We start from the raw sequence: 134,304 nt of genomic DNA, 5'->3' as shown, positions 1-134,304 counted from the left end.
GGCAACCATTCAGAGATTGCAGGAAGCATCTGTCAGATGTTTGTAAGCATAAAGACTGGCAGAATTATTGATGATGAATGACTGCCGTGCACACTAGCAGCAGCTTTGCCCTCTACCAGCATGTGTCAGTATAATCTGTAGGAATTATTGTTGGAGTCCTTGGAGCCATAAAAACCTCTGGTTAAGCAAAAGATGGCTTAATAAAAAAAAGAAATTAAAAATCCTATGTGCAGATTCCATCCAAAATGACACGATTAAACCCATTCCTAAAGCATAATAAATTCAGTCTGGAGCTCTCAAGGAAAGATTTTATTTTGCTCCCCTCCCCAGAAAATCCATCCAGTAAATTCTAAAATAACAGCTGCACACATTTCTTTTGAAATGCATCTTGAATGAAAATCTACATGAATTCACCGAAGAATTTGCCACACTTCTTACAAGAGACAGTAGAGTACTTATCAGTGAGAGATCACGGCTACACTTGAACTTAATTAGAACTGCTATTGTATGAAAAGGCACTTTGAATCTCAGGGCTTGTTGGGAAGTTTTTTTTGTGTTGGTTTGTGTTTATTTTTTTCCAAGATCAGTTCAATCTTAGCTGCATGGATAAGGAGGTAGAAGAAGTTTATTTTTATTTAACTCCCAGAGGTGTGAAGCAAATATCAGTCTCAGAGTATGACAAGCACTGAGTGTGCAGATAACACTGCGCCACTTCTGTGGCAGAACAAGCCATAAATCCCAGGAATGCCTCAAGGAAAGCACTCTGTAATCCTTAAGACTGAATGTAAAAAGACAAGTACAACTGGATGAGCAGTCCCACTAGAAGCATCTGCCTAAGGAGCCTCTTTAATCTTCAGTTTTCCTTCTGTCCTACAAATTTCACCCATTGGTATTACTTTTCCTTTGCTTCCATGCTTTCTTTTTAGTTCTGCCCTCCACCTCCCCCCATTTCCTATTTTGTTCTTTTCCATGGCATTCTAGATTACCTTCTTATTAATCTACTTGGGTTTGGTAATATGCTAGCAAAAGTACAGAGGAAAACTACACCTACACCTTCTTCCAGCTAACACCATTATCCTCTGTCTGAAGTGACAAAGGACTATGCTCTTAACATTGCTCCCAATGATAACCCAGCTGGGGTCAGGCTATTTCAGAACAATTTGTCTTGAGGGAGATTGGCTCCTTTCTCTTTTTGTTTGCAACAAACAAAACAAGTTGCAGAAAATGCTTTCCCATTCTCACTGGAACAACAGCACAAGAGAAACCCCACATTCTCTGCAGGGCAAGCTCAGCCGAGTATGAAGAGCCCCAAGCACACACCATGGGTGTACATGCTCCAGTTTGCACATCTGACAGGCAAGCCCCTATGTCCATCACACTGCCCGGGGCCTTGTGAGGAACATAGCTGAGGCCATCATTCTCTTACAGTGCTGCACCAGCTCGCTGTGTGACTCTCCCCATTTGCAGCAAGAATCTTTGCCATTGTGCCTTGCTTTACCCTAGTAAAGTGCATTAGAGAAATCCAGCTGGACTATTTTTGTCTTCTGAACCATGGGTTTGCTTTCTCCATCAATTACACACAAGACCCACTTGAAATGGGATGCCCAAATTGTGCATGCAAAATGAAATGCATGTAGGGGACAAATATTCATGGTTGATGTAACTTGGCTGTGGGTGCAAGGAGGGTCAAGGTCATATGCTTAGAAAATAATACACATAATGCAAATTTTGCTCCTGCCCCAGTAAACACACCACCTTATACACCTTGTGTGTGTGGCTAGACACACAGACACACATTCAAGTGTGTACATCTAATGACATAACTTCAGAATATGCCTCTTCCAGAGAGTAGTTACTTGGCAGCTGTTCCTTGTCTATGAATATCAAAACACTGCAAATGGTGCAAACTTACACCAGCTCAAAGAAGCCTTTAAAACAGTAGTCCTGAGCCTCTTCTATCTCTGGGCACATTATCTTCTGTGCATTTTACCACTTCCTGTTGACCTCGCATCAAACTGTAATGCCTATAGGCAACGTAAGAGGTTTTTGCTGGTAACTTGTGACTCAGATTTATCGGACTGGCCTAACAAGCCATTAAAAATAATTAACTAACTAACTAACTAACTAACTAACTAACTATGTTCTGCTCCTATCACTCTTGTCTACAGCTGTTCTGAAAAACCATGAGAAACAATCTGCATAACAGGATCTTGGAAAAGCCAAAAATCAGAACAATGGAATAACGCAGACAATATATTTTTAAATCTATCAGCACAAAGATAACTTTCCACTTGTACAGAATGAAACAAAATAAATAAGATTATAATAAATAGATACCTCTGGGACTTAACAGTTTCCTTCTCAGCTGAAAACAATGCTGCTATATTTTGGGAAATCCTTGGGGTTCCAAGAAAAATATTTTTTTCTGATGGCCTACCAGCTCATTCTGATAACTCTTTCATCATCTGGTTTTCAAACACAATAGAAATGGACCCCCAAAATAGTTTGAGATTGTATCCTCCTGCATATTTTGTGCCCAAATATTCAGTGGAATTTGGACCTACAACTCTTACAGGCTTCATGAAAATTTCAGCTGTAATATTTTTCTTTAGACAAATAAAGTAATCAATTGAAAAAAAATCCCTTTTTTTTCATTAGTGGTGGAAAAACAGCATTTAAATTCCCATTTATCAGACTGCTGCTCACTGACGGGTAGCAATAGAGTACAATGCACTCTTCAGTACACATTTTGTCTTCCCCTCTGCACCTGATCTACAGGGAACAGAAGTCTCCCAAAGCTACCATCTGTGGGAATGCATGACCAGATTTATAAAAGTAATAGTGTGCCAAAACACTCACAACAGGTTCTCAGCAGTGCCTGGGCTCTTACTCCCCCATGAAGTGGGGACACTTACCTCATATTTTTCAGAAATAGCACCAGACCGGTCTAAGTAGCTTTAAAGTAAGCAGTCAAGTCCTGCATCCCTGGGCTTACATTTTAACATCTCAAATTTCAGAACTGGAAACCTCCAGTTGAGGTCCAAGCAATAACTAAGACAGCAGCAAAGGATTACTGCCACATCCTCATATTTGGTGGCTTCTTTTCCAGTCCATATCTGAGAGGAGTTTTAGTAGCTGACATCTCTTTAAAGGTCTCCTCCAACCTGAACCAGTCTTCTGTGACTTGAAGACAGTGGCTATTTCTGTCTAGATGTTAAACAATTCCCTGAGGTTTTCATGTTTCCAAAATGCTCTTTGGTAGCACTGCATTTTTCACTAGTAGAATAACTGAGCTTGCAGACTTCTAATCTGGGTGACAGTTTGGCACTTGCCATACATACATACACAGGGTTTGATGACATTTTCTTCAGCACTACACAGATTATTTCTGTCAAGTCTTAAGTGACAGAGGACAACGTGTCACTAGAACTGGATCAAATATTTCAGTTATTTCCTAATACTCTAATTGTTCCCTGCTATCCACGCCTCTTTTTTCCAGTCACTGAAAAGTTATTTTAATAAAGAAGTCATTAAAACACATTATTTTACTTTATCTCTCTCCTACCTGCAAAGGACATCACAGAAGATTTAATTTATTTTTTTTCTAATGGCATCTCCACCTTAAGCCTGTGCTCATCCCTAACAATTATTCTGGCATAGTAAAGGTCTGCATTAAGATTTGAAGTTTTTAGTGAATAAAATCTTCACTAACAAATATGAAACTACGCATTATGGAGGAAATTTTCATTATTGGCTATCTAGGAGAATTGTTTGACATCCCATATGTACTGTTTGCATGGCTGTGAAATAGATGGATGGCCTCCACTTGCCAGTAAACTTTCTCTTCAGGCATCCACTTCTAAAGTCCTGAAGATAAATACACTGCCCTTTTGGCAGGCTGTGTGCTCCAGGAGGTCTAAGGGCGTATGGGGTTTTTGAAAACACATCTGCTTGTACAGAATCAAAACCAGGCAGCTTCAGCAGCCACTACCTGTGCTTCCTTGGCATCTTGTAATAGTTAATGCATCTCAAACATCAACACAACATAAATAATCTGACAGTAAATGCCCTTCTCCTAGGACTTTCTCAGAGGCCCAAGTGTCCATGGGAGGTAGAAACGTATTCCTGATTGATGAGAAAGTGCATCCAGCTACCACGAGGTCAAAAGAGAATTAGGCATCTATGCACCTTTGCACATGTCAAAAAAGAGCAGTTCTTCAATGTATTACAGCTCCTTTTAGACAGGAGGCATTTTTTGCAAGCAACAGTTTAGATACAGGCAATAGATGGGTACAAAGCAACACATCATGCTAAGCACAGATTAGGCTAAAAGTAGGAACACAAAATGTTGACCAAGAGACTAGAACAGGCTGCCCAGAGAGGTTGTGGAGTCTCCTTCTCTGGAGACTTTCAAAACCTGTATGGATGCCTTCCTGTGCAGCTTGCCCTAGGTGATCCTGCTTTGGCAAGGGGGTTGGACTCAATGATCTCTGGAAGTCCCTTCCAACCCATAACTTTCCCTGATTCTGTGAGACAAAAATGTATTTATGCATTAAAAAACCACAAGGAAGTCCACTGTCATAAGTGTTATTACTGACATGCAGTTAAAAAGAAAAATGAGAAACTTGATGCTTGTATCTTTGTTTCCAAATTTAACAGCACTATGCTTGGTCAACATTATTTACTCCTTTGCCCTCTCAAAATCCCAGCATCATCAATAACAAAACAAAAATGTCTGCACAGCACATCAAGATCTTCACAGAGCCCTGCAAGTTCACAATATGACCCTATTAACCACAGGGTTGCATCTGTCCCTAAAGCTGTACTGACCCTATTGAGTCCAAAGTCATGATATTCTAGTCCAGATCATGATTAATACTGTGAGACAAATCCACTCTCTGAATTTCTAAATCTCTTCCCTTCTCAGCATTAAAAAAAAACCAGAAAGTCCTGCAGGACAGGGGGAGGGAAGAAAAGGGGTCAAAGCTAAGTAGATTTCAATCAGTCTCAAAGTCTAGAGGTGTTTTTAAGGAAAAAAAAAAAGTAAATTCATAATTCATGTAGTACATAAAATTCTGAAAATCAAGAAAACCCCTGGTTTACAGAAAAGAAATGGGACCTTTGATATTTCTCTTTTGGAAACTGCCCTGCTATTGTCAAATCAATGCATCATTGTTGAGAGTACTATTTTGGTTTGTATACTGTCATGCTTTAAAATTACACAGCTGTGTCAAAACCAAGCATCTCTATCAAACCAAACTCTAATTAAATGTTGCAACTGCAGCAAGAAGGTTGCTTCAGTTCACAACACCTGTGAGTTCAGTGAAGATTTATTTACCAAAACTGACATCAACCAGTTGGTTGGCAGAACAGCTTTCACAGCATAAAGGAACAAAAATCTTAGCAGATAGCAGCCACTTTTCTCCAACTTTCATTCTCAAGCTGATCTACAGAGCTGCAAGAAACACTTGCTTCCTTCACAGCAGCCTGAGGAAGTTACAAAACCTTGCCAAGTTGGATTCTACCATGCAGTATCAGCAAGCATACATTTCATAACCAAATCATCATCACGTGCCAGCTCTGGAAAGCACTCTGCCTCCAGTAGTGTATTTGATTCTGTGAGGCTTATTAGAAAGGAAACAGCTTTGACAGGCTGGAGATTTCCAGAGCTAGTAGGCAGCTTCAGCTCCTCTGCGCTGGAGTGGAGCACAAAGTATCTAAGCAAACATCACACAGCTCTGCACAGCTGACAGCCGCTGCTCAACAGCTAATATCTCAGGGAACTGAGATATATCATCAACCTGTCACATCAACAGTGAGAACCAAGCCACATCTGACCAAGTAGACTTAAATACTCCCAGTATTTCAGTGATACTCCCCTTTCTCAGAAGTCCCTAGCACAAAGAATAAATACTTCAGACAGCATGTTGGCACAAGCACTAGCTCCTCTCTCTTCTGTCCGTTTCAAGAGATTGACTGATCACCTGTTACAGAGCAGAGGAATCCACTTCCCATTCTCTTGACTGAACCCTCTGATCAGGAAGTTTCTGGGGATAACAAGGCAGTAAAATATTAGGGAGGGACTACCAGGATTTCTTGAACGGTCTCATTTTCATAATCACCTCTGTTCTACTAAAGAGGAACTCATGGAGAAGTCATTTTATCGCCACTGAACAAATAGCTTATACCTGAAACTGCAATTAAAAGAAAGGGGCTTTTATTTTCCTTGCCCATAGGAAAGGTCTCATCCCATCTGAGCTCACTCTAAGGGTGATATTTCAATTTCACTTATACTTTAACTTTCTGCTTTCTGCAAGAGCAGACAGGGACCACAAGTAATGCACGTGCTCCTCCTAAAGCCATGCTATCAGACACTTGGCTCTGCTCGAGGAGAGGTGACATTTGTTCCACTCTGAAGCGGATTTGGCTATGTGAACAAACTTGTTTTCTTTGGGGCCCAGTGCCAGCATTTAAACTCTTGCCAAGATAGTGATTAACAGGCTAATTCAGAACACTGGTGATCCAACTCTCCACCAGAAAAAGGTGCTGGGATTCAAGTTAGGTAGCCCCAACATCAGGAGTTTTCCCAAATCAAGACTGCTGATCCAAGGACCCTGGCTCTAGATCCCAATTCTGACTCTAGAATCAGAACTTCAGAACACAGCAAAGCGAAATTCCAAGCTGCGCTGTTACGTCCTTCCAAGAAGAGAAGCAGTTCAGGGATACAAATCAATATCCACCCCTATGACAGACACTAAGGCAACTTCTTCTGCAAGCTTTAAGTCAACCAAAACTTCATGCCTTCTAGTGGTTCTTCCCTAGCTTTGCAAGTGTCATCAGTTGAGTTGAATCTGCTGCTGACATTCAATACCAAGCTGCTGTCATGCCAACTTCAAAATGAAAGTGCTGGGTAGAGCAAAGTGTCATGGGGCTGGAAGCTCAGTTTGTAACATGAGAGGCTTCTTGTTCCACTTGCTCTCTCCAGTTTCCAGTTTTGGGGTGCTGGTCTTTTCCACTGGGTGGGTTGCAGGTCAGGGGGCTAGGGGAGGCCACCAGCTTCTTCTGCTGCTTCTGTCGCACTTTTCTGCAAACAGGCTAAGATAACTGTACATTGTATCATTTCCAGTAAAACTCTTTATCTCAGCCCAGAGGGGTTTTGTGTCATTTTCCCTCTCATCCCTGTGGGGAGAGATGGGCTTGTGAGAGCAGGCTGTGGCAACCCAGGACAGCAGGTCATTAATGCAAATCATGAAAACTAAAGCAAGTGCCACTTTGAAGGTTTTTCATACTCAACAAATCCTTGTGGCCTTTGTTTACATCACCATCTCAGCCAACAATGTCCCACAATTTTGAGAGACGTTTTCTACTCCCACAAAATAATGAAACTCCCTTGGGAACCGGAAGAGTACTTCCAGTGCTTACCTGCTTGAAAATTCATCCAAGTAGCTTGGCTGGATTCAAGCTTGTTTGTTAATCTGGTCCTAAGAAATATTTTAGGGAAATAACATTTCCACATTGGTTGGACTGGATAATCTTTGAGGTCTCACCCAAACAGACATATTCTGTGACTCTATGATTACCCAGTTCCCATCACTACATTTCTGTTAGCTACACAGGGAACATACAGAACTCCCTCTCTCTCCCAAGCACATCTCATTTTGCCAGTGGAATTTGAATAAATCCAAAAGCAAGTCTTTGCTTTGTTTTTTTTAATTTACCTGTGTTTTACATTGTTTCAGAATAAAATTAAAACCCTAATTACTGCACTCCACAAGTGCATTAAGTCATGTAACAGAATACATGATTACTAAAAGCTGTGGTTAGAAGCATGATTTATATTATTTTAGTATAATATCCTAATTAAGCATCCCAAGATCAACCCAAAAACTCAGCTCAGACTTGCTGCAAATATTTGCAGTGTTTTTGCAATTCTGTTCTGTATTTCTTGTAGTCAGAAGATGGCAAATTTCACATGCTAGTAGTTTCCATGGTTTATTCCACCAAATGGTAACGAACAGCTCTTCAGAACAAATCTTAACCACCTCCTGCTTTTGATTGCATATAAAAAAATCACACTATTGAATTAGATTTTTAATCAATACCAAATAATTTTAAGGAATATTAAAATACCTCCAGAATTGAGCCCACAGCACCCATGGGATTCAGGGTTCTGCACAAGGATCCAGGATGACTCTGGTGCTGCTAGGCCACTCATGCTAAAATTACCATTGGCCCTCACTCCAAAATGTGAGCCAAAAAACTCTATCCAAGCTGCTGGTGGCTCCATGGAAACAGTCAAAGGGGGACAGAAGCATTATTGTTATCCACTGCAAAGCTGAGGAGATTTGTTAAACCAATATTCTAGTATTCTGTGGCCGAAATACCATCTGTCTCTTTTTCATATGGTTATTTCCCTAGATGTTGCCATAACACAATGCACACTGAGAACATCACCAGAGAAAACACGAAATCCTGCCCTATCCTGAAAGGAAATGGAAATTTTCTAGAATTGGCATTTTTCAGCACGAGATGTTCATGGACACAGACACAATATTTAAGAATAGCAGGACTGTAAGGAAAAGGATAACCTCTTACCAACCCACCCAGATCACTGCAAGATGTGGGCCTAAGAAAACATGTCAGTGGTTCCCAGCTTTAAGCATCATTCAAGGTCCATTCTTAATTCACTAAAAAGATGGCTTTGTATGCAAGTTATTATTTATATATATATATAAATATATAATTTGCATGTATATAAACATATATATTGCAAGTTTCTTCGTTATTTTATACAAGCAGAGTCACACTCAACCACTAGCAGAGACAACATGTACAGCCTGAAACATTGTCATTCCCAAAGTTTATAATATCATGCTCTCTTTACATTGATTTTGATTTTAATAAGCCAGCAAGCCCATCTTTTATTTAATTGAAATGCATATCAATAAGAAAACAACCGACTGAGATTAAAAGATCATGTCTCATATCAGCTTGCAGTTCCATGTAACTTCAAAATGTGTGTTTTCTTCTCCCATCATATCACTATGGATGACTTGCAGAACCTCATGTATGCATTGCTCCTATGTCCAGCTTCCCATGTCCTGTGTCATTGCCCTTTCTTTCCTTTTTCTGGGAAAAGAATCTGAACATTCCCATTACCAGGAAAGCTGAGCACCAATTAAGCCAGCATGGATTACAGTTTATCTCTTCACATCAGCTTTTCAGTAGAAATGTAGACACATATGTGGATATCCCATTAGAAATTTCTATCCATCTTTTAGAGTCAAAATACCTTCAAAAATAAAAACATCACATGCAGCATTCACTAGAAATGATCAGAATTAATCACTTATGAACACACTGTGACCAGAGTTGTTGTTTTTTTTTTTCATTTGAGTTACTGTCATTCTTACCCTTCTATCATATGTTCAAAGATAGGTTCCTGTCACTCTGCTCATAGTGCAAAGAACAGGACTCAACAAACAAACCAGGAGAAAGCAAAACTCATGTTAAATGTCATATTTATCATTATAGTTTACCATTTAAAAGTAACCCCTGACATTTACAGGATGATTTTTAGCTGAACTGTGATGCTTTATAAATGGAAGCATCTGCTAATACTTACCAGGGGAGCAGCATTCTCCTCCTATGTACAGGTGATGAGGTGCATTCTCAGCTGGCAAAGGTTTAAGCACAAAACTACCCAGCAGACCCAGCTGAGATGCAGGTTCATACATGACATGGCAAAGTACTAAAGTAAGAGGTTTCACCTATAAGACATTCAGGATACTGTCTTGAACACACACACACACACACACACACACACACACACACACACACAGAGAGACATCTCCATTAAGGTCGCATGTGAAACCAGAAAAAATACCTCACAATAATTTCAGAGATTTTAATAGGCATGAAGCCATTGTGTACAGTTTCAAATCAGTTTCCAAGGACACTGCTTATACCTCCACTGAGTTCCCCTAACACAGACTGCCACACAGCTCACTGGCACTGACTGCACACTCCAGGAAAACGGCAACATGTAGGTCATGCTGTGACCTACAAAAATATGTGACGCAACTCAACGGGGAGCTGCTAGCACAGAGCCTTGTGAAGATGGGCTGAACACCACTGGGTCAGCAATACCTATCCCTGCAAACACATGGGTGAAGCAGCTCTGCCTCTAAAACACCTGCTGGACACACTCTAAACCGACAGGTTTGTTCTTAAAAGCATTTCCAAATCAATTAATGCAACCTCTTGCTTAGTTATAAGCTACCAAATAGTAACCAACAAAATTGCTCTTTCAGCCATAAATTACTCAATGTTCTTCAAGTGCAACAGTCCCCACCTACCCTTTGTTTGTTAAAGACTGGTTATAACCCATTACAGTTTCCCACAAGAAAGGGAAGACAAGCAGGGGATATTACTAAGGCCCATAGTAAATGAAAGCATTCTCCTAGCTGATTCTCCAAAAATGACTGTATTTCATTTTGCTCCTCACCAATGCACAGAGACAGAATATAGCAGCTTGCAGAACCCTAAATGGTTAAGTACAAAGAAGCAAAGTGTAATAAACCCCCAAGAACTTATCTATGAATAACAGAACTTCAAGAACACAAATAACATTCATGTTCATGAAAATACAACTGTATATTATGTATTAGTACACTTTGAAGTCTTTTAAAAACCCATCACCGAAATATTTGTGCACCAAACTACCCCAAACACAAGCCAGTATTGACTCTAAACAATTTCTGTCACCTGTAACATAAACAGTTCTTAGGATTTTGCAGACAGCATAGAAATGAATACCAAAAGATATTTCTGTCTCCATTTTAAAAGAAAATCAACATTCCCACATCCCTAAATGCAGAAGCCCTGACTCCCTCACTCATTGATTGCCTTAAACCACCAGGCACCTCAATACAATTGTTTCTTTTCAGTTTTAGTTTCCACATAACTTAGACCTTTTGCTTACAGTCCATCCAATGTAAAGTTCAACAAGGCTTTTTCCTAAACCCTTAGAAGAGTATACAATAAACAATTTCAACAAAATTCAACAAATAGCTTGTTAGGTGTTAAACAGCAACTGTGAAATGTTACCTCCCAGATGGAGATGGAAAGAATGCATAAAGTGAAAATGGGAGACAAAAAAAAATGCCTACTTCAGCATCAGCCATTCTCAATTGAAGTATTTCATTTGAAGATTTCTGATAAAATAATCTGAGATAATGTTATGCTTTGCATTATCTCCCATACCACAGCAACTTTTCTAGCTAAGCCATTTTCTCAGGTGTATCAGCTTGCTTTGTTATTCCCCACAGAGTTACATTCCACCCGAAGTTAGAAATGCAGTCGTGGTCTATCCAGTCATTATTTGTGTTCCTTATTTGTTGGTGTTTGTTAACTAACAGGATTTCACACTGTTTGCTGCATTCATTTGCCTCTTTGTTGTTTAACTATGCTATACAGATGGTCATATCTATCAGTTCCCTTTGCTTCTCCTCTGACAATAACTGATTCAGACTGCTTTACATGGGGAACTGGCTGTGATACCCAAATGTGATCTTCCAGATGAAACACAGGTCCTAAAGTTTCCAGGATGTGAGTTTCTCAGCTACCCATCAGTGACCCAAATGCCTGGCAAGCAAATCATACAGCACTGTAAATAGCAGTGAGCTGAGCAGAAAGCCTGCTGAAAGTGCTTGCATGTCATTATTTTCCCTTTAAAGTTCATTGGATGTTTTAGTCTCTAAGCTGCAGACTGTGATCCACACTGCTTTTCTGTCATGTACAAAGAAGCTGTATTTACACTTATTTAACTTGACAGCGTTCAGTGTGGTGAGACCATGGAGCTTTTTCACTGCTCTGCCAATATGCTGTTGAATTTTCTATTTAGAGCCCCACCTCCTGGAGCAAAAATTTCTTAGTCCTCACATTTTAAAGGTGAAATTCAAATAGACCTTAAAGATACAGAAACTAGAAGTACTATAAAAATTATGGGGTTTTTACCCTCATGGTTTCCAGATATTGAGAGCTGATGACAACAGCTCAGAGAATTGTACAGATGCTTTGCACAGATGTATTTGATTACTAAAGAGAAGGCAGCACAGAATCCATCTCTGAGGATGGGAAGATAAATTTGTTATCATCTAATAAAGACCAAATCTTCAAGTGACAGAGATCTAGAGAGGATCTTTGAAGAGGTTACCTGCTGGAACTTTGAGCAAAGTATTGATTTAGAAACACATAAAGCAAACATGTCATTGTAAATTCAAGTAAAATAATTCGGGTTAAAACCAAAAACGTTTCTTTTGCAGTCTCATAACCCAAATATTGCATTGCCATGCACAAAGACTGAAGTGAAATCTGATGGAACTTAGAAGATCCAAAGAATGAATAACTAGAAAGTGATGCTTTCTGGTGAGATCTATTTTGCTGCCTCACAACTTCACAAATCAAATAGAAAGCAGAAATAATAGCCACAATGAAAAAGGACCATGACTCAGTAGTGAAAGTCAAATTTCAAGCATCTTCAGGCTCCTATAGTTTGGTTAAAAATAGAAGAAAATAAAATAAAATTAAAAAAAAGTCGTCATGAACAAACTGATTGGATCTCAACTGCTCAAGTTATGCCTGAGTTGCACCAGCCTTATGATAGCAGAATCCATCACCACACCTTTTTTGCAGCTGGAGGACTATTTTTATACAGCTCTTAAACCAAAACATCAACTGTCTCATCAAACGGATGACTAAAAGTCAAAACTGAAAATTATTCTGGGCATCATTTTGCCACTTAATGTTTCACAGCATTCTCCTGTCTTGAACACCCTGAGGTCACTTACCCTTTGTAATAGCACAGAAATAAGGTCCTGATAATAAAAGGTCTACCAGATCCCAGCATATATTTATGAAATACAATAGCCAATCACCTCCTTAACACACAACCATAGTTTAGCTGTTACCTTATGTTCAGTTCCTAGTAAGTAGGATACAGAGGTTCTTATTCAGAAGATTATTTAGCTGGGAATGGCCTCTGGAAGCATAGGGATTATCAGAAACCACTGAAAGGGGGCAGGGAGAAGCTGAGGCATGCAGTATCATTTGAAATATCACAGAACCTGAAGTTAGGCTTGGGATGGACACTGTGGAAATATCTGGCTCAAATTCACCCCCAATGAGGGTCAGGTTCCTCAGGTACTAACAGTCAGTCCAAAATCAGCAAGTGAGAAAGGTTGCAGCATCTCTTGCTGGCAGCCTGGTCCTTTCAGCTAAGAGTTGGGCTGACAACCAGAGATCCCCAGCAGTCTACCAAATTGCCACAGCTCTGGGAAAGGGATAAGGCCAAAGGGACAATCACATCAACAGCTGCTTCCAGCTACCTCCACCAGGCAACCCCACAGAAACTTTACAACCTTACCACCCCAAGTCTCATCCTTGGGATTTTGCTCACTGTGGAAGCAAGAGTGGAACTGTCTGTGGCCCCATTAACTTGATTAGAATCATAGAAGATCTCGAGTTGGAACGGATCCATAAGGATCACATGCTTGCAGGACCACCTCACACTAAACCATTTGACTAAGAGCTTTGTTCAGATATTCCTTACACTCGGACAGGCTTGGTAATATGACCACTTCAGTGATGAATCTACTCCTAATGTCCAATCTGAATGGCTCCCAACACAGCTTCATTCCAGTTCCTTGTGTCCTGTCACTGGAGAGGCGAGAGCAGCACCATCCTCTCTGCTGTCCCCCTTGAGATCATTGTAGGCTGAGATGAGGTCCCTCCTCAGCTTTCTCCAAGATGAACAAGCCAAGCAAATTTGGCCACTCTTCGTAAGTCTTATTCTTGGGAACTTTCCCCCATTTTGGTTGCCCCTGTCTGGACACACTCTAATAATTTCATGTCCTTCTTGTATTAAGACATTCACAGTGTCTTTTGATTGCTACAGAACTACTTATAGAGCACCCATGTCATACCCCCTTCAACAATAACCAATCTCAGACATGACCATTCCCAACGAACCTCTTAGGATCACCAGATATTTACTTCACTCAGTCACCAATCTGACGACACTGGTCCAGTGCCAGCCAAGCTAGCATCCGCTGCACAGCAGGATTTGAAATTTTTCTGTAGAGCAGCAGGCCAGATCAATAGAAACAAAACCTGAGTCAGAGCAGAAGCAATAAACCTCACATTACTGCCTGAAAAGAGACAAAACATTTTTGTGATGGGCAACCCAGGTCTGATAAATTGGGCATGATATGTGCACCAGTGCAGAATTTGACCCAAGAAATAAGATTCATAGAGAATTTGGACTCCAATGTGTCACCTTACAGTGATGCAGAGATCAGTATCAGAACATAAATGTTTTAAAATATAGATATCCCATTATTTTTTCCTTATAAGAGCTCAAATTCAACTATGAAAATGCATAATCTCTCCAGTTCCTACCTATAATGTAAACTCAGCACCTTCTACGTCGTTGTATCCACAGCAAAAATCGGAAACAGCCTAGAAATGAGTGCGAAGTGCCATGAGAGAGCCGGAACACAGCACCCAGACCTGTCCTGATCAGCCATACTGAGGCTCAGGTGCTGCAATTGGCAGTGTCAGAACAAGCAGCCCGCCGGCCCCAGCGCCTATTCCATCGGGAGATGGCTATAGAAACAGGCCTGTACTGCACGTACAAAGAGATGGAGCTCGCAGGGGCTGCAGAGTGATGTTTCCCCACGCATCCTCAGACAGCAGCCCTGGCAACTCGATACACACACAGGGGCCTTCCGAAGAGCCGCTCTCGCAAGGAGCTGTGTGCGGTGCGTGTGCCATGGGACAGGCAGCAGCCCTGGAGCAAAAATAACCCGGGGAGCGCCCGCACAGCTGCTCCAGGCTCTGCTCTCCGCGCCAGATGCCATCTCACTGAGGCCCGGCCCAGGCTGTGCTGGCCGCAGCCTCCGCACATCCCGTTCGGCTCTGGGAAAATCCCTCCCTTTGTACCGAGCGGTGGCATCCAGCGCACCGCGATCGGCACGGGAAGGAGAGACAATAAGCACCGGGCACACAATGGTGCGGGGCCGGGAGAGGCTGCAGCGGTTCTGGCACCGCGCTGCGGGCTGCGCCCGGCCACACCTCTCCTCCATCACCAGCTCCGGCTGCCTCCTCTCCATCGCCAGCTCGCCTCCGTCGCTCCCTCTCCCCCGCCCCGGCTCCTCGCCTAGCCCCACACCTTCACCCCGGCCCGCCGCAGTCATTGTTCCGCCGCCGCGGGGACCGGGCGAGCCCCCGAACCGCCGCCGCTCACCGTGCCGCGGCCAAGGAAAGATGCCGAGCGGCTAGGGACGAGCCTGGCACATCCATCTTCCCGCCGCCGCGGCGGCTCCAGCGCCCAGCCCCGGCCCCGCCGCCCTCCTGCGCGCCGACGCTGAGCGCGGGCGCCCGCCCCGCCGCCTCCCCGCGGCGGAGGCCTGCGCTGCCGGGCCGGGGTCTGCGGCAGGCCCCGCCCGCCGCCGCAGCGCAGAGCAGCGCGCCCGGCCGCCATGGCAACGCCGCGGCGGGGCGAGGGAGCAATTGGGGCGGGCCCGGCCTGGCCCGAACGCAGACGCAGAGGTCGCGGAGGGGCCCCCGTCGCGCCCCGACTCCCACCGGCCGCCCGCGGCCGCAGTCCGGGCGACAAAGAGCCCGAGGAACCGTGGCGCCTGGGAAGCTCCCCCCTGGGAAACGCCTGTAGGCCGGGGGTAACAGAGGCCCGAGCGGCGCCCTGACACCTCCCCTCAGAGCAAAAATCGTTTTGCCCGAGGAGAGACTTCGCCAGGGTGGGTGCTGGGCTGGCGGTCACGAACCGCAGGGGAAACGGGTACGTAGCATTCCGGCAACAAGCTCCATCCCAGTCTGGCTTAGAACCGTCTCTATTTGAATAAACCGTGGGTCATACACAAAGGCCATTGGGCTTCTACACAGCACCAATATGAGAGAGTAGCTACTTCATCCCCATCCTTCCACAGACTGACTGCAACATCCCTAGAAGAAGGCAGCAGGTTGACAATAAACAGAGTTCAACCCCTTCTCCTTGTGGCAGGTTACAGAGAAGTAGTGGTAAGAGAGCTGATCAGAAAAGGTGTTCATTTTTTCTGCAAAAATAGACCCTTGTTGCTGTGACAAAGTAAAGACAAATAGTACAGTCTGGGTGTTTTTTTTTTTTTCTGAACCACAGGAAAAGAAAAAACATTGACAGAAACTAAAAGATAGTTGAGGGGGGTACTGAATTTGCAGACTCCTTGTCACTGACCAAAGAACCACTTTACAGAATGGAGTCAATCAGAACAAAGCTAGTGACAAAGGCTGAACTTTGAGTCCTCCATCCTAAACACCAAATTCCATCAGACTCCCTTAGTCCCTTACCAACTGCTAGCGTTCCAAACTTCTACCATGAAACTGTCAGAAAAGGGGATGGTACTGCACTGCACACCTGACCAGTGTGTCCCAGCTTCAGCTTCCTCACCTGTGAAGTGGAGCTATTTCGTCTGCCATAATCAACCACCAATTGTCAGTACCAGCTAATGATTTTTATAAGGCCACTAAGGTTTGTGACAGTATGGGACACATGATTTATGGATCATAGACACTAGAAAGCTAATAGACTGACTTGTCATTTTAAATGTAGTAATAGAACCTCTACCTACACGTAGTCTTCTCCTCATTCTTAACAAATTACTCCCACCTTGTGCAACAGATGTTACCAGAGCTAGCATAACATAGCAGACCTGTCAGAGGCACTCTCTCATCAAACAGGTTTCTGAACTTGACACGAAGTGCCTGAGCTAGAGTTGGGGGAAACAAACTGATGAACTCAGTTCTCATAACCCAACTCAGGCAGAACTGCTCAACCCTACTGCATCTTATACAGATGAGTATTTGAAGTAGGTGTATCAGGAAGAAGTATCCTCCATAGCACAGGAAACCAAGTTTCACAGGAAAGTTGCACTGTAAAGACATCCAAGAACAGTATCTTAACCATTAGTTTTTTTAATTGTGCTATCACACTGGCTGCTTTTTTCCTGAAAGCCAAAATAACTGTCAGATCCACAGACAGAATGGCAAACAGCTGTCAGCTGTGGCTACTTGAATTCCTCTGACACTTCTCAGTCCTTCCACAGAGATACAGCACCTCTAAGTGCCTGTATCTACTGCTTTAGTGGAACATCTATGTAGTTCAAGATGGTCCAAAGTCCTTAAGTAGCCAGTTTCTGATGCAGACAGAAATGATATCACTAAGAGGTCATCCAAAGGAGTTCAGTGAAGATCAGAGGTAACAGGGCAGACTCAAACTTCAAATATATTTGAACTCAAGCAGATAACCTCTTCCCAAATCCCTCAGTGAGAAGCAGTCCTGTATATGGGAACACGTTAGCCCTCTGACTGGGATGACCTGGTGAGAAGCACCGCAGGTTCTCACTTCTCAGTGTAGTCACTTTCACATTGGTGGTACCTTTGCTTGCTGGGGCACATCTGTCTTCAGCTGTGGGCTCTAATAACTCCTTCCCTTCATAGGAAGGCAGAAAGCAGTGTAGAAATTTCACTGGGAAGAAATAAGTGGTTACAAGCCCTATCTGCAATGTCACATTCAATGCACAGGTCAGAAGTACCAGCACTGTTCATGGTGTTACAGAAGACAAATTTAGAGGGGAGACACGACGTGTGGGAGTGTTGTTGGCTGACAAAGACACTGGGAGGAAGAAGGGAGCAGCAACATCTGTGGATGATGTTTCTCCTTGGTTGCGAAGCTGTAAGATCTGCCGCAGCAAGGCCTTTCCTTCTTCTCTAGTCTGAAATCAAGGTGTGAAAAACATGACACCCATCGATGGGTGGTTTCTGGGTCAAAATCAGTATGTAAGCAGGGTAAATTTGTTATTCTGTAGGCTACATAAAAACCATCCTTGTTTAAGTAGCAAAAGAAAATTGTTAAATCATGTCACTAAGCCTCTCCTCCTTTTACTCACCTGATTTGTGTGGTACTTGGATATTTGAGACAGTAAAATCCAAAGATGTCTACTTACAGAACACCTCAGAATAGTCACATACAAAACCCAAATACTATTGCATCCTCTGCACTGTCTATATACAGAGAATGAGAAACAAAAGAAGTTACGTGAATACAATGACTCCACAGTATGTGGGAGTCTGTGACCAATTAACTGCCTCCTCACTACCAAGATTTTCAGCAGTCTGCCATGGGGAGCCTTGAATTCTTTTATTTAGGGAACACCAATGGTTTAGATTTACTCCCTACACCATAACCTGCAATTTCAGACATAGGCAGCATTTGTGATCAGGTATACACCACCACCACCACTAAGGATGTGACTGGCATGGCAGACAGCCCTCATTCCTTCCATAAAGGATTCCTTCTGCTCTGAGGAGAGGCAAGATCAAGGTCATAGATCCCCCAAGAAAGAGCAAAGGCTGCACAACTACTCACATCATTGAAAGCACAGCATTTCTGAGCACACGCTGAGGCTTCGTCCCAGAGCTTGCACTTGAAGTAGTATTGGGCCAGGTAACGGAAGGCAGTGCTGACCTCCAGGTGCTCCACTATCTCCTGCAGTGAGGGGAGGAAAGCCACAATCCGTGAGTGCCTTCCAAGTTAGATCTACACCATGTTTACTTCTCCTTTTATTGCCATGGTATCATCTTACCCCACAGGAATAAATATCCTGGATGTATTTGATATAGCACTGAGCTGCCTGTTCAGATTCATTCAGCTGTTCGTGAAGCCTAGGAAAGGAGAAAAAGGGGCCACTCAACAAGACTGCACTGTTGAAGGCCTTCTTGGTCCATGAGAAAGCACCTACTCAACTTGACCTGGATTAAAGCCAGGTCTTTTCCTTCAGCATTTACAAGACATGTACCATGTGCTGCCCCTTACAGCTTCAGAGCAGTCATATTACCAGGAAGGGAGCCTGTCAGATACTGACAGGTAACCAAAGAAGGGACTTCTGCTTGTTCCATTACATTTTCATGACTTTACCAGACCTGGCTATTTCCTCCAAGTACTGCCCCTTCCCTGCTACATCCCAGAAGTCTTTGTACAGCAGCTTCACCTGCCACTTGCCCTTTTCCTTCCCCCTTGCTCTTTCCACTTTGTATCACTTAATCCCCACCAAAAATTAGTGCTGATGTCAGTGCTTATGTTTCTTTCATATTAGACCTTTTCCTAGTTTCACAACCATAGACTGGGGAAACAAAAAAGTACATTAAAAATAAAATCTACAATTTTGTCTATCACCTACCACCATGGATTGCTTTTTAAGTTTCAATACAACAAATACAATTGCTAGCACGACCTGCACAAATCACCTCAAAATTCAGAGCTCCCTTGCAACCACCCTTATGCTGATTCCTTCTGATTTTCCTTAGGGAAACTGACAACCAAAGCTGCACACCAGGATTTGCATGCACTACACACCTAAAGGCAGTAGTTATTACAGAGATCCCCAAGCAGTACTCCCCTATCTAGTATTTTATCAAAGTGCCAACTGCATTTACCACAGCACCAAGAGCTTACGGTAACACAGATACTCACTTTGCTAGCTTCACCAGTGCCATTTTCTCCACATCTCCCACAGCATAAGCTCTCCAATAGCACTGTAGGGAAGGAAATTCAGTCAAGCACATCACAAAAAGACATACTATGTGGCTTTCCAGCAAAGGGGCAGGTATCACCTGCAGAGGATTCTCTCCATTTATCAGCTACTCTAGTTATACTGCAGAACCTCTCCAATGGAAACCACACATAAATGGTTTCCACAAGCTTCTAATATAACACAATAACATGCTGTATGTGTTTCCAGACAATTTTGCTGCAATACCAGTGTCCTGGAAGACATCTTAATGTCTTACTCCATAAAACAGTTCTCACTCACCTTTTTAGCTTCCACCAACTGATTGAGTTTCTCATAGCATTCTCCTAGAGCAACCAGCATACGAGAATCATTTGGTCTGTAAGAGGACAATTCCTAAATGTAGTTTGATGGACCATCTGATCTCAGAGTGGGGTGAGGGGGAACAAAAAACAAGCAACAACAAAAAAAATCTACACTGAGCAGTGTCTTCATCCTCCCTTACATAAGATATCACTTATGCTCCTGACCAGTGCTTCTTGGCATTTAATTGACACAGCCTTTAATACAACCAAAAATTATTTGGAATAGCAAGACTGCACAAATCACCTATCACTGATATTCTTCTCCCTTGCTCAATTTAGTTCCTGTGTAAATTCCTTAGCAAGTAGCAACCACTTCAGAACAAAGACCAATAAACACAGCTCAGTTCTCAACACTACCTGAGCTGGTGAGCCCGTCTGTAGTAATAGAGACAATAAAATGGCATCTTGAGGATTTCATAGGTTTGCCCCAAGCCATACCAGGCTCTGTAGTCCCTTTTGTTCACCTCTATTGCATGCCTGCCAAAGAAAAGGAGATCAACTAGTCAGAAAACAGTTAGGATCAAAACCTCAAGAGAGAGTTCAGAAAAAGATTAACAAAACCCCAAAGATACTACTTCAGTTCCCATGTAACCATTTTGTGCAGTACATGAGTGATACCTATAAGCCTGGATAGCTGCAGACGTGTTCTTCATTTCCATATACTCATGTCCCATAAGTGTCCAGGCTCCCAGATAACGAGGATTCAGTTTCAAGGCCCTCTGGAAATAGAGTGCTGCTTTTTCATGCTGGGAACGCAAGCTATAATAATTCCCTAAAGCAAGAGTCACAACGTTTATTTAAATTAAATAATAGTAATAAATGAATGAACAAACCAACCCCAACTAAATTAGGAAAGAAAAAAAGTCCCCTTAGAGGCAGATCTGACTCAAACCTCAAGAGACCCAATAGCAGTCTGTTCTCTAGTGTTCTCAATCCTTTTCCAGTTGTATCAATCAGAGATCAAATCTCCTTGGCCTTCATACTTATGTCATGATCTAACATAAATTTACCGGTCCTGACACACAACTCTTTCCATTAGGGTTTTCAAGACTATAAAGAGATTACCAGCTATGTGAGTCTTCAGAATGTTTTTTTTCACTTCCTTTCTGCACTGATAGTATTACAGCAGCTCTTTCAGAAAGAAACAATGGAAATTTGGTCTGCTTTTTAAGCTGTCTGAATTCACAATCAAGTCCTTACAGCTTTACTGGCTGATCATTTTCACAAGTGTTTCTAAGATCTCTTCACACAGCCTGCAGACAGCATAGTGGAAAAGAGCTGGCTCTCACCAATTACACAGCAGGTCTCAACACGATACTTGTCTATCTCACAGAGGTTGTGAGCCAGGTAGCTCAACTCAGGCTTCATGCTCTAGTGAAACAAAGAAATGAAAGTGATGAGAAAAGGAGCATATTACTGTTTCAAAGAAAACCCAGGCAGTTGCCATGTGTACACTGCATCTGTTTCATGGCACTGCAAAGTAGAAAGCAGAAGCTGAAAGCCTGCATTCACAGACATGCCAGGCCAGGCCAGGCCAGACCAGACAGCTCCAGCTCCTTTGCTCATACCTCTGACAAACACCATCACTATGAATGTGCAGCAGAAAGAATGCTTACCCTGACATACAGCAAGTTGGAGAAAGTGTCCATGTTTTCTATCCTGTATGGATCTTGTTTCCTTAGCTCGTTAAAGATGGATAAAGCTTTGTCAATATCTGACGAAAGAAGAGATGAGGGGAGAACAAGAACTATAAATGCCAGATTTGCATGAAGAGACTTATTCCTACATCAGTTAAGTGTCACTGACCTCGGATATTGTGGTAGGCGACCGCAATCTGAGAAATGATGTAAGTGCTTTTGGAAAATCCTGCATCAATGAGACTCTGATACTTCTGCAGAGCCTCCTCTATCAGCTGCAGCTCTGTATAAATGTGTGCAAGAAAGAATTCTTTCATCCACGTGTCTGGCAAGGACAGGAACTTCAACTAGCAAGAACCAAAGAAGAGGAGGAAGAGATGACAATCAGTAGTATTCCAAGAGCCACCCATGGCAAGAATCCGTTCTCTTCCCTCCCATGATTTAGCAGATGCTCTTGAGGCAGGAGGCTTTCCTGCAATCACTTTCTTAAAGCAGCAGCTACAAAAGAGCAGTATTAGGACCAAGAATTAATACCAGGTTCTTCCACAGGGGGGACTGAAAAATGCCTATAATCTGGTAATACTAAAGAGAAAAGAAGCAATAACAGATCCAGTCTAAAATGCAGCACAACATCAACCATGTAATTCCATTTAGTCACTCCCAATCCATCCCTATGATTGCTGAAATTACAGAATTGAAGACATTTCATTTGGTCAATCAGTGAAGAAATTGTACTTGAATCTGACAGTGCTTGGGTTCTACTTCAGACCCTAGCCTTACTTCCCCACTAAATTCCAAAGTATTTCGAAAGACTGTCCCCACTTCCTGTGTTTGATCATCAGTATCACATCACTATTCTGGATGACTTAAGTCAGTAAGGCAATAACGTTGCTGACAACTACTTCAGAAGATGCGAATTAGCCATTTCTTAAATCACTCTGTGGGTGAATGGGAAGAAACTAGCCCCGTTTCTATAAAGGATATCAAGTACAGCATGACAAGCAACTGAAGAGAAACAGGCTTTAACAGCACCATTTACAATTTCAGATTGCTTTGCCCAATAGAGTCTTACAGAATAAAGCAACAGCAGACTTACGGCAACAATTACTGAACTAGGGTAAACTCTGAAATGCGTTACCACATCTGGGTATTTCCAAAATTTTACCATCTCTTTATCTGTAATCAAGTTGCAAAGTTCTAGCCAGGCTCCCCAGTGCAAAGGTAAGACATGGGCAGCTTCAACAAACACATCAATTGCCTCTTTCACCAGGTCCAGCTTTCGCAGCACAACACCATACCTGTAAAGAGAATTACCAAGTTCATCAGAATCACAAAACTCTGCACATCCATACAAATACACATGAACATGCTACAAATACACTCACAGATAAAGGCCAAATCCATCCAGTTCCCGTGCCTTGTGTTTCTTGCTGAGCTCAACTCTCAGTTCTCGTAGAGCTTCATTTTTCACCTGTCCTTTTTCCAGAGGTCCTGCAGGACAATAAAGCCAAACAGTGAGCTTTGGTCAAGGGTATTACACCACAGCAATTAAAGCCCAAGTTATATTCGGAATGATCACCGATGTGACCTGAAAACTTCCCAGCCTGTGATTATTTTCCTCTTTAAGAGACAACACTTAGTCTGATCACCTGCTTTAACAGAAGAACTAATTAGATAAAACTCTGTAATCTATACTAAGACTCTACTACGAATAGTGAGAGAATTAAAGAAATCGTATTATAGCACACTATCATCAAAAAATTGGTAAGAAAATCATAAACCCAAGATGATTTATATGAAGAGGCATCACTGGAACCCTCACTATACTGTTTCTTGACACCAGACTTACCCAAACTATCCACTGTCTCATCATCCTTCTTCTTTTCCCCTGACTGTGGAAAACAGAGGAAAACCAAGATGACATTATGACAGCATATTCCTTACATTTGCTCCAATGCTAGCAGCAGCACACAGAGTTCTAACAAACATCATAGTTCTCAGAAGAATACCCTCATCTCCCTTCCCACCCTGAATAAACAATGTGGACTTCTAAGTGGTCATCTGGAACAGAACAGACAAAAAAGATACACCAGACAGAAGTAGGTAGTAGAGGAGTTCAGTGCTAAAAGGAGACTTTCCTTTCTATCTTACCAGGTATCTGGAGTACATATACAAGAAGTAAGCCTTCTGACTCTTGCAGCCCCGCAGAAAATAGGCAGCCCTGTCATATTCCTTCAGATCAAAGTAAGACTTGGCTAGTGTATAGGCATCCAGATCACGAGCGTCCTCCTGCAGGGACACAGATGAGTTTCAAGACCTCAGTTCTGACACACTTTAGGAAAATCATCTAGATACAAACACAAATGAAATTGCTCCAAAAGCTAAAAAATGAAGTTTATTTGTCCTCAAAGATGGTTTGAGTACAATCAGAAGTCTCCTCATTCCCTTACACAAATTCCTCATTCTTGAATATTGAGTATAGACTAGGTAGAAATATTTAAAGAAAACAGTGAGTTTCCAGGAAACAAATTGTTTCAAGCTGCCAGAAGGCATCAATTCACTGTTCAATAGGTGGAAATGAAGTCTGCTCAGGAATTCCACATCAAACAATATTGATCTTGTAACTTAAATGCAAACACTTCCTTGGTAACTACACCTTGAAATGCGCTAGGGTGTTACACTGCTGTAATTTATCAATAAAAAGGCATATACCTAAAAGTCTGTACACCAACACAGGCAGGGATGCATATGCAACTAGTTTGCGCCCTAGCAAGCACAAGTTTAATAGCACATTGTAATTTGTATTGACATTAAATGTTGACCTTACTAAAGACAAATTATTTCAAATTTTGCTTACAGAGTGTCTACCTTTGGACACAGCAAAATGCAATGCTTTCACCTGGGAGAGCACATTGAGCTCAGGCCACCCCGTTATATACCGAAGGAAGGGGATCCGAGAGCCTTCTGCAGTGCCCAGCCCAGGTCCAGAACAAGAGCACTACCTCAATTCTTCCTCAGTAGGTGCAGACGGGATCCCACAGCAGCTCTACTAGCAAGAGGTGCAGCGCTTTCCCTTCGCGTTATCGAACCCCTCTAATCTTCAAGCACAAACAGGGCTAGGGCCAGGGCTAGAGCCAGGGCCAGGGCCAGGGCCAGGGCCAGGGCCAGGGCCAGGGCCAGGGCCAGGGCACCCCACCCCACCCCACCCGCGAGGGCCCATTCGCGGTGCGGTCGCGTTCCAAGGAAACCACCGCTCCGCAGGTCGCTGAAGCCATCCTTGGCCAGGCCTCCTCCCAGTCCCGGCCGTACCTCCGTGAGCGCTGGGGGCGGCGGCAGCTCACTCAGCGGCAGCGGGTCCAAGGCAAAGGCCAACTCAGAGGCCCTGCGAGGAGAAAGGAGAGAGCCGTTAACGTGAGGCCCTCCGGCCGCGGGGCTGGGCCCACCTGCAGCACTCACCACTTCCCACTGTGCTGCAGACCGCGCTCGCGGCTCCGCTCCGCCACGCTCAGCAGCTGCTTCTTGATTTCCCGCAGGTCCGAGAAGTCGCTGCCCGCCAGTCCCGACGCCGCCATCCCGCCGCCGTGCCTGCTAGCCAATCACAGGGCCGCACACTGAGCGCACTTCCGCTCTGTAGACGTATCTTTCTCCTTGGCTGAACGCGGCGCACCTCGCTCCCAATCAGCGGAGGCGCGCTGAAGTCTTGATACCTGATTGGCCAGTTGTCGCGGACTCGAGGATTTACCGCGGAGCGTTCCGCACCGTCGGGGTCTGACGGTGCTGAGTTCGCTCTCGTCCCGTTCCTCGTCCCTACCTTACTCAGTCCCGTCCCCCTCCCCAAAACACAGATGAAAAGAGACTCGGAATTCTGAAGATAAGTTTTTGCTGTCTTTACAGTCTCCTTTGTGTTCTCCATAGCTGGGGATCAGCTGTTAGAGTGGACTGCTCTGTACTAAATTCTATATTTGATATTTTGTTGATAATAACATTGGTTTAATTTAAGCATGTTCAGAATCACGTAGGTGGTTTTGGTTTTGTGAGGTCTGTGAAGTAATTTTATTCAAGTCTATTCATCTTCAGTTGGGGACCCCACTGGGCGTTGTGTGCTGTTTTCCTGGCTAGAAACTGACAATATGCCTGAGGTGCTCAATGACATGTCAGTAATAAATACGGAACCTTCTGAAAAAAAAATGCACAAAGTGCTACTTTTTTGGATGCTTTCTGAAATCTGGGCAAAATATCCCTTACGTGGTCAGGTTCCTGATGTGTGCCACTTGGGCAGCCATGCCCTATCTTCGTGTGATTGCTCTTCTCGAAAAGCAGCAGTTCTGATCGCTGTGACATACTGAGCTGTTTAGTGAGAAAATATGTTTACTTTTTGGTACTCACCAGATGGATCTGCGTGTCTGAGTAGCCGTCACTGTAGTAGATCACCTGCTGCTGAGATTATTTGTGGTTCCAACTGTTCAGCAGGAGGTGGCGCTTGGGGCTCTTTCTTGAAGCAGCAAGAAAAGGATGACAGATTGCTTAATGATGGCTAAGAGTTCAGTAATTCAATTGCTGAAGACTTGCTCATAATGAGAACTCATAATTCTTCCTGTCGTTCCATTGTGTAATAGCTGCGTCTTCTAAGTGACACCCAGGGCAGGGTTTTAGAGCAGGGGGCTAATTAAATCCTCTGCATCAAAACTGATAATATCTTTTGGAGGTGCAGATTAATTTAACTGCCCTAACTGGGTGCTGCTGGAAGAGCAGGAGTTTGCTCACGATGGCATTGTACACTAGCAGGGTGAGGCTGTCTCTGGTCCCTCACAGAAATGTGGTGAGAAGGGTCAGAGATTAATCTCCTTGGGTTCTGTCCAGTCCTCAGAGGTCAGAGGATCTTGGGGTAGCTGGACTGATCTCTTAGCAATGGCTGCTGTGACTGTGGGTCCAACAGCCACCACAGGAGCAGGCTGGCTGTTGCAGGCCCAGTCATGCTCACCAGAGCAGTTGGTGCACCAACAGTTCAGGTTATTCACATGCATCATGTGCAGGTTCTTTAAGACTATCTGTGATGAATGTACTGAACTACAGACCAGCTCTGTAGCTCTAAATGCAATGGCAATCATGAAGTCCATCTCCCAGGGAAGCAGTCAGCATAGCTGAGGTCAAAGATTCACCAAAAGGCATCCCTCTGTTGGGGGAGTGAGGAACACAAATCAATCCATCTGCCCCTGCCATTTTGCATCAAACTTTCAATCTCCTCCAACTGAGAAATGAGATTGGGACAAAATTTATACCTCATTACCTACTATTGTGCAGTGCCTATGTGTGACTGTAGTCAAACGATTCTTCCTTTTATCATTGCGTAAGACATTTCTTGGGTTTGGTGTTACTTCTCTGGTCAGCAGTATTACAAGTGATAAGTGGAAGAATAGAATAATGGGCCTCTGGTTTGCCCCCTTCGTTCTGCACAGAGCCATGGCAGCACAGGCCACCAGGTCTCCACCCAGCTTCTGTGCTTGCTGTGCTCACCATGTGTCTATGAGCAACCTTGAGCTCTAGTTTTTTCCACAATTTTGTGCTTCAAGCAGTGACAAAACCATTGTGAAGAGGGGGAATGATATCCATCATATAATTTTTTTTAATTTATGAGGACTTTTTTCACAAAGTTAGTATCTTCAGATGTGCAGCAGATGCTCAATGAAATCCAGTGTAAGTGGCCTCTACCAAGTGTCTTGCCAATACAGGCAAACCTGTTGACAGTCAGAGAAAATCCAGACTTTTGCGTTATCTGAATTCAGCTTCTTCATTATGATGTTATCAAAATACTTTTAAACTTGTTTAATAATCAACTATGGTTATATGTTCTTGTAGAATTTTACACTGAGAAATTTGATGTAGTAAGAATTCCCATTGGTTGTATTCCCTATTTAGCACAGTTAATGCAACTCCTACTTTTGCTTAGAATCATAGAATCAGTCAGGGTTGGAAGGGACCACAAGGATCATCTAGTTCCAACCCCCCTGCCATGGGCAGGGACACCTCACACTAGGTCAGGCTGGCCAGAACCTCCTCCAGCCTGGCCTTAAACACCTCCAGGGATGAGGCCCCAACCACCTCCCTGGACAACCCATTCCAGGCTCTCACCACTCTCATGGTGAAGAACTACTTCCTCACTTCCAGCGTGAATCTCCCCACTTCCAGCTTTATTCCATTCCCCTAGTCCTATCACTACCTGATGTCCTAAAAAGTCCCTCCCCAGCTTTCTTGTAGCCCTCTTCAGATACTGGAAGGCCACAATAAGGTCACCTTGGAGCCTTCTCTTCTCCAGGCTGAACAGCCCTAACTCTTTCAGTCTGTCCTCATAGGAGAGGTGCTCCAGCCCTCTGATCCTCCTGGTGGCCCTTCTCTGGACACATTCCAGCATGTCCATATCCCTCTTGTAATAGGGGCTCCAGAACTGGACACAGTACTCCAGGTGGGGTCTCACCAGAGCTGAGTAGAGGGGGAGAATCACGTCCCTTGACCTGCTGGCCACACTTCTCCTGATGCAGCCCAGGCTCTGGTTGGCTTTCTGGGCTGCAAGTGCACATTGACAGCTCCTGTTGAGCTTTTCATCCACCAGCACCCCCAAGTCCCTCTCCTCAGGGCTGCTTTCCAGCCGCTCACTGCCCAGCCTGGATTTGTGCTTGGGATTTCCTCGACCCAGATGCAGGACCTTGCACTTTGTCTTGTTGAACCTCATGAGGTTGGCTTGTGCCCACCTCTCCATCCTGTTAAGGTCCCTCTGGATGGCATCCCTTCCCTCCAGCGTGTCTGCTGCACCACACAGCTTGGTGTCATCAGCAAACTTGCTGAGGGTGCACTCAATGCCTCTGTCCATGTCACCAACAAAGATGTTGAACAAGACTGGTCCCAGGACTGAGCCCTGAGGGGCTCCACTTGTCACTGGCCTCCCCTGGGACATGGAGCCATTGACAGCCACTCTTTGGGTGCGGCCATTGAGCCAGTTCTTTATCCATCTCGTGGTCCACCCATCAAACCCATGTGTCACCAGTTTGGAGACCAGGCTGTGGTGTGGGACAGTGTCAAAGGCTTTGCTCAGGTCCAGGTAAATGACATCAGTTGCTCTCCCCTCATGCTTGTTGTACAATCTGCTAAGACATCATTAAGGGCAGAGCTTGGAAACCATGTGACCCTACGATGTGATGGAAGCCATTTATATTTAATTTACATCAAGAGTGAAGAATAAATTCTCACATACTGTGGATAGTTTCAAAAAGCAGGAAATTGCCTGTCAGAAGTGAAAAAAGTTACCCAGACATTTGTATCAGCTCTGTGACACAGTTACTGAGCTCTTGAGTGTGGAATTGCTTTTATTTAAGGGAACTGTTGTTAAATTTCTGATCCCAATGAGACAAGCTTTTCTTTCCAATATTCTTTATATTTCTTCTTTCTAAGTGTTCTTCTAGAAAGTCTCCAGGGACTTTACCTGACTGCAGGACTTTTTCAAATATCATGGAGAATGGCCTGGTAATTCCATCAGCCAGTTCCTTCATGACTCTGGGGTGCATCCCATTGGGTCCCATAAATATCTGTGTGTTCAGGTTCTTCAGGTGGTCCCAAACCTGATCTTCCCTTACAGCAGGAGGGATTTACCCACCTGGTCCTCATCTAGTGGTCCATCAACTCAGGAGGGGTGAGAAGCAAGGTTGCCAGTGAAGACTGAGGCAAAAAGAGTTATTGAGTACCTCAGCATTCTCCTCTTCTGTTGACACTGGTTCTTCGTTCTTGCTCCTCAGAGGGGGTACACTTTCTTTAACCATCCTTTGCTGACTGATGGACCTACAGAAGCCCTGTGTAAGAACTGCAGAAATGTGTGTGCTCTTGTATGCTGATCACATCAGGCTTCTTCTACTTTCACCAGTAGTAATAACCAGCATCTGATATAATTTCTCCTCTGATTCACAGCTAGTAGCTGTCCTTCCTATGCTCTTTATCCCCTGCTTCCCTGCTTCAAAACTGGATTCCAGGAACTCTGCCTATGACTCAAGTAATACAGTACTGTGACATCAGAGCAGGGGTTTGTGTGTTGTCAGTAATGTCTCTTTTCTCCTCTCTCTTGCTCAGATCTCAATTGCTTTCTTGGGAGGGTAATTGAGATGAAGTGTCATAAAATGCTTCTCAGGACCCTGGAGTCATGCAGCTAAAGTGTTTACAGTGCCTGAATCACTTCTTCATATCAGAAATCCATTGACTCATGCAATATATTTTCTGTTTTGAAGAGATTTTATTTAATTGCAGTGTCTGATGAGCTTGGATGTGGTATCAACTGTGCATGCATAACTGGCCCAAGTGCTCAGGAAACAAGTTTGCTCCTTTTCCTTAGCATATTGCCCACTAAGAACCCCAGAGATCACAGTAAAGCTGTAAAGAACGATGCAGTGTTTTTAGCCAGAATTATAGTTAGGCTGAATTGTAAGAACTAGATGACTGGATTGCATTTAATGTGCTGCTGTGCATCCTAGAAATCCCTGAAAAGAAGGTGGTGGTCTTCATTTTGCTGGTGAGCAATAGGAATCAGTGACTGGTGAGCAGCCCTATCGGTACTGAGGTACTGCAGCCTGTGGTTCCCCTGCTACTGCTCTCTGACAGAAGTCTATGCTGTCAAGGTTAGTCCTGTGCTGTCCGTCCTTGTTTGGATGCTAATGGTTGTATGCCTGGATGGTAATGAAAGAACTAATTGGGCTGAAAGTCCATTGCTGTTTTTTCACGGGGCCACTGGGGTCAACATAAGAGTGAGAGAAGTGAACGTGGGAAGGCAGAACTGCCCCTTTCATTATTGATGAAAGTTTATGCTGGAAGAAGTAGCAGCTATTGATATACAAGGATGTTTTTTTCTTCCCTCTCTTGAAGAATTGAGTGTGGAAGTAAAACAGAAGACAAAGCTGCTGGTATTTTTCTTATGTGTCAGAGCTTTGCCACTGAGCACAATAGTGGAGATTTCTAATGTCAGGAAACTCTTTAAAGTTCTTTCTGAAAATCCTTAATTACATTTGGTCTGTCCAGGCATTTTTTTTTCCTCATTCACTATACTTACTTTCCATTTGAGAAAAGAGGAGGATGTTTTATGATGATCAGCAATCCATTACTGTGTTTTAAGGCAGCAGAATTATATCACAATGGGAGCAGTAATTTTGACCTTACAAAATAAATGACCAGTACCCAGAACTCCTCCTGAGAGGGACTTGTGGTAGCTCAGCACATCACAAGATCAGAATGCTCTGTAGGGTTTCCCTTTTGCCTCTGTGTTACAGAGAAGATTTATTTAATTGGAATGAAGGCATAATCGAGTCGATCTTTTAAGATCAGAGTATTTGTCTAACAAAATAGCTGCCATGAAACTATCTTCTCTCTGGCAAAAGAACATTGTGACTGTTTTCTGCGTAGCTGTTACTGTGGGGTTAATGGAGGAATAGTGCAAAATAGAGCTGTATGCATTAGAGAGCAAAACCAGAGGTGGTTAGGTGTCTGTGAGAGCCCAATGACTCTATTGTCTCAAAACAATGCGTGACATACCTGGTCTGCTGTGGTGGTTTGAAACTGTCTTTTTAATTTTTCTTTGCAAAGTTCAAGCAGAGAAAGTGAAAGAGTGTAAATAAGTCACTATTGGGTGTAAGAAAGCAAAATACTGATTGTTCTAAACACTTCCATTGGATAGATAGAAATGTTTAAGAACTATTACTCAAAACAAAGTGGGCACTCTGCACATTCTGCATTCTGCAGTCGGGGCAGTTGCTGGGCTGTCTGGCTGCTGTTTCTTCTCTTCTGGCTGAAGATAACACGTACTGACCTTGGCAGCTAAGTTAACAACTTTTCTGCTTTAGCTAACTCTGCTTTCTGCCAAAGGGGTCTGGGAGGAGGAAGCCCCTGGGAGAGAAGCCCCTTGGGAAAGGTCCCCTTTGGGGGGAAGCAAAGGGAGCTTGGTTGTGTCTTTCTATTGATCGTATATATTTGTAAATGTTGTAAATTTTGTATACTTGTACATATTCATTGCATTTCATCGTAGATTGTAGATTCTGCTTTGTAAATACATCTGTCGTTCGCTTCCAGACTGAGTTAGCCTGGTTATTGTCGGTGGGGGGGAATTTCAGCTCACACTGACACATCTGCATAGACAGGGTGATGGCTCTGATGGCCTAATGGCTTTGAATATCTCAAAGGTGGGAGACTCCACCTCATATCTCCACCACGTATCTATGCAGCCTGTGCCAGCCAGTACTTAGTCACCCTCACAGTAAAAAAATATTCCCTGATGTCCAGGAAGAACCTCCTGTGTTTCAGCTTGTGCCTGTCACCTCTTGTTCTGTCAGTGGGCACCACTGAGAAGAATCTGGCCCCATCCGCTTTTGATCCTCCCTTTGGGTATTTGTACACATTGGTAAGATTGCTGTTTGAGCCTTCTCCAGGGTATACAGTCCCAGCTGTCCCAGCCTTCCTTCAAAGAGGTGCTCTGGTCCATCATCTCCATGCTTGTTTGTGGGACTCTCTTCAATATGTCCATGTGTGTCTTGTACTGCGAAGTCCAGAACTTTACAGGCTGCTGCAGGTGTGGCTTCACCAATGCCAACTAGAAGGGAAAGATCACCTCCCTTGACCTACTGACAACACTTTTCCTGATGCATCCCAGGAGATCATTCGTTTTCTGGGCAACAAGGACTTGCTGCTGGCTTATATCCAGCTCAGTGTCCACCAGGACACCCAGATCCTTTTCTGCAAAGCAGCTTTCCAGCTGGGTGGCCCCCAGTGTATGTTGGTGCATGTGTTAAGAAAGTAGTTTTCTTTCTGCCTCATAGCCTTGATGTTAGAGTGAAACATAAAGTGGTTTTTAGCAGGTTAGTGGTGGTGATAAGAATTTTAATTAATTTTTTTGTGTAGTTACAATGACCCCTCAAATTTCACCAGTTTTTCTGGGCTGTGATGATTTGTAAGCCTTGCTCAAGTGAAAAACTTCTGAGGGCTTTTTTGAATATCCAGGTAAAGAGCAATGCTAGATTGCAGGGCTTTTATTACCTATGCTAATTAGATTAAAATTCCTAGCTTATTATCTGAGCTATACTGATCCAGATAGAAGACAAAATAGTGCACATGTAGACTTCTACCAGCTGATGAATTGCTGCAAATGTGGTTTCTGCTGTCACTGGATCTGATAGAAATGCAAAATTTATTTCCTTGATGTAACAGTGAATTGTATTAGACATCCTGAGGAAAATGAAGTTAAGTATTGCTAAAGTATTTTCTGCACATAATTGACTTTATTTTCTTTAATAGAGAGTGATGCCATTCTGAAACAGAACTGAGTACATCTGAATTGTCTGGTGCTGGCCACATTGTGGTGGATTAGAAAGTCCAAGGAACTCAGCTGTGACTTCTGTGGCACAGCTTGTTCCCAGTTAGTTTTCCACAGGTCAACAGAAATTGGGCTGCTAATGACCTTCAGTTTAGCTCCAGCACTTGACGTGTTGAGTGTTAACTCCAGCCATTGAAGTAATTAATTTAGTAATTTCTGTAATATGTGCCTTTAAACTGTTTCTGAGAAAGTGTGGATTTAATCTAGATGACCAGGTTGTTATTTTGTCTCATGCCCCTTTTAAGAGCAGGAAATATCAAAACAAAACACAAACCCCACTAGATCAGTACCATGGAGATGCAATAGAAGGAGATCCATAGAGGTAGCTTTAAGGAAAATAGATTACTTTGCTTTTCTTTTCATCACGAAGAGTTACCATGACTCCTTGATTATCATGAAGTGCATATTAAATAGAACATTATAAAAAATCCTGGTAAAAGTCTTTGTTCAGGGAAGGAAAATACCACTTTATATAGGTTTACTGCCAATGGTATATGATTTACTGCTTATCCTCATTCTGTTTTATTAGGTGCTAACATAATCTGGAAGAATTTCTGGCACTTGATACCTTCTCTTCCCAGGTTACATAGTTGCATTTTGTCAGATGACTGTTAATATTTGAGCTAATGGTGATTTAAACTATTACTGCATCTCTTCTAAAAGATATCCCTTCATTTGCTGAAGAATGACAGTTGAACATAAATTCTTCTTTCGTCTGTTCTAGTGAAACCAGGTTGTCTTAAATCACTATGGTGTTTCAGTGGACTAGGAATGTGGAGCCATCTGAAGGATTCTTATGGTTTAAAACTGCTCTGTTTACCCATGCTGCTGCTACACTGACATGGTAGATAAGTAAGAAGATTCTATATTCAAAGGCAAAGAGGAGGCTTTTCATGCTCTTTCAGCCAACACTTTCTGCCTAATTGAAAACTGAAACTAAATCAAGTGCATGTATTCCTGCTTAGCAAACTGGGTTTTTTTCTAGTGGTTTTAGTTCAAGGAATGTTGGTGTCCTGTCCTTCAGCCTCTGGCCACTCTAAATAAGTGAGCTAAGAGGTCTGTTGGTACCTAGCTCAGATAATTAATTCAGTTCTACAGACATATCAAATTAATAACTAGTAAAGGAGGACCCAAAGAGGACTGCTTTTAAGAGTCTGGAGTTTTCTGTGAGTGACAGGTACAATAAGCAGGAATGATTGGACTGTGTCCAGTCAGTTCATAAATGGAGAAGGCAGCACTGGTAGCATGTCACAAGAGTGTAAGCACAAGATATATTCAAGGAACATTTAATTAAACTGGAAAGTAATGGAAGATACAGTGTGTAGCTCTTCCATTATAGAAAGTACTACATTGCTCAGATGATTTATTGCTGGGGAGAAATGATGGCTTCATGTTTTTCCAGGACAGAGTATGAAAGTGCTATTTAACAGTTGAAAGCCACACAGATTACATTGATACAACCTTCAGAATTTTTATTATGCTGAATTGGTTTTTGGACTATACATCCAAAAGCAATAAATTCTGGTGGCCCATGTGAAGAGTTTGGAGTACTGCCATTTAAAAAACGTGTTTGACGAATACAACTAAAGTCTGCAGTGGAGCCATAGGCTGTAATCTGATTCCATGGGTCAGTGTGTTTTGTGAATTGTTAGCCAGTCCTTGATAGGCATGACACTTCCTTAATATACTTTCTTGTGTGGTCCCATGTTGTCTGTTAAAATATTTTAATGGATCCCTAGAAAGACTTGCAATTTTTTTCTTTTTTTTTTTTTTCTTTCCCCCCTCTGAGATCCAGGGCTTTTTTTGATAGAGAGGTCTTGGGTGAGCGTGCTGCTCATCTGCTGGAGATTGACAGTGCTGCAGAGCTCTGTTGTCAGGCAATTCTGCGCTTTGTATTCTGCAGAAGTTGCATAAGGGGAAACGGATCTTTGCAGTGTGTTTTGCAGGGGCATATTTTTTAAAACTGGTAGTAGTTAATTGAGCAATACCTTGAAGTTTACACAGCAATTATTTACCATGCAGTGAGTAAATGTCAGTTTTCTTGCTAGCCTAGGCTGTAATTTTCTTCCAGCTGACATCTCCTGACAGTTGTGTCGTGTGGTGGGTGCTGTTTGTCCTTTACAGACGGGTTGTCAGCTGAGTCTTTTACACTTGCTGATTTCAATATCAATTTGTATTCTCAGCAGAGGTTATAAATTCAAGGTAAAAGCTGTGGGTCTAGTGTGCCTGACAGGTTCTTGATTAAGGTTGCCTGGGGCTGAAAGTAGAAAAAGGGAAGGATCTGCTAGTGCCAATGTGGAGATGGCTGAGTTTCACAGGATGCAGCACCTGTATGCAAAGACACTTTTCAGTCTCTCTTTCTTAAGATAACTGTGAAAATAGTAGTATTAATACAAGTTGGAAAGCCACTGAGGTTTTAATAGAAGTAAATGTGGCCTCTCCAGACTGTGGGCTGCCAGTCCCATTTGGGAAGGCTTCTACGTTAATCTGACATCTTGTTTAGCAATGATAACACTAGAGAGTCCAATTAAAGTATTTCAAGAAGACATCCCCATACAAGACTGCATTGATTGTCTGCTAATGTGTATTGAATTTTAGCTAAATACAGCCCCGGGTGCTGGCTGGAAAGCAGGGGAGCTTGCTGTCCGAGCTCCTAATTCCTTTTATATCGATTTGGCTGCTAATGATATAACCTTCTACTCTAATTAACTGACATCTGCATTAGGCTGAACAAGAGCCCCCTGCTTGAGGCTGTCCACTTGTTTGTGTTATGAAATGTGTCCTCCTTTTAGGTTAGTTTTTGTCCAGATTAGCTCAGACTGAGTAAAATATATCATCTAAAGGATTGACTTTTCGTTTAAATCCTGTGCAAAGCAGGTTTGTCTTTCTGTTGTCTCTATTCCTGCCAACCTGCCCACGATTTGTGTTCATACTGAGCCTGGACAGAGCTGGCTCACTGACTAGATGCTTTTGCAATCCTTGTCAATGGATTATTTACTCCTTTTATTTGAGACTAGGAAGAAAGGTCTAGGTTTACATAAAGATGAGGTGTGCAGACATGCAGATAAATGAGTAATTTTGTTATGTTTTAGGTCATGAAGCAGCCATTCAGATGTAAATGACTAAATCAACCTAAAAACTTGGGAGGGGTGATCTGCTTATGAAACCATACTGCCAAATCTACAAACTGACAGTTTTTATGTTGGAAAATTTTAATTTCAGTATCTGAAAACCAAAATGCACATTTTTAGTGCAAACTTGTTTTTGCAGCTCTTGATAAGTTAAAGCCACTGGTGTGCAAAAGTTCCTCACAAGTAGCTATTTTGTTTTGTTAGATGTGCCCTTGTCATGTGTTCACACATTTGCTTTGAGAGAATGTCATGAGTCTGATGAGTCAAGATGATGGTGAAGTCAGGATTCTGTTATGTTTTTACCTCTGTAGAAGCTCCACATTCAGTGACAAGCACTACAGGAAACTGGGTTCTCTTGCTCTCTGTAAAAGATTGTTGATTTTTTTTTCTTTGAATACTACTGGAGATTCTTGTTTGTGAGATTAGACCATCTCCTAAGGTATGTGTGGTTGCATTTCCAGTGTTCTCTTGGTGGCTGTTCAGTCAAACCTGACAGCTAATAGCTGTTTGCTGGTTAGCTCTGAGGAGAGATGAAAATTAGTGCTCAGAGGGAGAACTCTGACAGAACTCAGTTATCAGCTGCTAGCTTCTTCAGTCACCATGTGCTTCTGTCACTTAGTGGTCCTGAAAGGGTTACAGCATTTTACATCCTTTACCTGGTGTGGATATTGTTAGGACTACAGGCTTATTGTGGGGTTTGTATAAACATATCTTCAAAGATGACAGTAGATCTGTGAAAGCAGATGTAAACGGAGAAAGTGAATTCCTTTGCTTAGGGAGCAAGTTGTTTCCCATGTTATTCTACTCATATAATGACTGAAAAAAACCCCACAAACTTCTTGCTCTTAACCTGTGTGTAATAAAATAATTTACATTCTGGTTTAGTTATACGAAAAATATGTTCTCGTTCCGTTTTCTGTTAAGAAAATGTACAGCTTTCAGTAATCTAAGTATTCACAGCAATAGAATTTCTTTTTTCCTTATTGTGCCATATTTGGTAAGAACTAATAAAAAATTTTAAAACTTATTTTCCTAGTGTGTATCTCAGGACATACTTAGAAAGGTGTCTAGATGATGACAGTAATTATTTTTCTCTCTTTCAGTACTCAAAGTGTTTCAAGCCTTTCCCTTCTCTTCTCTTCACTAATTAACTACTTAGTGTACAGTATATGCTGCCTTTCATGAAAGTTACTAGATCAAAAATCAGTACCTGAAGTTCATTATACTGGTAATGTGAAAACAAGAATATTCAGATGAAGTTGGATGTCATGTATCAATCTTCCTATTGGACTTTTACTTTACACAGACTGAGAATTAGTGGATTAACAACATCACAGTCCAACTTCAGTGCTAAAAGCTTTTTTGTCCTCCAGAAAAATTTCAGCAAAAGCCAAGTGGATTGTACTTCATGAGGTTCTGAGGACCTGAAGGTCACGGTCCTGTCTGATAACTGGAACTCTTTGACTGGAGAGAAGGTGTGTTCCTTTCCTTTTTTGCCTTGAGACATTCATGGAGCAGTGCTTCAGTGCTGACAAATACCCAACAAAATTTCCAGTTGAAACTCAGTGTGTAGGGGTTAACTAGGACAGCTTTTGAATTAGACTCATAGCAAAATATGTGCCCAGGTATTGGTGAAAGAGGGCAGGAGTGAAATTCCTACACTGCTGGTTCTATTTCACTGGCAAGTAGAGCTCAGGAAATTGTGCTTAACACCTGGCCTATACCTCTTTATTTCTTAAGTCCTATTGATTCCCTGTTATGCTTTTAGGCATATGTTGAGTAATTCATTTTACTTGAAGCAATACAACCAGTCCTGATTTAATTCTTGATCCATCACACTTGATTTGCCAGAGACTTGCATGTCTAATTAGTGCTGTCAGCTTCCTTTAATAAAAACCCTTTACATGTCAAGTAGCAGTGATGATCTATTCTGCTAGGTCATGGCATTGCTTTTGCATGATCTGGTTTCTTTCCAAACAGTAGCTGTGAGCAGCAAACTGAGGAATGAGGAAATAGCATGATCCAGAAAATAGAGCAATAGTAAACTTTTTTTTTTTTTTTAAGTGTGGAAAAAGGTTAACTTAAGTCCAAAATGGGTGTGTGTCAGTGATTGTAAAATGAAAGGTCATTGGTAAGGACATGAGCAGCACCCAAAGTTAGGCTGAGTTGAAACCGAGAATAAAGATGGGAAATCTCTTAAACTATTTCTGCTAGAACTACCATAAAAGATGCACATGCTCTGATTTGGAATGATGGGAGTGAAATCCAAAGAGTTTGAGACTGGAAGAATTAGCTGCTAATCTCACATTTCTGCAAAAAGACAGCAATTCCTGGTTTATAGCCCTGAAAACATAATGGAGCCCTGGGGATCACTGACACAACAAGCTTCTGAGAGCCACTAGCACTTAGCAAAATTGACTTCAGTTAATCAAAAGATTCTTTAGGGAGAGGGGAAAAAAGCTGCTGGTTTGGAAAGCTACAGAACAAGTAACTGTGTCTAGATGGTTAAAGACATTTCAGTTCCTTCCAGTGAGGCTCAGTGATCTATAATGACAGCATCTAATGGACATGCTTAAATAGAAGAAAAAAGTAATTTAAGTGCTAGACTGGTGGGCAAAGAAGTGGAAGGGAAGAGAGTACAGTGGTATTTGCTCACCCTTAAAACATTCCTTGAGGGAGCTGTGTATGAACCTGCAAGCATGTAAGAGGCTGCAGCTACAAGAGGTGCATGAAGAACAGGATTACCCCGATTGTGGGTAATGCCCCATTATGAAGAAACATTTCCCATTTTCCTGAAGTCCTAGGTAAAAGCAAGCACTGGGTTATACCTGAAACCCCACACATCTTGAAAATCCTTGGCATTTTTATTTAAGAACCTGTGGTGAAATCTCTGATGTGGGATTTAAAACCTGCATGTAGGTTTGAAGTCAGCTTGATTTTAATAGTGTCCTTATGGGAAAACACATTTTATTATGCTTTGCTTGTAAGTGCTACGTGTTTTAAAAGAAATCCAGGGGGAATTGTCCTTTCTCTAGTCCCTTGGAATGCCTGGTATTTTAAGAACAAAGCCAGAATAACCAAAATAGGACAAATATTGTAGAAAATAGTTTTTAAAAGTTTCCACTTGCTGTTTAGGGTGTTAAGATTGCAAAGAACCTCCCGTGTCATGAGGTCCAATCTCCTGTTTTCACAGTCACAAATTCACACGTAGAATCTGCCACATAATACTATTTTTTTTCTGAAAGCAGCTGTGTTGTGGTTTATATGTCTTACAATAACAGAATAAATGCTTTTATTTCAGTGGAGTTTAAATTAGTCACCTGTGCATGCCAGGGGAGTTTATCTGCAAATGCAATTCCAGCATTATAAAACAGCTTGCAGCTTTTTCTTGCTTAGTATGTCACTGTAAACCAAAATTTTAATTCTGTCTCTGTATGTGCTGCAGTTCAGATGTTTCCATGTGACACTCCTTCCTGACTAAATGCCAAAAAGCTAAGAGTAGGAATGGACACATTTTAGAGCAAGAAACATTGTTATGGCAAAACACTTCTATTTCCCTTACCTGAGTGGTATACTGGAAAGACGAAGATGGGAATATAAAGATCAAAATCTTTAATATAGTTTTGGATGTGAATGTGGAATCCTAGATGGTTGTGGCAGGAGAAGGAGAATTCAAGTCACATGCAGTTGTTTTATTCTTGTGCCATCTTCAAGGGGATGATGCCTGCACCAGAGTGGATATGTGTGTGTGTGTGTTGTGTAATGAAAGTGGAATAAACATTGCTAGATGCATAGTTTCAGTTGCTCTAATTTTGTTTAGTGCTTTTCTGTAATTTTGCTCTTTATCAGATGAGATATCATTCTGCTGAAGCCTACTTTACTAATTAATTTAAATTCGGTCAGATAAGCAGTGGAGCATTTCTCAGTGTTTTTATTTGTGCACAGATAACTGATCTTCTCTATGTTCTCAAGCTCACTAGCAATTCTTCTGGCAAAGTGCTTCGAGAGGCTCCAGTCTACATCTCTTAAATCTTTATGCTCCTAGTGGTGTGAACTTTGTGATTTTGGCCACGATATAAAACAAAGGCAAAGATGATTTTCTCTCCATCAGGATAAGCTATTTAAATGTTGCTTAATAAATTCTGCTGTCTGATAGTGGAAGGGGAAGAACAGCTGAACTTCATGCTTTACAGGAAAACAGGTGGGACCAATAAGACAAAAGATGAGCCAAAAATCACACAATTATTTTGTGCTAGCTTAATGGCTGCTTTGTTCTGCCCAAAGGTAAAGACATAGTTATCAGTACCATTTATCAGGTACACCATTTTAGTATAAACTTGTTTAAAACAGGGTAGAGTCCCTTTTTCATCTTAATTAGACACTAACTCATTGATTCCAAGTAGACCTTCATTTTCTAATTATTTAGTACATAATATAATGTCATTAGACATCTTTGAGTGGACAGGATTGCTCTAAAAGCTTTAGCTCCAGAGCTCTAATATTAGGCTTTTGGCATTCATCCCTGTGTGTGAAAAGCAGTCAGTTTGTTTACCAGGAATTTAGATTCATATTACTGGGGGAATTAGCAGTGAGCTATTAGTCTGATTCAGGCACTTAACAATTGCTGATCATCTCCTCCTAGCCTGGGGATAATGGAGGTGATCAGCTGTAAATGGAAAGTATGTGGGGCTATTTTCATGAAGGCACTTGGAGAAAGTGCTGCATCCCCTGACCTCTGCTAACCCTGGGGTTTGCAAGAAACCCAAACACCAAGTCACTTCCTGGAGCAGAGCTAATCACCTATAAGAAGAGCTTCCATTAGAGACTAACCCAAGCTCAGCTCACACCAACCCTCCCTCATCTGAGAAAAGGCTCAGCCACAAAATCCCTGAGGTAGCAATGATCAGCCTCTGATCATGTTTACCAGTATCTGTTTTGATGCAGGGAGCAACTGTAGAATAGTGGCTGGTTTGGATTCCGAAGCAGTGCTTAATGATCCTGTTGAGCTCAGTGGTGCTGCTTGGATTCTTGCTTCTCCACTGTTGTCCCCAAAAGCTTTATCATGTTACTGGAGACCTCAAAGACTCATTGAAAATGTTACTTTTTTTGTTCATGCCCACCATTCTAGCAAACAGTGACTGGTGATTTTTAGGATTATAAAAGCTGCTTTCATTCTTGATAGGTGCTCAATCAATAGTGTTGTCTTGTCAGCTTGCTGTCCCCTTTTATTGTCAGCAGCTTTTAAGAGTCATGCCAGGGTTCTGTAGGCAGGAATCATTGTCTGAAGTCAAGCTTAGCTTTTCCTCATCTGTGATGCATATTGTGCCTGCTTTAAAAGGAAAACTGCAGTCACTTGATTCTTACTGAAGCATGCCTTTGTTGGAGGCAGTGGGAATAATTTTAATGAGGCAAGGACACAATAATTTTGAACTTCCAAATTTAAGGCCTACTTCTGGCATCACTTTGTGTGTGACCTCAGGCAAGAAATTTGTATTGCTTCTCACACTTGTCACGTAAGAAACAACTTGTGTGACACAGCCACTGAGCTCAATGCTGGAGAAGGACTAAATTAATGCCCTCTGTATGCCACATCAGACCATGGTGAGGCATCTAAAGGTACTGTAGGAGTTCTAGAAGCCACATCTGAGGTACCTGACAGCAAGTGATGTCTGCAAAAGTTAAGACTGCTTTGTAAGAGATTCTGTCCAACTCTGTTCTCTGCATTTCTTTCCCACAATGCCTCCAGCTGTAGGAGGCAAGGAGGGCAGCCTCTGTTAAATGCAAAGGGAGGCAGACGGCTTCTAGAGTTGCAAGATAAATTTTATTAGCGAGATTTGTCATTTTTTTACACTTTTAAAAATAATCTACAAGTAGGTTTGCTCCTTGTATATGCTTGCTGAGAGCTCACTGTTAAGACTGTCAGGGTAGAGAATTTTAATTAGATTATTTTGGTATTTAGACCAAAGGTACTCACAGGATGTTGTATTCCAGTTTCTGGGGAGCAGAAGCTGAGGAGTTGTTGCAAGTTGTAGTGTGGTTAGTAAGAACTGTTCTGGATGCGTTGAAGTAACTGCCAGTCTGAACATCAGTGGTGCCAAGAGACCTCAGCTGATGCTGACATGACCCTTCTAGTAGCCATACTGGTGCATGCATGTCTGCATGCGTGTCTGCTGTGTTGTTGAGTAACTGGTATTTGAGATCAGGTGTCACAGAAGTCTCAGTGCAAATGGGTTTGCACTGGTAACAGTGTGAGTACCTGTGAGTGAGGGTGCACTGAGAGGGGAATTCTGTTTCCAGTTACTGATGAACAAGCCCCAGAGGCAGCCATGTATGTAAAGGTGCACATGTACACGCAAAAGGAATATAGGACACTTGGAGGAAAACCCAAACTGACATATTTTGCTTTAATTTCAGTCTAGAGCAGGATTTGTCTGTCAGGCATTTTCCTATGGAATGCAGGCCTTGACAGAAGGCTGCAGTTGCAATCAATAACCTTCTTAGAGGATAAAGGTCCACAGCACCCTGAATATGAACAACAAGATGCTAATACCTTTTTCCATATCAACCTGTCTTCAGGCACTAAAGTGGGGGAAAGGGAAAGATTGCAGTATACATGAGTGAAAGATGAATGCAGTACACTATGTGTGGTACAGACGGCACAGGGAAATCCACTTCATTATTACTGGAAATAGCCTCACCAATTTGTGGAACAGTGGAAAGGAAATGTTTTCTTCATCCTTGTCACTCTTCACTAAATTCTGGAGATAACAGATGCTGTCACACTACAGTCAAGAGTTTTGACACATTTCTAGTCCTATCAAATGGAGAATGATCTAAGGGAGATATTAGATTATGGCAACGTGGGCTCTGTATTCATTAAAGAGTGGTAGCAAACATGTGGGAACAGAGCTGTCCTGATCCAAAGAGCTGTATTTCAGTAGGTAATGGGAAATACTATCATTTGTGCTCCTCTTTATTAAGAAGACATAATATTTGTTCCTACTGAGTGGAAATAAGATGTTCCTTCTCTGTACAGCAGAGGAGATGGTTCTGTACCATGCAGCGAATTCTTTGCCTCACCCCAGGAGGTAGAGAAGGCTAGAATTTGAAATGCAAATATTATCACTGCAGAAGGACAGTTACTCTGATACAGGAGACAATGTAAGATTCTGTAATAAGAAAGTGTCTGACAGTGACTGGGAACCACAGCATCTTAACTAGCTGGTGCCTCCCTGGCAACAGATAAAGCACAGGGTAAAAAGAAATACCCAACTGTTCTGCATCTCTTGGGGCTGTAACATTGTTTGGCTGGGTATAACATTGTTCAGATCTGCTATAGCTCACAGGATGAACAAGGGGCATCATGTGGTGCATGAAGGAGCTGCTCTGAGCTGGCTTTCCAGCTCTCCTGAAAGCACTGGCTGGCACAAGGCAGCTCTTGCACACAATTGATTGTGGACTATTAACCTATGCTCAGAAATCAATATTCACTTAACACCACATTTTAACAGGCAAATGCAGTACAAAATAACAGTTACATAGTGCACACATTTACACTCAGAATAAACAGGTCATGAAATAGAGCTTGGCAGAGGAGGGGGTTGGGTAGGCAGCATGGAGGAGGACAATGACAACTTGAGTAAGTGGAGAGGTACAAGGTAGTTGCAGCTCCCAGAGATTTTTGCAAGTCAACACAGCTTCAATGAGCTATATGCATTCTCTAAGCATCACTAAGGTTTGTCCTGAGGCCATCCTTTGCTAGGTGAGACTAAATTTACTGGGGTTGAGGGACAAAACAGAAAGGAAGAATACAAACTGTTGTATAGTGGCCTTGATCTGGGATAGTATTTTTCATAAAAGAATGGATTGGAAAAGGAAACTGAAAGTAATTCAGAACTGGTGTTTCCCAGGGACTCCATGTATATTGAGCTTTGCTTGCAACCTCTCCTGCAGCACAGGCTTGTCTTAGGATGCCTTGACAGGCTTGAGGAGTGGGCCCACATGAACCTCATGAAGGTGACAAGGCCATCCTGAACCAAGGCTGGGACATTCCCAGTATCAATACAGACTGAGCAGTGACTGGATTGAGAGAAGCCCTGTGGAAAAGGGCTTGGGGGTACTGGTGAATGAAAACTGAGATGTGAGCCAGCAATGTGTGCTCACAGCCCAGGAAGCCATACCATATCCTTAGCTGCATAAAAAGAAGTGTGGCCACCAGGCTGAGAGAGGTAATTCTTCCCCTATACCTTACCCGACCCTACCTGGAAGCCTGCATCCAGCTTTGGGATGTTCAGAACAAGATGGACATGGATCTGTTAGAGCAGGTCCAGAGGAGGGCCACAAAAAGGATCAGAGGGCTGGAACATCTCTGCTATGAAGAAAGGCTGAGAGTTGTGGTTGTTCAGCATGAAGAAGAGCAGGCTCTGTGGAGACCTCATTGAGGCCTTCCAATATATATAGAGGGATAAGAGATTTTTTTACCAGGTCCTGTAGAGACAGGACAAAGGGCAGTGGTTGTAAACCGAAAAAGGGTAGGTTTAGATTGGACATACGGAAGAAATTTCTTTACAGTGAGGGTGGTGAGACACTGGAACAGATTGCTCAGGGAAGCTGTGGATGCTCCCTCCATGGAAGTGGATGGGACCTTGAGCACCCTGGTCTAGTGAAAGATGTCCCAGCCCACAGCAGCAGGGTTGGAACAAGATGACCTTTAAGGTCCATTCCAACCCAAACTGTTCTATGATTGTATGCTTGAGGAAAAGCTCAGACCTTTGTTTGAAATATTAGCCTGGCTGTTACCCAACATGCTAACATGGAACAAGTAGCTGTGGGCATCCTATCTGCAGAGCTCAGCACAACTGACTTGGGCTAAGTGGGGTGCAAGTTGCAGGGAGGTTTTCAGTGACTGCTCTTCTGGGTTAATGCTGTTCCATTCCTCTTTTCTGGAAGTCTTCTGTTTCCCAAAGGTAAATCAGTAGTGGGAGGAGCCTGGATATGGAATAAGATCAGTAATGTGTGAAAGAAAGATGCCATTTATGCCAAGTTAATGCGAGCTCAGTAACAGGGGCAGGAAGAGAACCAGAGATGGCCAAGAAGCAGCAGCTCCAGAATATACAGAGGAGGCCATAGGCATGCTGCTGTGCTCGGAGATGTCTCGCTGTGTCTTCCCTTCATCCACCTAGGAAATCAAATGGAAGAAGGGATCCCAGTTAGACATACTTATGCTTAACAGCTTCCAGTTCTGAGCACTAACGTGAAACTATAGGAAGCTCCTATGGCCAGGCAGCATAGCCTCCTGTTTCTGCTGGTCTGTGGAAGGAATAGCTCAAGGTAAAGTAGTCCAGTGTTCTGGATGCATGTTCTGCACACATTTCCAGATCCAAGGTTTTTCAGCTACTGTCTCTAGACCACTTGGCTCACTGCTTTGTGAAGGCAACAAAGCAAAGCATACCTGGGACATTTCTGAAGCAAGAGATGTGCTGGCACTGTCTCCTTGGAAGCTTATGGAAGATGAATAAAGTAAGTCTTCCAGTCTTTCTGGAGCTTCCTTCTTCAGGTGCATTTGAGACAAAATGGTATTTTCTGCAAACAGAAGTAAAGCAAGAGCCTTATTCTGCTTCTCTTTTGCACACCTCTGAGGCTGGTGAATAGAAGTCTGGGGAAGCTATTTTGGGAAACGCACTCACAGGTTGTGTGAAGCAGATGCAATGCCAATTTGCACCATATTTGAGGACCTTTGTGTCCCTCTGGAACTTTCCTAGATGTCTGTTTGGTAAGGTGCAGATACATAGTATCTCAGATGAGATATTTAGGTTGTATGTGTAGCTATAACACTGGGTGCAAGGCTTTTCTATACATCAGGAAATAGATTTAAATATTAATCATTTATCTAATGATGCTGGTTTCAGTTATATCCTTTGGAAGCTTTTGCAAACATAAAATATTTAAATCTTATTAAAGTCTGTTGCTAAAATGCTAGGGAGATAAAAGAAATGCAGATTTAGGATTACACAGTTGCACGTAACAGGATTTTTGTAACAGTTATGCTGCTGAATCTAATAACAGGGGCTGTCAGGAGCCACTTAACCTTGACCAAGTAAGTGAGGGCCAAAGGTGAGCATAGGAAAGGAGGATGAAGACAACTCAAACCACATAATCCTGGCACACTGCTGTGGTTATTCAGCAACCTATGGATGCCACATGTCTGACCTCCCACTGTGAGTTTTTTGCAGCCCCTTTATTTGACTGCTGTTTGGAAATAGCTTCATGACTTTTGAGATGAACAGAAGTGTTTCCAAAGGATACAGAAACATTTCTAAGAGCAGATGGTGCCATAGGTTGGATAGCAGAAGACTGAGCTATACACAAGAGTAGTGTACTGTAGGACCTTGAAATCAAAAGGATTGGAACGTCCCTGTGCTGAGCTGTTTGGTTCTGTGGCATGACTGATGCTTACCAAGGCATTTGTTGCTCTCAAACATGCCAAGTATCTGGTCACACTTCTCCTTCTGGTTGCCGCTGCTCTCACAGGTACACCACAGGGAGACGTCCACACTGGAGTTGCTGATATAGTTGGGTGTCATGGGTGTGCCTGTCCCAAACCCCCAGAAACTGGAATCAGGATTTACATTGCCAAATGAAAGAAGCATCATGAGTCCTGTTACAGTAAATGGAATGCTGTCCTGGAGGGAGAAGCCTTCCACTGTGGTATGTGTGTTACCTAGGAGAGGTCAGGAGCCCCTCCGAGATGACCCAGGCCTGGGCTGTGAGAAAGTGTGAAAGTGGCTACTCCTAAGTTAGGCAATCTGGTGGTGAGGTGTACTGGTAACTGAGGCTGGTGCAAGCATTGGATTGAAGGATGTGAAGCACCTGCAGGGACTCTACTGTGGTACTGGTAGATGGCAGGTCTTCTTGTGTAGCTGGCAGCACTGTGAGGCTACCTTGCCTTGTGCCAAACAAGTGCTGCTGACCTGCAGTGTGCCCTTCAGACAGAGTTTGTTTAGCACAGAACCAGCAAAAACATCTAAAAACTGGAAGATACAGTCTAGATTTACAGCTTCTGAGATACTGCTGTTCTTTACACCTCTTTGAGCCACTCTGAAAAAGTACCTTTAGCAGGTTGGTGGTGTATGCGTAAGACCAAAGATGACCTCCTTCCAACACCTGGTAATGCCCTGTTCTGGCTGGCTCTCAGAAGATAGTGTACAACATTAACAAACCATCATGAGTCTAAAAGGCAGGTTCTGAAGGAACATCACATTTAATCAGTGCTGTGATGGAATCTAACCCCTGCAGCAGGAATGACTGAGTTCACGCAAGCTCATGAGCCCTTCTGGACAGGTATTTAGAGCTCTGTGCACCAGCTGATAATGCAAATGGGTATTCAGAAACCTCAGGCAAGTGCTGCCAATTTGACAGCAGAGGATGGGACAAAGTAGAGCTGTGGAAGAACTCTCTTTGGACTGCATTTACCCAAGAAGCAAGAGGGAGCACCAGCATCAATTAAGCTGTGGCTTGTTTATAAGTATGCTGAGTGCTATCTTCTGCAGGAGAGCAAGATGGTCCTTTGCAGCATCAATGTGTGCCTGCAAGTTTGTGGCCTCAAAGTATCCACCCTGTATGTTGCTGTGGTATCACTTACCAATCATCCCCATGTAAGCCTGCAGGCATGCAGCATGGTTGTGCTGAGAGCAACCATCTGGAGACATGTCTGCAGGTTGACAGTTTTGTTGGAAGTCAGCCAGTCGGGATCTGTAGGAAGGAAAATGAGACTGTCAGTGCCTATGCTGTTCTCTTCTCTAGTGTCCACTGCTGATGGACCTACTTGCAGATATGGTCTTCTAAGCAGGAGTCCAGAAGCCAGAGGCAGTTTGGTTTGGTGTTATAGTGGAAGGAGCACTCAGGAACAATAGTTTTCCGGCGTCGTTCTCCACAAAGTTCATCCTGACATGGACAGAATAAAATCCTTTTGGTGAAATCCTCAGGGACTTTCTCAAAGAAATTCCGGAGCCCCTTGTGGCATTTGCGACGGTCACACGTGTCCTCACTCCCCGCTCCCCTGCTGCAGATGGAGGCGTAGTCTGTGCGATGACGGACACACTTCTTGCTCAGATTACAGACGTGAGTTGCTTTCAGGCATGGATTCGTTGCATCTCCTGCTAACCGTGAGCCTGCAAAGCCAAAAGAAACTCAGAAAAAGTGAAGCAAGCCTCTAGAAGATATTCTGTGTGGAAAGGGAAGTAGGACCATCCTTACTTGATGGTCAGACTGGGAACATGGAAAAGAGCAAAGCAGTCAGACTAGCTACAGAGTGGTATCTTCCATTGGTTTGAGTTAGGGTGTTTGTTTGAGAGAGTGCATCATTGAGGGTTATTCCCTGTTCCATGGCCTTGGACCTGCAGCTGTATTTACACTTGGTAGCCGGGACAAATTCAGGCAAGTATCCAAACCATGTTTTTTGCTGATTAAAAGGGACATTACCCCAAATTGTTCTTCTTAATAATTTTCAGCCCCTGAAAAGATAAGACAGGGCAGTGTTATGTCCTGTAACCATTACAATCCTTACCTGACAACACAGCTGCCACTTTATTATAATCTGTCTTCCAATGTTCCTCATTTGCTGGATTCTCATAGGGAGAGGTCTCCAAATTGAAATAACCTAGGCAAGATACAAGATAATTTATGCAGCAGAAGAAAAGTGTTGTGACCAGCCCTTTTGTGAACTGATTTTTTTCTGTATTTGTGTCTGGCAACTTCCTCAGGATGGAGTTCAGAGATGCTCTGGCTTGCTCAAATGCAAATGCCAAGAGTTGTCCTGCTGGAGAGGCGGAGGTATTACTGTGTAAAAGCAGCATGAGGCTTTGTCATTGGATTCCTCTGGCTGGAAGCTGGGTCTATGTTGTAATTTGTTTTTTCTCAAATTTACTTGTGAGATATGCAGCTCAGGTGGTCTTTAGTGGGAGCCCAAGTAGAAGCATCCCACTAGAGATGGAAAGGGGTGGCATGCCCAAGGATGCCATCACAGTGTGTGTCAGAATCACACATCTGCTTTCAATGATGAACAGACCTGACCATTTTGAGGTGATTTTCACAGCAGTCTACCCTCACAGCACTAAATCTAACTGCCTCTGAGTAGCTGTCATTGTCTCTTAGGGTCCCTGGTGCTTTTGAAGGGCTGGTCCTGAGCAAAGCAGCTTTCTCTGCTTATCAAACAGAGCAGTAATGAATTATCTTCACTAGGAGATGTGGTTGCAAAGCAATACCTGCAGTGCTGGAAACTGGCCTTCCACAGCTGTTTTCAGGCATGGGGCAGGGGTGAGCCTTACTAGTACCCTGTGAACTCTTATTATTTCATCTCACCATCTGCCATGCTGGCGTGAACGGTCCAGAACACACGTAAGCAGTGCTCCTGCCTCTTCATGCGCCGCTGGCACTTGCAGTGCAGCAAAGAGCTGTTCCCGAGGTCCAGCTCTGCATTCAGACACCTGACCCTGCTGTCGTGATCCAGTGGGAGGACGCGGGTCTTAGCCAGGGCACACTGCTCCAGGGTCCTGTAGGTGGCATTGCAGGTGGAGTTCGAGAGGCACAGCTGTTCTGCTGCTATGCAATCGCTCCTCGGCAGGGCCAGGAGGGCTCCTGGTCAAATAGGGAAGAGATGTCAATCACGACAAATGCCACACAAGCAACTTGTCATTGTTCTGTAGCCAGCTACATTCTCCCCTTAAGATGCAGAACTTGTTTGAGTCCTTCCTGGGAAGGAGTAAGGAATCACAGATGTCTCCATTTAGAAACAAAAGGATGAGTATTAATGTATGAAAGGGAATAAAAGGTTAAAGAAAAGTCTCAAATATATATTTGTTTAATAAAAAACCTTTTTTATCACCCTCAACTCTTTCAGCTTGGCCAGGATCAGGGGTGGCTCTGTATTTTATGGAGTAGTGAATCCCTGCGGAAACCTTGGGGTTGCAGAGGCCTGCTTTGAAGTAGCTCTTCCATCTGGGTAATGAAAACCGCAGTGCAATAAGCACATCTAACACCATGCTGTGAGTCAGTGCTGCTGCCACTGCTAAAGTGTGCACTGGTCATTAAGAGATGTAGTGAGAAAGCCATTTGGAGGTTGTAAAAACAACAGCTTTGCTGAGCTTGGAAACTTAAGAATGACTTTTTGATTTTCATAACAGACTAAATCCTTAACATAAGGTGCAAATAATTTCATACAGAAATGCTGATATTCAGTCCATTTGAGTATATAGAACCCAGTCCCTGAAATTGCTGACAAAGATACTGGGGTGCAGTCTTGGCCTGCCAGCTTTCACCTCTTGATTGACTGTGAACCATTACTATGTCTCTATATGTGTGTATAATACATGCATTCGTTACGTATACACGCACATGCACCATCTCATGTGGAAGTATTAAATAGTCTAAATTTAACAATATAATCTTAAAAACTAGACATTTATTCAGCTTTTAAAGTATTTCTATAGGGACTGTTGTCTCCTGAGGTTAATACTGGGCTGATACCTAGTGTTATGTTGTCACAGGTAGATTAATTCAGTCTGTAATCTTTCTTCATTTCTATAGTATATCAATCTGTACAAGTACAGTGAGGACCCAGAACAAAAAAGATTATATACAGGCTAGTATATTTCTTCTCTTCAGGGTAAGGTCACCTGGCTGGTTTTAGGAAATGACTGTACTAAGTCCTATGTTTACCTTTAATGTTCTTTGCATACATGATCTTACCTATCATTCTCTTGTTCAGTAGGCATAGTAGTACTATTCCCGTCTGCCTTAACTACAGATCAGAAAGAAATCCTGGTGCAGCTCATATTACCTGATATTCCCATCTTCACCATTTAATTTGTTCTCTTACTTCCTTCATTTTTACTGGCTCCATCAGTTTATTTGCTGTAAGCAGTAGGCTGCTTCTCAAACTTTGTAATGTTCTTACAGCCCAGAAACACCATCTAAGTGTCTCTGTCTCACTTGCACAAATGTCTGTGCACATAGAACCTAGAGTACTTTGCTGTTCATCTGGCTCTTTTGTAGAGGCTGTGACTTGCACAGCCCCCTGAAGAACAAATCTCTCACCAGAAATGCTTTGTGCCTAGCACAATGGGTTTTGGTTAGGCACTACATCTAGGCTCAAACTTACTGGACATTGTGAATGTGATTACACCCTGTAAGGCCGCAGCCAGTGCAGTCCCAATAGCCAATCAATCCATTCTGTCCAGTAGCTTTTGGAACCCTAAATGAAGTGAACTGACCTACTCCAGACTAAAGAACTATCTCCCCTAGGATCCCATCTCTAACAGTGGCTTGCAGCAGCTGTTATAGGAAGCTCATAAAAGGACAGGATGCACTTTCCAAGACTTAAGAATCTGCTCAGCAAGCACCTGAGCTCAAAGTAACATTTTAAAAACTAAAGTGATATGGTAAGTGCCAGGACAGAGCTGGGTATAAGTGTATGGACTGTGTTATCTACCACAGGCCTATGATAGATGCTCCAGGTGAAGCTGCTCTAAACCTCAATTTTAAACCATTTCTCCTCCACAGACATCACTTAAGAGTGATGCATTGTATTAAGCCCTAATATTTGTTGTCATGCTTCATTTTTTTTAAACCTTGCCTTAGTATTCCAGATAACACAGATAAGCTGCAGCTTCTTTTGGGGGTAAAGCACTCACATCCCACAGCTAGGGTCTAGGAAAAGCAGTTCGGTAATTTCAGTATTTCCAGTCACATCAGCCGTGAAGGCTGCACCAGAGATGAACTGGAAAGAGGAATCATTGCCACCCTCGGCTCCTGTGACTCTGCAGCAGCAGAAAGCAGAGGAGCACAAACAGTCGCGTCTCTGCAGGAGCTCCAAGATTCCCAAGCAGCCCCATCTCAGAAACTACCGGCCCGGGGCACTTCAGAGGGAGAGGAATGCGCGGAGTGTAGGTGTCCAAAGAAGCGCCCAGCAGGGTCTGTGTGAGCGGCACAGCGAGGCTCTGCGGGGGTGCTCACTAGGTGCCTCCCCTGCCGCAGCGAGCGATCGTCTCCGGACTCGGGGCTCCGGCCAGGGTGCTGCACGCGAGAGGAGCCAGCCGCCCAGCCCAGCCTCCAGGATAGCCGCTGCCCAACGAGCCTCCCTCGGTCACAGCCACGTTTTAGTCATAGCAGCAGCTCGCTTTTCCCTCTTTGAGAAGCAGGATCTTCCCCTTCGCCTGCTCGCCCGCTGGAGCCTGTGGCCGCGGAAGGGAGAGACAGGCAGCGGCCGGGAGCCCCGAACTGGATCCGGACCCCACTCACCGCCCGCCGGGAGAGAGCCGGAGACGCGCCTGCCCTGCCCTGCCCGGAGCTCGCCCCGGCCCACCGCCCCGCGCTCCGTGCGCTGTTACCGGCTCGGAAGAGGAGCAGCCCCATAAACAGGGAGAGCCCCATGCTGGAGCTCGCACCGGCGGTCGGTTGCTCCGAGCTGCGAAGCCGCAGCTCACATGCTGCACGCTGCCCACCGCCGTCTGAGCGACCACCCCCGCTCCCTGCGGTCTGCTCGGCACGGCACTACCCCGACGGGCGAGCACCGCCCCGCGGCACGACCCGCCCCGGGACCCGGCCCGATAGGGGGGGCGGCGCTGCTCGCGGGGCGCCCCGCCCGCGGGGTCGCTGCTGCGGTCGGAGCCGCTGCGGCTGTCCCAGAGCGGTCTCCGGTTCGGGCCGTGCGGCACCCGTTGCACGGGCAGGATTTGAGGGGGCGTTGCAAGAGGGGCACCTGGGGAAGCTACGTTTTTTGTGTAAGGTGGACAGCACATCGTGCCCTCAAGAGCAAAGCCGGGACTGCCCAGTGCAGAGCACCTGCAGGGGTGTCCTTCGGCAAAAGAAAGGCAGTCTTGGAGGGCGTGTTCTTGGAGGGAACAGACTCCGACGGGCTTTCCTTGGTGGTGCTTTGGTCTGCAGATGAGGGACCTTCTGGCTCCTTCCTGTTGGCTTTGTTGTAAAGAGTCTCATTGAGTCTCTTACCCGTTTCTAGCTTTTCCTTGACTGAATTGTGTCCACACTAAAGATGGCAACTGCTGGGACCCCGCCTGGCCAGAGGCAGCCTTGCTGTTTTGTGAACAGATCCTTGGTTTGAGTTTGCATCCTACGGTCAAATTAACTAATGTGAAAGTGTGTCAGTCCAGCACACGCAGATCAAACATCAAAAGGAAACGAGGCAAACCTGCTGCAGGTCGATTCTCTGCACAGGACAAAGCCCTGGCCCGAGAAGCCCCGCGGACACGGCAGGGGTTGTGCGAGCACGCGAACTGTTCACAACCACACTCAGCGGTGCTTTCCTCTTTGGGCTTTGAACAAGATCAGTCCTGCTACTGCGAGGACCTGCTGTGAGAGCTTTCTTCTGAATGTGAACAAGTTGTCCACAAACACTGGAGGCTCTTAAACTCATGCCTAAGGAGGAGACAAAAATAATTCTTGCTATAGCTCAAGATCAAATCAAAGTCTAATAGTTGCAGGAGCTTAAGGAAACTGGTGAACTGGATGGAGCTATTTAACTTTGTAGTGAATTGTTAGCAAGTACCATTCAGGAGGAGGAAAGAGCAAAACAAGACTGAAGAAAAACCAGGAACAAAGAGGTTTACTTACAATGATGGCATGAAAAAGCAAGAAGTGGCTTGGTCTGTGAATCCCTCTGTGGTTTTTTGTGAGGAATGCTAAGAATAAACAGGTGTATCTGACAGATTTAATTGTGATCTGAGATATCACTGTGGCACAGTAGAGACCTGTTTGGAGGATTACTGTGGCTGGAATATTAATACAGTAGTGAGCAACTTGTGAGGAACAACAGGCAGGAGAAAAGTGCCTTCTGTGTCATGCCTTTGGTCTAAGACTTACCTTGGTTTGAGACTGTAGGAGGATTATTTCTGAGCAATTTGAGTGATTGCTAAAAGGGAAGAAAACTGGGCACTCCTGTTTGTGTTTCAGCTGCCTGACAGTAAACCAAGCAGTCATCCAGTGCACCGCAGTAGATTGTAACTGCCCAGATACCACTCATTACAGAGTAATGGCACAGAGATTTTGTGGAACATGTTACTGGCTTTCTTTTTACAGAAGATGACGACAACCACAGGAGGGGAAGTTCTGCTAGACCTCATTGTAGCTGACAGGCATGGTTTTTGGAGAATATTAACGTATCGGGCAAGGTGGATGGCAGTGGATGGCAGTCTGTGATCCTTAGTCTGTTGTTTCTATTTTGCTGGCTTTACTGTTTTCCTAAGTAAAGACAGATCTCAGTGATCTCACAGGAGAAAACCCTGGAGAAGAAAAAAACTGTGTATTCCTTGAAAACAGAGAGAATGTAACAATTAATAACTTCAAGCTCTAGGAAAATTCTGGAATTATACATAACCTGTTAGTGTGTGAAAAATAACAGGCTTGCTATTTGTCTCCCAGATGGATTTGTTAAGACCAGTAATTTTTTAAAATTATTTTTAAATTATTTTTTTCCTACAAGAGAGTCAACAACTTTTGTGGGGAGGGAATAAAAAGAGATCATAAGTACTGGGGATCTTTAAGACCAGCTCTGGATAGGTCAGCCCAGCTTAGTGAGAGAAAACAGTTTATAGGATTTTTCAAATTTATTTCCAGACTTTTTAATGATTCTGTGATCTTCACCCAAAGCCTACTGAAATGATTCATTAACTGAGCTTTGAATTCTGCTCTCCAGCAAATCAAAAGGGAAAATTCTTCCTCCCATGTTAAAGCTGAATGCTGCCAACAGTGTTTTCAGGTTGCCTTGGCAAGTGGCCCTACAGAGGAACCTTGACAATGTCTGGGAAAGGGCTGGTGAGTCCACTGCACTCCACTGGTCAGCACAGGCCAAGGATGCAGCAGGAAGGTCCCTTTCTTGACTTTGGCATACTGCTGTCTGTGCCTGGGGCTCATGGAGTACAAGGTTCTGTGGTTATTCCCCGCACACGTGCAGAGCAGCACTATAACCTTGTTACAGGTCTCAGAGAAGTGGGTAATTACCAGTCTCTCATGACCAGAGCTTTCATCACTCTTTCCATTTGAAATTGTATAGGCCAGCTCTGACACCTACCAGTGTAATATAGAATATCTCAGGAATCAGTTTCTCTAATTCTGGGCCAGGTCCAGGCCTTTGACCTTCTCAAAGAGCTGCAGAAACAGCAATCAACTCTGATCTCATTTGCTCAGCTTTTAGCACCAGTTCCATGGGTTCTGTTATCTTTGTTGCTCTTTGCACGTTCATCCTCTAACTGGGGTTAGTGATGTCAGCAGGCCCTGTGATTAAATAGGTAGATCCCTACAGTATCTGTAGGAAGATTGTCCTCTTTTATTCAAATCAACAGCAACGGACAGTCCTCTTCATTACTGGGGAGACATTTTAAACAGAGCACAAACCATCACTTTCCTCTGAAATAACTGAATATCACTGTATGAAAGCAAGCAGCACCCTGGTGATGTGCATTTCTTTTCTGCACCTGTGACTGACAGCCTGTAAAGAGTGGGCTTGACCAAGCAAGTATTTGGCTTGCAGCATTTGCTGAGTTACTTAGTGGTAGCTTGTTTTGTGTAGTGTCAGTATTACGAGGATTATAGCACACTGCTGCTTTACTGCTTCTTCGAGGACTTGATCACCCCAACCCTTCTTGAGTCACACCAGAGCATGTTAGTGTGCAGCCAAAGTGATGCTGGGGGCTTGGCAGCTGAGCTGGGGCCATTTGTGAGGAGCACTCTCAGAGCCCCGCTGCAGGAGGCAGCACAGCAGGGCTGTGCAAACACTTCTCTGCCTGGGCTAATATTGACAGCGTCGTGCTGCTCTTTACAGGGCTGGAGACAGACAACAGACACTCACAACTCATATTAACACCTGTACACTACAGAAATATTAACCTAATGCAAACAGCCCAGCAGAAGTTAATGTCTACATTCACGGAAAACTAAATAAAACCCTCTTTCATTACCTGAGTGCTAGTGCCCTGTTTAGCTCTGGCTGCTCATTGCCAAAGAAAGTTCAGGGGTTTGACATCCATAGCAGCCTCCCATAAGTTTCTGCTTCAGTATTTGGCCACTTCTGGCTCAGTTTTATTCTTTTGTCCTGATCAAAAAAGAAAAGCTGCTCTTGTATTTTAGCCTTGGTATGGTTTACAGCAGGAAGATCAGAGACCTTTAGTTTTCTAGGTAAAAAGCTATCCAGAGATAGACTCTAACTTTGTCTTTCCTTTTTAAAATAAATAATTTTTCTTCAGAGCTACTTATGATTTAGAAAACTTCTGAATTTGTCATCAAAACACATGCACTGCCTTGACTAGTTGGTGGGACGGGACTTAAGGAGTCTCTAATCCCAAACCTATGTGCTAGGCAGTACTACCACCAACATGAGAGCATCACCTGGGGCTTTTTCTACAAGTTTGGGCTCCAACACATCTCTGGATAATCTGTTCTAGCACCACACAAGCTTCTTGGAGAAAAAGTTTTTCATAGTATAGATAGAAATTGTGGCCGTCATCAATTCTTGTATCACCTGCCACTGCCAAAGTGAGTTTGGGTTTGTTGCCTTTGCAATTCACCTTCAAGTAGCTATAGGCTCATAACAGATCACTTCCAAAACTCTTCTTTGACAAGCAAATAAGCTCAGCTCTGTGAACCTCTTTGTATGTCAAATGCTACCATCTGGGTAGCCCTCTACTGAACTTTCTCTTGCTCCTCTACATCCCTCTTGAAATTCAGGGGTGGGGAACTGTGCACAGCAGTCATGATACGCCCACACCACTGCAAAGAGAAGGGAGTAACTTCCTTGAGTCCCTGCCATGTTCTTCCTAAAATAGCGTGATGTGTGACTTGTCTTGTTCAGGATCAGAGCTTATTGATACCCATGGCAACTCCCAGGTCCTTTCAGTGGGGCTGCTCCTCAGCCAGTCAGTCCCCAGCCAGAACAGATGCATAGGGTCACCCTGCTCTGTTACAGAACCTCACTCTCCTTCCTAAACTTCACAAAGTGCCTGTTGTCCCAGTTCTTTCATTTCTCAAAGTCCCTGTGGTTTGAAGCTTTGTTGTTCAGCATATTAATTGCTCACCCTAAATGGTTATCATAGTAAATCTATTGGTTCATTTTTCCTGTAGGACTACAATACTATGCAAGAGGTTTTTATTTGAATCACTCCTGCACACTCTCTTCTTTGGTTGTTAAAGAGATGAGCACATGGTGGGGCAGCAGCACACAGGGTGTTTACTTTATGTCTTATCAGCAGCCCTAGGTGCTTTAGAGACTACTAGAAAAGACCCAGGTACGAGCCACTCCCACATGGCAGGACTTTGGACTAAAGCGTAGAGCTGCTGTGTCCAGATGGATGACACTTTCTCAACTAGTTTTGCCCCTGGCAACTAGGTTTCTAGGATTTTCAGATTCTTTGTCCTCAGAAAAACCCTCTCTTTGCTCCTGTTCTTTTTAAGCATCCACCAAAGTACTTGCCTTCGGAGCTAGCAGCAAGACATGCTGACAGTCCAAGAGGATACCTCACTGTACTCAGAGAGGTTCTAACAGAATTTTGTATACAGTGCTTAATGTCAGCATCAACACAAAGGAAGCCTGCACATGCCATACACAGTTGTGCTCTAGAACAAAGGCTGTGGGGCTAACAGAAGGTGAGGCTTGCCTGAGATTCTGCATGACAGCCAAGTGACCAGCAGTTTTTAGTAGCAGTATGTAGACACGGTTGTGGCACTTTTTTTTTTAAATTTAACTAATTCATGCTGAAGGGAAGCAGTGCTGGTAGCTGAGGTACTGTTGCAGGTCTACTCATGTACCACTTTTACCCCAACAACGGATGGTGTTGTAGCTCAGTTCCTAAGGACCTACTCAGTGGCAGGTGGCATGGCTGGGGGGGCAGGAGAGCTGGGAGTAACACAAAGGAGTACAGCACCAGCTGTTTTTGATGACCACATGCATAGAGGGGCTATTGTTCTGGAGTCTACAGCCCACTTAATGCCCTGATATGAAAAAAATCCCCTTATGCAGGACTAGGAACGCTCGATACTCTGCAGGGCTCTGTAGTTTCTGCCTATGCCACTCTCGGGAGAGCAGTGTCCCAATCTGCGGAAAGCAGTGGGCTGCAGCAAGCCGTGGCCACGGTGCTGCAGGAGTGCCACCTGCTGGGACCCATCCCCACCGGCCCTGGGCAGAGCCTCCGGCACTGCCCGCTAGGGCTTGTGCCTTCTGAAGGCAGGCAGAAGCTATGCAGCTTCTCTCACTTCTGTGAGCGTTCCACTTGTTTGTAAGGAACTTTGAGGCTGAAGGCCACCACGATCAACTTCCCTAACGGCCAGGGCTCCGAGCGGCCTCCCCTCGCAGTTGTAGTTCTATCCCCGCCCCGCATTCGCACACCTCGAAGACCCGGTAGCGCTGGCTGAGCCCTGCCTGCTGAGGGGACAGGGCAGTCCGAAGGCCGCGCAGGTACCGCACTTCCTCGCTGCCCGGCGACCCTCGGCACCGGTTTCCGGCCCGCAAGCACACATCCCTCCCATAGGACCCGGACGGCCCAGAGCGCGCTACGACCGAGGAGAACTAGGGACCGGCAGCTCGCAAGAAGACCGAGAGGCCCCACAGCAGCGGCGACGGTAACCATTCGCCTTTGCTCTGCCGCGTCCGGCCTTACCCACGGGGCCGCACTCGTCGCCTCCCCGCAGAGGTTTGTGGGTCGGTTCGGAGCGGCAGCGGCGCGGACGGAAACGGAAGCAGGCGGCAGCCCGAGCTGCCGCACCTCAGTGGCGGCTGCGCCGCTCACCGCGGGGCCACGGCCCGGCCCTTCCGCTTCCTCCCGGCAGCGGGCGCGTCTGCGCGGGCGGCGGGAGCCGGCGGTGGCGAGTGACGGAGTGTCCCTCCGCAGCTCTGAGGGGCAGGCGCGGCCCGGCGCGGCCCATGGACCGGCACAAAGTGAAGCGGCAGCGGCTGGACCGGATCTGCGAAGGTGAGGCGGGGTGGGCACCCCGGCGCCGCGTGGGGCCACGCCCGGCAGCGGCCGGAGGCCCGAGTGGCGGGGACCGCGCACCTGCCGGCGGCTTGTCTTGGGTGCCGCTGCCTGCGGGTCGGCTTCCACTCACCGCCCCCGCCACGTCCTCCTGGAAAGCGGCGGCTACCGGTGACTGTCACAGACCCCACAGACGACAAGCTCTCTGCTCGTTTAAGGAGGAAATAGACTTAGAACCTTGGCATGCTGAGATGGGAGATGGGCGGGTTAACGGGGACTAGGCCAGACTGGCTTTATAGGTGTCTTCAGGAGCCTTGAGTACGATGACATGCTTGTGAGTAGACTACCTCGTTGTGGATACAGCGTTTTATTTTCCTTTATGTAGTGCTTCATAATGTAAAGGGTTGTTTTGTTTTGTTTGTTTCTAGCTTCAGTTACTTGCGTTGGTGCCTATTTATTTCTTTTGTTTTGACTAATCCCATCCTAAATAACATAATTCTTATCAGAACCTAGTGACTTCTTGGACTAGCTAATGAGGGTTCCAGAATTCCACTCTTTCATGTAATCACTCCTGATGAATTTCTTAATAGGCATACGGCCTCCTATTGTGAATGGCCCAATGCCATCACGGCCACTGGTTGCACTCCTGGATGGACGAGATTGCACTGTGGAGATGCCCATCTTGAAGGATGTTGCTACAGTGGCATTTTGTGACGCTCAGTCAACTCAGGAAATCCATGAAAAGGTGGGCAAGAAAGCATACAAGCATTCAGACATAGAGCTCTGCCTCTTAGAGTAACCAAAGCTGAGACTGATATGGACTGTTGTTTGTTGTAGGTGCTGAATGAGGCAGTAGGAGCTCTGATGTATCACACCATTACCCTTTCTCGTCAGGATCTGGAGAAATTCAAAGCCCTCAGGGTCATTGTGCGTATCGGCAGTGGCTATGACAATGTTGACATCAAATCTGCTGCAGAGTTAGGTATGGAGACACCATTAGGGCTTTGTTGTGATCAGAATTGAATGTGAGGTGGAGCACTGTACGTGTTTTTGTGGGTTTTTTTTTATAGCTGAGTGCATTTAACAGCTTTTGTTTTAAAAGATTTGGAGCTCTTTAGTATCAGATCAATGTCTAGATGGCCAACATATGAGCTGGTAGGTGGCTTGCAAGAGAGATTCTTGGATTGCTTTTCTTTAGCGTCAGTGTAGATGTCATTTGGGATTCAGAAACCCAAATATGGTGTCTTTCAGTGTTGTTTGTGGGGAAAGAATTGAGCAAGTCACGTCTGAAAGTAGCCTGCAAATGCAAGTGCAGGATAAACTCACTGTAAATACTTAATAAGTGAATCTTCCTGGGTTTTTATTTGGTGTGCGTGTTTTTGGTTTGGTTTGCGGTTTTTTATGTATGCAGGTTGGTTCTGATTCAGCACTTCGTTTTTGATTCCTTTAGAGCCCTAGGCATGTGAGAAATCTGAATGAGGTGACAAAAAAACTGTTTGTCTGTTAAACATATGGCAGTGAGACTTCTGGACCTTATAGCCTACTAGGTGAGGTAGATCATCTAAGTACCCTGCTCCTTCTTTTCTGGATTTGTGTCAGTGATTTGAAACCTTTCTTAATGTAATGCAGGTCAGATCAAGCTTAAATCTAGTGCAGGTGTTTATATATAAAATGGAAGTAGGCATTACAATCTGCAGATCTGTAGAAAGAGGTGAATAGCAATCAGTGAAGATCGTATATTTGTCTAGTGCTTGAACTGGGTCTAAAGAGCCTTCTCATCTGAATGATTCAACTGAATAGTCTCAGGAGTTCCTGGCAAGGTCTTTGGCTCTCATCCAGCCATTACATTTTTGGGCTGAGCTTGGAACTTAATCTATTCTTAGAGTTCTCTACTTAAAGTCACCATCCATATCTTTGATTAATTCAGATTCAGAGCTGTCCTTTTTCCCCTCCGCACTCATTAACCTGGGGATCAGTTTGTTCACCATCAGACTGTTGCTTGCCACTTTTGTTTTGAAGTGGTAATACAATGACTCTTAAGCATGTCCAGATTTGCTTTTTCATGGACAGTTAATGATTATTTTCATGCTTAGCCAGGCCCTTTAATTCATTCTGAGGTAAGATACTGTTCCTTATGTGTTCTGAATCTTCAGATCAGGCCCAAGAGCTGTTGTGTGTTCATGTTTTCTTACATTTAGGCATAGTATTGCATGTAAACGCATTTTTGTCTATCTATGTAAGAGATGAATGCATGTGGCTTGTCTGAAGTTGAATGAGATGGTAACCAGTGAGATTAAGAGAAGTTAGGTTTTCCTATCTCCTCTCCCGTCTGTCCTCTGAGTCATCTGTGTAACATTATGGTGCAATTGCAAAGAATTTGATAGACAAAAGGAGTCAGATATATGAGATTGTGTAGCCATTGCTCTCCAAGTCCTCTCTCTGGTCTTAGTTTAGTTGAATATCTCCTTTGTCATATGTTTCTCATTGCTGAATTCTACATATCTTCAACCATTGCTTAGATTTTAGTAGTACTTTTTAGATAATTTTGAGGAGGAAGAGTTTTCCTTGGTTTGACAAGTGCCTACGGACCTTTTTTTCATCTAGTTATTTTTACTTGGCTGGTTTGTCTAATGAAGGATAGCAGGAATGAAGTGATATGTTGCCAGCCTGCCCCTCTTACCACCCCCTTTAAAAAAGAACAAACAACGCCAGACTGTTCAGGAATGACCAGTTTTTGCTACTATCCCATCTTTCCTGTTCTTGACAGTAATTTGTGCTTCCAGGACTTTAACTCTGTTTGCATTAGTAATTTACCTGATAATTCTAGCCATGGGGTTTATGGTCCCATGTGGCTGTGTGTTATTCTAGAGTGGGAGTGTGATGTGTTAAGTGTAACTTCAAATGGATTTAGAAGGGCTCCTGTGGCTTTTCTCTGTGTTAAATGAGTTAGTTACTTATTGTTGCTCCTGGCGAAGATGATGCTTGCAGTGAGCATCTGGACTGTGAGGCATGAAAGAGCTCCACCATCTGCCTTAATTCTTCTGCAGTCTGCCAGTTAATCTGTCAGGAGTATCTCTGGAACAAGTGCATCTTTTAGGATGCAGATCTAAACCAGTGCTTCTTGCAACACTTGTATGACCCAGTTTTCTCATTTCACTCTGTTGTTTTGGGTTGTGGTTTGTTGTTTTTTTTTTCTTCTGGTGAGCATGTCAGTCAAATGGATATTTACAAGGAAGGAATGGTTAAAAATGCTGGCTGGTCACATCTGTGTTGCTGTAGAATGAGCTTCTAAAATGAATCCTGTTTCTTGGCAGGAGGAGTTCTGGAGTATTGAATTGCCTTTCAGCACTTCAGCCTGAAGAGCTCTATGTTGGTTTAGCCTTGTGATGCTAAAAATCTCATATGACCTCTATGGCTTTGTAGGCATTGCAGTTTGCAACATCCCCTCCTCCTCAGTAGAGGAGACTGCTGACTCCACCCTCTGCCACATCTTGAACCTCTATCGCCGTGTTACTTGGCTGCATCAGGCCATGCGGGAAGGGAACCGAGCTGCCAGTGTAGAGCAGATTCGAGAGGTGGCTGGAGGCGCTGTGCGTATCCGTGGGGAGACTTTGGGCATCATTGGACTAGGTAAGTGATGGGAACTGTGAGAATGGAAAGTTTCTGGGAACCTAAGAGTAACAGATTGAAAAAAATTATAATTTTACAGCTGGTCATTGTGAAACATACTGACTCATAAGGAATGCTAGTGCCCTATTCTGTGATGCTGGAGATCTCCAAGAGCTGGCTGTATGCAATGGGATTGGGGACTTCTTTCATGTTCAAATGGCTAGAAGAATCGGAACGTTCAGACAGCTCATCTTGGTGACTGTTTCCTGTATCAGTAACAAAGCCACCTGAAAGCTACCAATTCCTTCTGCAAGTTCTTGTAATCAGATTATTACTGCCTCTGACTCAGGGTCCAGATTTAGTTTGAAAAGCAGAGCTCTTTCTAGGTTAAACTCTGGATATTGCATGGGGAAAGACTAGAATTAGCCATATGGGATCAGCACTGAATAACCTCTGGATCCCTATGGCAGTCCTAGGGGTTTCCAAGGCTGCAGTACCTTGGGCTCTAGAAGTAAACTCCCGTGTAGGCTCCCAGTCTACCTCAGTATCTTGTCTTTAAAGTTTGTTTTACCTTTCCTTGATGATTGTGGGTTTTCTTTTGTGAAGGCCGAGTTGGACAGGCAGTGGCTCTGCGAGCCAAGTCCTTTGGCTTCAACGTGATTTTCTATGACCCCTATCTGCCGGATGGAGTGGAGCGATCCTTGGGTTTACAACGAGTAGGAACCCTGCAGGATCTACTAATGCACAGCGATTGCATCACATTGCACTGCAGCCTGAATGAACATAACCATCACCTCATCAATGACTTCACTATTAAACAGGTGCAGCAGGAGCTTGATTTCCCCCACAGAGCACTGTGGAAATGAATGCAAACAGAAACTGCTGCTTTCACAGAGGCTGAGAGTGTGTGAATCCTGCTGCCTCTGTCGTATGTCTCCTGCTGCCTCTGGAGGCTGGAGCGTGTGGATCCGGGTGCCTGTCCTTTGTGCTGTATACAATTTCATGTTGAGAGAAGAATAGGACTGTCTCTTTTTGCCAAGTAATTTCATTTATAAAGAGTGTTTTAGGTGATTCAATAATTTCAAATTCTCTTTAAAATGCATAATTGACTCTGCTGGCTAGAGCCAGATGTGGTGTGGCTGAGACTGTGTAAGGTTCTTTACGCAGCTCTGCCAAAGCCTCTCTGCCCAGGCCCACTGCAAAGTCAGTCTCGGGCTCAACTTCACTAGTCTGTAAATGCTTTTCAGTGCTTTCATGAGAGGTATCTGGATGTTGTAGTCCAGTTTTGTATAGCTGGATACCTGATTCATATCCTCTTTCCTTTTTAATGTAGTAGGATGAATATGGAGTGCAGAACTTGAGAGTTCTACTTTTGCCCTTATTGTCTTGTGATTTTGTTTGTTCATTTTTAAAGCAAATTTCTCAAGCATTGCTTGCAGGCATTTCCCCTGTGGCTAGCTTTGCAGTGAGAGCACTCCTAGTTCGTCCAGGCCTCATCTAATCATTGCAGGCTCCTGCTCATTTCGAGTAGACTTCCCAAGATTCACTTAGTTTCCATGAAAAGTCTCATTCTCAACCCACTTAATATTTTTCTTCTCCAGATGCGCCAGGGCTGCTTCTTAGTGAACACAGCCCGGGGAGGACTGGTAGATGAGAAAGCCTTAGCACAAGCCTTGAAAGAGGGGAGAATCAGAGGAACAGCATTGGATGTGCACGAGTCTGAGCCTTTCAGGTAACATTGCACCTGCATGCCTGCTGCTATCCTGTCACTTGCCTACACCGGATGATTCTTTTTTTTTTCCTTTGGCTATTTGATTTACAAAGAGGAGGTTATCACTTCTGGAGAGAAAACACATGTTGTGTTTTTGGTTTTTTTTTTTTTTCTTTCTCTCCCCTTCCACCCACAGCTTTGCTCAGGGACCCTTAAAAGATGCACCCAATGTGATTTGCACCCCTCACACTGCCTGGTATAGTGAACAGGCTTCCATTGAATCCAGAGAAGATGCAGCTAAGGAGATCCGCAGAGCTATTACAGGTAACAAGGAAGACTGTGTACTCTACAGCTGCTGCTGAAATTAGTGTTCTTTTCTTAGTTCACTGCAAGGATGATGCTGATTGTTCCGTGGACTCAGTAACTGGTTTCTGGACTGGAGTGTAAGTTGAATAGTTGCCTCTTTGCTTTCTGAGACTCTTGTAACTTACTGCTGGAGTGGCACTTTCCCTCTTGGGGAAAGCTTGTACCAAATCCTTTTCAATAATTCCTTTGGCAGTTACACTGCACGCCTTTTTTCTGGAGTATTACATATTGTCCCTTGAGGAGGCCTGAAAGTTGCAGTTTGTAGCAAATAATTTCCACAAGATCACAGAAGTTGGAAGGAGGGATCAGTTTCTTGTCTTCTCCAAAGACCAGTTGCTCAGGTGTCCCCTGCCTGGTGTTACCCTGTGGAGGTTGATAGAAAAGATGTGTGTTTCTTCTCTCCTTTTGTTTGTAAATGCTTGAGGGAGAAAGCCCCTCCTGCTTGTGTCCTGGCTTTTGTCATTCTTGGTGCTCTTGCAGGTCACATACCTGATGCTTTGAGGAACTGTGTTAATAAGGAGTACTTGCTGTTAGCAGCTCAGTGGTCCAGTATTGATCCTGCAACTGTCCACCCAGAACTCAATGGAGCTGCAGCTTACAGGTGAGATACATAGGTTATCCAAATTACTGCTTCCAAACTTATCTTCCTACTGGAGAAGGCTAACACCCCTCTTTGGGTTTGAGAAGTGCTTGTGCCTGCAAGCAAGTATGTTTCTGTTCCTATATAATCTGTATATGAGCTCTTTCCAGAAACTTAACAGAGGCACTTCCAAAATTGTACTAGGAATTAACATTTACTTGGTCATATTTAGTTTCAGCTGCATACTGTCAAGTCCTTGCAAGACCTGCTCAAGAAATACCTTAATATAAGAAAGTCTGCTGGGTGCCTGAAGACAGGTCTGAATCTTAAGAGTTCTGCTTATCATTAGGGCAGTATAAAGAAAGCACAGTTCTTACCTGTAGCCCAAATATGGACTATTAGAATCATAGTTGGGAAGGACCTTATCATCATCGAATTCCAGCAAAGAGACATTGTCCACTGGCTTTGGGCAGTGGCCTAAATAGGATCTGTTTCAGTTTATTTGTCTGTTGGAGACCTGCCAAGTCATTGTGGGGCGGTTGCTTCCTTTCTGTTTTTCTCCCATCTGCAAAGCAGGAAATACATTCTCTTCCCTTCTCTTCCCATAGAGAGATCTATAGAGGTGCAGATATATTTATGAAAAGGCACACAGAGGCAGAATGGAAGTAATGGAAGAGTAGTTCATTAGTATCCCTCTCCTGTTTTTCATGTTACGTCTAGATGTTAGATTAATTCAGCTCCTTACTTTTTCTATCCTGGAGCCCAGTGAAAGATAACTGTCAACTTGCCCTCCTGCTGATGGGGAAGGAACTTCCAGCCCTTCAGGGTATCTTTCATACAGTGCCTCATGCTATTTTCCACTGGACATAAACTTCTACCTGTGTTCCAAACACTTGGTATGTGACCTGAGACTGTGAGAACGGGTGTCCTTTGGTACTGGCATAGAACTGCTAACTCTTCAGTTCTGGACGCCTTCCTTCTCTCCTATCTTGGAGCATTTCTGTTAGAAAGAGGGGTTTGTATTCAGTGGGTGCCTCAGAGAACAGCTCCTTTTGACTTGCATAACTGTTGTAATTTCTCTATTTCTGTTGGTTTTAGGTTTCCTCCAGGAGTAGTGGGAGTAGCCACCCCTGGGCTACCAGAACCACCAGTAGTGGAGGGGATTGTAGCTCATGGGATCCCTCCTGTTTCTCACTCTGCACCACGTACCCCTTCCCCAGGAGAGACAAGCAAACTGGATGCAGACAGAGAGATTCCCGCTGACCAATAGCAGCATCTTTCTCCTCTCCTCTGGCAGCAGAAAAAAAGTAGGAGGATATGTCCTCCTAGGACCTGCTTTAACACCCTACAGAGACTGTTTCCCATTCCTTTAGGATGGGAGAATGCATTTCATGACCGGCAAACTTTAGCTCTTGCCTTTCTTTTGTAACCCTTTAGTTTTAATCTGTCAACTCTTTCTCCTTCTCTGGGGCAGGGCAGCAGCGAGCTTGCCTCCCTTTGAAAATACTTGGTTTAACAAATGAGTTTTCCCATTTTTCTGCCTTGGTCGTCTGTGACAGGGAACTGTCTTGTGCACTGGAAAAGAGCAGTGGAGCTGCCTGATCAGGGATGGCCCTTGGAGTTCCTAAGGCCAGACTTCAATGCACACTTCATATGTGACTTATAGTTCAATTTGGCCGAACCTCTCTTCTAAGTGTAGCTGTGGCAAATAACAGAAAAATATTGGAGAAGTTGTGACTGTTGCCTTTATGCTCTTGGTAGGATACAGCCTAGGCTCAGCAATGTGTCTTACTTGGTTTGTTTCACTCAAGGTTTCCTCTGAGAACAGACAGAGTGCAGGCATTGCTAGTCCTTGACAATGCAAAGTTTTGTCTGTGCAGTACTAGGCCTGAAGTTCAAAGTAACAGTCTCAACGCCACCCTTGTCAGTAATTCGGAAGGGACTGAAATGTCATCCAATGTGTTCTGGTGGCCATTATTCTTGTGAGGCTTCATAAGAGTTCACCCTGGAGTTTGTGTAACTCGGAGAAGGCAGGAGAATGGAGAAATGGGGAAAGACTTGCACTGGGAGACAGCAGGTAGCAATAATTCACAGCCTCAGTTGCTGGTTGCTCACACACATACCTTGCAGGATGATGACAGTGTTTATTCACAAGGTATTGATCATGTTTGAAATCTTAAGTTTTATGCTACAGGTTTTTATTACTGTTTTTGGCATAACTGTATCAACTACAAGTACCATACCACTTGTCTCTGTGCTGATGAAGAAAGCAGCTTTTAACAGTTGACCAAATGACCATAGCCCTGCTAACATGCTGCATCTCCAATAGTGGGCAGGGCATGGCTGTTTTTTCACGAGTAAGTTTTGTGATACTAAAGAAGAAAGAACACTCCTAGCTTGTCACTCAAAGCCATGGCAAGGATGTTTCTCTCAAGTCTTTCTCCATTTCACAAATGACAGAATATGAATCACGTCTTTGAGGGGTATGGAGTCACAAGTAAAACAGGTTCCATAGGAGAACATTTTCTTCAATTCCAAATCTTCCTTTAGTTTAATCTTGTTACACTTCAGTTGCAGCCTTTCTGTGCACAAAATGTAACAGTTCGTGATCGATTTGTTCATGTGGTGTGGCTATATTAAAGTAGGTGCTATATGAGAGGCATACCCTGTGTGTGGGTTTGTCTGCCTCCCTTGATTCTTCCCTCTGTTGTGTGTCTGTGACTGGAAGTTGAACAGCTGAGAACAGGGTGGAAGTACCTTGAGGTGTAGACAAAAACCTCTGTTTAGGCTGTTTACAGTTTGGGAAGCTGAGGAAATCTTCCAGAGTCACTAAATTTTCAGATTTTTTTCCTGGGTTTAAATTTTTCTCTAGTACTGCCTTCATATTGGCTTACTACTGATGCAGTGAAGTGATTTTTCTCCTCCATGCCCCCCCCCCCCCTATTTCCCCATCAATTCAAGAAAGGAAAAATAGGCAAGAAGTAAACTTCAGGTGTTCTCTTACAGATTTTACACTTTAACTGTTTAGCATTAGTGAGATGATATTAGTTCTCTAGTGCTGAGTGTCTTTTTTTGGTAAGGTATTTGTCTCGGTGAAGGTTTTTAGCTTCTGTGATTTCATGGATGATGCTGATTCTACTTATAATTCATATACCTCCTTAGCTGCTCAGGTTTAGCAGATCAGACTGGGACTGGTGGTAGGCACAAGCTACAGGAGAACTTTTCCTGAACAAAAGCCTCAAGCTGAGAAGCACTTTGATTGCAGCTGTACCTAAAATAACGAGCAGCACTTTCCTGAGTTCTCTAATCTCTAGGAAATCTAAATTTTACAAGCTACTAGCTCAGAAAGCTGTTCTTCTGACAGGCAGATGGGGAAACGTTTTCAGGGAGTCAGAGCTCATCCTGTCTGTTACCACATTAGAGAAGCAGTCTGTCATAACTACTCTTTCCTTATTTGCTGATGAAAATGCCTGCTCTGTGCAGAGAGGTTCAGGTCTCAGATTATTTTGTGGTAAAGGGGTTTCTAGTTATAAGCTTTGTGAATACAGAGGATCAGAGTATGTTGACCTTATCTCTTCTAGAACACAGTGCAAGATAGATTTATTTTTTTAAAGAGGCAGCAATTTATTTTATTTTTTTCCTCTTTTTTTTTTTTCTTAACAGCAAGTATCTCCATAGATCAGTCAAATAACTAAGCAGAGGAACAGTGGAAAGATCGCATTTGGGGGACACTTGAGTTTCTCAGTTCTTGGTTTTGGTGCCTAGATATACTGGTGATTAGTAAGTGTGGGAATTGAATAACTGATGTTTTAAGAGTTGGGTACTAAGGAGTTGAAGCTGACAGCACTGATAGTGGCTCTGCTCTATCCAACACCATGTAGGCTAGTGATTGGACATGAAGGCGATTTTGCCCTTGATTAAAGCCACCACAGAAAATGTGGAGGTAAAAATGAACAGAACTCTTACATGACCTCAAGGAAGGACTCTCTTTGTGCTTATAGGATTACTCTGCTTGTATGCCATTTGTACCTCTGTTTATAGACTGAACCTATTGATCACCAGACAAAGGCCATTCTGAGCAGATAGCTCAAAGCAAAATTTACCAATACTAAAGTCCCCTGTGGTCTTCTCTATCCTGAGTGCCAAGTCCTTTGTTAGCACTCTCCTGTGTGATACACTGACTTGCAGCTCTCCCTCCCAAGCTTAGTGCAGCATACAGAAGTGGAAGGATGTATTTTATTTTAATTTCTTTTTTATGCCTTCCTTCAATCTAGCGCAGAGCTTTAATCCCAAAGAACAGAAGTCTCCCAGGGTGAGGCGGAAGTGCCCTCACTGTACTAATCTGCTTACAGGAGGTGCTCACACTGTCCCAAGGTACATTCTGTTTGTCAGGGTCACTGCTGCTGACCAGCTTTTTTATAGAGGACTCAGAGTTTCAGAAATATATTTTTGTAGACAATGACTAAACTGTGAAACATTGAAATAAAGCATGTAAACAAAAACTTACAGCACTGTCCTCTGTACAGATGTTTTTCTCACTTCAGTTCTCTCCTGACTCATTAGAAAATGTTTGATTACTTCTTGGATATATTTTAATAAAGTTCTCCAAAGAACATGGCTGCTGTCTGTGGAAGGGGTGGCCTTAGTTACAGTGTGGAAGGAGAGGGTTGAAAACTTGTGGAGGCAAGTGTCTGCATCAGCTGCACTTTTCTCAAATGAGGGAAGTTGGACCGTTCACAGTCACTGCCTGGATCAGCCACTCTGGCAAATGACTTGGATTCTGGAGCATTGTGAGTCACGGCTGTGAAAGTGGCAGATCGGAAAAAAAGCCATCTTCAGTGGTTAAGGGAGAGCTGGTGATTACTTACATGACGGCTCACAAGTTGAAATTGTGGTGACTGGGTTATGTGGCCTTTCAAGTGTGTGGTTAAAATATACATGTCTAAACAGCAGCTGTCTTCACTTGTTAACAGTGAAATGGTGTTTGAAGTTAATACACAGAACAGGCTTACGATACTGGTTTTTCTAACATACAAGAAAGTTATTGCAACAGTATTAGCATAGAAAAGAGGTTAGGTTTTCATAAATGGAAGTTAGTTTGTGTTCTATGGCCTATCCCCCTTGTGTTGGTCACCAATGACAGTTAAGAAATGCTTCTTACACCTAGGGTATAATGTCACTATTTGTCTAGCTGGTGCTGTGTGCTTTTGGAAGATCCACCACCATGCTCAGGAGATGGGGTATGGGAAATGCTGGTTGCTTTACTATGGCAGTTTTAGTCTTGGAGCTGGTGGAATGGGAAGGGGACATAGGACCACTTGTGATCTTTCACATGGTTGTACTATTTCTAATGCATAGCTGATCTTACTGTTTCAGTAAAGAAGCTTAAGAAAGGAGGGCCAAGCCTGGCTTCAAAGAATGTAGCACTGATCTTGGATTTATCATGGCTATCACTTAGACACGATGGCCTTTCTGCCCTTCAGCAATGTTTCATGTAGATACTGGCTCCTGGTTTGATATTGTTTTTTTTTTAAATTTATTTTAAGGAAGAAGGAGAGTGGGGGAGTTAGTAAAGCTAATGTAGTACATCAAATCTGACCCATCCTATACAGCCAGAACAGGAGAATAGACTGGTGTTTTGACACCACTCATATTTGTTCTTAAGTTCTATGTAGTTGTTGAAAATACCAAAGACAGATTTTGCTTGGGAAAAAAAAAATATTTTAAACCATTTCTTGATGGAATATTCTGTTTTATAATCTGTTCAGGACTAAAATCAGACCACAAAGAGTACAAATAATTGGATAAAATATGCTTCTGAAGACAGGCATACTGTACAAACTGGTATTTGGGCATTGCCTTACCCATTTCCCAGTAAATTGCATCTCTTTAATCAGGAAATAACAATGATCGATTGTGATTATCTACTGGTGCAATCATTTTGCATAAATGAAAGTGAAACCAAGCAACTTGCCTCTCCTGCTGCTAATTCAGTGTCAAATGTGACTCAGAGTGAGGAAGCGGCACATGCACAAAAACAACTTATTTCTACAAGAATGTCCACGTTGTGGTATGGAGCATAGCATCTGCTCCTCATTCCAATTTCTACCAGTGCTCCTGTGTCTTTACTGCACAAGCAAAAAGAGCTGTTGCATGCAATTGGATCTCCAAGTGTGGGATTAGGAAGTTCAAGTATGTTGAAAAGGAACAGGTCACTTACATTGCGCAATTCTACATGGAACCATTCAAGTGTATCGGTTAGTCCTGACAGCTACATCCCATTAATGTAGTGATTTAATACCATAACCACACCCTAAATAAATGTCGTTTCAAAATCACTGAAAAGCAAACCAGCTGGACCGTCAGGTGCTGCTGCTCTCCTGGGACCGACAGCTCATGTCAGTCACGCAAACCACAACTCGGATCCTGCATCGCAAACTGCTCAGGGTTTAGTGTGTACCTCGCAATTTAGGTAAAACCGCCCTAATTTCTGTAATCATTTCAGAACTTGGCGCAAACGAGAGGCCCTGCCGTGGGAAGGCTTTCTGCTCCGGCTCCTCCCTGCTGACCGGCTCTCCTGCTGTGGCACGGGTCCCGTCGCTCTCGGGGAACCCTTAGCTACGCGGCCGACCCGACTGCCCGCTTCGGGGCGGGGTAGCGTAGGGCATTGTGGGGCAGAGGAAGGAGGGGGGAAATTGCTCGAGCGCGGTGCATGCCGGGACTGGGGCGGGCGGTGCTCGGAGGCCCAGCGCGGGGCAGTCGCTTGCTCGGTGTTTCGGGGCGTCGACGGCGCCTGGTGGGCTTGGGCCGGTGGAGGCTCCTGCCCGTCGGGGATGGCGGACGCGGCGGCCTCCCCCGTGGGGAAGCGGCTCCTGCTGCTGCTGGCGGCAGGGCCGAGCGAAGGCGAGGTGGTGGGGCCGGAGCCAGGGCCTGCGCTTCCCTCCCGGGCCTGGAGGAGCGGCACGGTGCGGGCCATGAGCGGAGCCGTGCCCCAGGACCTGGCGGTGAGGCCCTGGCGGCGGAGGAGTGGAGGGCGGGCTGCGTCGACGGGGAGCCGCGAGCGGGGACACAGAGTCGGGCCGCCCGCACGGGCCGCGGCCTCGGGCCGCTGGCGCGGGCCGCTGTCGGACAGGGCTGCGGTGGGGCCGGGGTCGCGACATCGCCGTGCTGGTGAACCGCGGCCTCCCCGGGACGCGCTGCCCGCCGGTCCCTGCTGGGCTTGCCGGGGCGCGCCCCGGGCTAAGGAGTGGCGGGTCCGGCCTGTGGCGAGCACGGTGGCGGAGCGGCCCTGCGGGATGCTCTGGGGCTTAGATCTCTTCGAGGCGGAGAGGGTCCAGCAGCCTCGGGTGCGGTGGTTAGAATTAGCAGACGTGTGAAACACACGTCTGGGACGTGCCTGCTTTCCGACGCTGATACGTCTGTGTGTAACTTCCGAGTGATGGTTTTGGTGGGGTTTTTTTGCCCCGAGCTGTTAAATGCTCTTGATCAGCCTAAATTATGGCTCTTCCTTGAAGGAGTAACTTTGAACGAGGAGTATTGATTTATTTTTTCCTTGATTTTGTTGCATTCGACATGTGCATTATCAGTACTCTTGCACTGTAGAATCACCCAGCCCGAGTGTGATGTAATGAATTTTTGGTGTGCCTGATTTGGTGGAAATACTGGTGAAGTGGGCTTTTTTGGTTGGTTGCTTTTTTTGGTGAATCTCTGCCCAATAAAAGGGAGTCACTTGTTTGCTGGTAGACCATTGCTGTTCAACCATGTAATACCTGTTAGATTACCCTAACAAAATAAAAATCGGATTCAGTGCTTGATAATCATGGGAAGAACAGGATTTTTCTCTTTGATGTGTTGAATTCATTGCCTTCCTTTAGCACTGCAGCTCTCGCCCTGGTTCCTTTACATCAATAACCTTTGACTTAGCACAGTTGCAGTGATGCAGCTGTCTCTAAACAGTATATTCTCCAGATTTGCACAAGTGCTTTTAGATGTGAGCCATGTCAAAGACTCAAGGCAGACTTTTTCAGTGTTCTTTAATGTACAGTATTTAGTTGTGTCATGTAACCTTCCATCCGTAATGAACACTACTGTGGCAATTGTAACAATGTACTATTAGAAAAAATAGTCTTAAACTCATTCTGTCAGAAGAAGTGATAAGTTGGCAGCAAGCAGTAAACTGCAGTTTAGGAAATCCTCATCTAAAGTAAAGTAAAAATGTGAACTGAGTCTGAAACAGGCTACAAGAAAATGTTCTACCCTTTGGACTACTTAAGTCTGCTTTCTTGTGGCATCCTGTAGGGATACTTTCACTTATTAGCTCATAGTCTGATGCTGGGCTTTCTGAAAAACAAAACTGCAGTTGAATACCAAAACCTCTCCAAGAAAGAAAACTCAAAATAGACAAAAAGTTTAAAATTGAAGTGTTTCAGAAAGGAACTGAAATAACTTTTGGGTTTTTTTTTGGTTGGTTGGGTTTTTTTTTGGTTGGTTGGGTTTTTTTTTGGTTGGTTGGGGTTTTTTTTGGTTGGTTGGGGTTTTTTTTGTAGGTATTTTTGTTTTTAAAGTTGGAAGTTTAGGACGCTTACTTTTTCTGGTGGAGTAAAGCCTCTGAAAAGTTTTTTTTTTTTTCTCTATTAATTTGGTTATAGAGGGTAGCTCTTAAATATTCCTACTCTGATGAAATGTGCTGCTTAGTCCACAAAATATACACACCATGGTTGGTCCTAGCACCTAGAACAGGCCCTGAGGCAACATTATGCTGTTGGGAAACAGCTTTGCCTCTTCTAACTAGAAACAGATCTTCCCCTTTTCCTCCAAGTATCTATTAGGACAGAATCATAAAAGACCTGTCAGGCTTTAGCTCAGTACCACCCTAGTATTGTAAAAAGGCACGTTACATGATAATGGTAGAGGAGCTCCATGTGTCATATTCATGTGGAAAGCAGAAGTGTGTGAGATGACTTGTAATGCATGGGCAAGCTGTACAGACACAGTGGTAGCTAGGAAGCCTGGGATGCAAGGTGTTTTGAGTAGGATTGTTTTGCTTCTTTTGATACATGGAAGGAAAAGGGTTGTGTTGGGGTCTGTCCCCTGCTTTAGGGAGAGCAAGTTAGGTCTCAAGTTTGGGTTTTTTATGTCTTGAGTTTTTATTGGTTTCCTATAGTGTTCTGCAGATACAGTTGAATGTGTTCTGAAGATGTTTTCACTTACTCAGGATGTGTCTATTATACAGCTTAAGGAAAACATCTGTTAGTCTGTATTATATCAGGTGTAAGGGATATCACTGAATATGGGTGAAACTTAAAAACAACCTGAATTGTGGAATAAGCTTAATTTACTTTGCAAGTATCAGAACTGCTTGAGTTAACCATAACTGTCAAGGTATTTCAATTAGTTTTTCTAACCAGGTCACACTGGAAAAGAATATCCTCTTGTCTGGAGAGTGTGTGTACTAGATGAGGGATGCTTACAAGACTTGATTTTGATTTATGTGCACTTGGTTAGTTTTCAGGTGCTAGTGAAATAATCTTGACAGTAGAGAAGAATGTGGGAAAATGTGTATGTACAGTCTGCTTGCAAGGGTGTGTGGAGGTTCTTCCCAGCTGTGCATATGTGTCTATCACAGAATTTGAGATTAGGGCTGAATGAGGAGTTTGTAGAGGCTTTCAAACTGCAATAGGTGTGGAAAGAGTTTTCAGGCAGAGAGCTGAAACCAGGATGCTGTGGAAATGGTGGGAAGGTTCACAACAAGCTGGGATTTGTATGTGTCTGGGATATCCAGATGACTTTGTGCCACTGTGGTTATCTTTATTTCCTTCTGTCCTGCAGAGTTGATCATGCTCCCAGGTCATTCTGTCAGGACACTTGCATGCATTTGCATTTTGAAAGAGAGTATGAGGGGAACGGACCGCAGAAAGTAGTCTAGCCATTGTCTCACCCCCAAGCAGCATAGGCTGTTGCTGCTAGCTGGGTGTTGGTGAGACCAGTAGGCATGTCTTCAATGCTTCTTGTTGAATGCAGTTCTGCAGAGGACTGCAAAATTAGTGGCCATACTTATTCTCCACTTACTCCCTGATACTTTGGTGGTGGCCCAAGTACAAAGCCCTGTGAATGCATGTTATGCCACAGGTTTGCTTTTTTTTTTTTCTGACAGCCTTTCTGTCTTCCCATGTGTGAAAGATAGACATCCAAACTGAAAAATTTGTATTCATACAGTGAGTGATATCTTCTGTGAGTCTGCTGATTATTTTCCTCAGGGCTCAGTAGGGTTGTGATGGATTCTATATCCATTTATACTACTGACATGCAAGAAACAGGGATGCTGTGAGGGGGATGTAAGACCTCTGGTAATTTATGTAGATATAAGTTCATATGGCTTATTTAAAAAAAAAAGTCTTGGCTTCTTTGGTGGTGTAATTGCAGGAGAGGAAGCTCAGTGTGACTTGACAGATCTTGGTGGATCTGAAGTGGTTATTAAGTTATGAGTTGAAAACTCAAGCTATTGAGCCCTTCCAGTCTTGTGCCCTCTCTGGCCTTCCTGTGTTGTGCACCGAATAGTAAGAAGCAGAGCAGGTGGTGCCGGGGAAGGAGCTGGTATGACTGATCTCAGCAGTGAGGTTATAAGGGTTGGTGGTGGGATTAGAAGGTTCCTCCAAAATACAACTACTTGAAGAAAGGTTGGAGTGTGGGGGGAGGGCAGCCTGTTCTCCTTGATGTCAAGTGACAGGACTAGAGGAAATTGTTACACGCCATGCCAGGGGAGGTTTAAGCTGGATATTAGGAAATACTTCTTCACTGAAAGGCTTCACAAACATTAGAACACTACGCAGGGCAGTGGTGGAGTCACCGTCCCTGGGAGTGTTCAAGTGGCATGTGGAGCTGATGCTTAAGGACATGGTTTAGTGTTGACCCTTCAGTGCTGGGTCGAGGGTTGGACTGGATGATCTTTGAGGTCTCTTCCAAGCACGTATATTCTGTGATTCTGTAACTAAGGAAATGTGTGCCAGAGAAGCTTGTGAGCATTCATGCGTTTGGTTAAACCCTTTGCAGAGCTGTCCTTGCACAGCACTGATTCTGTGTCCTCTACTCTCTCACCCTGCTGGCTTCCAAGTTTCCATGTTTCTGCTATCTAAGATGCTTACAGTTCCTGTCTTTAGTAATTACTGTTTATGTGCAGTTGTTTCAGTTGAAATACTTATTCCTGGGGACTATAGAAATGTCCCTTTGAACGTCCGCTGTGCCTACATGGCTTTTATGCAGTGTTTCTGGTATTTTAGGAATTGTCACACTGTTGAACATTTACTATGCTGATCTGCACATCTGCAGCTATTTCAAAACACTTTAAACCTATTAGACTTTTGCAAACCAAAAATGTTTGGGGAGGTCTAGGTAGAAATACGGTAGCTCTGCTTTGGGAAGGTAGACCTCTAAGAGAAATGATGCCTTTAATACAACAGTCTGAGTATTTTTCATTTGTGTCAATGAAAAAACAGGTATACTGGGCAAGGTGAAAGATCTAACTAGTACCCTCACTCTGCCCTGTCTAATTGTGCAGTGGTCAGATATGGGTGTCTGTGCAGCTGTGGAAGGAGTCAGTTGTTAAGTCTTCCACTGGTATGCCTCCCAGTGGGAGTTCTGTCTGTAAAATCACACACAGCATGCCTGCTGTGTGTTTGCATCAGTGAGGGGCTATAAAATAAGGTTTTGCTCATTTGATAGTGGATGCTCTGTAGAGCTCCCTGACTTGTAAATAGTGGATTGACTTTGGAGGGTTGGTCTTTTCCTCCTCCCACACGGTGTTTGTTGCTGTAGAACCAAATATTCCAGGTTCCCTAGTACTGACTCAGTGAACCGTGGCTGTTTGACTTTGGAAAATTGCCGCTCAGATAGGCTTACTGCTTAAAATGTATACTCAAGGAAGCTCTTACTAGAGTTAACTTATTTATATTTGATGAGTTTATTTATAGTGGTATAAGCAATATGAAAAAATGCAGTATTCTTGTATGTTAAATTAAGAGGAGCATTCAGATCCAACTTTTGCAAGTGAAAGCTGGAAAATTACTGTGTATTGGCAAAGTCTATCTGCAGGAAGTCCCTTGTAAGTGTTTGCATTTGCCGGTCAAACTTTGCCTTTGAGGAAGTTGAATGTTCTACACAAATTACAGGCAGAAGAAATTTAGAAATTGCATCAAAATTATTTGGTTTGACCTTTTTTGAATATCATAGTGTTGAAGTGTAACACCAGAAACCAGTTTAAAAAGGCTAGAAAAAGAAAATACACATTAGCAAGGCCTTGAGGGTTTCCCCCCCCCTTTATTGTCAACACAACATATTTTTCCTTTGGCAGTTCATTTTCTTGAGTGGACAGTGTTGACATGGTATGTAAAGGGCTTAGTTTTTTCCAGATAAAATGCTATAAGCTGGGAAAGTATATGTTTTACAATCTCCTTGGTAGCTATATTGTTACTTAATTAAGCTGCATTTTTAGTTATAGCTACAGAAAGGAGTAGATTCAGTCGGAGCTGTGCAAATAGAGTAAAATTTAGCAAGCTGAATTCTAGTATTTATAATCATAATTTAGGTCCCAGTCTTGGCACATTTGTTGGTATGTCCTCCTGAGGCTGTTTTGTGTGTGGCACTTCAAACAGCAGAAAGACTGAACCCTGCATTTATAATGAGGTAGTTCAGTGCCAGGACTGATACGGTTTTTGAGAACACAGGTTGGCAGCTGGGAGTTGATTTTGCCATTCAAAGGGTTGCAGAAAGTCAGATTTTTGTAATATCCATACTATCTGTTTTCAGTGGAGATACTAGAAGTTTGAAAGGTGTCTTTTGTTTGTTTATGCTTCTAGGTGTGACTGCAGGGCGCTGCCTGATGCAGGAATTCCTGTGGAATACTAGCAGTTGCATACTGTTTTCTGTCAGGTTTCAAATGGAGGACTGAGTGTTTCATAGGAGGTGAAAACACATGGACTTGTGGATGTGGAGCAACTTCTGCTTGAAATGCAAGTGATTATGACAAAGTTGTTTGGGGTTTTTGTCTCGGTTTACTACTGTTTTACATCTCTCTTGTTGGCAGTCAGTTTCCTAAACATTTTGATTGCAAAGGTAGACCAGCGTCTTAACCCAGCAACTACTTCAAACAAATCTGTTTTGTAGATTTAACTTCTTCAGGTACAAGGCATTTATTTTTTTTCCTGTAGAAAAGCAAATTTCTGCATGTAGTATGTATGTGCATTTTCCTTGGTCAAGCTCTGTGTACTGAGTAGCTGTTTTGTTTTGGCTGATCTTGTTCTGTGCTTCAGTGATTATTAATTAGACTGACCAGTCTCTCTCTTTTTTTTTTTTTTCCCCTTTCCCTTCAAAGTCTGTCTTGTGATTGTTCATATTTCTAGGGCTTTTCATGCACGTATTTTGACTTCTCCATGTTGCCACCATGTGCTTGAGTTTTCCACAGAGCTCTGCTTTTTTAGCCAACTTCCAGGCTGATTTGAAAATATTTCTATATAGCCACATCATGCTCTTGTAGAAGTAAATGTTTGGAGAAATGTCTTTTCAAGAAGCCTTCATGTCTTCAAAGTTTGTGTATCATATTTGTGTTTGGTTGTTGAATAGCTTTTTAAGGTGGTCCTAAAATACAGTAGCTTGTACAGTAACTTTTCTGGATAGTATTAAAGTGCTAAGTTGCCTTAATGCTTCCAGTTTCAGCTGCTGATTAGACAGCCCAAAAAAAATTCAGTTTTACCTCCACGTAGCTATTGTCCTGAGGTCATTGTGCTCATGGCTCCAGTTACTTGTTTCCTTCTTTCCTTGGGCAGCTGCTGGCATCTGCATCTGATAATTTGTGCTGCCTCATTTTGATTAGATGCCATATCTCATCAAGGCATCCAACTCTTAAATCATTGTCAGATTTACTTTCTTCTCTAGTTCCTAAGTATGTTTTATTTTGAAACTGAACTTATTGCAAGCTTATCCGTAGTTGGAAAAAATCTTCACTCTTGTTATCACCCATTAGCTGATCACACTGTTTTGAGTAGTGACTGCCTTGTTGCCAGTACTTCTGTTGGGACTCGCTTTTTAGTATCTCACCCATGCTACATGATGATCTGTTTGTAAAACACAAAGATAGGGAGGTTTTCTTGTGTAGTCAGGTTTTCTTTGCAGTTTTTGCATGCTTAGCGCCCCTTTTGACATCTTTCTGAATTTCCTTCAAGAAGTTGTGTGCTTTTTTTCATGTCCACCTTGTTCATTTTGCAATAAAAACTGCAAGAGTTTAATTTGTTAGAGTTGCTTAGTATGCTGAATTACATTGAGGTGTGTGATTCTGGAGAAAACCTGTTCTTTAGAAAAATGCCTAAGACACTCAGCCTATTTTTCTACTTAAGAAAAATAGCTTTGGTTTCTTAATCTCAGATTAATGAGAATGTGGCAGCATACTCCAAGTTAAGTCTTGTATTGTCTTAACAGACTAATAATTATCAAGCTTGCTCTTTCTTATTTTTAAATACAGGTATTGTCTTTGCCACTTCCCAATCACACAGGTTGTGAATTGTTTAAAAAGTCTTGGTATCAAACCTGCAATCTGAAGTGTTGCTTTTCTTTCAGAGTTCTGCACTGGAGGTCCTCATCCTTTTGTTGCTGCTAACTGGATTGTAGAGTACTTGCGTTTATGAACAGTCTACTTGGATGTCTAGGTGATTTGTTTTGTGAAATAGAAGATACTACCTCTACAGTCCAAATAGCTTCAGAAAGAAACAGTAGTCAAAGGAGATTGTCATGCTTTTGTTTTACTGAAGCCACTTTGGTTGGGTTGCAGGCAAACAGCAGCTAAAGATGCCTTTTAGAAGAAATAATAACAAAAAGCACTGATGAAAATATGCATGTTTTCAAAACAAATTCTGAGACTCACTTTCCCATAGCTCAAGGATTTCAAGTTACTAGTAGTAGAGAAAATTCAGAAATGTTAGTTTTAGTATAAATTAAGGGGAAAAAGTGTCCCATTTTAAGGACAGGCCTGATGAGTGGTGAATGAGTCCTTAGTGTACAAAAGGGGCTGGTGGCTGCTTCAAAAGGCAGTCTGTCTCTGGCTGCACAGCAAGGAGTTCTCTGAGACAGGAAGTTTCTGTAGGAATGCAAACATTTCTGAAATAAAGTTCCTCTTAAAAAGCAAATCATAGTGATTAACATATTTGGCTCTGCCTGGTGTCAAATACACCACAGTTAGTGGATTCATTTCAGAGTGCAAGGGATACCCAGCTTGAGACATGGCTCACAAAGTGGTGCTGTGTCTGATATGCATAGTGCTGCAGCTTTGGATTCAGTTGGTGTGACAGGCTCGTGCTGGCCATGCAGCCACAGGGCTAAGAGATGACTGTGAGAACCCAAATTTGACTGGAATATCACTTGTTATCAATACACCTGGCACAGGCATTTCCTTGTTTGGTGCAACCCAGAACTGTCAGTCAGTTTATAATCTGGAAGTGTTCAGCTGCTTGACAGTTGTTATGCCCTGCTGGATAGAGTGGAGAGTTGACAGTCCAGAACTTTTGTTCCTACTCTTAGTCTCAAGAAAATTCTTTTCAATGAATACTTCAATGGAAGAGTCTGGTCTGATGTTATGATTAAGTCAGAATTACTACTTAAAAACCTAATTGCCTTTCACCTGTTGAGCATGATGCTTCATTGAATCCTTAAGCATGGAGGATGCTTGGAGGAAGTTAATGATTATTTGTGCCCTCCTTTCCCAAAATGTAAGCACCGTGGAGTCAGCTGGGTTACTTGTTTAAGGGGGAACAGTGGTGAGGGAATGTCCTGGCTCCTTCAGGAACAGCAAGCTGCTAGAGTGTGATTTGATCTTTTTCTAAGGGGTTTTACCTATCTAAATTTCTGAAATGCCTTAACCATACAAACTAGCTGCAGAGAACCTCCAGCATTTTCTTAAACTGCTGTTTGAAAATAACATCTTAAAGATACTTTGCATACAGAATTATAAATGCACATATTTGTTACTTGCTGTGTATAAAGCACTGTACTGCTCGAAGACTTTAAATTTTGCACAACTGCTTTGCTTTGATTAATGGTTGGGTTTGCATGGTGGCCAGATCTCCCAGGGATGAGGCAGAAGTGGTAAGGCTACTCTCATTCTACCTTTTGCTTTTGGTCTGTATGAGGTGGAATCTTTGGAGTTCCGGGCTCAACATAAACCTGCTTATACTTCACGTTGTGTGGTAAACAAAATTGTACATCAGTTTTGAGTGGTGCCTGGTTAAAAGGATGAGGTAGCAGAGACTGATGCAAACTTTGGTTGCTCTCCCATTCACCCTGTGATAATTAAGGTGTCACAGAAGCACTGACAGGCTAGTTGTACAGGGCTGGTTTTTGTTACAGCAGGATTGTGGCAGTTGAAGTGTGCTCTAAAAGGACTGGTACAGAGTGAAGGGCGACCTTTCCAAAGATGAGGCTGCTTCCCTTGCATGGTGTGGTTTGTGTGGAGTTTCTGGCACTGACTTTGAGCTGTGACATTCCTATTACTTGACGTTTTCCTCCATATGTGTGGCCAGTGTTAGGGTTGATAGTGATGCTCAAGCTGGAAATGCTGTAATAATCGAAGAAAAGGGACACTCTGGTGGATTATTTGTTTTGGCACTTGGTCATGATTTCCTGCCTACTTTACCCAACCCATCTAAATACCTTTTTGAACCACATAAATAGTTACTGAAAGAGCTCCTTAACTGTTGAAGGTGTTGAAAGAAAAGGTTTTGTAGAAATCTGAAGTACACTAAGGCAGTCTGTCTCCTGGAATCCATTGATTCATAAATATAGTGGTCTTCAGTAGAAATCAGGTACTGTGGTAGGTGACTGCATGTGAAGTGTTGGCTTGTGTAACACCATTGCTTCCTTTCCATCCCAGGGCAGAAACACTTACGATAGTTATTTGTGGCCATTGATTAGCAGCTCACTACCCCATCAGGTAATGGCTTACGTGATTATGATTTTTCTAGCTCTGGGTGTTGTAATACTATTTCTGCCCTAGATACTGTCAAAAGCAGAGTTGATTGTTTTGCTTAGTTACCACTATGTATTACAATCATAGGAAAGTGCCAAGGAAATAAATTATGTATAGTTTCTAATTTTAGTAATATATTCAGGGTCTTCACTAAATATATAGTATCTTAATCAACATCAGAGTTTAAGCATAATTGTTGTAATAACTGTGGTTTCTTGATTATATCATGAAATCTATTTTTGTCTGGCTCAGTACAAAGTATTTCAGAAGAGGATTCTTCTTTTTTTTCCCCAATTTTCCTGGTTTTAAGAATCAGCTGAAGTGAAACACCTACTGTGTGTATATGTGTCTTTCAGATAAGAAGCTAAAAGCTCTTTCTAAGAGTAGGTGTTTATATCATCTCAGATAATGAATTCTAAAGTAATACTTTGATTTCATCAAAAAACTAATAGAACAGTACAGTAGCTGAATTTTTTTTAATCTAATGATGGTACTGTCTGCATGAGATTTCAGATGTGTCCTCCAGTTTGAAATCTCAGTATCTACCTTACCTTCTCTCCTCTCCCACATGTTGACAATGGAGTTCTTTCTACATCATGAGTAAGAGGTCATGGGCCAACTTTGTTAGCCAGTTTTGCTTGGTAGTCTGCAACAAATTCCTAGCAGTGCCTCCTTTCTGGGCTTAAGTACTATTATTCCAATGTACAGATGGGGAAACTCAGCCAATGAGACTAACTGGCTTGACCAAGGTCATGCAGGAAGCCTCTGATGAAGCAGGGAGTTGAACCTGGGTCTCTGGCTAATCTAACAACTGGTGGACCATCTTTTCTTTCAAAATTAGGTAAAATTTAAGACGCTTTTAAGGGATATTTTTGAACTTGGATTTTTTTGCCATCTTCTGCTTTCTAAGCCCCTGAAATGTAAACATTCTTGTTTTACTTAGATGGCATCTACATTAGACTTTTGCAAATTTTAATGCAATAAGCTGCAGTATTTTTTCTGTTAAAAATCCTATTTAGAGCCTGTGTCATGGCATTAAAAAGACCACTATATCTGCCTTATCTACACTAAGGTCTTCTTATCATTGCTGCTTTTATAGTGGAACTGATGTTGATGAACTTTAAGGGAAACTGCATTTGAACCTGCCTGTAGTTCTCTGGGACATGGATATCAGGGCAATAAGTAGGCAAGAATGTGTTGTCTATAATACATGCTTCAGGCTCTTTGTGTACCAGATAAAGCAGAGCAACAGTTCTCATTTGGACAGGCAAAGAAAGAGGGAGAGGGGAGGAGAGGAGAATTACAGGTGCATCATATGCCCTTCCGATTTTTGCATGAAAGACCCTGGTTTTGTAGATAAAAAAACAAAAGAAAACCCAAGCAAACAAAAAACCCCACCCAAAACCAAACCAGCCCACCAGCCCCAAACATACCAAAACCTAAACAAACAAAATCCAACCAAAAACTAACCAAACAAAACAGAAGAAAACCCCAACCCCCAAAAAAAACCCCAAACCACACAATCCCTTCTCACAAAACACCCACAAAAACACAAACCACCAACAAACCAAAACTGAACTACCAAAACATACAAATCTTTATTGTTTGCTATTAGATACTGCTTAAGGAAGCTGCTTTTCCCCATAGGGGGATTTAGGAAATTCTGCAGGTGCATTCTTGTGTTTTTTTTTCTGGTACAAACATACCTGCACTAATTGCATATGTGGTTGCTATGGTCAGTACTTCTGTTCAAAAGCATTGGTATTAGCATAGCAGCATTGCTGTGCTTACCAAGGGCTTGTCAAACTGAGAGCAGAACTAGGAGGATCAGTAGCAGATGCTATTGGTAGATGTGAATTATAGGGACACCAGCATATTTAGGAGGTAATTTATTCTGATGTGGCCAGGAATGTTTCCTTCTTGACTCAAAACTACATGGTTTTCATTTTAAAATGAGAAAAAGCTCATGACATTCTCAGTTAATAATGCAGCTGCTTTGCTTGAGGCTTCTGGATCTTTCAACAAAGGTAGAATATTTCTGTTTAAATATCAAGAGGAAATATGTTTATTCACTCTGAAGGCTGCCTCTTCTGTTCTTGCCTTGCTTCAGGCATCTCTTTCAGGATTCCCTTAGTGTTTTTCTTACAGAATCTAAGCATATTGGGCATCAAGTTTGCAAATATGCTGTTATTATTTCTGTAATAATAAGTGGTACATACACAAACACTTTGTGTGCTGTGCAAATGATCTTCTGCTTCTTGTGCACAGAGTGATTTCTCTTGCAGATTCTGGAAACAAACTGAGAATATAGCTGTTATGTGGAGGCTTTCATCCACTTTGTTGCTGTGTGATCTCTTGGAGACAGTACTGACAATAGCATGTGTGGTGCTGCATGAATCTGGAACAGCTGCCCTGCAATCTGTGTGTAGGAAAATACTCTCTGGGGTACTGACTTAGAATTAGTAACACACTTTTTAGTGGTTGTAAGTCAAAGGTTGGCAGGACTCCATCGCTTATGTTGATTACACAAACATGAAATAAATCTGAATCTTGTATGTAAAGTGTGTAAAACAAACTTGCCATGAATTCTCTGGTTTACTGGAGAGAGGAGTGATCTTAATACGATATTGTTGTCAGTCGTTCCTTTTGATCCAGTTTGTGGGTCTGGAGCTTTAGAAAGGAGAACTACAAGGTCTGTCTTCTGACTTAAGTAGTGGAATGAAATATTTCAGTTGAAAGGGACCTGCAAGGATCGTCTAGTCCCAACTGCCTGACCACATCAGGGCTGACCAAAAGTTGAAGCATATTATTAAGGGCAGTGTCCAAGTGCCTGTTAAACACTGACAGGCCTGGGACATTGACCACCTGTCCAGGAAGCCTGTTCCAGTGTTTGACCATCCTGTTGGTAAAGAAATGCTTCCTCAGTCAAGTCTGAACCTCTCCATCTGCAGCTTTGAGCCATTCCCAGATACCCCAACACTGGATCCCAGGGAGAATTGCTCAGTACCTCCCTTTCCACATCCTCTCCTCAGGAAGCTGCATATTGATGAGGTCACCTCTCAGCCTCCTTTTCTCCAAACACCTGTCGGTTTGATATTGTCCTGGTAATATTGATATTGACCTGGTAATGGTGCAGTCAACTCCTGTGTCCATATCATTGATAAAAATACTGAACAGCACTGCCATAGGACTGAGCCCTGAGGAGCACAGCTGGTGAGTGATCTCAGGCCAGATGTAATCCCATTTACTGCAGCTCTCTGAGTCCTGTTCTTCAATCAGTTCTTCACCCAGTGTACCGTGAACCCTCTTACCTTGCAGATGGACAATTTGGCCAGATGGATACAGTAAGGGGCAGTATCTAAAGCTTTACTAATGTCCAAAAGAACAACATTCATCACCTTCCTTTCATGAATGGATGGCCTTGTCATAAAGGGAGATTAGTTAAAGGAAATCCCTCTCTGAACTCATGTTCACTGTGCCTGATGTACTTCAGATGTCTTTCAATAGCACTCTGTGTGCTTTTCATAATTTTTCCTGGTACAGAGGTTGGACTTACAGTTGTGTAGGTTCCTGGATCTCCCCTTGTGCCCTTCCTGTAAATTGGGATGACATTGGCTAACTTCTAACCAGTGGGGATCTCCTCAGACCTTTGGTAGATGATTGAGAGTGATCCTGCTGTAACATCTGCTAGGATGTTAGAGGTGGCATTACTACTGCTTTTTATATGATGGATGCACAGTATTTTGCAGAATATTTAGTGAGTCTCATAAATGTGGAACACGCATCTTGAAGTTCACCATGGGCTGTTTCTTGTAGTGGTGTGGTTTTTTTGGGGTGTTTTTTTTTTTTTTTTTTTTTTTTGTTTCTTTTATTTTCTGAACCAGGGAGTATAACATGTTAAATGTGCAAGTACAGCTGTTCCACTTCATCAACTTGCAATGATATAATAGAATCAAATGTGAAATGTCATACAGGTTAAGACTAGAAGTTTTCTTACAGTCTTACTTGATATGTGTCACAAGGTAAATTGACTTAAGTCTTGTGTGAATAAGTTGAAAGTAAACCAAAGAAGTAGCCTTGGTGGTAAGCTGTACTTTACTGCTTTGAATTTGTCTGCTTTTAATGATTTTTGCCAACTTGTTGAAGGAAACATGTTAGTGACAGGTCCTGTCTGTGTGGTTACTTATAAAATGTCCCCTCCTTTTCTTTACATTCTTAAATATCTTGCAAAAGGGCATATATTCCAAAGTCAGCATTATTTTAATAGGTTTTTTTGACAGCCTTTTGTTGTAAAACCTTAACTATAAGAGAATCAGCACAAGGTGATTGATTACCTTAGTATCCAGCTCAAGTGTTTCTCAGCTACTTAATTCCTTGCCAATCAGCTGATTATATTTGTGTAGTGTGGAAGTTGTGTAGATAAAGGGGGTTGTATTGCTGCGTGTAACATGATAGCTGTGGTTGTTAGGATGTGGAATGAGATTTGTAACCCATGTTCCTGTTCTTAGGATTCTTGCCATGTAATTTCATACGGCTTTAACATTTGTTCTTTGTGCTAGGAAAGGAGAGGGTGACACCTCGGAATACTGCGAATTGCAGTGTGGTTTGTATGGTCACACTTGTAAACAAGGGGATGAAAGATCTATGCAGTGGGTATTTCTGGATAATGTTGTCCAAAATACTTACATTTGGTTCAGAGTTTAACAATGTACAGCACAACACAAAGCTTCTTACTTAGAGTGGATTTCACCGACACAAACTTTCTTGGCTGAAGGATCTGGTTCGGTGACTGTCAGTTAGCTGTTCTGAACTGGGCTCTCTGTTGAAGTGCCCAGTAAGAGTGTCCAAATTTCCTACAAATTCCCAATGTGAAAGAAGCTTGCATCGGGTCATCATCTGCATTTGGGATGAACAATTTTCACATCTTTAATTCTGCATGGGAAAATACAGCATTTGAAGCCAGTGTTTACTTACACTGATTTTTCTGACTAAAGCTGCTGTCTCCTTCTCCATAGGGATTGTAGGAATCTGTTTGTTTTTTTTTCTATTCAGTGTCTGAAAAGAGCAGAAATGTCTTCTAAATTTTTAAAAATTATTTATTATATTTTTCAATCAGATCTTTGTGGAATTTGATGGCTGTAACTGGAAGCAACATGCCTGGGTGAAAGTCCATGCTGAAGAAGTTATAGTGTTATTGCTAGAAGGATCATTGGTTTGGGCACCTCGAAATGACCCTGCTATGCTTCAGGGGACTCGAGTCTCACTGGCACAGTGGCCTGCACTGGTGAGTATTTGACCAAAAGCTGTCTTATCCTCAGAGGTTTGCAACAACTCTATGGTAAAACATGGGGCTTGGAATCTGTACAGGGCAGAATTTTGCAGGCACCAAAAAGGTGTTTTCAGTTTTGCTATAAGTTCTAAAAAAGTTGGTCTGATTTTCTGTAATTCCTTCTTGTAATGTGTCACACTTGCAAAAAGTACTGGCTTTAGACACAAGGAGTAATTTGTATTAAAACTTGGGCACTGAGTGGTACAGGTTGAGAAATGAAACTTTTTATACTTTGTGATACTTTAATAGTATGTGAAAACTATTGTTGGCCTGTACATGTGCTTAGTAATTTTTATAATCTTTATGTTTTGTTGTTCATCACAGACCTTCACTCCTCTAGTAGATAAGCTGGGTTTAGGCTCTGTGGTCCCAGTGGAGTTCCTTCTGGACAGACATTTACGTTTCCTGTCTGATGCCAGTGGATTACGTTTGTTTCAGGTATTTGAACTGCATTCAGTTAAAGTGTAAATTTAACGTAGTCCTATACTTGTCAAATTATTTTTTTTTAAATGGTTCCATTTGCATGTTCTAGTCTTTCTCCTGCCCCTGCTCTGTCGTGCATTTGCATTTGTTTCCCTGCTTTTCCAGGTGCTTACAGTGACTGCTGTCTGTATGCACTTAAGCATGTGTAGATGACAATTGCAATGGAAGTTCTGCGGCAGCTTATGCATAGCTAGTCCTTTTTTAACTCCTGGCACATTCAGCAATATTTTCTTACTTTTTTTTTTTTGTCAGTTTCCAAAATCAGTCCAAGAACAGCTGTCCCTTAAAAACTAATGATTGTATTGCCTTAAACTAGGCTTTTATATTAAAATTTTGTTGTTTGCAGATGGGAACAGAAAGTCAAAATCAGATTCTGCAGGAACAGCCTTCACTAAGAGAATCTGTCAATGCACTGATCAGTGACCAGAAGCTTCAGGAGATATTTAGTAGAGGTGAGACTGTGTTTTACTATTTCAGAGCTATTTTGTTGTGTTACAATCAAGACTCTGCTGGGATTTGTGAAGGGGAATGGTAATACTATCTGTTAGTTTGATTTGGAAGATGAATTTTTTGTATTGTTTTGCAAAAATACCTACTGGGAATGATGACTGAAGATGTAGTTAAAGTAGAAGAGCATTTTATTCATAACATCCACGTATTTGCAACTTTCCTCATTTTACCTTTTTGTTTTGCTCTGCTGTAGTTCTGTTCTATAATTCTGTTTAGAAGTGAAGCTACTCTGTAGTTGTTGATCTTGAAAAAATTTCTGTTATGTGAAATTCAAATGTTGGCATTTTGATCATTAATATAGGAATTGCCTAAGTTGAATATATGGTGTGGCTGCTCAGCATAGAGTTAATACTTTGGCTGTTTTCTTGATTGTCTATTAGGGTTGACACTGCTTGCAACTGTTGTTGTCAGGGTCTTCTAGTTCAAGTGCTATCCAGAGTTTGGCTTTCTGGGTCACAGAAGTAGGCCACTGTATTACATTTGAAGGATAATGCAATTCTTAATGGGGATTTGGTGTGTTTTGGTTAAATAAATTGTTGATTGATAAAAATGCTATGAGGACTATAGTTCTTACATGAACAAGTAGCTTTAGAATTGTCCAGTTTGGAGCCTTCTTCTGAAGTGCCCAGTTCTGCGTGTGTCAGGTACAGGCTGTTTGATCATGTGAATTTTGAGGATAGAATGTTAAAGTTTTGTGTTGGATGTTTTTTTGGGGGGTGGTTGTGTGGGGAGGGGCTGGATTTTTTTGGACTTCATGGTAGGAGGAGAGCTCTGCACACTGATGTGGAGAATGAGGACAGGGTTAGAGGAAACTTTCCTGTGGATGATTTGTTACCTTTGTCAAAGAACTAAGACTGGCTGATTTAGAGACATTGTATGTTTGTGCAATTATATCAAACTTCATCCAGTTAGAAATATGTTTATATTCTGGGCTGGATGCAATTTAATCTGGATTTGATGCATCTGGACTGAGTCAGAACGTGTCCGCTGGATTGATTCTTCATAATTGCTGATTAGTAGGTTAGAAAGCAAAAGAATTTAGTTAGCAAGGAGGTCCTGTCTAGCTTAACTTTTGTCAAAGGAGTGACTTTATTTTGAACTTTGACTTATTTTTTTACTGCTAAATTGTACTATTTTGTCTTTACAAAAGATTTGAGTTACAGCAATGATGGCTTACTGACTTTTTACAGTAGAAGCCCTAGCATTTTAGTTTCTTTCCACCTGAAAGATGACGCTTCAAGCCCTAATCATATGCACAGTATTTTTTGTTTGTTTGTTATATGAACCTGAACCAGTATGACACCAAGCTTGTACTCAAAGTCCTTCTTTTCTAGGTCCTTACAGTGTCCAAGGCCAAAGAGTTAAGGTTTACCAACCAGAGGATGAAAATAGCTGGCTCTCTGGTATTGTGAGCCATCAAGATCCAATAACTCGTCTTATGGAGGTGTCAGTGACTGAGGTAAAAAATATGAAGCACTGCTTTGATGTTCCTAAAATATCATTCTTTGACATCTCATGGAAGATGACAGCTTCACCAGAGCTTGTACTTTTGGTTCTTTGCTATTTGCTTTCATAGATGAGTAATTACTTGTGTTGCAATTCACAGAAATTTTTGCTTTTTCCTCTGTGATGATGACTTTCCACAATAACTGATGATGCACAGCCCACTTCTGTAGAAGCAGCTGTAAGAGTTTCTTTGGAAATAAGTGCTGTATGGAAAAAGTATTACAGGTGGCTTTCTGAGTGAGCTTCCTGATGTGCAGAAAGCTGCCTTCTGGGCCTGTTATGCCATGGTCTTTCTGTGCTGTCTTTCAGCTTCTGACAACCTGTACAAGTGGTTGAAACAAGTGTAGCCCAGAAGATGAAGTCTTAAGCTAAATAGAACTGATTTATGTATTTGAGCTTAGACTGCTTACTTTTGCCCTGTTGCTATCAGTCAGCCCAGTAAGCGTTGTAAACAGCACAGGAAATGTGTGTGCTGCTGGAATTGTATGCTCTGTGCAGTCTGACAGGCAACTCAGCCTTACCAGCAGCATGCTCCTAGTGGCTTCCTTTTTCAGGAGCAACTAGGAACAGATCTGTGGTAAATTGCATTTACAGGTGTGTAAATTACTGTGACAGCAAGCACTCTTCTTGGGGCCCATCCCACGCTCCCCACCCTCTTGAGCTGCTTAATGTGCAGAAAGTTGTGCAGAATGAGTGCACTGAATGTGCCCAGTAAGTCCAGTGTATTCATGCAGTAACTAGTGCTAGAGCTGTTGCTGGTGCATAGGCAAAAAAGTATGCTATGTGTGGTAAATTAGTACTTTGGAGAGGCACTGAAATCATGGAGTATATGCTTTCAGCAGATACATGCTTAGGAAGCATCCCAACTTAACTATGTATCTAGTGTGAAATAAATTGATGGGCATCCTTCTGGTAGTCTTTTATACATCTACAGAGTGAATATGCAGAAGGGTGGAACAATAGTAAATCATACTTAAGAGCAGCTGTGTTTAATACAATGAATGCCTCTAGAGGTGCTTGGTGTTAAAAATACACAAGGCAATAGTGGTGGTGATCAAATCTGAAAGCTTTTGAAATAGAAAAAGAGTGAAAGGATGAAGGTTAGACTGGGAAGCAGTAGTTTTACAAAAGAAGTGGGACAGAAAGAAAAGGCAAATGAGAAAGGGGCTGCAGACTAACCCTGTATTTAAGGTCTCTTATGTTGATGCTATGTACTCTGAATTAAAAACTAACCTCTTCTTTTCTTCCTCCTACCTTCTCAATGTCAATCTGCATGAAAATTAGACTGGTGAAATAAGGTCGGTGGATCCTCGACTGGTTCATGTGGTGATGGATACCACTTCTCCGAGTGAGGTACTACAACAGTTCAGGTCTTGTATATACCATGTGAAAGTTCATAAAAAACATGTTCATAAAGAACTGAAAACTGATTGCTGTGTTTTCTGTGGGCTTTTGTAATTGTCATTGAAAGAGGAAAATTTTCTTTACGCCTTCAAGAGATGGTCATAACTTTAAGTAATATTTTCTTTTCCTTCAGGCCTATTTTACCAAGTTCAGCATGGGGAAGTGGTGGGTCAACAATCATGATGGCTGTGCTCCACTTTAAGGAGTGGTGTTCTGATAAGGAATGTCTCTGATGCTCACTGCCTTTTTTGAGTGGACTTGCTCTGTATTTCTTCATATACCTTTATAGGCATTTCTAAAATTTATCATCTGGCTCCTCTGAAGCAGACTTGTGTGCTTGTGGCATTTCATTGCTTCAGTTGAGAGGTTCCATGATAACATTTTAACCTTTGTTTTAACCCTAGGCTAAAGGGCAAGCTCTATCTCCTGTAGTTAAATACTGTGGGCTTTGGGTAGTGGTCTGAAAGTGTGCCTCTCAAAAGCCCTGTGGGGATTAGAATTGTAGCAAAAACTAGCATGCAGATTATTTTCATATGTTAGCAAGAACTATGCCAGAGTAGGGCCATGTTGCATGTTTCCCCAAATAAGCCAGCAAAGCAGCTCAGATACAGGTCTTACTGTAAAGATCCTGTTCTAGAACCAAACAGGCAAGGCTGCACCTAAGCTGTGTTCTGTATTCGCAGTGTCTTTGCTTAGATGTCTTGATGTGTGATTAAATGTGCCTAAGAGCAGTGTAATGTGTTCTGTTCTTACAGAAGAATGTTCTTTGAGCAGGCATCCTGATTGTTCTGTTCAGTGATTGCACGGTTTTGTCCATTATAGGGAGGGGGCCTAAAAGGAGCTAAATCATCTAAAGGCAAAAAGAAGAAAGAAAGTCTGGAGGGAAAGGATGGTCGGAGGAGGAAAAATGCTTCAGATTCTGGGTGTGATCCTGCAACAAAGAAACTAAAAGAGAGGGGTGAGGTGGACAGTAATGGTAGCGATGGAGGTGAGGCAAGCAGAGGACCTTGGAAAGGAGGCTCCAACAGTGAGACAGGGCTGGATCCGAGGGCCAAGCAGGTGCCTGCCTTCATTCCTCAGATCAATCGCAATATTCGCTTTGCCACTTACACCAAAGAGAATGGCCGGACACTGGTTGTCCAGGATGAGCCAGTTGGTGGTGACACACCATTGCCCTTCACTCCGTTTTCCTCTGGCTCTGGACAAGCATTACTGGTTGGATCTGTATGTAAGGAGGTGGGAAAATCACTGGAACAGGTTGGCCAAGGCACAGTGACTTCTGCAACTGCAGTTAGTACAAGTGCTTTAACGCCAACAACTGTGAGAATCTCTGATACCAGTTTGCCAGCTGTTACTGGACAGGAGAAACTGAAACCAGGCCGATCACAAGCCCAGGGAGAGGTGAGTAGCTCATGATCCAGCATGTTCCAGAAAGTCATATGTATCTGCAGCAGATGTTCTGCAACACATCCCTGTTATAAAATGTGTCCGTAGAATTGAGAAAACTGAATCGCTTCCTAAAGGAAACCTTTCTGTTACCTATAAAGAACACAAAAGAAAATGGAGATAGAGGTGGAGGAGTTGTAAGAGTCAACATTTTAGCACTCTTATCTTTATTCAGCCATCATCTGAGAAATGCGACCTTAAAGTCACTTTAAGCATTGCACTTAATTTTGTTGTGACATGTGGAAGATAACCTGCTTAATACCTCTTACCTTTATGTAAACAAATATGCATGGGAATGTGCACTGAGTTGAGCATCTAAGTTACTTTAAAGGAATAAAAAGCCTCAAAACCAGAAAAACAATGAACCTGTATTTAGAGGACCTTTTAAAGATGGTCAACTTGTCAGTCACAATGATGGTATCTCAATGTTAAAATAAGCTAGTCATGTCACACAGGACTGAAAACAAAGAATTAAAATATTTGAGATGCATACCTTTAGAGAAAATTTTAATAAAGAGCTCAGTCTAGGAGCAGCTTGAAGACCACCTAGCTATATCCTTGTATTCAAATGGAAAAACAGAAGGGAAACATTGTCAAAAACAAAACAATATTTACTGAGTAATCAAATGAAGGCTTATAAAAAACAAAATCAAGCCAAAACCTCAGATCAGTACAGCAAAAATTAAGAAACTCAATCTACTGTATTAAAAAAAGTTAAGAAAATGAGAGGTGCATCATGGCATCCAAGGTGATTGCCAAGAGATTAAATGGGTTAATTTCATCCCTGCCTTTTGTATTAGCTAATGGGATAGGGGAAAAGGAGAGATGTTTACTTTGAGATAGGGAGTCTTAGAGGATGAAGTTTAAAGGAGAAACAGAAGACAGGAGTGTTACATAATTAAATTGTTATAACCTGCCCTCTCTTTCACTTCTAGTCCCCATCCTTTTCCTGCACCTGGTCTAGGTGAATGTTCAAAGTGGTGTCTTTCATCAGTGGTGTTGAGGACAAGCTGTAACTGTACTGAGAAATTTTGGTACCACCTTACCACCTAAACTAAGAAAAGAGCAAGCGAATCTTCTATAACAGTTATGGGTCTAGTACAAGTCTGCAAGTCGGAAAACTTTCCAGTATTTGAAGGTCATAAAAATTAAGCCCTTTGTGCTTACCTCTGAGTAATCCCCTGGAGAGCACCATGTTGTAGACATTCATCTATCTGTCAGCACTTGTGGTTTGCTGTGACCAGGAACAGTTCATGAAGTGCTAGAGGGCTTGCTTTATTTCATTAACTTTTCAAACTAAGTTAATTATTTCAAGAATGCTGGTTAAGTAGGAGAATCTTATTAGGATGATCTTAGGGGAGGGCAAAAGATGGGAGATTACTGAAAAGCATTTTCTATTAAGGTTGCCTTGCTAATTTGAAATTTTAAAAAATGCAGTTGAGTAATTGCTTTTCTGGGAATTAGTTCTCCTCGGTTTGTGTCCCTAAAGTATGATGAGATGTTAAGTGCTCATTTGCACCATGCAGCTTTAGTATGTAATGGACTCTATCAACTGACTAGTTTCAGTAGCTCATAGGTAGGAAAAAATTAGTCTGCTTTGAAGTTTCTTCATTGTAAATAATTCTGCTGGAAGTTTCCAATACAGATGTGTAAGTAGAATGCTAATTTTACAACTAGATGAACCAAAGTATTGCTGAATCAAACAAGAGTCCTTTAATAGGCTAATGTTTTCTTTAATTTTGTTTCAGAATTCCCGAAATTCACTTTTGGCTTCTGGATTTGGAGTCTCTCTCCAAAGTGCTTCCCAGACCTTGGTATTTGGGGGTGGAAGGAGCCAATCAAATGGAGTGGTGACTCCAGAAACCAAGCCTTCTGGATTTCCTTTTGGCTGTAGTACTGGGCAAGAGGGTCAGAAAGATTCTGATTTGTCCAAGAACTTGTTTTTTCAATGCATGTCCCAAAATCTACCTTCCAGTAACTACTTCACAGTCATTTCAGAGAGCTTGACGGAAGATGTCTCTAGTCGGGACTCGTTGAAGCAGTGTACAGAGGGTGTGGGTGCTGGGATGTGTAAAGGTAAAATCCTTTCGACGGACACTAAGCCAGGAGCCCAGTCTGGCAGTTCTGTGGAGCGGAAGCTGCCTGTGGAATCTATGCCTACCCTTACTCCAGCCTTTTCACGAAGCCTGTTGAACACTCGTCCCCCAGATAGTCATGAAAACCTATTTTTACAGCCCCCAAAGCTATCAAGAGAAGAACCCTCAAACCCTTTCCTGGCGTTTGCTGAGAAAACAGAACTTAGTCCTTTCAGTAGCTTTGCATCTTCATCTCAGACAGGGGTTTCTACTCCCTCTACACCTGTGGGTCTCAAGGCCACTTCTGGCTGGCCAGATTCGCTCACCTGTACGGACTCTTCTCTAGCTAAGAAGAAAACCTTGTTTATAAAAACTGACTCATCAAAGATTATCTCCAGTACTCCTGGTTCAATGATTGCTGCTGGTGTTCAGAGCCCATCCACTGTTGGGAATGGCCGTTCCAGCTCACCGACCAGCAACCTGACACAGCCTATTGAGATGCCCACACTTTCCTCCAGCCCAACAGAAGAAAAACCATCTGTTGGGCCTGGGCAGCAGGACAATCCTCTTTTGAAAACTTTTTCTAATGTGTTTGGCAGACATCCACCTGGCTTTTTCTCTTCACAGGCAGAGTTTCCACAGGAGAACAAAGCCCCTTTTGAAGCTGTGAAAAGGTTCTCTCTAGATGAGCGGAGCTTGACATCCAAACAGGACTCAGACTCCAGTACCAATAGTGACCTGTCAGATCTGAGTGATTCTGAAGACCAGTTGCAGGCCAAAGCTTGTATGAAGGGAATCCCAGACCACTTGATGGCAAAGCTAGGCCCCAATGCAGAGCACAATGCTGAATTGCTGCTGGGGAAAGGAAAAGGGAAGCAAGCCCCAAAGGGCCGGCCTCGCACAGCTCCCCTAAAAGGTGATGACTTGAATGCAGGGTATCTTGGAAGCACAAGGAGGTGGGATACTGGGATATCTCCATGTGATGAACTATGTGAACTAACCGCACATGTAAACCATGTCTATGCTCAATAGGCAGCACACAAGATATTTACAAGGCTAAAGCTTAGTTATTCTTGTGTGTGAATCAACCTAGTTATTTTGAGAGATGTTTAAGCATACATTTGTCAGGACAAAAGCGTGGTATGCCACAGACTTGAACAGTCTTACTGTGGGTCAGAACGGTTACTGCATGGGTATGAACACATACAGACCTCTGAAAATGTGTCTTACTGGGGCCAGCGTCCTTTGGCTGTTGTGGTTAACTAATGGATTTTTACTTCTGCTTTGCCTCACCCAGTTGGCCAATCTGTGCTGAAAGACATGAGTAAGGTGAGGAAGCTGAAACAGTCAGGTGAGCCGTTTCTCCAGGATGGCTCTTGCATCAATGTAGCTCCACATCTGCACAAGTGCCGGGAGTGCCGTCTGGAGCGGTACCGCAAATTTAAGGAGCAGGAGCAGGATGACTCAACTGTGGCATGCCGCTTCTTCCACTTCCGGAGGTGCTCAAATCTTTCCTTCCTTCATGTGTGGTCTGTGTGCAGAGCTTGGACCGTGACCAAGCACAAAGTCATTATGTGTTTATGTACCATGATGAAGATTTTGAATGTCTTGCATTTCTCTGCATCACCTGACTGGAATTCCCTGGCTGGGGTGGGCAGAGCTGCATTTGGAGGAGACATCTGTGTGGTACGAAGTGAGCATCTTAGGTCCAACCTCACAAGATTGACTTTGTTGGGTGCTGCTTGATAGCACTTTGTACACCATAACTGTTCTCTCCCCCTCTGACAAGGAGTTCAGAACAGAGATAAAATTTTAATTTGGTCAGCAAGTAACCAGCCTCATGCTGGCAGTGTTTAATGTTTGACAAGGTTTTGTTAAATATGGAACTGATTTTTAGGGCTCGAACACTGCTTTTGTTTTCTCTCTGTGTTGTGTACATGTCTCACAGTTTTCTGACCTGTCGTGCTTCTCTTTACGTTCCCTAACTGCGTGTTCTAGCAACTGCTCTGCATCTCTTTCTGTAAAGATAGTAGAATGGCTTAGGTTGGAAGGGACCTTAGAGATGATCTACTCTAACATCCGTGCTGTGGGCAAGACTAGACTCTGCTGCTCAAGGCCTCATCCTGTCTGGCCTTGAACATCTCCCAGAGACGAGGCATCCACAACCTCCTTGGGCAACCTATTCCAGAGTCTCACCACCTTCATACTGAAGGGCTTCTTCCTAAACTTCAGAATAAACCTACTCCCCCTCAGCTTAAAATCATTCCTTCTTGTCCTATTGCTAGACACCCTTATGAAAAGTCCCACTCCAGCCTTCCTGTAGGATCCCTTCAGGTATTGAAAGGAAGCTCTAAGGTTCCCCCGAGTCTTCTCTAGGCGGAACAACCCCAGCTCCCTCAGGCTATCCTCATAGCAAAGGTGTTCCAGCCCCTTGGATCATCTTTGTGGCCCTCCTCTGGACTAAATCCAGTATCTCTGTGCTCTTGCTGTGATGGGGACACCAGAACTGGACGCAGTATTTGAGGTGGGGGTCTCACAAGGGCAGAGTAAAGGGGCAGAATCACCTCTCTTGACCTGCTGGCCACACTTGTCTTGATGCAGCCTAGGATACAGTTTGCCTTCTGGGCTGCATGAATGTGCTGCTGGCTCATGTTGAGCTTCTCATCAACCAGTACGCCCAAGTCTCAAGATACTTGCTTGCCTTCTGGTATGTGAAGGGTGAATTTGTAGTACGTGCCACCCATCCAGTAAAGATTTATAGCTGTATCTTGTCCTGAGCTTGTTAAAAATTAATCTAGCTTTGAAATTAAAGACAAGATTGTTTTTACTCAAAAAAGAAGTTACCTTTACTGTTGTGGGGAGATGTCCAGGGTTCTGTGACTTAGATTGTTACACCTTTTACCATGCAGAGATTAGGAGGGTCAACAGTTACAGTGGCAATTCATCTCTGTGATGAACAGAGGCAAGAATAGGAGGTATTGTAAGGATTTTCTTGTGTCTTGTAATGGGAACTATTTAGAACAGTTGCCAAGTCAGAGCAGCCTGTGCCAGAACTGAAACATTGCTTTCCCAAAAGTTAGGAAATAACTTTCTCCTCAGTTGAAACAGAGAATGGGAACCACACGTGGAGTTTTACAGTGTCATGCAGCAGCCCAAATATACTATATTTTGTCATCTCTGTCTACTTACACTATTAATAGTATAGAGAAATGTGACTTACCAAGGTGGTGCAATTTCCTGTATATGGAATTTCCCACCAATGCTTACTGGGACCTAGGCATTCATTCTAATGGTTTTTGCAGCCATTGCCTTTATGTACCTTATTCTCTGTGTTATTCAGGTTTGTGTAGTAATTGTACTGGCTATGGAGTATAGAGCTTTTGGCTCAAGCATTTTTTTCCCCCTTTCTGGGTTTATATTCTGACATAGATGGCATTATAAGTTAGTTAAAGGTGGTGCAACAGCTTCTCAGTTACCTTGTTTTTTGCAGGCTGGTATTTACCCGGAAGGGTATTCTACGAGTAGAGGGTTTCCTGAACCCACAACAGAGTGACCCTGATGCCATGAGCCTATGGATTCCTTCCTCCTCCCCTGCAGAGGGGATCGATCTGGAAACTTCCAAATATATCTTGGCCAATGTTGGGGACCAGTTCTGCCAGCTTGTGATGTCAGAAAAGGAGGCAATGATGATGGTGGAGCCACATCGTAAGCTGAGCTTTTGATGTGCTTTTTGTCCATCTCCTCTGTGTAATGTGTGTATGGTGCAGTGAAATAGAGTCAGGAGTGTAATAATATTTCCTATTAAGAGGCTTCATGTTCACTTCTTTGCGGGATGTGTAATTGTGGGACCAGCATTTGGGATTTTTCTTTTGAATCAGTGCAACATTACTGTTAGGGAAGCTAGCGGGAACTTTCCCAGGCATCATTAATTTTTTGTTAAAATAAATAGATGCAGAAATAGCTGACCCATGGTCCTAAGAAAACAGAAATAAGTAGCTTTTCTACCATATTCTACCCTGTTGTTCTTCAGGGACATTACGTAAAAGCTCAGGGTTTTTTAGGGAGGGAGCAGTACCTGCATTCAGCCTGCAAGGGCTCAGCTGGGCAACTAGCTGCCTGCATTGCCACTGTAAAGAGTTTAAAAAAATTCTCTGAAATTACCCAGTGGATAGCTCTGACTATTAGATTTTTTTCCTTAGCTTCTGGAGTATACAAGGGTAGCAGTTTGGAGAGGACTTCCCCTTTTCAGCAAATGTGTTGGTTTAGAATCTGAAGAATTGCCAAACATTTGATTAGTAAAACTAAATACCCATTCTTTATAGTTTTATAAACTCACATTATTTGTTCATAAAACAAGCAGAAGTTTTATAATTTTCCTCTTAAGTGTTCCTTGAAATTCAGCTATTGTAAACTCTGTCAAGTGCTCTGTTTCCTTGTAGTGTGTGTACTACCTGCTCTTAGTGTTTTTTAGTAGTCCCACCAGGCTAGCAACTCAAAGAATGTGTTTCTGGATGTCAAAAGCATGTGTATCTGTGCTCTGCCCTCAAATCGTGCTTCTGTTAATTTTCTTTTGTCAGTGTTACTGCAGTGTTCTCAGGTGGGATTAATGCAAAGTGTCAAAGCAGTGATTCCTGACGTTCCTTCTCTTGACAGAGAAAGTGGCGTGGAAGCGAGCGGTGCGTGGCGTGCGGGAGATGTGTGATGTGTGTGAGACAACTCTCTTCAACATCCACTGGGTTTGTCGCAAGTGCGGTTTCGGGGTCTGTCTGGACTGCTACCGCCTGAGGAAGAGTCGCCCACGGAGTGGTGAGTGCTGAAGGGTCCCCCCACTGTCATGTTTAAACTTGGCTTCTGATGGGGATGTTTCCACAGAGCGTTAGGGGTTGGAACAGCCTTCATAAGATCATCAAATCTGACCCCTCCCTGTCAGAGCAGGACCACTTAGAGTAGGCCACACAGCAACACATCCAGGTGGGTTTTGAATGTCTCCAGAGAAGGAGACTCCACAATCTCTCTGGGTAGCCTTCTCCAGGGATCTGTCACCCTCACAGTGGATAAGTTGTTCTTATGTTCACTCCTATGCTCCACCTTCCACCTGTTGCCCCTTTACCTATCATTGGACATAACTGAGCAGAGCCTGGCTCCACCATCCTGACACTCACCCTTCACATCTTTATAAACATTAATGAGGTCACCTCTCAATCTCCTCTTCTCCAGGCTAAAGAGACCCAGCTCCCTCAGCCTTTCCTCACAAGGCAGATGTTCCAGTCTCTTAATCATCTTTGTGGCTTGGTCCTGGACTCTTTCAAGCAGTTTCCTGAGGTCCTTCTTGAACTGAACACAATATTCCAGATGTGGCCTCACCAGGGTAGAGTAGAGGGGGTAGGAGCCCTTCTAATACACCCCAAGATGCCATTGGAAGGTGCTGAAGGGTTTTTGGGACAATTAGTGAGTATCAGGTTGGGAGGCTGGAGATTTGGGACTTTGACAGTGCTGTCTTAGATGCTGCTGTTCCATTTGTTGCTTCCATAGATTCTGTGTTTTATCTACTTGGTTAGAATCTGATTATTAAAACTACAGGCTATCAGCAGGCATAGGCTGTGTGCTGAGACAGACTTACTGAAGGTCCTGTTCTAATGGTCTGTATTTGTAATCTCTTCCTGAGATCACAAGGTCAGTCTACCCTGTGATGGAGAAATGTTCTGTACTGTAATATTTAAGTGACTTGATACAAGATTATGCTTTTTTTCTGTCTTCATTTCAGAGACAGAGGAGATGGGTGATGAGGAAGTCTTCTCATGGCTGAAGTGTGCAAAGGGTCAGTCTCATGAACCAGAGAATCTTATGCCGACACAGATCATTCCTGGTACAGGTAATGCTTAAAACATGCAAGGAAAAGTTCCAAATTTCATCTCAGTTCTGAGCAAGCAAGTGGAGTGCAACTTTGTTAGGGGAAACTCGTATTGGGTATTAGCAATAGGCTCTTCACTGAACAGCTGGTTGGTCACTGAAAAAGGCTTCCCAGGAAAGTGGTCATGGCACCAAATCTGTCAGAGTTCAAAGAGCCTCTGGATAACACTCTAAATTGTTTGACTTAGTGGTTAGGTGGTTAGGAGGAGCAGGGAATTGGATTTGATGATCCTTACGGGTCCCTTCCAACTTCAGATAGTCTACGATGCTCCTACAATGGGAGAAACTTTGTTCCTCCAGTCCCTGCCATGATGCTCAGAGGCTTGAGAGAGGTGGGAAAAGAATATCATTGAAAACTGGGGTGTGGGAGAAACCAGGCATTTGTTACCTCCTTCCTCTTACTGGGGGGGATAAAGAATACCACCACATGTGCTCCAGGTACTTTTAACATTGCTCTGAGGGATATATAGTCTCTTTTGAAGTTGCCTCATTGTAGAATCATTGGACATTGCATGGAATAAAAGGAGCAGATGATAGTCCATGGGATTTTTTAGGCTCAACAGCCTCGCAGTGACATTGCCAAGCCAGTGTTAGCAGAGGTCTCCACGCTACTTGGAGACCAGCATGCCATCTTATAAAACCCACTTCTCTGAATATATATTATATTTAAAACCTTGTTTTCAGGATTTTTTTTTACATGTGGTATTAAAGATTTTGGCTTTATTTCCAGCACTTTACAATATTGGAGACATGGTTCATGCAGCACGAGGAAAATGGGGTATCAAAGCCAACTGTCCATGTATCAGCCGGCAGAACAAATCGGTGCTGAGACCTGCTGTCACTAATGGGATCTCACAGGTGTGTCATTTGACATCGCGTTTTTAAGATATTACAAAAGTTAGATCCTTTAGATCAATCTGTTCTGAAGCAGAAGTTTGATTTTCTTCATGCATATTCTGAGTGGTTTAGCTTAGCAGAAATCTTCTGGGTCGGTTTCCAGGATGTGTGTTGCAACTGTTATTTACGCAGTGGGTATTTGCACTAATACTCTTATGTAGAAGTTGGGTGAGAAGCAATTCATATTGATATTGTAACTTAAAAGACTATGAGTATCTTGAAACGTGGACATTTATTTTGTTACTATTTCTGAATGCTAGTGCTGAAACTAGAGCAGTTCTGTTCCCACAAATAGTTCTGTTAAAAAAGAAAAAAGGAAACACCTGGGCTGATGTTGAAAGATGACATGGTAAGAATTCACACCACAATGCAAGGTCTGATGTACTCAGGGAAGAAGCTCCTGTGTTCTCTTGCTACCTAAACATAAAGGATCTATGCTGTAAAGTTAAAGCAAATGGACAAAGTCAGCAAACAAAACCCAATGCACTGGATAACTGAAATGTCTCCCAAGTTGAACTCTTCCCCTTATTCAGCATTTAGCAAGTGTTTATGTTCTTGTTTTAGCTTCCATCTGTAAATCCTAGTGCATCAGCCTCTGGGAACGAGAACAGCTTTTCCACTGGCACAGGGACAGCAGGAGTAGGGCAACTAGAAATGGACACTGTTCCAAAATCTGAACCAACTGATAACAGAATAGAAGAATCTGCAAAAACAGAGACATTACCAACCAATAACACCGGTGAAATAAAGACTAGCAGACCACTTTGTCCAGAAACAGCTCCATCATCAGCCTTACACTGGCTTGCGGATTTAGCAACGCAAAAAGCAAAAGAAGAAACAAAAGGTGAGCAGAAGATATGTCCTCTGGGGTTGGAACTAAATGATAAACTATAACCTACTGCTAGGTTGTTATTTTTTGTGACAGTACCTAGCCCTAAATAGAAAAGAACATGGTCATTTTTCTTCCTTTGCCTCTTGAGAACCAGGAAGTTCAGGCTCAGGAATATGCAGAACTGAAAAGATGATGATACAGCTGAAGATAACAATACTGTCTTGTCACTCCCAGTCTATTTCAGTGCCAGATCTTGTATTTCTTTTGTAAGTGATAGCTGGTATCTTGATGTAAAATGATAGTAGTTAATTTCAGATGCAGCTTTGTCTGTTTATTGCTGTTGAAGTAAATAAAGCTGTTTTGTTTGTTATGTAAAGCAATTCCAAATAATTGAGAGAGTAGATTCTGCTTGGAGGGTCAGATGAAACTGCCCCTTCTTTAATGCTTGATTGCGATTCTCAGTATGAAATAACAGTTCAAAGAATGCACCTTCCAGTTGTCAGAAGTAGCATGATTAACACAGAATTAATTCCTGTCCATATGCCTAGCAGGAACTACTTTATATGTTACCATTGAATGATCATGGCTTTTTCACTAGTTCTGCAGGGCTTAGTCACTGTAATATTTTGACTACAGTTAAAATTTGAAGTATTTCTTAACTGAAGTATTGATTCAAAAGGTCAAGGAAATGTTTTTTTAATTCAATCTATCACTAAGGTGTGATATCTTGTGTATCAGTTTCATATCAGATCTACTGTGCTGTTCAAAAACTTAACAGCATATGAAGAGTGAAATCTATCTGAAGTATAAGTTTGATTCTCTTTAAGGTACTTCATTCATTTCGAGTGATAATGTACCTTTGCAAGATTTTGTCACTGTCCTACATAGTGCTAGATCAAGTAATTCCAGTGAACTTTGTGATCATTTGAACCTTGCCTTTTTATTTTGTTTTTTTCTTCCTAATGTTGATATTTATCCTGCAGAATCAGGATCACTGAGGTCAGTGCTTAATAAAGAATCACATTCACCCTTTGGATTGGATTCCTTCAACTCCAGTACAAAGGGCTCCCCGCTAACCCCGAAGCTGTTCAATAGCCTCTTGTTGGGCCCAGTGTCATCTAGCAACAAAGCCGAAGGCTCCAGTCTCAGAGATCTGCTGCACACAGGGCCAGGAAAGCTTCCTCAGGTCCCATTAGACACAGGAATTCCCTTTCCTCCGGTGTTTTCTTCAGCTTCTACGGTAAATAATTCTGTATTCCTTGAATGATATCTGTTCTAGAATTTCATGATGGTCTGAAAGTTTTCATCTATATGTTTTTATAGCATCTTGTTCTGAAATGTTGAAATGTATGGAATATCTCACCAGAACTCACCACCCTACAAAACTGTAGAGAATTTAGGTGCTCTTAGTTTGTAGCTTGGTTTACTACTACTACTAAACTATTCCCTGCAAGCGATCAAGAAAGTGAGTTAAATACACCCTTTAGGTTGTTTAACTGATAATCAGCATCCTTGTGAATATTCACTTCAAATCCACATCTTTAAAAATATTACAAGAACATACCACAGAAAGACTAAAACCAATGAGCAAACCAATTCTTTGAAAAGCCCTTATGTATACTTCAAAAGCATTTAAGTTACACCTTAACTACACCTTAAGCTGTAGTTGCTGCTTCTGGTTGCTTATTCTGCAATTAGGATATCTTTGTTCCTCTTTAATCTGTTTTGGAGGGAATAAAACAAATGAAAAACCAACCACCAAACAACAACAGCAAAATCCAAACCCTGAACAAGTCAGTTGTATTTGAAATGGTTAAAAGAATTTAGTTTAAGATTCTCAAAGAATACTTGCTTCAAAAACTTAGGCAGATGGAATAAGCAAGATGATGAAATAAATGGCTTGTCTCCCAGCAGAATCTGTTTGGGGCTTTGTTCTGTGTCAGGCTGGAAGGATGCAACCTTGGGAACAGTTTGTGTAGTTTGTGTTTGGTAAAGGGAAATGTGCTGGAAAGTATGCCACAGCTACAGGGAGGTGAATCTAGTAGCACTTCTACCCCCTTCCCCCTCTAGTCCCACGTCCTGCTTTTGAATGCCCAGATGCTTCATACAGCATGTATATGAATAAAGCATACTTGAGAAGCAGAAGTTGTGTTGCTCAAATTGAGAGGAATAATAGGCTGTTTCTGGAGCAGTGATAATCTGTTGTGAAGACTAGATACTGTTGACTGTAATCGTTAAACTGCCTATTACCTATGTCATGGCCTCTAGAGAGTCAGCATAAAGATACATTTTTAAGACCATTATGAGCAGGTGATCTTATGATGTAGTTTTACTTGCATATGACAGGCTGTAGAAGACTAATACAATCCCAAGCAGCAATACAGGCTGAGATACTAATGAAGTTTAAAAAAAAAATGAGCCATTTTTGCCATTAAAGTGGCAGATTTTATATCACTCAAGTTTTCTACTCCATGACTGTTAACTGCAATATTTTCCTATATAGCATGTATCAGGTATTTTAAGTCTTATTATCATAAATGTATTTCTTATTATCATAAAGCTATTTCTGTTCATAACAGATTAAATACCTGTCTCTGAGCTGGCTTGTTTACTATGGCATGCTTTTCTGATGGCAGGATGGCCATCACTGAAATCTGAATGAGAGCAGATATGCATTAATATGTATGCTGTTGCAAGACTTAACTTACCTCTGGATTTACATCTTCTAGGGGGCCAAAGGTAAAGCCAGCCTGCCTAACTTCTTAGACCATATCATTGCTTCTGTGGTGGAAAATAAGAAGACTTCAGATGCTGCAAAACGAGCTAGTAATTTAGCTGACACACAGAGGGAGGTGAAGGAAATGGTAATGGGCTTAAATGTGCTGGATCCACACACTTCCCACTCTTGGTTGTGTGATGGTAGACTCCTTTGCCTTCATGATCCTAGCAACAAAAACAACTGGAAGATCTTCAGGGAGTGCTGGAAACAAGGCCAGGTGGGTGATAACAAATAGCCAACCCTTACTGCTTATAAGTAGCACAATGCTTTGACATGTACCTTGGTTATTGACAAGTCTGTTCAAAGCCTGGCGGATTTATAGAATCATAGAATGGTAGGGGTTAGAAGGGACCTCTGGAGATTGAGTCCAACCCCCTTGCAAAGCAAGACCACTTAGGGCAGATCACACAGGAACTCATCCAGGCAGGTTTGGAGTCTCTCCAGGTGAAAGAGACTCCACAGACTCTGGGCAGCCTGCTCCAGGGCTCCAGCATGCTCACAGCAAAGAATTTTTAACTCCAGTTGAGGTGGAACTTCTCATGTTCCAGTTTGTGTCCATTGCCCCTTGTCCTATCACAGGACACTGTTGAAAAGAGACTGCCACCATCTTCTTGACACCCACCCTTCAGATATTTATAAACATTAGTAAGATCCCCTCTCAGTCTGCTCTTCTCCAGTTGATAAATGAAGACTTCAGCTGTAGCACGGCTTGATGATCTTAAAGGTCTTTTCCAGCTGAAACAGTTCTATGGCTCTATAAATAGGGGACAGCAGCCCTGTTCACTTCATGCTATACTGACTCAAGCCCATGTGTTCTTGCACCCTGAGCTTTTCTCAGCTTGCCAGTATGACGATGTCTGCTCTGACAGCTTTTATAGTTGTAGTTTGTGTTGAACCTGCTCTACTACAGCCCAGTAGTGATTTCCTGCTTGCGTCCTAGTATCTACCCTGTACTTTGTAGCTTCAGGGAAAGGTCCATTACTTCCAGCTGCAAGCACATACAAATGTAAGTGCTGCATGCAGTAATTCCTGCTACATTTCTGCTGAAAAATTGAGTATGCTTGATGCAGGGGCTCATCCTGAGCCTAGAGTCTGTGGTGAACCCAAGTATTGTTTTGAACTCAAAGTCTTGTACTGACCACTCTCCTGGATTGTCTGTGGCATCATCAACCAGTTAGGCCTTCAGTCAGGAGATTGGACCTTAGATCTGCTGCCAGCATGGCCACGTTTACAGATTTCAATCCCTAGTCGTACAGCTTCAGACTTCTCCAGAGAGCCATTAACATTGGCCTGGTAAGCAAGGTCTTATAAGGCTGAAGGGAAGCGCTGCACCTGTAACTAACAGAACATGATGACCAACAGCATTCAACCTGCATTCTTGCTGCTTGGCTCTGTAGCTACTTCTGACACTGTTACCTTCACTGACTTCTCAGAATTGAAAGCGCTGGTGATAGACAGTTATGTCCCTTATCTTTTTTTGGAAAAGTCTTTGTTTTCAACTGTTCTGTTTTTATTGTGGTTGCTCACAAGACATGAGGACTGCTGACTTGTGGTGGAGAAATAGATCAGGCTGCCATGTTCCTTTTGGCACTCAGAGCCCATTCCTGCCAGAAGCAGAGTACTTTCCAGTTAAGTTTAGGGTATCTCATGGGACTGCACATTTTCTGAGTCCCCTGGGCACAAGCATAACTAGCACATAACCACAACAACTGTGAGGAGGACTGTGGCACCACCAACCAAAGAATTGGTAGTTCCTGTTTCTGACTGCCCTAGCTAGGTCCTGAGAGGTGGAAGAGGCTGCTATGCAGCACACCCTTACTTTTCTGACTACAATTTGGCTTGCTGCTGATATTTCCAGCTTTCCCCCTAATTGTAGTTATCTCCCTCTCCTGATTTGCTTGGATTGCAAAGAGGTTTTTGAATCTTGCATCTTTCTGATTTATGAAGTATTTCAGATCATTCTTTTGCAGTACTGTGGCATCTGTCATCCACCTGACTGGGGAAGAGCTCATTAGTTTCTGGTATACTCTGATAATTTTCTCAACCCTCCGTGTCTGAGGAGGACGCTGAAATGCTGTGAATACTTACAAAAGATGTGTGTGTCAGTTTCTCTGCAGATGAGGCTGGTTAATCACCAGGTGTAAGATGCTGCATGCGGCTGTGGAGTTCTGAACTGCTAGTGAATCCTGCAAGGCTTCTTACAGAGTCTAGAGATGTGATATGGCTTTGGAGACGAGCAGACTGAGAGAGGATCTCACCAATGCATATAAATACCTAAGGGGCAGGGGACAAAAGGATGGAAACTAGGAGATTCCATCTGAACAGGAAGAGAAACTTCCTTAGAAGGTGGCAGAGCACTGGAGCAGGCTGCTCCGAGAGGATCTGGAGTCTCCTTCTCTGGAGAAATTCCAAGCCTGCCTGGATGAGACCCTGGGCAACCTGCTCTGGGTGACCCTGCTTTAGCAAGGCAGTTGCACTGGATGATCTCCAGAGGTCCTTTTTAATTCCTACCATACAGTGATTACTGATCTTCTGTTAGATGTGTAGCTTGCAATGTGAGATGCCTTCCAAGCTAATTCACACTCTGAGGCTCTGGCTACAACTGTCATGCTCATCTAACCTTCTACTTCAGACTCTTCCCTAAGATGTGCTATTGATGGTTTTGGGTGACTTTATCACGTAGAGAACTCCTTGTATGGCAGCATATGAGGCAAGTGCATTGCTTATTCAAGGGTTCTCCAGTGGTGTTGCACTCGAGTTTCCTGCTGAAATGTGGAAAACAATCTAATGGAACTTCTGTCATTCTTGCACAGGAGAGAGCAGGTGATCCAGGCAGGCATCACTCTCCTGGAAAGGCTGTTCTAAGTAGAATTTCTTCAAGCAGAGATTCTCTCAACAAACTCTATTCTGTCGTGATTCTCCCTTAGTTGGCATCCTTCTGTACATCCCAACTGCACCTTTGAAAGTAAAGACAAAGAACATTAATTCCACCATTATCTTCTTCCCATTTTGTGGGAGGGAATATTTTAGTTGAAAAAAACTTCCTAGCTACCCTCCCCAGCACAATTAATGCACACTGGATACTAGATCTGAGCCATATGGAGATCTTGGCCATCATAGCATTCCAAATAGTTAAGAGAAAGTTCTTTTCCCACAGTGTTTGGATAACAAATTACATGCTTTCAGAGTGGTGAAACAGCAATGTTTTTCAAGTTCTTCATCTTGTAAATTGTCAGAAATAAGTTAAACTCTGTTTTATCCCAGAATTTATTGAAGCACCATAGGATTATTTCTTTCTTAAGCTGTTTTTCAAGGACATTTTGCTTTCCTGAATGTGGTTATTGCTTACCTAGGAAAACTGTCAGGATTCTCATCCAATAGCAACCTGCTGGTTTTGAATTTTCATGCATTTGTGGCTGTGTTGAAGATTCTTACTTTCCTCCCTATAGTCTCAGAGCAGATCCATCAGGAAATGTCTGCTAACAAAAGGCCACTCTACTTTCATCTTGCAACTCCAGCTGTGCTTATCACTAAAGAAAATGCTTTCTTTTTACCATGAGAAATTATCTACCTAATAGCTGGAAGGGTTGGACTTCTTCAGTTATTATTTTGAAGTGGTCAAATGAATACATCAGGGGTCAAAATTTGTCATTATTTTCTTGGATTGAAAAAGCCTGGTTTATCCAACAGCAGCACTTTCCACACATCCTGTGAAAGGTAACTGTTATTTTACTATTCATCTGTGATGCCTAGATTTTTGTAGACTATGATTAAAGCCTTTCCATTGATTTGATATTACAATTCCTGCTGGGATCAGGAAATATATTTAAACATGGTGTGTCTGCTCTGTTTTAGGAAGGTTTGCTTCTTGTCAGGGTGTAAATTTGGAACATAATGGAAAGACTGCCCAAGCTTGTCTGCCCCTTGTGCATTTACCCTCTTCTGTATTAGCATAAACAATACTACCAGGGAGAGCTGGAGAGTATCCAGAATGACTCAATGGCTCTGGGAGTAGCAGTCAAAAGCAAGGAGCCCACCTGATTTTCTTAATCTTGCCAGTGAGGGACAAAGGAGCAAACTGATCCTTCATGTCAGTCATTGTTTGCACAGCTGGTTTCTAAAAGGTTCTGGATTTTATGGTCATGGGAAGCTTTCTAAGGATCGGGGAGTACTTGGAAACATGAGATCCATCTAAGTGGGGCAAAAGCATCTGTGACAACAGATGGGTCAACGTGATTAGGAGAGGAATTAACTAGAAATTACAAAGGAGGGGAGAGTATGACCAGTGATCAAGCAAGGAGTTAGCTGATTGGGTTGGCAAGCAAGCAGTGCAGGGTGATGCAAATAGGAGAAATCCTGCTACTTGAGGAAATGGATGAAAGATGTCCACCTCAAGTGTATACACATAAGGAACTCTGTACATCACAGTATTGTGAGGAAAGCTCTCCTAGCACTTCTGGGAAATCAACATGACTAGGTGATTTTTTTTTTTTTTTGCCTGTTCACAAATGCACAAGGAGGAAGCAGAAGAAACTAATGTGCAGTTGCATGACCACAATCTCATTGGTGTGATGGAGAAGTGGTGGGATAGCTCATGCAGCTGTAGTATGGCAAGAGATAGCTTCACCTTTCCTGAGCCTTATGGAGACCCCTTGATATCTGCTGGAGGAGCAACGCAACAGGTCACAGGCACACCTGAAGTTTCTCTGAGTACATTGATGACCATGTCCTGACAGCTGATCAAGGAGCCAGCTAGGGAAGGGCATGCTGCTGAATCTCATGCTTACACACAAGAAAGCACTGGTTGTAGATGTGAAGGTAAGGGGCATCTTTGGCTGCAATGAATGTCAGATGGTGGGGTTCAGTTCAAGATCACAGCGTGGGGGGCTTTAGAAGAACGGACTTCCACCTTTTTAGATAGCTGCTTGGAAAAATCCCATGGGATATTGCCCTGAAGAGAGGCTCAGGAATACTGGTTGAATCATGCTTAACATTAGCCACCTGTGATGAGATGAGGCTTTTGACACCTGTAATGTCATCAGACAAGCTGATGAAGTACAGACTAAGTAAAGTGTGCAGTGTGGTGGATTTAAAACTGGTGCCATGCTCAGGGGCTTGTGATCACAGTCACTAGTGCTGTACCCTGGTGAGGTCAGTGTTGGGTTGAGGACTGGTTAGCATCTTCATTAATGACCTGTATGGCACAGGTTTCTTACACCCTCAGCAATGTTACAGGTGATACAAACTGGGAGGAATGTCTGTTTACAGCAGGTGGTTGTGCTGCTATTCGGAGGGACCTGGGCAAGCCAGAGACTGAGAGAGTATTAGGCAAGGAAAAGTCCTGCATCTCATGAGGAGTAGCACCTTGCAGTAGCACATGCTGGAAAGAAGTCAGCTGGAAAGTAGCTTTTCATGAAAGGATCTTAGGATTCTGGTGGACAAGGTGGTGACCACAAGCCAAGAATGTGTCCTTGATACAGAGAAGGGCTGTGACACCCTTGTGTTGCATTAGGAGAAGCATTGTCAGCAGGCCAAGGGAAGTGATCCTTCCCCCCTCCTTGGCACTTGAGGCACAGACTGGCAGTACTGTGTCCCATGCTGGGCTCCCCAGTACGAGAGGCATGGACTTACTGAGGAGGGTCCAGTCAAGGGCCACAAAGATGATGAAGGAATAAGAGCATGTCTCACGAATAGAGACTGAGAAAGCTTGAACTGTTCATCCTAGGTAAGAGAAGGCTCAGCAGAGTGTGGGGAGGAAATTTTACCAATGTTTATAAATCCCTGATGAGAGGGCAGTGGGCACAAATTAAAAACCAGGAAGGTCAACCTGAACACAGGAAAACAATTTTGTTGGTGAGTGGTCCTTTCCAACTTCAATATTTCTGTGGGGATTTTTCCCCCTTTTTTCCCCCCTCTGAATTTAACAGGGGTAAAGCAGCAACCCCTTGTTTTGTTTTCTTTAAACCGTATTCTTCTGGAGTTGAGGTTTCATTGCTGCCTTCTAAGAACTTAAGGGCTATGTTGTGTTTTATTTGAAAACAAAACCCTTTTCTGTTATTCCCAAGGCTGGGGTTTTGCCTCCATGAATTTCTGAAGGAGTAATTGTCCTCACTGGGAGTGAAGTGAATAGTAGTCCTCCTAGAGGCCATTGGGAATGCAGGTGAAGAAGTGGTGAGTTACTGGAGTGTTTTTAAGCAACATAACTTTAGAATTGCTTTTCTATAGACAAAGATACCTAGAGAGTTAATGCACTGGTGCTGCTCCTGCATCTAGGGCCATCTGTACTCCTTAGGATTGTACTGAGCTCTTTGTGGGCGTAAAATCAAAATTCACCTTTAATGTAGAGCACAGCTTGGAATTCATTCAAGCTTGAATAGACATTTGAACGGTTACTGAACCTAGAGCTCTTCAGGTGGGATACTCTAAGCATAAATTCATTTTGTACCATCTTTTCTCTCTTGTAGCTCTTACAGAGATTGCAGTGTGAGAGGACCTGACAAGGTCTTGAGCAGTGTTGGGAGAATTATCTGGAGTAGAATGGTGGGGAATAAAGACAAAACTAAAATACCTTACCCCACGCATTCCTCTTTCCTAAAGGCTCAGCTCGTTCCTTCATCCCTGACTCTTCTAGCTCCACGCCTCCCCAGAGCAGCACGTAGAGGATAGAGAATACCAGGGGTTGCAGTCAGTTTATCTGTGCTGCTCCTTTCTCCTCACACGTCTCCTTTGCTCTAGTGTGGAATCTCTTCCGCAGGGATATGATCCTTCATAAACTGCAGAAGCTTGGGCCCTCTCTATGGGCTGCAGTCTTTCAGGAACAGACTGCTCCAGCATGGGTTCCCAGTGGGCCATGGCTTTTGCCATAAAACTCCCTCTGCATGGGTTTCTCTCCTGTGACTGCAGCTTCTGCCAGGTGTCTGCCCCAGTGTGGGCTCTCCATGTAGCTTTTTCAGGATCTCTCCTTTTATTCTGGTGAGGAGTCCTTCATAGGCTGCAGTTTGGGTATCTGCACTACTGTGTTCCTCCACAGGCTGCAGGGCAGCACCCTCTTTCACCATGGTCGCTTCCACAGGCTGCAAGGGTATCTCTGGAGCGCATCCTTCCTCTCTTCCATCGCTGATCTTAGTGTCTGTAGAGTTGTTCCTTACTTCCCTCCCTCCTTCCCCGCTCCCACAGAAGCTGTGGAACACTTTTTACCCTTTCTTACTGTCACAGAGACACCAGCAGAGTCAATTATGGGCTCTGCTTTGGCCAGTGATGGGGCTGTTGGAGTCAGGAACAACCATCTGTGTCCAGCATGGGGCAACTCTCAGGCCTCACAGAGCCTACCTCTGCTGCCAGCACCTTGCCGTGTAGGCCTAATATACTTGCCTTCGTAAGGGTAATCCAATACCACTTCTAAGGTGACTGCACATGGCCTGGAATTAAGTTTGCTTTGACTCTGGTTGGTTGGTTGATTGATGCACAAAACCCAGATGTGGATAAAAATAGATTTGTGGTGTGATGTTGTTTGTATGATAGTAGCCAGGAGTCTCAGCTCTTGAGAAAATTTGGCTGCATGTGTAAGAAATTTGGTTATGGTGGAGTAAGCATTCATCTTTGTATTCTCAGCCCGTGCTGGTATCTGGTGTCCATAAGAAGTTGAAGTCAGAGCTTTGGAAACCAGAAGCTTTCAGCCTGGAATTTGGAGATCAAGATGTAGATTTGGTGAACTGCAGGAACTGTGCCATAATTTCAGACGTGAAAGTGCGTGACTTCTGGGATGGCTTTGAGATAATATCTAGTAAGTAATATCTATGGCTGACTAGTTTAACTGAGCGGTCTGTCTTGCTACCTTCAACTCCTCCTTTTCCATCTATTTTATCAAAACAACAACAAAAAAACAAAACAACAAATTAAAACCAAACAAAAAATGAACAAACAAAAAATAAAACACGAAAACCCCCACAAAACCAAACGAAAGAAATCCAAATAGCTACCAATCTCATCCAAAGAAGCCATTGCTCCTTAGATGTAGTGCACCCTAGAAAATAGTTTATTGGTGAAGGTTAGGGCAGGACTGCCCAAAAAACTTCCATCTGTTCTACTGGGTGTTGATGTGTGTAACTGTTACATGTCAAAAGATGATCCATTTAATGGAAAGCTTTTTTTATTTTTTTTTTTAATTTTGCTCAATGAAATTAAACCTCAGTTACTTTCAAGCTTGAACGTGGAAGATTTCACCTCAACATGAGAAGAAACTTCTTTACAGTGAGGGTGATGGAGCACTGGAACACGCTGCCCAGAGAGGTTGTGGAGTCTCCTTCTCTGGAGACTTTCAAAACCCACCTGGATTGCATTCCTGTGTGGACTACCCTAAGTGAGCCTGCTCTGGCAGGGGAGTTGGACTTGATCTCTTGAGGTCTCTTCCCACCTCTAATGTACTGTGATACTTTCATTAAGACAGTAATTTGACTCCCCTTATTCTCCATACAACTTCAACTTCTATTGTAAATCCAGAAAGACTCTGCAGACTTAAAATAGACTGAGGCTTTTGTTGCTAAAATTCAGACTTGATGGAATGCATCAACTAAGTAAACTTGCTATTGCAAATTATTTTTGTAGTACATCATCTGCAAGTACAAATGCAACCTTATATGTATTCTGAATAGCAATGCTGTATGCATACCTCATGTGCTAACGCATTACTTAATGGTTGAGTTCTTTAAGAAAACCTTTTGTCAAGTGTGGGTATGGAAACTAACTAGGTCAGATTAAAGGGCTTCTGAAAAGCAGAATACTCTGGTTTAGATTTTACGTACCTAGATGAGAGTGATCTTACATTTGCACATGTTAGAGTTGTAACAGTTCATTGTAGTGCTGCTCATTTTAGTGTTGCGTGTAAACCGATTTCTGTATTTATTGCTGTGTGCACATAGCAGGAGTGTTAAATTATTGGATGATTTAATGGAATGTTTGTTCAACATCCAACCAAATGACAGATTTGTAGGCCAAGAGTATTCCCTTCCCTAGTCATTTTCGAATCAAAGAGTTCCCAACTTTGTTTTTATGTGGTTCTAAGTACAGAGTCTTGTGGTTTGTACTGTTAAATTTCTTACTATTTCTGTTATTCCTCAGAAATAGAGGGCCTGGAAGGATGTAACAGTCTTTCTGTGTATTAACCATAACTGGGAAACTTCACAAACTTCACTTTTTGAGCTAGGGCATTCATGAAATAGCAAATTCATATGGGTCCAGTTATCTTTGAGAAATGTCATTTGCAGTTTTTCTCCAGATGCTGCTCTCAGCAAAAGCAATTGATGCTATTCTTTAGCTAATGCTTTTACCACACTTGCATGAGAAATGGTAGTGATCTAGGTTGCAAAACCTAATCACTTCTGATAGTTTCCTTTAAATACATTTTAGTTAGTTGTTTTTAGCCACATGCAATCTCCAGCTTGGAGTGTTGTTTGCTCATACTAAATCATAGGAAAACTGTTTGCAGGATATGTAGTGACTCTGACTTCTGTGTGATATGAACTCTAGATTTCTCAGATACGTGTGGCTGCTCATCCTGTTGCAACTCACATTGAGTTATTGAAGCATAGAAGTAGAATAGCCACTGAATTTGGAGGTGGTATTAAGATAATGCCTTCACGATTCTATATTTTAGCTAATTTTCATCTTGTGCTATTTATATTTAATATCTTTGAGCTAGACCTGCTTTTGTCAGGTCTGCCTTTTTGTTTTGATCCTCCTTAGACCTGCTTTTCCTTGCTGATGGCATGTTTGCAGGGGTTTGTGCAGTTCCATGTAATGTGTCAGATGTGTATGTTTACTTCCATGTAGCTCTTCATTCTGTCCTGTCTGAGTAGCCTTCCTATACAAGTTTCTTCACCTTGTTTGGGACACAGATCCTTGATGAGTTCAAAATCTTGAATACTGAAAGTTCTGAAACATGTATAAATTGAAGTCCTTGAGCTTTTTGGTTCACTTGACTCTTTAAAATTTAGGTCATCAAAATTTTTCTTTAAGTCATTCATGTTGGTTTTTGTATTTGCAGTTCTTAATTCCTTTTAACATCAATAAAATAATTTTTTGTTTGTTTGTTAATCTTGCAGACTAAAGCTGTCCTCTGTAGCCTGTTGATGTATAACACAGATATAATTCACAGGTCTTCAAGTGCTAGTTTCTTAGACATGCTTTCACTTCTGATGCTGTCAGCAACTCTGCTAGGACTGGGCAAGATTAGCTGCCTTTTGGCTGGCTGACAAGCACTGGTATGGCAGAAGTGATTATGTGGGGAAGAAGGGATGTAAACGTGGCAGGCTGCAGTACGCCAATTTCCAACTGATGGCTTCATGTAGCATTGTGAAGAATCTGGCAGAAGAGTGAATGTTTTCTCTCTAAATATGACACTGAGTTTTGTCTAAGCTGCTCCACATGCCATTTCCAGATGTGGCTGCTCTCTTGGCCACTGTCACACCTGAGGCAAAGCAGCAGCTGATGTGGTCAGTGCTGTCATGTCACACACCCACGACTGTGTACGTAACACCTTTCTGTGCTGTTGGGGCTCGTGTACAACTCTTGAAGAACACATACTTGAATTTAGCACCCTTGGTACTTAGAGTGCCTTGATCAAAGAAGAATTAAAAAAAACAAGGCTATTTTCCAACAAAGCTTGTAACCACCTGCCATTTAGGGTTTTGAGTATAGTGTACGATGGTTTCTTGCTTTATACTGAGCTTAGGGTTGATTTCAGAGCATGAGCCAATAACTTCAATTTTAGAGAAGCCACCACTCCTCATGAAATGAGAGATGAAACTGCTTTAGACTTTGCAAAGCATTCTGTCTTACTGATTTTATCAAAGGCTTGATTTCAAAGTTGAATAAAAGGTATTCTAAAACTTAGCAGCTGTGTAAGGTCTGTCAGAATTCTGCTGAAGGTAATGACAGAGATATCTAATTATTAAACTGCTGTTTGGTCATACTGTAATTTTTGGAAGCCCAAATTAAAATCAGAATCCATTTTGCTGTGCAATGTAAGATGTCTTGGTATGTAAGACTTACATGTTAAAGAACATAATGGACTGTGGTGAAAAGATGGTACATTAAGGAATCTTAATTTGTTTCTTGCAGAGCGGCTCAGGGCAGATGATGGTCAGCCAATGGTACTAAAGTTAAAGGACTGGCCTCCAGGGGAGGACTTCAGAGATATGATGCCTACAAGGTAAGCAAAACTTGCTGCCACTGCCTACAGGGCTGCTGTAATGCACTACAGGAGGAAAATGTCCCTTTGTTTTCTATTTGGTATCTAGGTTTGAGGACTTGATGGAAAATCTTCCTCTTCCTGAATATACCAAGAGGGATGGCAGACTGAACTTGGCTTCTAGGCTACCAAGCTACTTTGTCCGTCCTGATTTGGGTCCCAAAATGTACAATGCCTACGGTATGTGAAACCAGTTCTGCAGATAGTGTTTTTTATGACTCTTTATTATAGTCTTATACTTGGGGCATATGGAAGGCTGCGGGATTATTCAAAACTCAGTGCTCATCGTAGAGCACGTTGTCATTTTCTTTAATTGCTCTTGTGATCTGTTCCTGTGCTATTCCTTTCTCTGTCAGATGTGCCCTTTTTTTCCTTGTGGTTTCCAAGATGTATGTGTGATTAAGTTTGTAAACAGCTCTTACTTAATACATATGTAATAAGCATAATGCCAGTGCAGGGTTCAAGGGAAGTTTTGAGACCAGTTAATGATACATTTGAGAAGAAAATTAGCCATCTTCTGGGTACTTTGATCATATTTCTGACCAGGGTTGTAATTTTCTTAATCCATGTCTATCATCACAGACAAAATGTAAGACCAAACGGTCACCGTGTTCAGCTTCCTGAATCAAATTATTTTATCCTCCTAAGATTGTAATTATATAGTAGGTAAATAGCATACAATTAGAGGAAACTTTGAACACACAGCACGCATGGGGCTGCAAAGCATTAAACTTTCAAACTGTTGCCAGCATAGCAGTGTGGAGGGTATACAAGCAATTAATACATGTCATATCAACTTGAATGCTTTCAGTTTCTGAATATACTTATGTTGAGATCCTGGCCAAAAGCTGGCTTTGCAGACTTTTAATTCAAAACAAGTGACTGGTAAAGATCCAGGATGTTTGTAAATATCCAGTTGATTTGGAAATTCTTAAAATTTCAACTGTAGAGCAAGATAAATAACATTTAATGTAGTTGCTCTTTGTACTGAAAAATGTCGAGTGATACTGAAGGAAAAAGCTGCAGCCATGTTGCAAAGCAAGTGTCTGGAAGCAAACACACCCTCATATAATGTCTGTGGCCCTCTGTGAATATTGAGGGGGTGCAGGGTTTTTTAAGGTTTTGCATTTCAATTATCAATACACCTACATGCCTACTAACTTTGTATTCCAAATCTGAGTTCCCTACTTCAGACTGCATAAAGGACCATAAAAATACTAGTTAGCAGTAAACCTTTTACTTAAGCCACGCATGGCATGGAAAGGACTACTTCATCTGTCCTTTGACACTGGTTTCTGCTCTCATTGCTGTGTAAAGTTAGCATTCTAGAAAGGTCTTTCAGTCACATGATTTGTATAAGAGTTTAAATAGAATTTGGTTTTATTTTACACTCTATTATAGGCTTAATTACTGCAGAAGACAGACGAGTTGGTACCACAAACCTGCACTTGGATGTGTCCGATGCTGTTAATGTCATGGTGTACGTTGGGATTCCCATTGGGGAAGTGACTCATGATGATGGTAATGCTTGAGGAAAGCTGTTTTCTGTCCATTAAAAATCAATTGTGTGTGACAAAGACGACTGACTTTTATTGTTTAAGCGTGTCATATCTGTGCTATATAACCCAAATATGTATGTCTGCAGCATGTGTTTTAAAGTGCAGTAATGCTTCCTTGGTTCTCAACTGTGAAAGAGCAGAGCTCTGCTAGAAATCAGGAGAAAGGGGAGTTACGTTACTCTTTCTTCTCTTTGTATTTGAATAATAAATCAGTTCAGTTTGTGCATAGAACAGGCACTGTGTGATGCAGGACTGCAGTAGCAGTGTGACTGGATTTAAAGGCTTAAAATGCTCCTTCCTTTTCTGTATGCCAAAAATGAAAAGCTTTATAATAATTTTGGTTTTACCTGGATTACATTTTCAGAGGTTCTGAAAACAATTGATGAGGGAGATGCTGATGATGTAACAAAGCAGCGAATCCATGAAGGAAGAGAAAAGCCTGGAGCACTGTGGCACATCTATGCTGCCAAGGATGCTGAGAAGATACGGGAACTTCTCCGGAAGGTATGTTGGTTACAAAAAGGGCTTGGGCTTAGAGGGATCCTTGACTAGATTGCTTACAGCAGCTGAATAACACAAATTGCTTTCAATATAAGGTGCATAGGCATTCAAATGCTTTCTTTGAGGATATTGATAGTTGTCATATTCTCAGGTTTTCAGCCTGGTCTAGAATCTTCACACTAATACATCGTTACTTAAGACCTAAATGAGCTTAATGAAAGTGGTGTCCTGCCTTGAAATTTTATGTTTCCTGGTACAGAGCTTTTTCTAAGCCAGAAATAATCAAGGTGCTGTGTCATGGGGTTTTACCTCTCTCTCCATATCTTGGCTCTAGGTTGGAGAAGAACAGGGCCAAGAAAATCCCCCAGACCATGACCCCATTCATGACCAAAGTTGGTACTTGGACCAGACCTTACGTAAGCGACTCTATGATGAGTATGGTGTACAAGGCTGGGCAATAGTGCAGTTCCTTGGAGATGCTGTGTTCATTCCTGCAGGTGCTCCTCATCAGGTAGGTATGCCAATTCTAAACCAAATAGGATAAATAGAATTGAATTTGAGGCACAAAAAATCTGCAACTTGAAAATAGCTCTTAGTTAATATTGCTGGCTTGGGTTTCTTTTTTTTTTTTTTTTTTTTTTTTTTACGTTTGCAGTTATTACAGGAACTGTTTGAGTTGTATCTTAGTCATTGTATTAGTAACAATTAACCTGAATTATGTGTATAGGACTGTGAGTGAATGGTGGGAAAGCATTTCTGTCTAGTGAAACTTCATCCAAGGGGATGTGATGCCAAGAAAGCATTGAGAACAGTAGAGAGCTTGCTTTAGATAATATTGGTGTGTGGGAGAGAACAGGGAAGATGTAAGATGTCACCTAGCTTGTTGTGGTTTTACTGTTAGACACAATTCTGTGAGAGATCAACTAGTCTTCAGTTCCTGTTTCTGATAAGTAAATGTGGAAGAACCTAACATGCAGGGCAGGAGTGGGTTGGGGTTGTGTGATTGTTTCAATCTTGATTATCTGTCATTCGATACGGGTTTTTTTTAGGTCCATAATTTGTACAGCTGCATTAAAGTGGCAGAAGATTTTGTATCCCCAGAACACGTGAAGCACTGCTTCCGTCTGACCCAGGAGTTCAGGCACCTGTCTAATACTCACACAAACCATGAGGATAAACTGCAGGTAACCATTTCATGGTAGCACTCACTAAATATGTCCTGTGTTTTGCTGGCTTTACTCAGCAGTAAAAATATGTTGCTTGTGATTTTGGGCGGGGGGGGGAAGAGGAAAACGCCCAACTTTCAGCAACCTCGGATGTCCCTATTTGATAAATACTTTAAAAAACAATGAATGCACCAGTGTCTACACTGTTCTGTCATCACAAGTAAGTAACAAGCTGTTACATTTTGAGAACTTTCCTGCTGTTGGACTAGTGAATGTGTCATATTAGTAAGTTTTTAAATGGCTGAATCCTAATGACAGTGAAGTGTAGCAGGCAAATTAAAAAAACCACAAACCAACAAAACTTTTAAAAAGGAAAAAGCAGTGCTTTTGTTTTGAATAAAAGTGTTTATTTTACTGAGTACACTGGCATTTTTTTCTTTGACTAAAGGAAGATTGCTCTGGAAGTGAAGGCTGGTTTATTTAAATCAGGGAGGTGGTTTAGTGGTGGACTTTGCAGTGCTGGATTTATAAGTGGACCTGATGATTCTATGATCCTGAATTAGTTCCAAATAGGAATCACACAGAATGTTAGGGGTTGGAAGGGACTTCACAAGATCATCTAGTCCAATGTCCCTGCTAGAGCAGGATCACAAGAACTTTTTCACAATAAAGTCATATATGTGACTTTATGGTATACTTCCTCCTAGCTCTCATGAAAGAGAGACTTTATCTTAACATAAGTAAGTGTAGAAGTTAATAAATGAGTGCAGTTGTCAAAAATATTTGTCATATAACTGTGACAGTTAAAATTTGTGCTGTTGACATCCTGAGCAGCAGTAGCGTATATTTTGTGTACACTTGCCAACTGTTGGCGAATTTGGCTTTCAGATTTGATTGCACATGTATGTGAGACTCTCCTTGTTAGTCTGTGGAAGTTGATTTATTTATTTTTGTCCTGTTACAGGTGAAGAACATTATCTACCATGCAGTGAAAGATGCTGTTGGCACACTGAAAGCCCATGAATCCAAACTAGCTAGATCGTAGGAACTGCTAATTCCAAACACCCTGTGAAGTAAGCCTTTTTGCTCACAGTACATACAGGGACTGCACATGACTGCCTCTGCAGGAGCAGGGGCTTCTCAGTGAGAGCTGGTGTGGTCAGTATTACACACACTCTTCAGCCACTGTTTTCTATGCTGCCTCAACACTGAAGGTCTCACAGAAGGTCGCACTGTTACACGCAGAATTCAGATTCTAACGAAGGGTTCCATGTCCCTTTCCTGTGGCCTTTTGCAAATTGGAGTAATGTGGAAACCACTGGGTGTTCCTGCATATTATGATTAGAAATGGTATAAAGAGTGTGGATGTTTCTTCTCCTCATGCCTAGTTAGTCTCCACAAAGTTAGAAGGAATGTGCTGGAGGTGGGTTGTCCTACTGCAGACTTAGTTAATTGGAGCAAACTTCCCATGTGAGATACAGGCCAAGGAAAAGAATAAAGCTATTAACTGCACTCCCCTTCTCGTAGCCGTTTCTCTATACACTGTAGAGTTGCAGAAGTAAAGGGAGAACCCACTTTTTTTCCCCAGGAGACTCCAGAAATAGGAGAATTGTGTATTTAGTGAAAAACTAGGTTTGTAGTGAAACAGTTAATATTTCATGAAAGTAGATATTTTTAGTATTTTTGAAGTACCACAACTGTTCCTGGATTTTCAAGGAAAGGCGCATTACATTTAGTCTTCCTTTCAATAAAATCAAAAAGTGAGTTTTAGAAAGCGGTCCAAAACAGCACAAAAACAGCCAAAGGAGAGTGAATAGAAATTGACACCCCCATCTTCCTTGCCCATATTCCTCACCCACCTTACCCTCTCTTCCTATGCCACCCTACTTCCTCAGAATGAGAAATAAAAAGGAGTATAAACTCTATTCTCATGTGGAGATGTTGTACATCTCTCCCTGCACTGGTGACTGCAGGCAATAGTTCACCCAATACCAGTGCTAGCTGAAAACATCTATCCTTTCCAAAGTGAAGGAAAAGTTAACTTTCAGTGTCAACTTTGTCCAGAACTATTTTAAGTAAAATGTTCCTGCTTGATAGACCTGTATTCAGAATTTACTAATGTCAGCATCGATGCAATGGATTTCATTGTCTGGGTACATGGGGAAATGTATCTACCTTATATCCAGCTGTACTGTAGTGCCACTGCAGGCCTGTTAATATGTTCACGGTTATTTCATTTTTTAAAAAATAAAAGTCATTTACTGTAACCGCGTGCGCACTTTCTTTGACTTGTACACTCATCTTCCTGCTTTGAGTTTGTCTGGGCTTCTGTTTCTGGTAGTGTAGGCTACCTGTTAATTTCTTGCCCTGTGTCTGACCCAGAACGCTTGGGTGTTGTCCTCCTGATGCTCCAAAGAGCTGCTGGGAGCATACCAACGTACCTGCAGATTCCGGAGTCTCAGAGACAGTTTTGACAGAGGGTATGTCTTGTTGAACAACATCTATTGTGTTGTGCTCCTCACTGTTCACTATCTTCCTAAGTGGCTGGAGTTCAGAGTTGCCCTTATTACTGGAGATACAGATGAGGTGGTAAAGGTTCCTTGGTTTCTGACCTTGGAGATAGTGATGTAAGTAGCAATTTAGTTCACCAACATGTGGTATGCTAGCAGCTGCTCAGGCTGGTGCAAGTAGCTCACTCCTGGGCTTCTGCTGCTGACCCAGCCTTGTAGCTATTCTGTGAATATGGGCTAATTCAGTCCATCACAGATGAACCATTCAACTTCCTATTGTGCAGAATTTCTTGGGCACTTCTGTCTCACTCGGTGCATACCACACATTCTCAATGGTTAATTATAGCTGAGATGTCTCCCTCGTTTGTGTCTGTAAATTGGCAATTAGGTAAGGATGAAAAAAGACAAAGACTTGGCTATGTGTAAGACAATAGCCTCAGTCATTTCCAGTGCAGTGATTTGCACTGCATTCTGCATCTCCTGCTGAACCATTGTTTGATTTGAGTCTATCAAATGTTGCTTCTGTCTCTTGAATTTCCTCTTTCATTAGAATCGTAGAACACAATCAGCCTAAAGTAGTATTAGGCCAAAATCAGAGAAATTATTTGCACATAAAATGCAGATTAAAATTAAGACACATGTAGCAATCCAAATTTTGGACCAGATGAGGTCAGGAAGAATTTGTAAATTCAGCTTGCAAATCAGTTCCAGTAACTTATATTTGAAAAATGTTATCCTTTATCTGGATTGTATGTGTCAGGAGATGGAGACTACCACTTCTTTTGTTATGTTTTTCCAACTAGGTTTTTTGTGTGTGTGTGTTTTCTTCTGGTTTGGTTTGGGTTTTTTTACAGGGCACAGATGTATTTTTATGCAAATTCAGAATCTAGTTATGATTCCTTGTTTGTTTTTCGTTAGGAGAAGATCTTCAGATGATTAAAAGTTGTAATTGTCAGCTCTTAGAATTCTGTTCAACTAATTAAAATGTAGCTCTCGCTGTACAGCAATTCCAGAATTTCTGAAATTAAATTTTCATGTATCATGTATCTGCAAACCCAGTGTTTTGTTAATACTGATCAGAGCTATAAATATATTGAGAGATCATATGTAACACCTCCTGTATTTGTGGGTGTATATATTACATATTGCATAACTGCAGGGGCTTGGTCTGGGGTTAGTTTCTTTCAGAGGTGCTCAGCTGCTGCTCTCTGCTGTAGCCTTACTTGGTCAGGGATGTTTTATGGAACTCATAGGAAGCTCACAACAAATCTGTCATGCTGATGCCTCAAGTAACTGTATTAGAAGCGTCTCCTGCATCCTTTCACAGAGTTGCAAGATTCAATTATGCTTTTTTGAAAGTATGTACCTTTGTTATCTTAGTAATTTACTTGGGCCCCAGAGCCTTTTTTCCTGAGGAGTATTTCTCCTGTTTACTCCATTGACAACTTTAATACCTTCATACTTCTATGTGCCATTTCACTCCTGATGCATCTCTCTTCCCACAGTTTTGGACTGTAGAATCTTTGCACAGAACCTGCTCAGTGCCTCTCATTGGCTTTCTTGTGCCTCCTGTTTCTTCAGCTACCCTGTTTTTGAGGGAAGAGGATTCAAACCATGTGCAGGGTTTTAAAGTTTTCTCACCATGCATTTCTGTGCTAAGGTAATGATGTTCATTATTGATCTCTGAAATATTCCTGTTGCTGCCTTTCTTACTAATCCTAAGCATAGAGATTTCCAGTAGCACTGACTCTGTTACCTTTCCTGAGTAGCAACAGGTAAGCTGGTGCCTACCACATACACATTTATCTACAGATGTTTAGGGTGCCTTCAAGGGTATGTGTTAGGATTCTGTCTTAACAGGGTTTGTGTCAAGGGTCAGTGTACTGTAATGCTTATACTATGTAAGCACTCACCTTCCAGTTTCTACTAGTTCTGTTTTGCTTCATACAGAGCTTATAGCAAAAGTAGCCAGTTGAACTGATTATAATTGTTTTAGGGTGTAGAATCAGGTTTTATCACAGTATCTTCTGGTTACCAAATTTTAAGGAGAGCTGATGTGTTATGTGGAATATAATACTGAAGCTTGGTGTGTGCTCAACCATGCAGGGGCATATTTAGCACTGTCATTCTACAGTTTCACAGAACCTTCAAATTGTTATGCATCTTTTTATCTCGGGCGCAGATGAAGAAATTATGTTCCTAGTCTGAAGATTTCATTTGTTTTCAATCCACCCATGCCTTCCTTGATCACCCATTTTAACCATTTGTAGAACACAAATTCGTCATGAGATATTTTAGAAGTGGCTTGTCTACTAGAAAAATACACAGCTTTAATTTTAACACAATTGAATTGCTTTGCTGGGTGGGCTTTAAGGTCTTGATTGCACAGCACTATACAATTTTACAAACTGCTTAATGAAAATACTACTAAGTCGTCATTCTAGTTTGATTTAGACTGCAGATTAGGAAGAAATTCTTGACAGTGAAGGTGATGAGATGCTCAGGTTGCCCAGGGAGGTTGTGGATGCCCCCTCCCTAGAAGTGTTAAAAACCAGGTTGGATGTGACCTTGAGCAGCCTGGTCTAATGGAACGTGTCCTGCCCATGACAGGGAGTTGGAGTTAGATGATCTGTAAGGTCCCTTCCAGCCCATTCAATCTGCAGCTGGCTTTTCTTCCAAAAATAGCCCTTCAGTACCAGGAGATTCTCTGTGTGGGCAGGTAAGTTAGAGTACATTTCCAATTCTTCACTATAATTTGAAAGGAATTGAGTTACTCGTTGCTAATGGTACATTGCTACCTTAAAGTACCTTTCCTAACGTTGTTCTAAAGCTCCATGTACTACATAACAATGAGCTGCTGCTTAAGACATTCACAAGACCACCTAATCTACTAATGTTGATGTTTCATATTCTGTTGTTCTTGACACCACTTCTTTCTAATGCACTGTTCCTTGGCACATTAAACAGTTTAAAACACTAGGCCACATTTTATGAAGGTGCTGCTTACCTGAGCTGCAGTTACTTAGCACTCCCACACTCTTCATATTTTGTACTTACCAGGTCTCTGAATTTTCTCTCCTGTTTGCATCCTTTGCTCACCTCGGTATGGTCATGGAATTCAAGTACCAGAGCTGTTGCCATGCTGGTCTCTGAGATGAAACTCGTACTGTTAGAAATAGAATTATTTTGGTGTAGGCTGTGCATGTTGGTGCTTGGGTGTGTGAGAGCAGATTCCTTTTATCCTATTTGTAGGTCAGCTTTGCAATCAGTGGTGTAAACTGTGCAGTCCCTTATGCAATCATTTTGTGGCCATTCATATCCAAAAGCAGACTATGACAAAATGTTCTTTGTCACTGTAGAGCTGAAGCTCTTACATAGTGGGGTAATGTGTTGTACTTTTATCATTGCTCATTACACTAAAGTTCATGCATTCAGGGCAAAGTTTTTCCCTTACCAGCTCTTTGGGTTTACTTGCTTTCTTTGGACTCTTTCTTTTATGGCAAGTAATGAGTTTGCCACAGTGCCTTCCTTCAGGGTTATTTTTGGTTAGCTGAAGAATCACAATAGTTTTCTAACATTCTTTATATATAAAAATTTTGCTTTTTAATAAGAACCTGGCTTACATAATGATGATGTTAGTGTGATTCAGAAATCTGTGAGCAGGGTCTGATCAATCCTTGACAGTAAGGTACATACGGACTACCCGGAGAGGGGAGCAAAAGGGGCCCACTACTTAAGTCTGGCATTGTCTGAGGGGTGGAGTTTTTAGAACAGTTTCTAGTGCTCTGGGATGCTCACACACGCACATTCCCACGGGACAAGGGGATTCCTTCCCCTATTACGCCCTGCCCGCCTGCAGCCAGATAATGCTCGGCCTCTCCGCTGCAGTGCGGGTACCGCTGAGCCGTGCTGGATACTACAGCTACCACCCCTGACCACAGAATCAGCCGGGGAGTTTCGGTTTACATCCGGTTCAGGGAGAAACCGGCAGCCGTGGGACCACTTGTGACCATAAGGAGTCTGCCTGCAGCACTTAATCGCTGCTGTTTTGAACTTTCATGGAGGAGGCGTGTTGATGGGAGATGGCTTCTGCTGTGGTCAATATTACTCCCTTTGCCGAAGGCTCCGTGCCCTTAATTTTGCGCTCTCTTCCCGTCGTGTTCTTACATTGCGTATGGTGCTCTCCTGCCACCTCTCCGGGAGCGCCCCGTCGCGCCCCGCTGCTGTTCGTCCCTGCTCCCCCGGGCTCTGACAGGAGCGTCGCTGCGGACGGCCGAAGGCTTGGAGACTCCGCGGCGGCGCGGGGCGCGCTGCGGCCCTTTCCCTCCGCCGCGGCGGCTCCTCCCCTTCAAGCACCCGGGGCGGGGCTGCGCTTGCTGCAGGAACCTGCCCGTTAAGAGCTACCTCCCCGCGCCGTCGCGGAGCAGTGAGCCGCCGCCCGGCGCCGCCATGGTGTCCTGGATCATCTCTCGTCTCGTGGTGTGAGTGCGGGCGGTCAAGGCGGAGGGAGGTGTAGGGCCCGGCCCCGGTGGGGGCGCCCTGATATGTAGCGGGGGATGCGGGGCCGCAGCAGTGCCGCCGGTTCTGCCTCGCGGGACCCCACGCCTCGGGGAGGGGCGGCTGTAGGACGGTTGCTGTTTTACAGGCGGCTGCGGCCGTGTACCTGCGGGGCCGCGCAGGCTGCGGCGGTCCGAGCGCGGCCCAAGGGTGGTGCCGCGGTGGGGGCGGCCGAGCCCTGCCTGGGGCGAGCATGGAGGACCGGCGTCTGACCGGGAGGTGCTGGGGAGGTCCGAGCAGGGGCAGTCGGCAGTGTGGGACGCCGCGAGGCGCTGAGAGGTCTGTTCTTCTTGCAGGCTGATCTTCGGCACCCTGTACCCCGCGTACTCCTCCTACAAGGCCGTGAAGACGAAAAACGTGAAGGAATACGTGAGTACGGCCCTGCCTGCCGGCACCGCGCCCGCCCTGCCCCTCGGGGCTGCCCTGCAAACTGCAGCCCGGCCCTGAGGCTACGGCTCGGGTTCCGCAGGGAGGTCGGGTCGGCCAGACCCCCTGAGTCTCGGCCCCAGCAGCCTCGGGGGAAGTTGCCGAGGAAGGGAGCTCAATGAAATGGGAGGGTTCACACCATAAACATGGGCAGTTTTTCCTCAGGAAACGCTGAATGAGGAAGGATGAGCAGGCAAACACCGCAGTCTGGAAACATCTGAAAGTCAGGACAAGTTCTTTCCTCTAACTTTATTCTTACTCCTTGTTCTTTTACAGCTTTTCCGGTACTATTTTTGTTTTCTTCCGAAAGGCTGAGTAATCTCCCTTCGTTTGTGTCTTCCTATCAACCTTGCTTGTGAAGTGTTTTCTGTTGATCAAGACTGCATCCTCATCCCTTTCTGGAATCGTTTCCCCTTCTCTGTCTCTGTGCTATTTTTATAGTTACCTTAAAATACCAAATGGTTTTTAGGGATATGGTGTTCTGCCTTGCCTTCTTACAGAAGGGGTGTTTTAAGCTGATCAATGGAGACAAGAACAGTTTGGTCTGTAAGTGGAATGAGTTTCTGTTTATCTAGAGCAAGGAATAACCCAATGGAGAAGAGAGGTAACAGGTTACGTGGGTGAATAGGATGTAACTTGTCAATATTGCTTTGAGGTGCAGCCCAAGACTCTTCATCCACCTGGCTCTGTTTGCTCGTTGCAAAATGAGACCTCCACAATAAGTACTGCAGGATATAGTCTTTTTTTTTCCATCTCATGCTGCTTCAGTCCTCTAGAATTGCCTAGGCCTTTTGTGTGTGTTGTCTTAAAATTCAGGCCACTGGATTTTTGAAGGAGATGCTAGCTGAGGTGAGGGGCCTGCTCATAGTGTGCAGCTTAACAAACCACATCTGGCTGAGGTGTTTGCAGATTTTTTTTTTAATACTGGTCTCAGCACAAAAGTGAAAATTGGAGTGTTTTGGAGTCATTAATAACCAATGCAGTGTTTTGAGTGACTGATAAAGCTTAGTCTTACTGAACTTCGACATTTATTAGTAATAATATTAGAAACTGAAAACAGTCACAAAATAAACACAGAAGAAGCTATCTGAATAATCAATCATATGATCCTGTGACATCATAGTTACCTTCAAGTTATGTATAAAATACTATCACAGCACTATTGTCTTCTCTGATTTTCCTTCCAGTTCTCCATGACCTTCATTTGTTGCATGGAGTGCGTATTTTTTATACCAGATTTTATTCTGTCTCATGAGTGAGTGTCTGTCACAGAATGGTTGTATTCCAGTTACAGAATTTATATTGACTTTAAGGCAGACTCAGATTTCAAAGCTTTACATTTTGTTGAGAACTTGAAGGGGGGAAAAAAAAACACTTCAGGTTTTAAAACAGCCTATAACATGCTTGTTCTGGAGCTCAAAGACCCAGTGAATGTGGAGCCTTTCAATTTGTAGGCATTCTTTACAGTAAAAATTTGCTTATTTCCTGTGTTTAGGTATATACACTCTGCAAGGAAACACAGTATCTAAACATTGTACTGATCTGGTTTTCTTTGGGTAGATGTTACCCAAATTGCTGTAGGACTTCCCTAATTTGGTGATGGAAAAGAAATTGGATACAATACTTGAGTATCATAAAGTTGTCTTAATTACATTGACTAATCCCCTGGTTGTAAGTCCCACTAGGGCTGATGTGGAAAACTATGGCATTCATTTTTGGCTTTTGCTTAATGCTTCATTGATGCAGTTTTCTTGATGTAGATAGTTTTGGACGGCTGCAGCAGAAAACTGTCTTCTGCTTTTATTTTCAGTGAAAATGCTGAAGGTGGTTCAAGAAAATGTATTTGAAATGCTAAAACTGATCTTATATACAAATGATTTCTCCTTGAGAGAAGTACATCAGAAGTAAGCATTTAGATGTTGGACTGTTATCTGCCTAATTCACTTATGTTTGGAGGGCTTCTTTCTTTTCAACAGATGGGGAAAAAATAATTTTGTTAAACACACGAAAGGGGGGCAAGGTCTATTCAACCTTCTCATGTGAAAAGTCAGTGGAAAACTTGAATGCTGTGCTGCATATTTTCAAAGGGAAGCACTATAGTAAGAGCTTACTTACTAAGAATTCTTCTGTGTTTGTGTGATTAATTCTTTTCTGCAAAACAATAACATTACACCTTATGTTCTATATACCTATGTATCTGCTAATTGCTTTTATTATTATTGCCTTCATTTTGCCTAATACTAAAGTAAGGTTTACCAGTGTGTAGCTTCTCTGAAATCTCTCACCTTAGGACCCCTGTTTACCACTTTGAATATATTAGTCACATGAACTGATTTATGCCACAGCATTGAAGAGTTAACCATTTGTTTCATAAGGTTGCTTTAGAAGTTGGTGAATGCCATCTAGTCCTAAACTGATGATACAAAGAGGAAAAACTGAAAACCAAAAGGACAGGAGAGCACCATAAAATACAAGTTTTGCTGCTTTCCATTGTGAAAAAAATTGCACAATAAAGTGGAAATAATTTGGGCAACTAACCACTATCTTCAAAACCACTGTGTTAAAGGGATTGGAGGCAGCATAATTTTGTTGGACTCTTTAGAGAGTTGTGTCTTTCAACAACAGATTACAAAAATTTCCAACATGTGCAAATTTGGGAGAATATTTGTTGTTATAAGAAGGACTGTCACTAAACCGTTCATGTAATTTTAATAGATGGTATTAATATATGGATTTAATATATGGAATTTCCTTGATTCAGTTTAGTTCTCCTTTCCCATTCTTGATGACAGTAAGAATGCCAAAATGCTTTGAGCAAAGATGACTTCCTCGTTCCATTTACCTACTACTTACTTTTATCTTTTTAACAATGTAGAAAACTGACAGTTTCCTTTATAAAATGCCGGCTGTTCTGCTACTGGAAATTTTTAGGTATCAATTTTTATAATTCATCTGATTCCTCTTGAGGAATAGTTAGGTCTGTACCTAAGAGACTTACTGTTAAGTAGCCAAGTGTAAGCATGTGTTAGGGGAGATTAATTTATATTTGCTTTGAAAGAAATGCTTCCAGAGAAAGATGTCAAGAGGGTATGGAGATAGTTAGAGATATACCATCATGGCACCAAGTACACATAGTAACCTTTAGAGAAGAAGGTAAGTTTGGTGTGGTATGTTCTTTGCTTTCTTACCTCTCTTACTGAGCCTTTATTTAAAAGGAGAATTGCTCCTGGAATTTCTGGGGGTAATGATTGAGGCAAAGAATGAGTTGTAACAAAATGCATTGGGTTTTGGTGGTGGTTTTCTTTTTCAGCCCATGATCTTCAGAGATGCTTTCCAGATCCTATCATTCCATGCAAATATAGGGCTACAGTTGAAGCTAAACTTTTGTGTGTATATCTGTCTCTCTATATATGTATATTACAGTAATCATATATGAAAGATTCTAACTTCCTGAAGTGAACCACTTAGTCTTTTCAGCTTATTTGTGACTTTAACACTGTTGCATCATGCTATTGCTACAGGGCATGTGTTCAGCACTGTATCCGTGTGCATTTATCTTTTTAGAGGTCGTTAATCCTGCATGTTTTCCCAAACTCTAATGTACCATTTGGTGTGTGACCTTCTCTACTGCTGATTTTGGATGCCTTCTTGTTGAATTCTTCTTACTGTGTGAAGGTGCCGAGTCATTTTTACTGAGAAGACGTTTTGCTTTTTTTCTGGGCTCTGCTGGATGTCCATTGAGTGACTGCTCTTTTGCAGGTGAAGTGGATGATGTACTGGATTGTGTTTGCCTTTTTCACCACCGCAGAAACACTTACAGACATTGTTCTTTCTTGGTGAGTTCCTAGGCAGCATGGTTTTTCTTGTTGTTTGTTTGTTTGTTTTTAAGAAGGGAGTAGTGTTAGGATGCTAAGAACAAACTGCTTCTCCTTCAGGAGTTTTCAATCTCTGTCAAGACTCTCTTGGTTTTTTGATATTGTGGGTAGTAGCTGCTGTCTTAGACATGTCATCGCCTGTACTTGCAAACAATTGGGATAAATATACAGCATCTGTGAGAAGATCTTATTCCATTCATAACAGAAGCTGTTAGTGTGGGCTGCTAAAGTTTAAAAAATGTTGGTCTAAAAGACACTTTTAAAAAGGTAGACATAAGGGACCTGTTTTGCCCTGCAAGCTTGTTGTATGGAGGAGCAGATCATACGTGTCTGTAGTCTGAGTGGTGTTCTGTATGATGAAATTCTCTTCTGCTAGCAGGGGTGAGGTGGAGTGGAGTCAGGAAGCAGATTCTTAATGTTTTTCATGTTGTGTTATGCTTGGAAATATGTAGGCCTTCAAAAATGACAACTCATTATTACATGTCTTCTTCTGAACCTTTGGAACAGGGTATTTTGAGTTTCTTCATTGCTTTAGTTTAGCTTTACATACATCTCTGAAAGAGTGCTTGTTGGGAGTTGTGTCTTTTAAAGAAGCATGACATGGCTACACATGCCTTACAGAAGTGTTCAGCAGTTTTGCCTCTTCCTACGTTAACTCTGAAAAGCAGACAAAGATCTGAAAAGATGAGAGCTTTGTTCATGTACTCAAAATGGACCACTGCAAACAGAAGTCTTTTACTGCTAACAGAGACAGTAGAAAGTTTGCATTTACTTGTTTCAATCTTTGTTGCTGTACCTTTCCAGCGACTTTATTGGGTGAGGGTTAGAGAAAAGACTTTCATGCTGCCTGCTCTTTTTCATTTACACCAATACTCCTTTTGAGTCAAAGTTTTGGAAACTGTGCCACCAGCCTTAGCAGGAGCTTGAGATTTATTGAGATACATAGTTTAAAACTTTTGAAAATGAGAGAGAAACTAATGTATTGTTAGCATCCAGTCTCTGAACAAACTTCAGAATGAGGAGAGTAGCTATCAGATTGTAATTTGGTGTGTTTGCAGGGCTGAGAGATGCCCTGTTTATGGAGTGTTCATGGCTATGGATGAAAGACTAAATGAAACTCGAAGAAGGTATGTCCTAGGATTCCAAACAGGGTTCTGCTATTCTGACCTGATACATCAATTCTTTTGTTTCTGAGCCTTTATCTTGCCTCTGCTCTTTCTGCCTATGCTGCTTTCTGCCAGTTATCTCCATCTGTCTCTGTGCTGATCTTGATTCCAGCTCTCCATCTTCCTCTTTCTGTCTCTTTTTTTTCTTCCCTCTTTCTCTCAGGTTTCCCTTTTATTTCGAGCTGAAAATCGCATTTGTGATTTGGCTGCTCTCCCCTTACACCAAGGGCTCCAGTGTCCTCTACAGGAAGTTTGTGCACCCAACGCTCTCCAATAAGGAGAAGGTACTCGTTTGTTGTTAGAAAGTACTGACCTGTCTGGGACCTGACTGACTTCTGATTCAGTTATGCCACAATAACCCCTGAAATGTGTGAATCATGCTTGTGCTGACATTAGTGGATGTAGAATGATTCTGTCTCTGACAATGATGTCATACTGCAGCTTACTGAAGATTGTAATGTAGCCAGTAGTTTGCCTAATGCTTAGAAAGCATGTTTGGCTAACCCAGTGTCATGATCATTTACAGTCTCTGTCAGTAGTTAAGCTCTTTGAATCAGGATGGGAGCAGCACGTTCTGTAGCCATGATGGTTTATTCATGTTGCCAGTATAAGCAGCTGCTTTGTTTCAGTTGTTACCACTTGGAAATAGCACATGTTAAGTAAAAGTTGCATTTGCAGAAACTGCAATTAAGTAATCAGTGATCAATGACAGGTGATGCTGTAGCCTGGAGAAAAGTGTCCAGATGAGCTTTGGGCTTTTAAGGGTGGGAAAATTTTGATCATGTTAGTAAGGAGGAGCTAAATGCTGTGTTCCTCATTGCCTTCCCAGGAAATCGATGAATACATTACTCAGGCTCGTGACAAGAGCTATGAAACCATGATGCGAGTTGGCAAGAGAGGGTTAAACCTTGCTGCCAATGCAGCAGTTACTGCAGCTGCAAAGGTAATGCAACATCTTCCTAACATTCAGGAATTTCCCAGCACTTTAGCTTTATGTGCTAGCAGTTCATGCTGTGGGTCTGTTAGGGATGCTGGTACTTGTTAGCACCAATCTACTTTTCCTTTCCTACAGTTTGCTTTGCAGTTAACCCCATCCTTTGACTTAAGAAAAGTGGAGGGAGAGGGGAATGAATTTTGCTTTAACCTCTTCCCCGTTAGTCTTGGGATTATACTTTTCTTTTTCCCTTCTCTGTTTTTTGTGTTTTGTTGTTGTCTGGGTTTTTTTTCAGACTACTTCAGTGGGCAGTAGGGCACCTTCTTCTGAATGATCTCATATGAGCAGATCTTCATGAAGGCAAAGTGCTCCTGACCCTAATTTTTGTGTCCTCTTAGGGCCAGGGAGTTTTGTCTGAGAAGCTACGAAGTTTCAGCATGCAGGATCTCACTCTGATCCGGGATGAAGATACTGTGCATATGCGAAGCCATGAGCCACAACTGCACCCCTCTGGTGGGGGTCTTCTTGAAACCATTGAGGATTCAGGTACAGAACACCTCTGCTGGGCCATTGAACAAGGCCTTGTATGGTGAACCAGGAGGGGAGGACTAGACTTTTCATGCACTGGATCTCAGGACTCCAAGATGCCTTATCTGGAAGAAGTTGCATTGTCTTCCCTAGTCCCTTCCCATCTACTAAAGCATCTCTGTACCTTTTGTATTATTATTCTTTGAGATTGTTGACATTTCCCTTTCACAGGGTCCTTCAGGATAGGCTACTTTAGATTTTTTCTCTTTTATTCC

The 134,304-nt window shown here is 42.8% G+C and overlaps 5 protein-coding genes across 7 annotated transcripts in view; 3 read left to right on the top strand and 2 right to left on the bottom strand.

Annotated features, from left to right (window-relative positions):
* Nucleotides 1-17,627: 17,627 nt before the first annotated feature.
* Nucleotides 17,628-25,196, bottom strand: CDC23 (cell division cycle 23). The gene is made up of 16 exons (XM_054389151.1): nucleotides 25,081-25,196; nucleotides 24,934-25,006; nucleotides 23,776-23,913; nucleotides 23,474-23,516; nucleotides 23,010-23,115; nucleotides 22,790-22,922; nucleotides 21,794-21,971; nucleotides 21,604-21,701; nucleotides 21,277-21,358; nucleotides 20,606-20,759; nucleotides 20,345-20,464; nucleotides 19,926-20,001; nucleotides 19,586-19,647; nucleotides 18,699-18,777; nucleotides 18,482-18,601; nucleotides 17,628-17,828 (listed from the first exon to the last, which is right to left on the bottom strand). The coding sequence occupies exons 1-16, from the start codon at nucleotides 25,194-25,196 to the stop codon at nucleotides 17,658-17,660; spliced, it is 1,749 nt and encodes a 582-aa protein (XP_054245126.1). The 3' UTR covers nucleotides 17,628-17,657.
* Nucleotides 25,197-45,190: 19,994 nt separating this feature from the next.
* Nucleotides 45,191-52,575, bottom strand: LOC128973196 (GDNF family receptor alpha-4-like). Its single transcript, XM_054389448.1, has 8 exons — nucleotides 52,533-52,575; nucleotides 49,507-49,782; nucleotides 48,713-48,805; nucleotides 47,972-48,317; nucleotides 47,789-47,898; nucleotides 46,604-46,738; nucleotides 45,599-45,729; nucleotides 45,191-45,325 (listed from the first exon to the last, which is right to left on the bottom strand). The coding sequence occupies exons 1-8, from the start codon at nucleotides 52,573-52,575 to the stop codon at nucleotides 45,191-45,193; spliced, it is 1,269 nt and encodes a 422-aa protein (XP_054245423.1).
* A 6,493-nt stretch (nucleotides 52,576-59,068) lies between these two features.
* LOC128973206 (C-terminal-binding protein 2) lies at nucleotides 59,069-68,287 on the top strand. The gene is made up of 9 exons (XM_054389462.1): nucleotides 59,069-59,117; nucleotides 59,708-59,862; nucleotides 59,955-60,099; nucleotides 62,541-62,747; nucleotides 63,333-63,547; nucleotides 64,328-64,458; nucleotides 64,634-64,761; nucleotides 65,284-65,404; nucleotides 66,482-68,287. Exons 1-9 carry the CDS (start codon nucleotides 59,069-59,071, stop codon nucleotides 66,651-66,653), a joined length of 1,323 nt encoding a protein of 440 aa, XP_054245437.1. The 3' UTR covers nucleotides 66,654-68,287.
* A 3,929-nt stretch (nucleotides 68,288-72,216) lies between these two features.
* KDM3B (lysine demethylase 3B) lies at nucleotides 72,217-121,551 on the top strand. The gene is made up of 24 exons (XM_054388906.1): nucleotides 72,217-72,387; nucleotides 87,505-87,672; nucleotides 88,042-88,155; nucleotides 88,547-88,652; nucleotides 90,045-90,169; nucleotides 91,501-91,569; nucleotides 92,443-93,021; nucleotides 94,815-96,057; nucleotides 96,439-96,640; nucleotides 98,632-98,846; nucleotides 99,795-99,947; nucleotides 100,906-101,013; nucleotides 101,782-101,909; nucleotides 102,513-102,792; nucleotides 103,764-104,020; nucleotides 105,510-105,776; nucleotides 113,171-113,342; nucleotides 116,678-116,768; nucleotides 116,857-116,987; nucleotides 118,209-118,328; nucleotides 118,731-118,870; nucleotides 119,202-119,378; nucleotides 119,917-120,051; nucleotides 120,998-121,551. Exons 1-24 carry the CDS (start codon nucleotides 72,217-72,219, stop codon nucleotides 121,076-121,078), a joined length of 5,232 nt encoding a protein of 1,743 aa, XP_054244881.1. The 3' UTR covers nucleotides 121,079-121,551.
* Nucleotides 121,552-126,992: 5,441 nt separating this feature from the next.
* REEP2 (receptor accessory protein 2) overlaps nucleotides 126,993-134,304 on the top strand; it is a 9,492-nt gene continuing 2,180 nt past the window's right edge. The window contains exons 1-6 of one of the 3 annotated variants that reach the window (XM_054389062.1): nucleotides 126,993-127,024; nucleotides 127,397-127,469; nucleotides 131,286-131,362; nucleotides 132,731-132,851; nucleotides 133,397-133,510; nucleotides 133,906-134,047. In XM_054389062.1, coding sequence (XP_054245037.1) covers nucleotides 126,993-127,024; nucleotides 127,397-127,469; nucleotides 131,286-131,362; nucleotides 132,731-132,851; nucleotides 133,397-133,510; nucleotides 133,906-134,047 — 559 coding nt within the window. Of the gene's footprint in view, nucleotides 127,025-127,396; nucleotides 127,470-131,285; nucleotides 131,363-132,730; nucleotides 132,852-133,396; nucleotides 133,511-133,899; nucleotides 134,048-134,304 lie in introns of all 3 variants that reach the window. The other 2 variants (XM_054389061.1, XM_054389063.1) reach the window with 2 other exon arrangements.

This window comes from Indicator indicator, chromosome 18 (genome assembly GCF_027791375.1).
Source record: "Indicator indicator isolate 239-I01 chromosome 18, UM_Iind_1.1, whole genome shotgun sequence".
Classification (NCBI taxonomy): Eukaryota; Metazoa; Chordata; class Aves; order Piciformes; family Indicatoridae; genus Indicator; species Indicator indicator.
This window is presented reverse-complemented; position numbering and strand designations above follow the sequence as displayed.

Bases quoted from the DNA above. Each gene is read 5' to 3' on its own strand.
- CDC23 (XM_054389151.1), bottom strand. From the start codon at position 25,196: ATGGCGGCGTCGGGACTGGCGGGCAGCGACTTCTCGGACCTGCGGGAA. The intron at 25,007-25,080 runs GTGAGTGCTGCA...TTCTCCTCGCAG, and splicing joins CTGCAGCACAGTGGGAAGTG to GGCCTCTGAGTTGGCCTTTG. The intron at 23,517-23,775 runs GTAAGATAGAAA...TGTTTTCCACAG, and splicing joins ATATGTACTCCAGATACCTG to TCAGGGGAAAAGAAGAAGGA.
- LOC128973196 (XM_054389448.1), bottom strand. From the start codon at position 52,575: ATGGGGCTCTCCCTGTTTATGGGGCTGCTCCTCTTCCGAGCCG. The intron at 49,783-52,532 runs GTAACAGCGCAC...CTATTTGACCAG, and splicing joins GCTGCTCCTCTTCCGAGCCG to GAGCCCTCCTGGCCCTGCCG. The intron at 45,326-45,598 runs GTATGCTTTGCT...TTGATTTCCTAG, and splicing joins TTGCTTCAGAAATGTCCCAG to GTGGATGAAGGGAAGACACA.
- LOC128973206 (XM_054389462.1), top strand. From the start codon at position 59,069: ATGGACCGGCACAAAGTGAAGCGGCAGCGGCTGGACCGGATCTGCGAA. The intron at 59,118-59,707 runs GTGAGGCGGGGT...ATTTCTTAATAG, and splicing joins GCTGGACCGGATCTGCGAAG to GCATACGGCCTCCTATTGTG. The intron at 65,405-66,481 runs GTGAGATACATA...TGTTGGTTTTAG, and splicing joins AATGGAGCTGCAGCTTACAG to GTTTCCTCCAGGAGTAGTGG.
- KDM3B (XM_054388906.1), top strand. From the start codon at position 72,217: ATGGCGGACGCGGCGGCCTCCCCCGTGGGGAAGCGGCTCCTGCTGCTG. The intron at 102,793-103,763 runs GTGAGCAGAAGA...TTTATCCTGCAG, and splicing joins AGCAAAAGAAGAAACAAAAG to AATCAGGATCACTGAGGTCA. The intron at 119,379-119,916 runs GTAGGTATGCCA...GGTTTTTTTTAG, and splicing joins CTGCAGGTGCTCCTCATCAG to GTCCATAATTTGTACAGCTG.